We start from the raw sequence: 144,179 nt of genomic DNA, 5'->3' as shown, positions 1-144,179 counted from the left end.
TTTGATTTTCACTGCTTATACAATTTGAAGTATCATCAAAATAGTTGTATGTTTAAGCTATAAGACTTTGCTTGTGGCGTTTCTTGCTACGACTAGGTGCCTCTCTCTTTCTAGCTTTCTCCTTAAAAAATATATAAATTAATTTACTGCACCACATAGTACTTTGATTAAAAATAGTATAAATTTTAAGAGTTAATACAATAATTATATAAATGCCTAATCATCAGCATAAAACTCTTTAATATTTCAACAAAAATTAAAAATGGGTTTTATTGGAAAACCCTGGTTTACAAAACTAAAATGCCTAGATATACTATAAATGCTAAGTTGCAAATTCTGTGGTAAAAAATTTATTTATACACACTACCAGAATTGAGTTTTGATTCTAGTTTAAGAAAAGGACCGAAGAAAAAGAAATAATCAACGTATCAAAAAATTATAAACCAATAAAATTTTTATTTTATATCATCAATTATTATTCATGAATTCAACTTATTTTTTTGTATAATTAGAATAAATGTATCATAAATACATTTCAATTCAGTGCTAAAATCATATAATAAAAAATAAACACATAGAATTGGTGTTATGGATATTATAGTGCTGCAAAATTTTAAAAAAATATTACTGTATGGGATGTTGAAGCAATTTCTTCTTGATTTTGATTGATTTTGGGTAATATAAAAAGCCTCTTTTGGTTTTGCTAAAATCATATGTATATAATTAAATAAAAAGTAAACACATTGAATTGATATTAAAAAATATCAAAGAAAAAGAAATAATCAACGTATCAAAAAATTATAAACCAATAAATTAAATTTTATTTTATATCATCAATATATAATCTTACATTTCAATTCAGTGCTAAAATCATATAATAAAATTAAACACATAGAATTGATATTAAATTGTGGATATTATAGTGCTGCAAAATTTAAAAAAATATATAAGTTAATTTACATAGAATTGATATTAAATTGTGGATATTATAGTGCTGCAAAATTTAAAAAAAAATATAAATTAATTTACTATAGTTGAAGCAATTTGTTCTTGATTTTGATTGATTTTAGGTAATATAAAAAGCATATTTGTGTTTAATTTTTTGTGCTTTTTATAAATTTAAAGTATTGTGTAACATTACTAATATGCTGTGAATCTTTTTTAATATCAATTCGATGTGTTTACTTATTATTAAATTATATACATATGATTTTAGCAAAACCAAAATAAAGCACATTTTTATTAAATTAAATTTACTGATGTTGATGATGGTATCATATCTTTGATGTGCTCTATGTGGTCTTTGTGTAAATTCCCTGATTTAAATGGTGTAAATTGAAAGTATAAAAAATAAAATACTAATGATGATGATCGTACAATGGTAGAGTATCTTTGATGGTTTTGCTTGATTGTGGCCACGGTTTATTTGCTAGTCTACAAATAAATTGTGTAAAGTGTCTATGATGGTTAATCTCGATTTGCTCGTAAAATAAAGCTGTAAAAAAATATATATTAATTTTGTATAATTTTATATAGCTGTTTATAATGTATTTCAATTAAGTTTAATGTTGGTTCAAATTGTTGGTTCAATATTATGAATTATAATGAGGATTCAAATATAATGTTATTTTAGATGGAGCTAATTAATATGTAGATTAAAATTAAAATTTTACATAACTTAGATTCTTCAGAATTTGTTAATATTAGGTAAATCTAATTATGAAACGCTTCCAATTTAAATGGTACAAACCTCCAATAATTAAAGATGAAATAGAGTATTAAATTATATATTAACAAAAATATAATCCACTATGATTAGTAACTAATTTATATGTATTAATTAATTTACTGATGTTGATGATGGTAACATGTGCTTGCTCTATGTGGTGTTTGTGTAAATTCCTCCATAGATTTACCAAATAAATTTTTTTTATTTATATCGAACAATAATTCATTTAATTTCAATTTAAAAACACGGGCTATTAAATCTGGTCTATCTGTAGGACTAGTGTTGTTAAACGGCTAAGCCGAGTCGACTTAACTATGACTCGAGCATAGTTTCTAGTCGATAAAACAGCTCAGGCTCGAGTCGACTAAATGAGCCGCATTAGTCGGCTCATTTAGTCGGCTCATTTAGTCGGCTCACTTAGTCGGCTCGCTTAGTCGGCTCACTTAGTCGGCTCATTTAGTCGGCTCACTTAGTCGGCTCATTTAGTCGGCTCGCTTAGTCGGCTCACTTAGTGGACTCAGAGGTTAGCTTGAGTTTAATTTAAATTTAGAGTCCAAATTTATTTTTATGTTATTGAGATATTTTAAATAATAATGTAGAATTTTATTTATTTATTTTTAGTGAATAATTTATTTTATTTATATTTAATGTTAATATTTTATTATTATCAAACAAAAAATTTTTTTAACTTTTATTTCAAATATGTTTTGATCTTATAATAAAAATGGATTTATTTATTTGATTTTTTTTAAATAAAAAAAAATTCATATTTTCGTCGAGCTAAAAATTTTAAGCAAAAAATAATTTTTGAACAAAAATATTGAAACATATTTTGTTGATTTTTTATTAATTTTTAACTTTTTTAAGAAATACTTTTGTTAATTTTATCATAAATAAATAATCTTTTAGGTCAAATCCTATAGTTTTTTTATATTATTTTCAAGTTTATTATTAGAGGTGGCTTTTTCTAAATATTTTTTTAATAAATATATTTATATTTTAAGAATATTAAAAGAGGTGGTTTTTCTAAATTATTTTTTTATTAATATTTATGTCAAACTTTTTTTTAATGCCGCAATTGTCATATGCGTTATTTTTTAAGATTTTTGGACACAAAAGGGTTATAATATAATTTATATTGTAAAGATATAATATTATAAATTCAATGAAGATGTTCCCTGGAAAAATGATAATTAACATAATAGGTAGGTATATTTTTGAACATATAAGATTTTTTTGTGACGCTAATGGGCAAAAATATGTTTCTTTAACAGGTAAAATTTAATGTAGATGTACCCTAGATAAATGACAATTGTCATAATAGTTATTTTTAAAGTTTTTTAAATTTTTTTGACGTAAATAGGCTAAAATAAGTACTGCTAACATGTCTAAATAAAACTTCAGTGAAGATGTACCCTAGAAAAGTAACAATTGTCATAATCGTTGTTTTTAAAGTTTTTCGAATTTTTTTGACGTAAATGGGCTAAAATAAGCATTGCTAACATTATTAAATAAAATTTTAGTGGAGATGTACCATAGATAAGTGACAATTGTCATAATCGTTGTTTTTCAAGTTTTCGAATTTTTTTGACGTAAATGGGCTAAAATAAGCATTGCTAACATGTTTAATTAAAATTTTAGTGGAGATGTACCATAGATAAGTGACAATTGTCATAATCGTTGTTTTTAAAGGATTTTTTTTGACGTAATTGGGCTAAAATAAGCATTGCTGACAATTGTCGCATTAAAAAAAAGTTTGACATAAATATTAATAAAAAATAGAAATAAATTAAAAAGGAATAACTAAAATAAATAAAAGTTAAAGAAAAATTGACAAAAATTTAAAAAATATTATGATTTTCTTAATACATCTTCACTAAATTTTTATTTAAACATGTTAGCAATGCTTATTTTAGCCCAATTACGTCAAAAAAATTCCTTTAAAAACAACGATTATGACAATTGTCACTTATCTATGGTACATCTCCACTAAAATTTTATTTAATAATGTTAGCAATGCTTATTTTAGCCCAATTACGACAAAAAAATTCGAAAAACTTTAAAAACAACGATTATGACAATTGTCACTTATCTAAGGTACATCTCCACTAAAATTTTATTTAAACATGTTAGCAATGCTTATTTTAGCAAAAATTCGAAAAACTTTAAAGATAAAGATTATGACAATTGTCACTTATCTATGGTACATCTCCACTAAAATTTTATTTAAACATGTTAGCAATGCTTATTTTAGCCCATTTACGTCAAAAAAATTCGAAAAACTTTAAAAACAACGATTATGACAATTGTCACTTATCTATGGTACATCTCCACTAAAAATTTATTTAATAATGTTAGCAATGCTTATTTTAGCCCAATTACGACAAAAAAATTCGAAAAACTTTAAAAACAACGATTATGACAATTGTCACTTATCTATGGTACATCTCCACTAAAATTTTATTTAAACATGTTAGCAATGCTTATTTTAGCAAAAATTCGAAAAACTTTAAAGATAAAGATTATGACAATTGTCACTTATCTATGGTACATCTCCACTAAAATTTTATTTAAACATGTTAGCAATGCTTATTTTAGCCCATTTACGTCAAAAAAATTCGAAAAACTTTAAAAACAACGATTATGACAATTGTCATTTATCTATGGTACATCTCCACTAAAAATTTATTTAATAATGTTAGCAATGCTTATTTTAGCCCAATTACGACAAAAAAATTCGAAAAACTTTAAAAACAACGATTATGACAATTGTCACTTATCTATGGTACATCTCCACTAAAATTTTATTTAAACATGTTAGCAATGCTTATTTTAGCCCAATTACGACAAAAAAATTCGAAAAACTTTAAAAACAGATTATGACAATTGTCACTTATCTATGGTACATCTCCACTAAAATTTTATTTAATAATGTTAGCAATGCTTATTTTAGCCCAATTACGACAAAAAAATTCGAAAAACTTTAAAAACAACGATTATGACAATTGTCACTTATCTATGGTACATCTCCACTAAAATTTTATTTAAACATGTTAGCAATGCTTATTTTAGCAAAAATTCGAAAAACTTTAAAGATAAAGATTATGACAATTGTCACTTATCTATGGTACATCTCCACTAAAATTTTATTTAAACATGTTAGCAATGCTTATTTTAGCCCATTTACGTCAAAAAAATTCGAAAAACTTTAAAAACAACGATTATGACAATTGTCACTTATCTATGGTACATCTCCACTAAAATTTTATTTAATAATGTTAGCAATGCTTATTTTAGCCCAATTACGACAAAAAAATTCGAAAAACTTTAAAAACAACGATTATGACAATTGTCACTTATCTATGGTACATCTCCACTAAAATTTTATTTAAACATGTTAGCAATGCTTATTTTAGCAAAAATTCGAAAAACTTTAAAGATAAAGATTATGACAATTGTCACTTATCTATGGTACATCTCCACTAAAATTTTATTTAATAATGTTAGCAATGCTTATTTTAGCCCATTTACGTCAAAAAAATTCGAAAAACTTTAAAGACAAAGATTATGACAATTGTCACTTATCTATGGTACATCTCCACTAAAATTTTATTTAAACATGTTAGCAATGCTTATTTTAGCCCATTTACGTCAAAAAAATTCGAAAAACTTTAAAGACAAAGATTATGACAATTGTCACTTATCTATGGTACATCTCCACTAAAATTTTATTTAAACATGTTAGCAATGCTTATTTTAGCCCATTTACGTCAAAAAAATTCGAAAAACTTTAAAAACAACGATAATGACAATTGTCACTTATCTAGGGTACATATTCACTAAAATTTTATTTAAACATGTTAGCAATGCTTATTTTAGCCCATTTACGTCAAAAAAATTCGAAAAACTTTAAAGACAAAGATTATGACAATTGTCACTTATCTATGGTACATCTCCACTAAAATTTTATTTAAACATGTTAGCAATGCTGTTTTAGCCCATTTACGTCAAAAAAATTCGAAAAACTTTAAAAACAACGATTATGACAATTGTCACTTATCTAGGGTACATCTTCACTAAAATTTTATTTAAACATGTTAGCAATGCTTATTTTAGCCCATTTACGTCAAAAAAATTCGAAAAACTTTAAAGACAAAGATTATGACAATTGTCACTTATCTATGGTACATCTCCACTAAAATTTTATTTAAACATGTTAGCAATGCTTATTTTAGCCCATTTACGACAAAAAAATTCGAAAAACTTTAAAGACAAAGATTATGACAATTGTTACTTTTCTAGGGTACATCTTCACTAAAATTTTATTTAAACATGTTAGCATTGCTTATTTTAGCCCATTTACGTCAAAAAAATTCGAAAAACTTTAAAAACAACGATTAAGACAATTGTCACTTATCTAGGGTACATCTTCACTAAAATTATATTTAAACATGTTAGCAATGCTTATTTTAGCCCATTTACGTCAAAAAAATTCGAAAAACTTTAAAGACAAAGATTATGACAATTGTCACTTATCTATGGTACATCTCCACTAAAATTTTATTTAAACATGTTAGCAATGCTTATTTTAGCCCATTTACGTCAAAAAAATTCAAAAAACTTTAAAAACAACGATTATGACAATTGTCACTTATCTATCGTACATCTTCACTAAAATTTTATTTAAATATGTTAGCAATGCTTATTTTAGCTCATTTACGTCAAAAAAATTCGAAAAACTTTAAAAACAACGATTATAACAATTGTCACTTATCTAGGGTACATCTTCACTTAAATTTTATTTAAACATGTTAGCAATGCTTATTTTAGCCCATTTACGTCAAAAAAATTCGAAAAACTTTAAAAACAACGATTATGACAATTGTCACTTATCTATGGTACATCTCCACTAAAATTTTATTTAATAATGTTAGCAATGCTTATTTTAGCCCATTTACGTCAAAAAAATTCGAAAAACTTTAAAGACAAAGATTATGACAATTGTCACTTATCTATGGTACATCTCCACTAAAATTTTATTTAAACATGTTAGCAATGCTTATTTTAGCCCATTTACGTCAAAAAAATTCGAAAAACTTTAAAAACAACGATAATGACAATTGTCACTTATCTAGGGTACATATTCACTAAAATTTTATTTAATCATGTTAGCAATGCTTATTTTAGCCCATTTACGTCAAAAAAATTCGAAAAACTTTAAAGACAAAGATTATGACAATTGTCACTTATCTATGGTACATCTCCACTAAAATTTTATTTAAACATGTTAGCAATGCTGTTTTAGCCCATTTACGTCAAAAAAATTCGAAAAACTTTAAAAACAACGATAATGACAATTGTCACTTATCTAGGGTACATATTCACTAAAATTTTATTTAAACATGTTAGCAATGCTTATTTTAGCCCATTTACGTCAAAAAAATTCGAAAAACTTTAAAGACAAAGATTATGACAATTGTCACTTATCTATGGTACATCTCCACTAAAATTTTATTTAAACATGTTAGCAATGCTGTTTTAGCCCATTTACGTCAAAAAAATTCGAAAAACTTTAAAAACAACGATTATGACAATTGTCACTTATCTAGGGTACATCTTCACTAAAATTTTATTTAAACATGTTAGCAATGCTTATTTTAGCCCATTTACGACAAAAAAATTCGAAAAACTTTAAAGACAAAGATTATGACAATTGTTACTTTTCTAGGGTACATCTTCACTAAAATTTTATTTAAACATGTTAGCATTGCTTATTTTAGCCCATTTACGTCAAAAAAATTCGAAAAACTTTAAAAACAACGATTAAGACAATTGTCACTTATCTAGGGTACATCTTCACTAAAATTATATTTAAACATGTTAGCAATGCTTATTTTAGCCCATTTACGTCAAAAAAATTCGAAAAACTTTAAAGACAAAGATTATGACAATTGTCACTTATCTATGGTACATCTCCACTAAAATTTTATTTAAACATGTTAGCAATGCTTATTTTAGCCCATTTACGTCAAAAAAATTCAAAAAACTTTAAAAACAACGATTATGACAATTGTCACTTATCTATCGTACATCTTCACTAAAATTTTATTTAAACATGTTAGCAATGCTTATTTTAGCCCATTTACGTCAAAAAAATTCGAAAAACTTTAAAGACAAAGATTATGACAATTGTCACTTATCTATGGTACATCTCCACTAAAATTTTATTTAAACATGTTAGCAATGCTGTTTTAGCCCATTTACGTCAAAAAAATTCGAAAAACTTTAAAAACAACGATTATGACAATTGTCACTTATCTAGGGTACATCTTCACTAAAATTTTATTTAAACATGTTAGCAATGCTTATTTTAGCCCATTTACGACAAAAAAATTCGAAAAACTTTAAAGACAAAGATTATGACAATTGTTACTTTTCTAAGGTACATCTTCACTAAAATTTTATTTAAACATGTTAGCATTGCTTATTTTAGCCCATTTACGTCAAAAAAATTCGAAAAACTTTAAAAACAACGATTAAGACAATTGTCACTTATCTAGGGTACATCTTCACTAAAATTATATTTAAACATGTTAGCAATGCTTATTTTAGCCCATTTACGTCAAAAAAATTCGAAAAACTTTAAAAACAACGATTATGACAATTGTCACTTATCTATGATACATCTCCACTAAAATTTTATTTAATAATGTTAGCAATGCTTATTTTAGCCCATTTACGTCAAAAAAATTCGAAAAACTTTAAAGACAAAGATTATGACAATTGTCACTTATCTATGGTACATCTCCACTAAAATTTTATTTAAACATGTTAGCAATGCTTATTTTAGCCCATTTACGTCAAAAAAATTCGAAAAACTTTAAAAACAACGATTATGACAATTGTCACTTATCTAGGGTACATCTTCACTAAAATTTTATTTAAACATGTTAGCAATGCTTTAGCCCATTTACGTCAAAAAAATTCGAAAAACTTTAAAGACAAAGATTATGACAATTGTCACTTATCTATGGTACATCTCCACTAAAATTTTATTTAAACATGTTAGCAATGCTTATTTTAGCCCATTTACGTCAAAAAAATTCGAAAAACTTTAAAAACAACGATTATGACAATTGTCACTTATCTAGGGTACATCTTCACTAAAATTTTATTTAATAATGTTAGCAATGCTTATTTTAGCCCATTTACGACAAAAAAATTCAAAAACTTTAAAGACAAAGATTATGACAATTGTCACTTATCTATGGTACATCTCCACTAAAATTTTATTTAAACATGTTAGCAATGCTTATTTTAGCCCATTTACGTCAAAAAAATTCAAAAAACTTTAAAAACAACGATTATGACAATTGTCACTTATCTATCGTACATCTTCACTAAAATTTTATTTAAATATGTTAGCAATGCTTATTTTAGCTCATTTACGTCAAAAAAATCCGAAAAACTTTAAAAACAACGATTATGACAATTGTCACTTATCTAGGGTACATCTTCACTTAAATTTTATTTAAACATGTTAGCAATGCTTATTTTAGCCCATTTACGTCAAAAAAATTCGAAAAACTTTAAAAACAACGATTATGACAATTGTCACTTATCTATGGTACATCTCCACTAAAATTTTATTTAATAATGTTAGCAATGCTTATTTTAGCCCATTTACGAATTCGAAAAACTTTAAAAACAACGATTATGACAATGGTCACTTATCTAGGGTACATCTTCACTTAAATTTTATTTTAACATGTTAGCAATGCTTATTTTAGCCCATTTACGTCAAAAAAATTGGAAAAACTTTAAAAACAACGATTATGACAATTGTCACTTATCTATCGTACATCTTCACTAAAATTTTATTTAAACATGTTAGCAATGCTTATTTTAGCCCATTTACGTCTAAAAAATTCGAAAAACTTTAAAAACAACGATTATGACAATTGTCACTTATCTAGGGTACATCTTCACTTAAATTTTATTTTAACATGTTAGCAATGCTTATTTTAGCCCATTTAAGTCAAAAAAATTCGAAAAACTTTAAAAATAACTATTATGACAATTGTCATTTATCTAGGGTACATCTAGATTAAATTTTACCTGTTAAAGAAACATATTTTTGCCCATTAGCGTCACAAAAAAATCTTATATGTTCAAAAATATACCTAATTATGATAATTATCATTTTTCCAGGGAACATCTTCATTGAATTTATAATATAATATCTTTACAATATAAATTATATTATAACCCTTTTGTGTCCAAAAATCTTAAAAAATAACGCATATGACAATGCGGCATTAAAAAAAAGTTTGACATAAATATTAATAAAAAAATAATTTAGAAAAACCACCTCTTTTAATATTCTTAAAATATAAATATATTTATTAAAAAAATATTTAGAAAAAGCCACCTCTAATAATAAACTTAAAATATAGATATATTTATAAAAATAATATAAAAAAAACTATAGAAGATTTGACCTAAAAGATTATTTATTTATGATATAATTAAAAAAAGAATAAAATTTTATGATAAAACAAAAGAATAAAATTTCTTCAAAAAATCAGCAAAATATGTTTCAAAAATATTTTTTTCTTAAAATTTTTAGCTCAAAAATATTAATTTTTTTTTATTTAAAAAAAAATCAAATAAATAAATCCATTTTTATTATAATCAAATCAAAACATATTATTTGCATTAAATAAAATATAAATAAAATAAATTATTTTACTAAAAATAAATAAATAAAATTCTACATTATTATTTAAAATTTCTCAATAACTTTAAAATAATTTTTGGCTCTAAATTTAAAATAAACTCAAGCTAACCTCTGAGCCCACTAAGTGAGCCGACTAAGTGAGCCGACTAAGTGAGCCGACTAAGCGAGCCGACTAAGTGGATTTTGTCTAATAAAATTTAAATTATTCGCCTCGACCTGTAAATAGGAATCAACAATATATTGTTGTGATAATTTCCCAGCAAAAAGGATTGGGTTGAATTCATTTTCACGAAATCTAAATATTTTAAACTGTAGTAGTGAGATATTTGCCCTTGTACGCCCTGTATCTTCACCCTTTAAATCTGGTTTCCAACCAGGGTCACCAAAAGGAAATAATAGAGGATATACCATTGGATCAAGATTAGGGTTTAATATATTTATATTTATAAGATCACTACCATTAGACCTTGATATCCCGTTTAAATGGGGGTTCACCATCATCATTTGTAAAAATCATAGCTACTTCATCTTATGAAGTAAATTTATACCCTAATTTTGCGTAACATATTAATTTACTATATATATTTTTTAAATTTATATTATTTTATATAGATAAGCAATATACCTAGGAATCCAATCTTATTTTCTATTTATTTTAGGATAAGTCCATTTCAATTAAATCTAATAGAGACAGAGAAAGGATTAAATTTAAAAATATAATTTACATCTATACAAACAAAATGATTATATTATTCATTTGCCTCCAACTATTCTCATTTCTAAAAAGGTTTTATATTTTTTTTAATTATTATTTATTGCTATTTAAAATATTAATTTTTTTAAATTTAACTTTTTACAAAAGAATAGTTGAAAGCAAATGAGTAATTAAATTATTTTGCTTGAATAGAATAATAGATGTAAATTTTATATTATTGAATTTGATCCTTTCTCTGTTGTGAGATATAATTTAAATTGGCTTATCTTAAAATAAATGTATAAAAAAGAATATCGTATTTATTTGAAAAGATAGGATTTCTAGGTATATGAGAATTTATTGTTATTCTTATCTATATAAAATAATATAGATAACTTAATATATAAATAACATAGTAAATTATTATGTCACAAAAAAATAGGGTATAAATTTACTTATAAAAATCTAAAGTCTGATAAAATGAAAAATATATAACTGAGTCATGAAAATTTTTGTATTGGTTAAGGGTTCAATGATAGGTTTGTTAGTGCTTAATAGAACAAATTATTACATATCCTTTATTGGTTGAATTTAAAAAAAATGAATATTAAATTAAAAAGAATATGGAAAATAAGGTTACCTCTTTTATTGAAAGGATAGGATTATTAGGTGAAAGAGAATTTGTATTTTTTATTGTTATTCATCTATATAGTTAAAATTTACCAATAAAAATTAAAATAGTCATATAAAAGGAAGAATCCATACTTATGTTATGACTCATAGATTCGATGATGGTATCATATCTTTGATGTGCTCTATGTGGTCTTTGTGTAAATTCCCTGATTTAAATGGTGTAAATTGAAAGTATAAAAAATAAAATACTAATGATTATGATCGTACAATGGTACAGTATCTTTGATGGTTTTGTTTGATTGTGGCCACGGTTTATTTGCTAGTCTACAAATAAATTGTGTAAAGTGTCTATGATGGTTAATCTCGATTTGCTCGTAAAATAAAGCTGTAAAAAAAGTATATATATTAATTTTGTATAATTTTATATAGCTGTTTATTTATATAATGTATTTCGATTAAGTTTAATGTTGATTCAAATTGTTGGTTCAATATTATGAATTATAATGGCGATTCAAATATAATGTTATTTTAGATGGAGCTAATTAATATGTAGATTAAAATTAAAATTTTACATAACTTAGATTCTTCAGAATTTGTTAATATTAGGTAAATCTAATTATGAAACACTTCCAATTTTAATGGTACAAACCTCCAATAATTAAAAATGAAATAGAGTATTAAATTATATATTAACAAAAATATAATCCAATATGATCAGTAACTAATTTATATGTTATGATTTTAAATGATTTTTATTGGACGATATTTTTTTAAAAGAATACTATTGGCTAAATTTGCATATTCTTAGCCTTTTATAATATATAATGGTTTATGATTAATTTTTCTAAAAAATAGTATTTATAAAAACCGGAACAAACCGAAAAGAACCGTAATGAATTCTAAACCGAACCGATATAAATTTCCAAAAAACCGAAATAGAACAAGACCTTTTATAAAATTTTAAATCAAAAACTGAGACGAACCGAATAGCTATTTCTAACTGTTCGAAACCCTGGTTTAAATAATATGATTTTTATTTGGATCAACATATCTTATAACACGGTAAATAGGGTCCACCAAAGAAATCTGGGTATAAATATAGGTTTAGTAAATTAATTTTTTTTTTGATTTATTAAATATTTTATTGATATCACGCAATTTGTAAATAAAATTAAAATTTTCTTAAAAAAAACAAAATGAAAAATATCCTATTAGGACGAAACCTCAACATGACTTCTATTTAATGATCCTTTTGTTTTATACTAATAAATTTATAATAAATTACAACTGTTTTAGATAGGCGCCGAATTGACGCCGCGCTAAGTTGATGCCGCGCCGAATTTTAAGCGCTGAATTGTTGTAAGTCAAATTTTGCGTGCCGAATTGACTTGGAACCCCGGGCGGATATTTTATTTTTTTCGGGTCAGGCTTTTCGGGACAAATAAAAAAAACTCGTTCGGGATCGGGCCGGTCCTGACAAATTTTTTTTTAAAATATTTCGACTTGGGCCGGGCTTGGGAAATTAGGCCCGATGCAGTTAAATATTTCATATTATAAAAATCTACAGAAAGCAATAATTATAAGTTAATAATGTATTTCTTTTAACTTGTGTGAGTTAAAATGCTAGTTTTTATAAATCATAGTTTAAAGTAAAATAGGCAAATATTGGAATAACCAGTTCAGTATATCTAACATAATGATGTCTAAAATATCTAGGGAATGGAAACATTACTCCATAAAACCCTTTAGAGAGTTAAAAACTTGATTCTATTCGATTTATAATACTTAAAATTATAAATATTTTGTGTTTAGAACCATGAAGGAAAAGATAGGAGTATTTTTCTTAAATAACTATAATACCATTGTTTGACAATGAGAGAGGTAGAATTAATTAATTAGTAATTAGATGAAATGGAAGTGATAAATTAATTATATAAATCGAAATTTTCCTCATCACAACAAAACAGAGTGTTGAAAAAATTGAGAAATTTTGATTTTAATTATATTTTCAAAATGTTATATACCACTATAGATTTTTCAATAATTAATAAGACTAAAAAGGTTACATAAATAATATCATGAATTATTAATGAGATTCTATTTAAGTCTTCCTTTTCCAACCTATTTTCTGGTATATAAAACAGATAATAATAATTAAAATGGAATATGATTTTTTTTAAAAAAAATATTATGGGCCATACAACAATGGTCCGTAGCACAACAGGTACTTCAGCAGGCTTCACAATAGCCGAAGGAGTTCATCAAGGGTCGGCTCTCAGTCCACTTCTCTTCATTACAGTAATAGATGTATTAGCACAGTCTATACCTCAAACAGTCCCGTGGAATATGATATTTGCAGATGATATTGTGATACTTGCCGAATCTAAGGATGAAATGAAAGAAAGACTAGTGAGTTGGATAAATATCCTAGAAACGCACGGATTAAAAGTAAATAGAGAAAAGACGGAGTATATGGTGATAGGAGGAGATGAAACAGAGAGTATTGATATAAATGAATGGCAGATATCGGCAATTGAAAGCTGCAAATATTTGGGCTCCACTATACAAACAAACGGCACAATAGAAAAAGAGATAAAGAGTAAGATTAATCAAGGGTGGCCAAAGTAAAGATCTTTATCTGGAGTGCTATTTGATAAAAGAATCCCACACAAATTAAAAGGAAAAATTTACAGTTCCATAATACAACCAACTATTCTATATAGTTCGGAAACATGGCCAACCAAAGAATCAGACGAGAGAAGTCTACAAACCATGGAGATGAGAATGCTGAGGATGATTGCTGGGGTAACAAGAAAGGATAAAGTGCGCAGTACAAGAATACTAAGTAGTTTAAAGGTAGTGCCCATTAAGACTAAGTTAATGGTAAACAGACTTAGGTGGTATGGGCACACAATGAGAAGGCCTATGAATTACATAGGAAATAAAGTTAAGAGTTTGGAAGTGATGGGCAAACGTAAAAGAGGAAGGCCAAAACTTCAATGGGGCCATAAAGTTAGAGCCAATATAAAGAAGTATAAATTAGATAAAAGAGATTGTATTAATAACATAAAGTGGAGAGAGATGTTGAAGGAGTTACCACCAGAAAAGATGAAAGCTAAAGAGAAAAAAATAAATAATTTATATTATATGAACTTAAATAAAATAAAATACCCTGATAATTTTTAATGATTTATTATAAAATTTAATTTATTTTAGTAGTGTTTATATGAACATCGAGGCTTGTATCTATTTTAATTATTAAAAAGGATAATAATGGTCAAAAAATTTTATTCCCCTTCAATTTTAAATGACGTACCTAGAGTTGGACAATACCGCGAAAATTTGTATCTAAAATACAAAATCTTTATGTCATTTTTAAATAAAATACGTATATTTGTATTGATGATACTTAATTTTCAAAAGAATTTTAATTCCTTTATAGCAGATAGAGAAACGACTTTTTCATGATAAGTATCTTGTATCTAAGATACTTTACTTAGTGGTATTTGTATCTGAATATAAGATATATATTTTATAAAATATCTAGATCCTTTTTAAAGGAGCATCTCCTACTCTGTATACCTATATAAAGTTACTCGATGAATATCAAAACCATGGTTCATTCTCTTGTTATTATCCTACTAGTTAATAAAGATATAGGTGTAATGTAAATATAATAAATTTGCGTTGAAGTTCATTATGATCTCCTGGGTCTTTTTTTAAAATATTGCTATGATATCTATGCAAAAAATAGGTTTTGTCCGATTGATGAAATTATAAATTCTTTCGCTATCTCTTTCTCCTAATTTGTCTAAATTATTAATTTGAAAATAATATTTTTAAAGTAAATATTTTGTTACATTTTATTTATATTATATATTAAAGATTAATGCAATTATTTTTGAAATTTATGGGTGTTAAAAAATAATTAACCATCTTTTTCGAAGGGGGGGGGGGGGGTACTTTTCAATGGGGTATTCTGCTTCCATCGCTCAGAAAGTGTAGAGACCACTCTCTCGTCATAGATGATCGAAGACAATTCTTCGCACGTTTCATTGTGAAAAAATTTCGTACGAATGTATGAATTTTAATTGGTAGAGATAAAGCAAAAAAGGATTGTTTGATGGATTTCCAAAGGGGTTATATATAACTTGGAATATTTACGATTGTCAAATTTAGATTTATATTTTATGATTAGATGCTTGATACTTATTCTTCACTCTATTTCTTAAATATTGTAAAAATGTTTGCCTTCCAAAAAGTGATGATTTTAAGATATTTCTTTTTCTGGTACGGTATATCATCAAACGTCCATTGTTATCTATTTAGTAATGCTGCAATTTAAATAATAATCCCTACCAATCTGATTTTAACACAATAGTAAATTGAATGGGGGGGGGGGGGAGTGGCATACATAAACTGTGAAATAAATATTGATATCCTAGAATATTCTTTATGTCAAGGAAAGTTAGATGGATTAAGACCGATCTCCTCGGTAAATTGGTTGCTTGCCATAAATGATTAATTAATGGCAATTTCTGTAGACTCACGATCCATTTGTTTTGATCACATTAGGATCCCTCTGCTTCAATTAAGTATACGCCATTTTAATGCCTGGCAACTGGTATACTTATTTATTACAGGAGGCTTTTATATTTAGCACACAAGGCATATAATAAAATCAATAAGCCAGTTTGGGAAAATTTATGATTAAAATTATAGTTATTGGATTATTTCACTATAGGAAACAAAACTAAATTTAAGAGGCCTTGTATCCTTTATAAATTGGATATGTTAATGAGAACAATATAAAAACTTATATAGCTCAAGCAAAAGTATCTATACAATCAGGCTAATCCCCCAATCCTTATTCATGTCTTCTCTAATTGACTTATAAACATAACGGGAATTTCAAAAAAAAAAAAATTTTTTTTAAACGACCATCTACCCTGGCATCTGGTAGACAAAGAAAATTCTTTAACAACCAGGTAAGAAAAAATTCTCTTGCCAAACAAAAATTATTTCTATACAAATATTAGGTCAATCAGGCGAATCCCCAAACCCTTATCCTTTTCTTCTCTAATTTACTCATATACATAATTTTTCTTTTCAAATGACCATATACCCTGGCCTCTGGTTAGACAAAGAAAATTCTTTGACAACCAAAAAGAAAAACTTTTCCAATATCATTAAAATGGTGAAAAACTTTTTAATTAACCTGTCTGAATTGAAACATAAAATTGGACCAAAATTGGACCAAAATTGACCACAAAAACTTGTATAAATTGAAAAACATAAAAAAAATGACCCAATATACTGAACCCTGACACGATATAAACCGTTTAATTAGTACTTTTAAGATTCATTCTAAAAAAAAATCGAGTATATCTTCTCATAATATTTACCCCTTCTTATTTTCTCCTAATTTCATGTGATCGTGATGATGGATCACAGTAACCCTGGTTATTAACAAAATTTCACTTATTTTCGAACCCCAATTTACTACTAGACCCCTTTCCCATTTCTTTCTCCGATTATGAAACAATCTGTCCTAAACCTCCTGGCCCACTAAAAATTTTACCCCTAATTTTACTCCCACCATAATTTTCCCTTTTGGTTTCTATAAATCTAAAGGACCCGTGTTCGCCTACCTAAAAATAACTCTACAGGCGTAACCCCCTCTTTATTGCGAGAATTAAGGTAATATAATTGAGACATGTAAGCCTCATCCTTACGATTACCAGCCTTTCTTATCCAATTTTTAACAATTGCTACCATCCTCTCAGCATGTCCATTCTAGCTGGGATGATACGGCGGCGTAAGAATATGCTGGGTCTGTGACTCAACACAAAAATATTTGAACTCCTAATGACGAAGACGGGACCCCTGTCAGACACTATCGTGTCGGGAAAACCGAATCGGGCATATAATACTGTAATTTTTTATTAACTATTCAAGAGGTATAACCATGCACTTCTGCATATTCTTTCCATTTGGAAAATGAATCAACCACTAAAAAATATGATTTTTTATCAAGGTCGAAGAAATCAATGTGGATACGTTGCCAAGGTTTCTTTGATCTAGGCCAAACTTGCCCTACTTCTTTACGGGGCATAGGGGCACAGGTATTACAAGGAACGCATTTCCTGGTAATCCGTTCAATATAATTGCCCATACCAGGCCACCATACATATTCCCGAGCCCAAGATTTCATCTTGTCTCTACCTTGATGTCCGGCATGCAATATATTCATAATTTTATTCCGTAATTTATATGGAATTACGGCCCTGTTTCCCCTCATAATACAATCATCAACAATAGACAATTCTTTTTGTATTTTTTATATGAATCATGTTTGTTTTTCCAAGGTTTTTCTCCCGTTAAACTCAATTTTATCTGACTTAAATCTTTGTCGTTCACAGTATTTGTTTTCAGACCCTCCCAATTAGTAGGACCTCCTTTTAAAATATATGACAGAGTACGCACTAAGGCCTTTTCTCTATCAACACTTATCCTATCACTTATTTTAGGATCTACACAGCCAGAATCTAACCTAGACAAAATATCAGGCAAATGATTATCTTTGCCTCGACGATATCTAATCTACGTTAAAACTGCTCACTAATATTAACCAACGCTGCGACCGGGGAGATAAAATTAACTCCCTATTATCCTTTCTGAATAAGTGGATTAACGGCTTGTGGTCGGTAATAATTACAAATTTTTTAATCAAATATTCACGACATTTTGTCAAACCGAAAATCACGGCCAAGGCCTCCTGTTCAATCACAGAATATCTCGTTTCTACATCTCGAAAAACTCGCGAGAAAAGCAGGATGGGTCTTTCCACACCATCAATTAAATGTAATAAGGCTACTCCGACACCTTTGTTAGATGCATCACTAGCTAATATGATTTCTAAATCATTGTTGAAATATACTAAAATTGGCTCTTCCCCAATCTTTCCCTTTAAAATCAAACGCCTCTTGTTGTTCAAATTTCCAATCAAATGAACACCTTTTTTTAATAACTCATACAACGGTGCAGCTACCTTCGCAAAATCCTCAATAAAACGATGGTAGTAATTTACCATACCCAAATAGGACTGCACCTCAGCCTTACTATTGGTCAGCTTTAAATTTAATATATTCTTCAAAAATTTTTTTAATGGCTTCACCTCAATCCCATTTATTTGGTGGCCTAAATATTCTACCTCAGTTACGCCCAAAATGCTTTTCTCCTTACTGGCTCTCATGCCTTTATCACGAATTCTCTTAAAAACTTCCTCCAAACGTTGGTTATGCTGTTCAGGCGTCACCCCTAATCAGCACATCATCCATATAATAAAATACCCCCTCTAGTCCTTGGGAAACGGACGCCATGGTACGTTGAAAAGGCGGACACACTCAACCCAAATGGTAATCTACCAAAAGCGAATAATCCCTTAGGAGTCGTTATCGTCAATAATTTACGAATTTCCTCCCTCAGAGGTAATTGTAGGTAGGCTGACGAAATATCAACTTTTGAAAAATATTTCGCCCCCTTTAACTGAGCCAAAATTTCCTCAATTCGAGGCAACGGATATTTAACATCTGCTAACCGATTTAATGTTACTCTGAAATCAGCACATAGCCTCAATTTACCATTTGATTTCTTAACCGGTACCAACGGGGTTGCCCATCCACTATATTCCACCGGAATAATAATACCATCTTTAACCCATTGTTCCAACTCTTCGTCAATTTCCTTTTTCCATTCAAAGGGCTTGTCGACACTCAAGAAAAATAGGCGAGCATCTCTCTTTTAATTTTACCTCCACTTGATAATCATTAAGACAACCTAACTTGTCTTCGAAAATTATTTCATATTTCTTCATTAAAAGTGATATATCATCACGCATTTTATATAATTCATTACTGTCAATAGCAACCATTTGGTTTCCATTAATGCTAATATTGTCCTCAACCATTAATTCCGTGGAATTTACATATCTATCAGAATTAAGGGTTGAATTCTATATATTTACGATTAAATCCGTCCCATTTATTTCATAAAAAATTTTTTCGAGCATTATTAGCAATATTTTTGTTTTAGTCTCATTTAGGGCCGAACCATTATGTATGGCAAAAATATTCCAATAATTATTGAAAGGACCTAACTGAACAATCCAATCCCACCCCATGATAGTCTCCACCTCTTTCTTCACTACCCATAAATCTAGGAAAAATGTGGTATCATGGAGAATTACTCCCAACTTAGTTTTTCCCAAACTACAATTTCCGACCTGTCAAATTGCCTGACGCACATAGATTCTTTTTCAAGTATGCCCCCAGGCCAATACTTATACATAATAAATTTTCCTAGACATTATTGAAATGCTAGCCCCTGTTTGGAACAAAATGTCGATGTTCCTTGAGCCAACTCTTACAGTAACTCTCGGACAAGGACAAGGTTCGACTAATCGCTCAGTCATTAAAATTTCATATATTTTAATTGACTGGTCAATATTTAATTCATTCGAATTCACATTTGAACATAAATTCAACTCGGAATTTAGCAGTTCTTTAATAATATTCATATTTTTTTAACAATATCACTGGAATATCTTTCCCATTCGAAAGTATTAACATCCCTCTTATCTAAATATTTAACAATACCTTTAGGATATTTTCCCCATCTAAAATTATTAGAATCTTCATTATTTTTATTTTTATCATCAGGATAAAAAAAATTTCTGTTAAAACCACGGCTTTTACGAGAATCATATCTTATTTCAACATGGTTATTTACTTTATTACTATTTCTACCTCCCGAACTCCTACTTACTATATGATTACACTTGCAATCTTATAGTCAATTTTCAGTACAATTTATGGCTACATGTCCCGGCATGTTACACATAAAACACCAACGGGATTTACCATAATTCGATTGTGGAACCTCCAATTTATTCGTGTTGGTACCAGAAATTTTTCTAACATTAGAATTTTCTAGTATCAATTTCCTTAACAAAAAACCCTCACGAAAATTTTGTTCTTTGACCACACAGGTCTCTACCTTGTGGCCCTTATACCAACAGCGGGTACATTTCAAATCTTCAAAAAAATTTTTATTCCCGGAGAAAATATTTTTTCCATCTGACCTCGTCGGAACACATATTTGGCCTTTACCCCCATTACTATTCAAATTAATTAATTTATGTATATCTTGATAGATGATCTTAATCACCTCTTTCATTTCTTTCAGTTCCCGGAAGATAACCACAGATCTCTCCACCATTTCAAAAATATCATCGTTATTACATTTCAACATTTCCACCATTTCTGGTCTGCCGTTCTTGATTTCATTTAAATTACTTTCCAAGACCGAAATTTTTTTCCAACAATCAGCCGACCCTGTAGTGTCTCTTTTACAATTACCATATACTTTGGTCGCAACCAAAGTACATTTTCCAAATAAAAATTTCAAAATAATATAAATTAAATATATAATTACTATTAATCCTAATGTAATTAAATGATGGCTTATATTCAATTCATTAATGTTCTGATACAAAATTTTATAACCCATACCCTTAAGGATGGCAACTTTATTAATAAAACTATGCTTATGATACTTATAGAAATATACAACCATCTCATATTTCAAATTTACTTTACTCTAAAATTACGTTATTACAGAAAATTATATTATTTTATAAAGATTAGGTGTTAATCGAACTAATCTAAAAAAAAAAATTTAAACAACAAAAATGTGATTGCAAAATGTAAAATAAAAATATGGTTTTTACCTTATAAACGAATAATTTTGGTATAAAATATTATGGTCACGGCAACAACTAACAAAATAAAGCAGAAAAACTAACCAAGATCAAAAATAAAAAAAATAACTTACAGAAAATCAAAAATCGAAAGAACACGAAAACGTCAAATAATACTAAATCTTACTCAACGCTAAAAAATGTAATAATTTAAAATAATTTCGAACTTTTATATTGTAAACTTTTTATTCAATTTTAAACACACAAAACAAATTATTATGGTTTTGTAAATTTGAGAGCATAAAAAAATTAATAATTTTCAAAATTTAATCACAAAAAAATTAATGAATATAAAAGATCATTTTACAGAAACGATAAAAAAAGGATATTTTTTAAAAAATCAAAGTTATTATTAGAAATGATTGACATTTCTACTAACTAAAGAAAAAAAAATATAACAAACTACAACAATAATTTTTATAAGTTATTCATATAATAAGAAAATGAACTCACTCCAATTAATAGAGAATATGTCAAAAAATTTTACCTAAGCATTTGCAGTTTAACTTAGCATTTGCAGTTTAGTCAAACTCTATAAAATATAATAGTTTTGCAATATCTGTATGATTTTTATGCTATTCATTAAGTAACATATTACAAGTTTGTTTGACTGGCTTGTGCCATATTTTCCTTAATTTGTCTCACTCAGCATTCACAGTTAGCGCGTATAACAAGGTGTATTTTGTATAATTCGTCTATATTTCGTGCTAGCTATTAAAGAGGGATTGTACATACTAAAATCTAAGATTTTACAGATAAAAAAAAATTGATAAATATATCATTACCCGTAAAAAAAAAGTAAAATGAATAAATGTTTTTTTTCTTCTTTCCGAAATATTAATATAAATATGATTCTAATGGATAAATGTATAAAGATAAGGGATCCGAACCGTTATTTATTAAGGTTCAGTTTGGTTATGTATTGGTTGCGTTTTGGTTACGGTTCTTAAGAAAAAATTTACAAAGGTTGGGTTCGGTTCAGCTAATTATAAAGGTTCATAATGGTTTATTATGATTAAAATATTTTATTTTATTGAAGCAACACCGTCGTCTAATTTATTTTTATTATAATAAGCATCTATGAATTATATATAAAAAAATATATATAATATTTGTTGTAGCTGTTGAAAAAAAGAAGAAATAAATTTAATATATATATATCAAATGTCAGTTATTTTCTGACAGGGGAATTAGTGTTTCCTGGTGGATGGGAGAAAAACGAAATGATCACATGGGCTTATTTTGGTAAAGAACAATAAAAAGTTTCTTTGTGTGCGTTTTGGAGTGAAGAAGACATTATATTGGATGAAGACGGGATTGATCGGGGAGATTTAATATTTTTATGAAATATCATGTTATATGTGGATATTTGTTTGAATAAAGTGGACTTGTAAAATTGTCCTAGTTGGTATGTTTATTGTTGATATTTATTTAATTATTAGAAAAGGATTGTTTGGATTATTAAGTTATATTTTTAGAGGGAAGGGTTGAGAGTAAGGGGCATTCTTTTATAATATTCAAAATAACTCCTTTTAAATGTATTATAAGTAATATATTTTCTCTTATAAATGGATTCATATTTGTTTATTGTGATGATAACACTAATTTTAGCCCCGAAAAGGCCCTTTCTACAGAAACTTGTGTCGCGGGAACCATCGGTACTATAAGAGCAAGGTTATATAATTCTGGACCATTTAAATTTTTTTGATTCCCAAAATATAAAAACTGAATCGGTTTGAACCGGTTTAAAATGGTTTAACCTTTTTATAAAGGTTCTTTTACTCCTTCAAAAAATAATTAGATCAGTTCGGTTACGGTTCTGATATTTAACGGTTTATAATGGTTTAACGGTTTGTACGGTTCACTACGGGTCTCTGATAAAGATTTTATTTTAATACCTTTAAATATATCAGGATCAAATAATAATAATTAAAATCGTAATTAAATGTTCACATGGTTATTCAAAATGATAAATGATATTTATAATATATTAATAATTTTGTATTAAATAAAATTAAAAAACAATAAACGCCAACTTGTGGATTGAATATTATAAATCATATATTTTAATATATTTTTTAAATATTTACACATTAAAAGAATTAAACGATACATTAATATATTAAATGAAATATTTTTATATTACACTTGTTTATGCTGGAATCTTAGACATCAGACTGGAATCGAATTTTTTCTTTGGTTAAGATTAATAATTGAATTTTTAAAAATTTTATTAAAATAAATAATTAATATGACACTGAAAGGATCAATAAATAATATTTTTGTATCATAAAGAAAATATCAAAAAGAAATCTTGAAAGTCTTACTGCTTTCTCGCAAATTTTTAATGACTATCATCATCATATTGATGTTAGACATGTTTGACATGTATAACATCAATAATATTGTTATAAGATATCAACGAATCTTAAAAATTACTTGATTAACATTGAATATAAATTTATATATATATAATGTAAAAATACACAATTAAACCATTGCAACAGGCCCACCTTACAGGCCACATGTTACCTTTTCCTACCCCCCCCCCTCAAAAAAATTCCCCGTAGTCCTTTAATATAATGCAAAAAAAGCGTGTAACGGTTCCCCACAATATTAATTTTGTACCATTTTTATTCATTTTGACGAGGGTGGTGGGGACGAGAAAAGTAAATCAGGAGAAATCTTTAGTATATTTTATATCTAATAAGGATTAGTTCTTTCATATTCTTAGCTTTTCTAAAATAATGATATTCTATGAAAAGATATTTTTTTTATCTATTACAGAGATAGATTATGAGTGGCCATAGATGAAGTGAAATGAATGAACCTTTATAATTTTCTGAATCTATCTATATACTAAATAACTGAAAGGAGGATCAAACCCACCACTAAATACACGGATTAGGTCAGGGTATAGGAGGCGGACTGTTAAAAAAAATATACGTAGACGCGGCGAGATTAAAATTTAATTGATATTCCGAAGTAACACATACGAAGTATTTTTATTTCAAAATGGGTTCGGCCTACGGCAATTTAGTTTGAAATAAGAATTACATGTGAATATTAAATTAAAAAGTGTGTTTTTAAATATATATTAAAAAGTATCTTTAAAAAGTCATATGTTTATATCTTAGCCTATTTTTTGAGAATTATCTTAAATTGTGAAAATAAAAATAGTCATAAAAAATTTCGTTTTGATTTTTAATTAATTAAAAATTTAATATTTTTCAAAAAATAAATATTAAAGAAAATATTAAAACAGTTTTTGAAAAAATGATTGGTGATGATTATCAAATAGGGTGAGACTCTGCTTAAGTGATTTACAATCAATATAACTATAACTAAAGAAATACAAGATACATCGAGAAAATTTCACATCATATATTGGTTGTAACAAGAAAGGATAAAGTGCGCAGTACAATAATACTAAGTTGTAGGTAGTGCCCATTAATAAGTTAATGGTAAACAAACTTAGGTGGTATGGGCACACATTGAGAAGGTCTATGAACTACATAGGAAATAAGGTTTAGAGTTTGGAAGTGATGGGCAAACGTAAAAGAGGAAGGCCAAAACTTCAATGGGGCTATAAAGTTAGAGCCAATATAAGGAAGTATAAATTAGATAAAAGAGATTGTATGAATAACATAAAGTGGAGAGAGATGTTGAAGGTGCTTACCACCTGAAAAAGTGAAAGCTAAAAAGAAAAAAAAAATATTTGTTGCCTCATCCTATACCATCCACCAAAATAATTAACTTACATAGTTTACCTAGTAATCCTAATTTGTTTGATGATTTAATTAATAAGATATATTCTATAGTTATAAATATGCTGGAAAATAAAATGTGAATTCTTAATCAGATTTGACCCTTTTACCAATCACCTTTTATTATTTCTGTTATAATATCTAAAAAACAGGTTTTCAATCAAATCTTTCAACATATATTTTTTACATTTTAAATCGTTGCTGAACCAACACATATCACTTTACAAATTAACCAACATAATGGCAATTAATCGTCTAAAAAAATAATCTAATAAAATATCAATAAGGCTGTACATCTTAAATTTTGTTTTATAAGTAAATTGCTACCGTATTTATTATATATATTGAGAAGTATATTATTATTTGAGAATATTTTAATTAATATATGTGATGAAATAAATTTATTATTGACAAGAGAATTATTAGGCAAAATATTAATAGCTAGTAGGCCAGTATTATTAGAAAAATTATTAATCGCAACAGCAAGTAGATCAAAATTATTAAAAAATATCATTTTTCCTAATTTTGTTTAGACCTTTAAGAATTAAATATCTTAAATAATCTGATTTTGTTTGTTATACCTTTAGGTGAAATAATTTTTATTTTATATTAACATTTTTTTTATATCATATTAACATTACATTTTTTTGATATCAATTTGTATTTTTATTTTGCATAATTGGTTATTTTTTGTTAATAAAAGATATATAAGGAAAATTTGGTTAAAAGGAGATAATAAAAATGTAATTTATAATAATAAAAGAAAAGAAAATTATGACTTATATAATATGAATATTCTAATAATACATAATAGAGAATTCTATATAAATACATCAAAATATATATAACCAATAAAACTTAATTATTTGCAATTGAATTTAAAAATCATATTCAAATCTAGCAATTTAAACCCTAATTTGTTTGAGTCAATTTGTTTTATAGATAATAAATGTAAAGATTAATTTTATGTAATAATGTTATTTTTTTTTAAAAAATTATAATACGCTAACTAGCGGATCAAATATTATAGGATTATATTATTTTAATTATAATCAAAATTTTAATTTAAACTGAAATAAAAATAATACATTGTACATGTTAATATATTTAAAATAATATTAAACAAAATTATAATAAAAGCGGGGGAAAACTTAAAAAAAGGTAAACCCTAATCATTAATAAAAATTCCACACTATTAATATCTATCAAATTTAAATTAAATATTCTTACATCAACTTTAAGATTAACAACAAAGCAATAATATAAAAAGAGTGCAAATTCCCATATGGAAGCATTATATAATGTACATTTATATCTTTTAAAATTTTTCGTAGTTTTATGATAATTGTAGGAATATCCATCATGAAAAATTTTAGCATGCTTATTTAACGGATAAAAAATTTATTAAAATTATCAAATATATTTAAAATAGTAAAAGAAAATTTTATAAAAAGTAATAAAAAAAACTAAATGAAAATCGTTTGTTTCAAAATTACAAATAATATATCACCCAAATTTATAAATTTATTTATTTTTGAGCATAAATTTCCTTTCAACGTTATAAATAATAATATAAGAAACTAACTGGGATTATGTAATAACATTTTCGGAGTTGGAAACTTTTAAATAAAAAAGTTTCTATTTTAAGATTATAGTCCCTCATGTGTTTTCTTTAATGAATTAAATATATTAAAAATTATAATATTTATAAAAATAAACAAATATTATTTAGAATAAATAGTATATTTTTTTGTAATGTTCTACTTGAGATAATCTTTGAATTAAATAAGCTTTTGTAATCAGTGATTAATATTAATACTTTTTTTGAAATCAGATACAATTTTTAAAAATTAAACATTAAAATTTCCATTATGTTATTTTTGTCCGGGATTCAAACTGATATTAGCATACGGAACAGAATAGTGTCATAATATTATTTTAATGTTATATATATTTTAACAGTGGCGTGTTAGAAATAACCACCCCCTCTGCATGGTAAATATAATGTGGTTTAATTACCTGTTTAATTTCTATTCAAGTCTAGATGAAAAGTAGATAAAGGAAATAATCTTTCTCTTTCTCAGTAAAAATTTGCTTTCACATTTTTCTTTTCAATTCTAAATTACCTCTTTCATAATTTTCATATATTTCTACGGGAATTTTTTTCCGGGTAATTATTTTCCAAGGATTTTTTTCCGGGGAATTTATTTTTGGTGGTTTTTTTCCGGGGAATTATTTTCCGCTTACCAGTAAATTTGATCAATCGAATATTTAGTGAGAGGTCGGTTTTGAGCTCGGCAATCAGTCAAATCAAATTATTTTCAAAATATTTTTTAGGATAATGCATAGCACGTAAATATACACATATAAAACAAAAATTAAGAGATTTATTTATAACGCCAGCAATTCAGTATTTAGTCATTGGGTGAGCTACGAGTCGGTTATCCGCCAAATCACGATATTTTAAAAATATTTTTTAGGATTATGTTTTATACGTATTTATAGATATATAAAACGAAAATCAACATTTTTCAAATTATATTATTAGTAAATTTGGTCAATCGAATATTTAGTGAGTGGTCGGTTTTGAGCTCGGCAATCGGTCAAATCAAATTATTTTCAAATAATTTTTAGGATAATGCTTAGCACGTAAATATACACGTATAAAACAAAAATGAAGAGATTTTGATAAATAAAGCCAGCAATATTTACATTAGAAAATTACCATTGTTTTACTATTCTAAACCTACTCATAAATTAAACATCAAAGAAACCTAAAAAATTTTTTTAATTTGTAGGTTTTTCATATGTATATATACCCAAATATAAAAAAAGTGCTATCCAATCATCATTCCGGATTCTTAAAATGATACATATTAAAACATATAACGCCCTCTTACGGATATATATTTGTTAATTTTTAAAATTGAATGAAATGTGAATTTTATTCCGGGGATTTTTTTTCCGGGGAATTATTTTCCGCTTACCAATATTCATATAGATTAAATATTCACCAAACCTCCCTAACCTAATTTTTATAAAATATATGCTAGTGCTACCTACCTTTATCATTTTTTCCTTCAATTTCAATTTGTACATTTTTTTCATGCTCAGACCTAAAGGACCCGGGTCCAGGGTTCGGGTCCGGGTTCAGAGGAAACATATAAAAATAATGACTCAAAATAAGACTTTTTTTATTCATTTTTTATTATACTTCAATATATACACATTTATAATTCGAAATGAGATAATTTATATTTTAAATATTTTATTCAATGGCACAATCATGATATCTTCTAAAATATCATCCTTCAGATTTCCACGTAAATTAAGCAAAATATATTTCAACGATGAAAATCCACGTTTTACGCTTACCTAAAATAGATAGTCATTTTTTTAATACATAAATTATTGTACTTGTGTCGCCGGTACAGCCATGACGATTCTAGACAAGGTATATAATTCTGGATATATTGAAGAATTTTCCTCCCAGAATTTTAAAATGTCATAACTTCCGAGAACTTTTCTATTAAAGATATAATAGATATTTTTTGCTCCTTTCTATCAGATGATAATTTAATTTTTTTTTTCTCTATCTAATAGTAAAATTTCCAGATCATCAATATCTTATTATCGCTACAACCAGTAGATATTGTTGTAACCTCCAATATATTGTAAATAATAGAGTTTTGGGTGTGCCATAAATCTTCAAGATGGTCTATAGCCATTTGTTTTTGCTCACTACTTAATAAAACCTGATATTGCGGGTCTAAATAAATCGAAGCATATCACTATTTTGTAAATATTGTTGCTCTCTTATTTTCGTATTTTCTAATACTATTATTTGAAAAAGAACTTGTTAATCTCCCTAACTCTAATCGACATCTTAACCATATGCCATAAAAATCCGATAAACATAATTGTTCTGCTTGCACTCTTAATGTTGTTATTTTTAAAGGAACCAGCACAATAGTAAGCTCTTTTACTTGATTCCAATCATCTTCTGACAAAATGATTTCACATGTTCCTATGATTAAATCATTACAGAAATCTTTCAAACTTAATAATCGCTCTAGCATCATACATATAGAGGAACAACGTGTTGTGCAATCTAAAATTGCCATTTGCCTTTTCATGGATTTTAATATTCTAACAATTGTGGGAGTTCTTAAATATTTTACAACATCCCTTGCTTTATCAATTATAGTTTTAAAGTGACTATTTTTTAGGGAGATTCCACGAAAAAAATTAATAAAATTATAAAAATTTTATATTATTTTTTTAAAATTAATTTAACACCCTGAACCCTTGGACCTTCCACTTTTTAAAAGGGTCCGGGTTCAGCCAAAATACGAGGGTCCAGGAGGGTTCAGGGTCCGGGTTATGGTCCGGGTTCACATCCCTGGTGAAAATAACATACTTTGAGACGTAATCGTAATTGTACAATAAATATAGAGGTTAATTGTCCTTCTTTGATAGAATAATCAGATCCATTAATCCCAATCTAGATTGGTAAACATATCTTTATTATTTTTTTTAAAAAAATTTATATTTGGTTTTGAAAAACAAAAATAAAACAGAGCTAGATAAATAGTATAGGCCAAATTAAAATAGTACGATGTTGCATTAGGCCAACCTCCTTTTGAGTTTTCTGAATTTGACAATGTCACTATCCGGTAAAACATTAAGGGTAAAAAAAAAATCAAAAATTTAAATAACATGGAAAAAAAACTTTTAATTAAACTTGAAAACTTCTATTCCTATATTTCACAGAGATTAAATGAAGTGTAATTTCATCACCCACCAGGAGCTTGTAGCGTGCAACATGTATATTCACAAATATATAGATCCTACACATGATGTATACCCGTTTTATTATAGTGGACGGTACCACTATGTAGTCAGCTAGCATAGTAAAGAAGAGAGGAGTAAGAAAGTGATCTATTAGTTTCGTTATCGGTAGGATAGTGTTAAAAATTGTAAACAATATGTACCCGATGCCTGGTTAGATTATTTATTTTAGAGAAGAAAAATAAGTCTCATGTTCGGTATATCCTTGGAAGATAACGCTATGTCTATACCGTGTCCCATTTCAGAGTCATCTAAGTTCCCTATAATTGAAAAGTCGGTCCCTGAAAACCATTATCCTAAGAAGTTCATGTTAATATGTCTATCTAGCTTATCTCTATTCCTATATTAAGTATTGCCATTATGGAGAGTGGGTGGGTATTTTTTCAGAATGATTAATTCTAAATTACACCTACGTTTTTTTAAAAATATTTTTGATGTTTTATTAATTATTAATTTTTATAGTTATAAATTGGGAAAAAATAATTTTTAGCTTTCAAAAAATTCAAGTTGAAGCTTTCAACTTTCAGTCTCCACTGTCAAATTATTTTAAAAAAATTTTTAATATAAAAAATATCAAAAGTAACCAATCCATTTATATATCAAAACAATATTTATTTTTTTTAGTTTATGTATTTTTTTTTGCCTATTTTTTACTCCTCCTTACTTATCCTCTTCATATATTATTTATTTTATTATATATTATTTTACTTAGTGCCGTCTAGCTGGCAACGATTTATAATTTTTAGATATTTCATGTAGATGTGGGGATTCGGAATCCGTGGGGATCCAGAATCTCTTGATCTTAAATCATTTACCCAGGGCGATTTAAAAAATTTTAAAATCCGATTTAACCGGAAATGTATTCTAGCATGTGTAGAGAATTTACCCTATAAATTTCAGCCAATTTCAGCCATAGACATTTTAGTATTTTTTTATTTATATGAAAAAGAAAAATCCGTGTAAAAATTAATATAAATTAGAAGTAGTTCTAAAGTTCATAGAAAAATTATTTAAAATATACAGTTTGGGTACTCTATACATGCTAAAATACACCAATTTAGTAAATGATTTAAAATTGAGAGATTCCGAATCCCCATACCACATAGACATAGCCGCGAAATCATATATTTATTTCACAAACAAATAAGTAATTTTGAAGGAGAAACTCTACGAGGGACTCTGGCGATATTATTTTTTTTTTAAAAAAAACTAAATTTAACTCGAAAGAAATAAAAATAAAGTACAAAAAATTATTTTCGAAATATTTCATTTAATAGTTTAAGGATCGAAAGAATCAGCTATCCTAGCAATTTACCAAAATTAGGATCCAATCCAGGATGGTCGATACTTTCATCGCGATACTTTAACAACTCGGGATCAGAAAGTTAATATAGTAAATGCTTGAATTAATTCCTTTTTTGCTTCCTAGTCATTCTCATTTATTTTTTATTATTTTCCAACTACCTTTTTTAAAAAATATTGTATTAAAAATTTTTATGAAATTTTAAGTTTTGATTATGATATTTTATTATAGAATTTAGAAGAAGAAAATAAATTATAAAGAGAGGGTATTTTCCTGCCTCGTTTAAGCTCAGGGTGGTGGGAAGTTTCCAGAGATATTTCTTCTTCATTGGCTTAGAAGAGGATGGTGGGTCGAAAATCGGGCATCAGACATTATTCAATTATTGCTTTTTTTTTAAAATAGAATTCTACACGCTTCTTTATTTATAAAAAATAATCTTTATCATTTTGATAACACTGGTGAGATGCCCATTCTAATGAGGAAATACAATAAAATGTCCAAAAATAAATGATTGAAAAAAAATTCTTATTTTTCAGGCTTTTATTTCTTCATTTTTACGGATTTAATACTGTTTAATATTTTTTTAGGTATAAAAATGATTTGTTGATTAACAAAAAATATAATTATAATAATAATCAATAAATATAATAATAATAATAATATAACAGGTGTGCATATAAAAAAAAAATTTTTGAAAAAGAATTATTGATTTTATATTTTATGATGACTATTCATTCACATTTGCTATCGTATTCTGATGTCCCATGCTAGTAAGCATTTATTTATTACAGTTTATTATCCATATTTATCGGATGAAAACCTTACCGACCGATTCGAGCCGAATTATATACGAATAATATCCGGCCGATATGGGGTCAGTCAATCCCGGATTTACAATCTCTCGAACTTGGTAGTGTTTTTCGTTTGTTCTCTCATTGATATATCGTATATACTCTCTTTTAAACAGTTACCATAAAAAAAAAATTGGGATCGAATTTATTACTCGGATTGTATCTGTTCGGACTAAATTTTTTTTTATATCTCGGATCGTGAGGAACGTGAGGGCTCTTGCTATCTATTATATTATTCTTTTCTTTTTTAAAAATTTTTTTTTATTTCTTTTCTTTTTTTTAAAAACGCATTTTTTTTGTTTTATTAATATATATTTATTTTTTTCATAAATTTGTAATTATTTAATTATAGATATTTTTATTTATTTTTATATTTTTAAAAAATAAAAGGGACTTCGATTTCGAAAGATTCCAAGAAAAATTCCATTACTATTATCAAGTTCTTAATCTTTTTTTACTTATTTATATATTTTTTTTAAAAAAATAATCTTTACATCTAATTTTGGGCTTTTAAGATTTTGTTATGTTTAAATTAATTGAAAAATACTAGAGTAATAATGTCTTTTCAAAAAAATTTATTAAGTTGATTTATTACCTTTAATTCATGGTGACGCGATCGCGATTTAACAGCTGACAGTTTTTTTTTAAAAATCTATTTTATGAGATCAATTTTTTTTTTTTAAATCATTATTTCTTAATTTATTTATTATTATGAATTGAAAATTAATATTAATTAATAAAAATTGATCTCACAGACAAATTTTAAAAATCGATCCGCTGTTAAATCGCGACCGCAATCGCGCCACTATCAATTCAAGTTACTCACGCTGGCAAAGTTACCCTGCGTTTCACGGTTAAGGCGGAATCTTGGCCAGGTAAACAAAATATGATATAGGTATAATTGTTTTTGCATTCATTTTTTGTATACTTCGCCGCGAATTCACGCTAACTGTGAATGTAGGGCTAACTCTTCAAATCACACATCTCGTTATTTTCAGTAAAATATTTTTTTTTAGGGGGAGGGGTAACCATTTCTTAATGATTACTACACGTCGAATTTGGATTAAATAAAACCGCGAAAGATTCGAAATATCTTAATTTTTTTTAAATCATTTAACTGTTGACGATTTTTTTTTAAAAATTTTTAAAAAATTCTGACTTGACCGGAAATGTTGAATTTATTTTAATATCTTTTTGGCGTTACAATTTTTTTTTAAATAAAATACAAACGATTTTTAAATTTATTTTTATAAAAACAAAAAAATTTTCCGCTCATTTTTAGAATATAAATCCCTCTCCTAGTGTTGTTAAACGGCTCATTTTGAGCCGATTTTTAAGAACGGCTAACTCGATATTTTAGCCTAAAAAATATAGCCTAGGCCTTGAGATTTCTCTAATAGATGTCCTAACCTTGGTTCCTTCTACAAGCAAAATCCTCAGGCTTAAGTTATATTATTCTGGGTGAAATAGTGAGTTAGCCGTTTCTAAAAATCGGCTCAAAACGAGCCGTTTAACAACACTACTCCCTACCCATCCTTCATCTCTTCTCCCCCGCTCTCAGTAAATAATTATAAATCGAGAAATTATCAATCCTTGTGGATCCCATATCTCAATTATAATCAGAGATGGGCAGAGGTACCATTTGCACGGCCCGGCTTTAAAAATTTTAGGCCCTGCTCGGGTTTAATATTTTAGGTCCGGCCGGGTCCGGCTTAAGAAAAAATTTAGGCCCGGCCCAGATTTTTTTAGAATGTATTCCCGGCCCGGATTTTTTAAAATATATTATATATATTTTTGTTTTTTATAACTAAAATAATGGCTATTTCAAATATTTAGTTTTAAAATATCACTTGGCCCTGACATTTTTTAAAAAAAAAATTTAGGCCCGGCCCATGATTTAAAAAATTTGATACTGCCTGGGCTTAGGGCCGGACCTGCTGGTCTCTTATTATAATACGCTATAATAATATATGCTTCTCATTATATATTTTTCTTCTTGATTTGAATTTAAACAAAAAACATAAAACAAATTTTTATAGTCAATTACGAGACTTGCAAGCTAGAATAAATGCTTTGCTGGAAGAGAGTTACGAAAACAATGCTGACTCTAAATACATATCGGTAAGTTTAAAGAAGAAAAAAAATATCAAATAAATAATATAATAGAAAATAGGGAATTGGTTCCAATTGAATTGAAGTATTGATTTGGAGAATTTTCTTTCTTTCATTTTTCTTTCATTCCTTTCTTTCTTATTTTTTATATGTTTGAAAGAGAAAAAATATGTTTTAGTGTTCGAACTGCTACTTTACTAACTAAGTATAAATATAATTTAGCTTTTATACTGATCCTTTTAATATATTTAAAAAAATAAATAAAATAGGCTTTAGAAAAGGCGATAGAGGCTAAAGAACTCAGTGATTCCCTAGGATCAAAGTTGAAAGATTTTCTTGCCGATGATATGGAAATTTCTACAAAATCCATCCGGCCTCTCATTGAATTGTATTTCAGCGAAACAAGCAGGGAAAATTCTAATTATGCTGTCAGTTTGATATACATATTTAAACAAATATTAAAGCTATCCTTTTGATCCATCTTCATATTTCCAAAATTATGATGCTAAAATATAAAAATTAAAAGTAAGAATCGAGGATAAAATTGGAAAGTGGCTGCAAAAAATAATTGTTTACTAATGGTGTCTTTTTTTGTTCTTCCACTTCTACTTAATAAATGCCGAGATATGTTTTTTAGGGTAATACTATTTACTTCCTTAATGCTTAAGCTGGGCGAATTTTATTTTATTATTTAGCTCTATGCAAATTAAAAATGTGTTTAGTAAAATGAGTTATTAGGAAATTCGTATTGATTTTATTAATTACCATATACTTGCATATATACATATTATCTATTTTTCATTCAAAACTCTTATTAAAAATTTTGAAGGTATCATTTAATTTAGCTTATCAATACGAGTCCAGTGGCAAATACGAAGAAGCCATCAAATTTTATCAACAACTCAATAAATACAAACATAACTGTAAAGAAAAATATATATATATACATATATATGTATATATATGTATATATATGTATATATATGTATATATATACATATATATGTTAAGCGTCAATGCGTTATTTCTTCAACAGAGGGCCTACTTGTCCTCTAAAACCATTCGTCTAGAGATAGAGGTTTTCTGATTTTAGGAAGTTAATAAAATCATTTTTTGAGCGCTTTTTTTTAAATTTCAAAATCTGATTTTACCAGAAAATGTATTCTTATCATGTTCGGAATACCTATCCTATAAATATCAGGCAACATCGCCATTAACCTTTGAACTTAATATAATTTATATTTAGTTTTTCCATTTAAATATAAATTATAACTGACTCAAAGGTTAAAGCAAAATTAACAACTACACTTTATAAGATAGGTATTTTAAACATGCTGTAATACATTTCCGATTAAATCCGATTTTAAAATTTAAAAAAAAAATGCTCTCAAATGATTTAACATTGAAAAAATAACACATTGCCGGATAAAAACCACATTTGACGTTAACATATATATATATATATGTTGTATTCCATATTAAATCAACCAAAAAAAGTCGATTCTCAACCCTTCGATTTTTTTAAAAATTTGTATGTTGGTAGTATATACACTAACTAATAAAAATGTAAAATTTTACTTTTTAAATCGGCTTACTTCATGAGATATGGCCATCTTTAGAAACGCGAAAATTCCAAAATACCTTATATTTAATTTTAAATATCTCAAAAAGTAATTAGGCTGAAGGCATGATTTAAATTTTATTAAATAGCTCTAGAATAGACCTTTAATATGTTATAAAAATTATTTTATTAATAAAAGGTCTATTACCAAAAACCGGAAATAGAAAACCGGAAATAGCTATAAAATATAAATTGCTCTTTTTTTTTCTTTCAAATTTTTTTTACAAATAGACATTATACTTCTTAATATTTGTACAAAATTTCAGATTTGGGACCATTACTGGGCCAATAGTTATTACGCTTTAAATATAAATAGCATGGCTTAAATCCTAAATTATACCAAATATATAGTAATTTACGAAACAAATAAAAAGAAAATTCCTTTATGATCGGGCCGATTATATTTTTTTTATAAATGTTTCGGGCTGTGAGCCCACTAGTAGACATTATGTCATATTTAACATATAAGTTTAGCGATTTTATTTTAGAGAGAAAATAATTGTAAAAATATTTATAACTTTATTTAGCTAATTATTTATATTACATGAATATCAAATGGAAAATTAATATTGTTATAAACATATTAAATTAAATAATATCATACATTAAATTATCTAATGAATTAGAATAACGTTTGACTTTCATTTTTCCTTCCATTGGAATAAATGAATGATATTTTTGTGTCCCGGGAATTAGTTTGGCCGTTAAAAATCTATTTTCGAGATTGGTTTCCATTCTTAAATATTCAACGTTGCTGACAAATGTATAATTAATACCCGGGATATTAATTCTCGCATAATTATATAAATCCATAGGAGTTAATATATGATTTTCATAAGGACGTTGCAGGCTTGCTCTAGCAGCCAACCTCTTTGTAATTCCCCCTAAACTATCGCAAGGAGTTTTGCCATGTGCAGTTGCAAAAAAAATGCCATTTTGCCTTGATCCCAAAATCATTATAATGGTTGTAGAGGTTTACAAAGTTTTTTTTGTTCTTATACTGGGTAACGGCTCCATCAGAAAAATAACAAATTATTGAAATCTTATCAAATCTTTCTTTCAAGAATTGAATTAAATTTATTTGAAATAAATAAAAGGAACAAGTATTGTGTTTTAGACAATCTGATATAACTACGTAACTTATATGTTTGATGGTACCGCATTCGCAGTAATAAATCATAAATGGATGAAGTGTTGCCTGATTATTAATCCAATGGAAGCCTTGAGCGTGATCTTGAACTACAAAAGCGTAGTTCTCTGCAAAATCAGATATTATTCGATATTCCCCATCCTTCAAATTCGATTTTAATGACTTAAAAAATGAAGATTGTTTCGAAGAAATAAATGCATGAGGAATTGAAATATTTAGAGCTACAAATTTTTTGATTAATTGATAAGCTAGATTTCACTTCTATCATCCATTGTAAAACATTTCTAAGATCGTAACGTACTGAATGAGATTTTATTCTAAAGTGATTATAGCACTATACTGGAATAGAAATAACTTTTCTAGACATTTAAATTTTTTTGGTAAGGAATAAAAGATAGCTATTTAATTTTATATAATTTTTTTAAATTAAAAATAAATTGGATAATGAATACCGATAATTTAATTTTCTTAGAAAAATGGCTTTATAAAATTTATCAATAAAAATGACGGCTGTTGCTGTTGGAATTGAATTTGATTTTTATGATAATTATTTTATTTGATAATTAATTATAAGTAGAAAATAATCTTTATAAAAATATATTTCTGACGATCACAAAGATAATCTTTTATCCAGCAAAGAAAATAATCTACATAATTCACTCATAGAATTGCCAGGTCAAAAATCTCGAATTTAAGAAGAAAAAAAATTTTTTTTTTTTGGGGGGGGGGGCGAATATAAATCTTAAGATGGGGTTCGGATTTCAGTTTTAATACTATTATTCACAAATATTATCACTTTTGTTTAAAAAATAATTACTCATTTCGTATAATATAGAATTTAAGCCATACTATTTATATTTAAAGCGTAATAACTATTGGCCCAGTAATGGTCCCAATCTAGGATTTTGTACAAATATTAAGATATATAATGTCTATTTGTTAAAAAATTTTGAAAGAAAAAAAAGGGCAATTTTTATTTTATAACCATTTCCGGTTTTCTATTTCCGGAGTTTTGGTAATAAAATTATTTTTAATATAATAAATTTTATATCATATTAAAGGGCTATTCTAGAGTTATTTAATAAAGTTTAAATTATACCTTTAGCTTAATTACTTTTTGAGATATTTAAAGTTAAATATGGTGTATTTTGAACTTTTCGCGTTTCTAAAGATGACCATATCTCATGAAGTAAGCTGAGTTGAGAATTAAAATTTTATATTATTGCTAGTTAGTGTATATACTACCATCATGCAAATTTTAAAAAAAATCGAAGAGGGTCGGGTTGAATCTTCAGTTGATTTGATATGGAATACAACATATATATTATATACTTATAAAAATAATGGTATATATATAGAACTAAATTATTTTTTCTTCTAATTTTTGACAAGGAAAGGGCCATAATTTTCTTCCCTACTTGTCAAAAATGTTCTAATGACATTTAAAAAAAAATAATTGAATCTTGGGAAATTTGTTAAGGAGACAATAGTTTTGCTCTACATATGGGCATGGGTTTGCTCGTCACGGCAGTGTAGAAATTATATATTTTTTTAAAAAAGTATGCATATAACACAATATAGTATATAGAAGAGAAGTAAAAAAAAATATGCAAAATTATTAATAAGAAATGAGATTGCTAAATTTATTTTTTTTTGAAAATATTTTGTAAAATTTTTAATAATAAGTGGATATTAGAGGTCTGCATTAGGCAGGGTTTTGGCCCGTGAGCCCACACCCACACATCTATAGGCGGGTGGGTGGGCAGGTTAAGAAATTTAAACAATGGGTGGGCGGGTTAAGGAAATTTAAATTTGTTCAAAAACAAACTAAAGAAAATTATGATTAATTATGATCAATAACAATATTTCTTTTTTTTTATTGTACCAATGGTTTTTTTAAGTGAAGAACACTTTATTAGTTTTTCGACATCTTTATTTAATTTTTCACACCATATATAATGTCTCGTAATGGATTTCATTGTTGTAATACCAGGATGTCTCGTGTGCAATATATGCAAAACTATTTTTTGAAGTGAGTACGGAATGATTAATCTGCCATTCCAAAATAAAATACCGTAATCATTTTCTATTTCATTTATTCTTGTTCTAAAAGCTTGTAAATCTGATTTTGTATATTTGTACCATTTCTTTTCATGATAGAGTTAATGTGTCATAAGTAAGATTTCTTATATATTTCAATGTTTTATTTTCACTTGTTATTCTATATCATTTCTCTCTATTGGGTTTCGCGATAAAGCATCTGCAATTATATTATTAGCGCCATTCTTGTACATTATATTATAATCATATGCAGATAATTTATACACCCAACGTAATAATCTTTGGTTTGTTAATGAGCTTAAATCTCTGTTATTACCATATATCTTTATTAAAGGTTTGTGGTCTGTTCAAATTTTAAATTTTCGTCCATACAAATAGTTGTGAGATTTTTCTACGCCGTTTATTATTGCTTTTGCTTCTTTGTCTATTCTAGAATAATTCTTTTCAGTCTTGTAAAGTTCGTGAGGTGTAAGCTATTGGAAATTCGTTACCATTATCATATTTTTGCATGAATACAGCTCCATATCCTTGGTTAGATGCATCTGTTTCTAATATTAACTCGAGGTCTGGTTTATAAAACTGTATAGTATTTTATTCTGTTACTATTCCGAATAGCATGAAACGATTAAGAAAATAGCTCAGTATTTTATTTTGGAATGGCAGATTAATCTTCGTACTCACTTCAAAAAAGAGTTTTGCATATATTGCATACGGGACATCTGGATCTCACTTGAGGAGGAGGATATACTTCAGACGGATATCCTACTTTGGTGGAAACGACAAGAGATTTGCCAAACCTATCAAGATTAGCAAGAAAAATATTGGCAATTCCTGCAACGAGTGATTCTTCTGAACGAAGATTTAGCATTGCTGGAAGGTTTTTAGAACAAAGAAGAACGTGTTTGAATCCAGAAAATGTCGATTCATTATTATTTTTGCATTATAATTATATATAATATCAATTTTATATTTATTTCATAAATATTTTATTTAATCAAATAAATTGTTCACAATTTAAAATTGAATATTTTTTTTTATGCTTAAATTAATTTCCCTAAATTATAACTTTTTGTAGAGGTGTAGTGCTGTATTATTTTTATTTAGATGCTTAAAAAATTGAAAGAATGGCCATTATCAAATTTTATAAGTGGACTTGGGTTAAAAATTCTTATAAATAATGTGCGAGCGGGTAAAAAATTTTAGACTAATGGGCGGGCGGGCGGACGGGTAAGGAATTTAGACAAATGGGCGTGGCGGGCGTTTAAAAACTATGGTTGGGCGGGCGGGTTAAATTTTTTTAAAACATTGGGTGCAAAAGCCCGCCCAATGCAGACCTATAGTGGATATCTCCCCCCCCCTTCCAAATATTCAAATCATCATAAAAATAAAAATTAAAAAATAAAGTTCGTTCCAAAATAAACATAGCCAACGTGTATTGCAAACGGGGTTTACTGGACCAAGGCCTCAAGTATTTCCGAATGGCATTGGATCAAATCCCCGAATCTTTCAAGTTAATCAGGTAAATTATAAAAATGGAATCAATTTAATCCGTTGCCCCTGAAAGAAAGAAATTTGTTCATAATACCTATCCGAAAATGATAAACTACTAAACAATAAAAATGATAGGAAATTGTTTTTAGATTTGCTTAATTCTAAGCTTTCTTTCTTTTCTTTTTTGACTAACTATAAGCCCGACTGAGCCCGTAAAAATATTTTTTATAACTTAACTGGCCCGATCCGAAAATATTTTTGACTGGCGGGCTAGGGGTCGGTACGCCGACCTTTATAAAAGATCATTTTAAAAATTGAAAACGAGAAGCTCAAACGTTCATCAAGGACCGAAGATTCCAGACCGAACGCAAAAATTATCATTTGTTATTCGAATATAAATATAAAAACAAAATATTTACAGGAAAACTATTTAAATACTTTTCCCCAAAATTATTAGAATCAAGACGATGATCAATATAGGGCTGGTTATGCTTAAGAGCGAAAAGTATTCCGACGCTCTTACTTGTTTTCAACACGTCGCATCGGAGGCAGCTAGTAAAAAAAAATATCTATTGAAAATCAAAATAAAGTTATCACTGTCATATAAAAATGACATTTTTAAAATACACTCTCAATAAGTGATTCCAACATCTGTAATGTATATATAAAAGTGTGGTAGTTTTTTTGGGGGGGGAATAAGGACTTATCCGGAAAATACTCACATGAGGATTCGGAATTTTTTAATTTAAATACAGAAAATGTAATTACCTTATATGTAGAATACAGCTTCTTGACGTTGGCGGAACGATTGTAAGCGCTTACGATGAATCTTATGCCATTTTTTTAGGGCTTCGTTAAGCGCTCCAATCCGTATAGTAAGCTAAAGTTAAGAAGGGCTTGAGCAAATAATTTTTATTAGCCAACTTTATGCTTAAAAATTAATTGAAAGTACTAACGATGTTTTTTTAGTGCCTCGTTAGTAGAGGTTAGTGCTTCTAACAGTGTAGTGAGCCGGAATTAATAAAAAGTCATTTACGAAAATTCAAAACAAATATATTTGAATTAGAGGTCTTCATAAATAAGGAGCCAAACCAGCCATTGAAATAATTTTTAGATATTAAGCCGGCCGGCGGGTTAAACAATTTAAAGATAAATGGGTGGGTAAGTTTAAAAAAAAATTATAAATGGGCGAGTAAACCCGGTTCAAAAAATTCAAAAACAACGAGTGAGCGGGCTTTTTAGCTAAAGCCGGCCCATTGCAGACCTCTAATCCGAATATCTCAATTAGTTTAGTTTGAGAAATTAGTTGCAACATTGTCTGATTATAGAGTAGGGTTAGATACTTCACACATGCTAAAAATACATTTTACGGTTAAATCAGATTTTTCATTCACGTAATATACCTCAAAATTATTGATTTTTTTAGACCAAAATTACTTGACAGAAGATAATGATGCTAACGATGCTTCCAAAGAAAACGCGAATTTAGAAAATTTTGGCGGAAGAGAAGATATCTATAAAGAAATTCTGGTAAGAGTCAATACTTACCTCATTTATACTCGGTGTAAAATACTGAAGCAGAAGCCTAACGATACAAATGCTGAAATACACATCGAAGGTGTTATTAAATAATAATATTTTTTTTATAAGTCTTAAAGTTAGGCTAAGGCCCTAATATATAGTAAGCGCGGAATTCCGCCATGTCGCTCAAATGATTACGTAATGTTATAAAATGCATAATGTAAAATTATGTACAACTATGTTATTCCTTTAGCTATGTGTATTTTTTTTTAGTTCTCTTGAAATTAATTGTAAAGAAAAGGGCTTATATATGAAGAATATCTAACTTTTAATGTATAGCCAATGTCTTGATCGCTGGAAGATCTATGCCTATCTTTTTGTTCTGTTTCCATCTACAAAATGTATATCAGAAACCTGTAGATGCAAAAATTTTAGGCCCAGCCCTGCTAAACCCAGCCCTTATTTGAAAAAGAAAACAATTTTCACTCCAGGCCTTGATTTCTAAGGAATTTTTTTTGACGCGGCCCAGAATTTTTTTAAATTTCGTTTTCTTGAAATAATTTGGGCCGTATTTTTGCAAATTAGTTTCAAAAGGAAAATTCAAAATATGAGCAGTAAATGAATTTTGAACACTCTATTTTATGACTTTCTAACATTTTCCAACTGATTATTTGATACTTAGATTACATCCAGCCCGAATTTTATTAATCTTAATTTTAGGCCCATTACAGACCGGTCTCTAGGTCTCTGACTGATATATAAAAATTTATTTCTAATTTTTTGCCTCTCATTGATATTGGTAAATTTTAACCAATAAAAATACCCTCTATATATTCACTCTCCTGCCCCTCACCAATCAAAAATTAAAGAAAATACTTCCTTATCCCCTCCCCCACTCACATAACATCTTCGCTACGCCTATGGGTTTAATGTTTTTTTAGCGGACGGACGTTATAGTAAATTGGAATACGAGAAATTTAACTAAGGGATATAAATTAATTATATTTTTAAAAAAAATTCATTATAATTTTATTAATAACTCGATTCAATGTTGATTTACATCTTATTCTTCTTTTTTTAAGAGAAAAATAGCGAGCTTATATCCTTAATAAAGAAAGACTTTGAAAGACTCCTAACATTTTCCACCAATTCAGAATTAAGGACGCCATTTAAAGTATATTAATTTTTGTCAGTCAAGTAATATACGGTAAACTTTCAATATTGATAGTTTATAAATGATATTTTAAAACTTTTTGCATCTGGTACACGTTGATTAGCTGAGATTTTTACTTTGAAAGAAAATTAAATCTTATATTAATAATGATTACGTTCCAATTCAAGGAAATTGTTCGTTACGACACCTGATTTATTTTAAATTTCTATTCGTCTATTTATAGTCACCTGACTTGTCAGGTAGTGTTGTTAATTTGCTTGGTCGTAAAATTTACGACCCTTTTATGTGCTTAGGCCGACCCGTGGTTCGGACCCGATAGGGGGGGGGGTGTAAAAAATAATTTTTTTTGATATGGGTATCAAATAAAAGATAAATGAAATATTTTTTTATTATAATAATAATAATCACTCATAGAGGGCGGGTATAGGTCTTTGGGGGTCAGGAATATTTTTATCAACACAAAATATCGATATGGGTATCAAATAAAATCTAATTTAAATATCATTAGATTGAAAGTATTCATTTTTTGTCTTGATGGGTATGACTTGGTCTGGGAGGTGGGTGGAGGGGAAGGGGGGTCTAAAAAATAATTTTTTTGATATGGGTATCAAATAAAAAGTAATTATAATATTTTTTTATTGTAATAATATCCCCCCCCCTCTTTTTTTGTTTTTTTTCTCCTTATTACTAGCATATATAATATTGTTAAAATAAATACTTTATAAAATTTCTTTTTTAATAAATAATATTATATTAAGCTATAATTATATATATTATTTATTATAATCATTATTGAAAATATCAGCGTCCATTGTTTTTTTTAATGTATATATTTTTTTTAATATATATTTACATTTTGTAATTTTAAAAAATGGTTATTTATGCCACCTAGCTTATAAAAATATTATACTTAAATTTAATATTTAATTTAAAATATCTTAGACAATAAAAATATTAAAAATATTTTTTAAAAAATTTATATCAAAAATATATTTAAAAAATTTTTATCAAAATGTTTTTACAATAATTGTGGAAAGTTATTTAACTATACTATATAAGAAAAGAAAGTTATTACACATTATGAAAATGTGTTACAACAAATCATATTATTACCGTATAACCATATTAAAACATAATAATAATACTTAATATTATATAATAATCTAGTGAAGTGTTGTAATTATATATACATTCACGCCATTTATTTTTTTAATTCTCAAAGATATTAAATAGAGGAAAATAGAAATGAACAAGTCAAAGTAAAAATTTTTATATTTAATATTTTTTATAAACAAATCCCCCCCCCCCCATCATAATTTACCGTTACATGAAGTAAAACAAAATGCAACAAACGAGTAATAAAAGGGGGTAAACAAAATATTACATATTGAAATTAAATAAATGTATTTGGGGAATGCGGTTTAATCCGGTGGAAAATTTGAAGTGATAGAATTGTATTGTATGGGTTGAATCAGGCAAATTTTTTTTATTTTAATCATATTTATTTACAGATTCTATGAACATTATATCTCAATATTGATAGTAATCATAACTTACACTAAAGAAATTAAACTTAAAATCAGCCATCACCCACCTTTAAAGTAATTATATTATACTGTAGCTCTCGAATATAGGCTCTTTTTTTGCCCCACTCCTTTTTAAGTTTATTGAGGTTTAAGCAATATATTTTTCGGAATGTTGTGCCTACAAGTACGTGCGGCTTGCCCACAAATGTGTAGAGGGCTTTATACCCAAATTAAATTATTCCAATTAGATGGAAATGAAGAAAACCTAGCGTAGCTCTGTTTAACCTTCAACGCTAGAGGGCAAAAGCGCTATATATCACGCATCACGTAAATTAAATTAAATATAGATTCATTTCATGTTTAAATAATAAAAAGAGATTTATGTTGTAAATTTATAATTTGTGATGAAAATATCAAAGTCACATCTCACATGCGTTTTTTTGCATATATTAATATATTTTATAAAAATATTAAAATTTAGCAGAAAATGAGGTACAACTCATAAGATATTCTTAATTTCTGATTCATCTATCAGCATTGCTGAGATCGTCAAAAATGACGGGCAATGAGAATTTTCTCTTTACTTTTATAATAGTTGTTACCGGATATTTGAAAATAATATCCAATTTTTATTCGTTATAAACCCCTCCCCTCTTCAGGGCAGGTTCAATCCATTAAAACTAAGTGTAAATTATGTTTTAGTCAAAATATATTTAAAGCTTATACTGATGATACCTATATCAATATTTTTTGTTAAAATATTACTGATCATCTATGCCTAATATTTAATATTAAAAAAATTCCCAAGCAAAATCCAAGGCCATATTAAGTTTAAAAAAATTTCCCCAAGCCCAACCAAAAATCATAAGAATTTTGATAGTTGAGAACTGGAATAAAATATTTTAAAAAAACATAAAGAATTTAAAAATACGATCAAAATCAGATTTTATGGTCCTTAATTTTTGATAAAGCCAAGCCCAGGCCTGCAAAAAATTTTGTTTTAGGTCAATGTCTGATCCATAGTTAATAATAAAAAATTCTCAAACATTCAAGCTTATAATCATTTTTTCCCAAGCCTAGCCCAATATAATTTATAAAAACCTTTTCCAAGCCCAGTCCGATACATTATAATTTTAAAAATTTTTTCTCAAACCTTCCCTCGACAAATACAGCTGATAGAAATATTGAAATTCCTATTCAAAATCAAAGGATTTTCCACCCTGAGCTGAGCCTTTTATTCTTTTCATCCAATATGATTATTATCACAAATTAAAATTTACTCTAAATATTACAATAGAAAAAAATGGAATATAAAATTAAATTTAAGGCTGTTGTAAAATTACAATAGAAATAAATGGCAAAATTTTATGAAAATTGCATGGGACTTGGTTTTTTGATCAGGCCTGGTTATGTCAGCAAAAAAAAATTTTCAGACAGATACTACTCAACGTATAGGGATTTTCTAAATACCAACCTAATTTGGTAAATAACGACCAAAATTTATTAAAATATAATAAGACTTTTATTTATAAGAATAAATGATTTTAGATATAACTGTTTTTAAAAATTTTTTAACATTATATTTTTGTTAAAGATGCCATTTTATATCGGATCGGCAAATTTTATAATATTGGCCGATAACCGATATTTAAAATAGGTGAAATATCGGCCCGATTCGATCGGATAAAAAATATCGGTACATCCCTAGTTTTAAGTTAAGGATTGATACGGTATTGTCACGTTTTAATCGTGATAAAGAGGAATCTTATTTTAAAAAGCGAAGGTTTTGGCGGGGTACGTATTAGCCATTTTTAAGCAGGTATTATTTTGAATAAAAAAATCCTACTAAATTTATAAAAACAAGAAGTCACTAGTTTATCTTGGACCACTAATGACAATATGAAGATGATTGACTTTTTTTTGTAATTATATGACAGATTTAAGTGACAACAAGTATACTTCCAGTTCCAGGTGATATAGATGAACCCTAATAAATTTAACATATTTGACAATTTATTTTTACTTAGAATCAACACTTTTATATAAAATAATTTTAAAAATCTAAAAATAAAAAAGCGCTATGACACTTAACGTGAAAGGATAATAGGTACCCCGGGTGTTTTTACCTAAATTTTCATTTTTTTAAATTTCGCATTAATTAAAAACTAAATGATTTTTTCATAAATATTAATTTCTACCGTAGAGATATATGTAAAGAATAAAATTTCGTTAAAACATTTTAGAAAAATTGCTTTGTTCATTTTTTATAGCACTTCAATTTTTTATGGACAAACTGTCCCCGGTCTATTATATATTTATAGTTAATGACCAAGAATATTAACATTGGGGTGAAGTACGAGTACAAATATATTTATTTTCAATATTTGATTATAATAAAAATATATACGATAATATATAAAATACAATTTTAAGTAATTATAATATTTTTTCATTTTTCTTGATTGTGGATATAGATTTGAATTGACAGCCTAAAAAAATATCACATCTATATTTTAGATTTTAAAATCATGTACAAATATATAATTTAATTTTTTTATCGCATAAGAAAATAGGGGATTTTATTTAAAAAAATTAGCTACAGATACATAATTTTATTGTTAAAAATACCGAAAATATAAATTATATTTTGTTGCATGTGCGCTTTTGTACGCTATTATTTCTTAATATAATTTCTTAATATATTTAATCGATATTACTTTTTACACGTAATAATATATTATTGTATTTTATATACGAAGCCTTTAGCCACAATTTATTGACTATAAAATTGATTTAAGATAGATATATATATTTCTATTTTTTATGAAAACCATAAAATTGTATCACTTGTTTTTTTTATATATATTCGATGCTATTTTTATATAATAAAGTTATTCTAAATTGAACTGGAATCTAAAATACTTGCACCACCTGTTTATCCCATATTACATTCTTTGCGACCATTCTACTTCAATTATTATTCACAAATTGAACTTTTTTCTTCTTATTGAACATGGTGGAGGATAGGAATGATGTAAAGATCAAGGTATTGTTGAAAACGTTAGATTTGAAATTTCTTGCGGAGAACATTATAGATGAAGCTACAAAAAAATATAAATTATTCGAAACATTGGACAAAGAGATGGCTGTGAGTATCATGGATAACATTGATAATTTATCATATCAGCAAATGAAAGATTTAGTACAAAAGAAAGTCGGAAAGAACAAGATCACACGTATTTTGTTCAATACAAAACCGGACAGACTTGAGTCTTCCAGAGAGTATTTCGATAGACTGAAAGGGTATGGTTCGGGGCTCAATCCTGAATTTTTGTCGGTGCAATTTATGTTGAATTGTCGTAATGAAAAGCTAAAAACAAGGTTGATAGAAGAAAATACTACAGAGATTAATATTATAGAGGACATTGTTGTCAAATTTCAATCGTTGTAAATTAATAATAATAAAACATATGTAGAGAAAGATTCTTGGAGAAGAGAGGATAGAACCGATTGGCAAGGCTATTCATCTTGGAAAGAAAACAAGCAGACTTTCAAGGCCAACAACAACTACAACAATAACAACAACAACTACAATAATAATAACAACAACTACAACAATAACAACAACAACAATTTCAAAAAACAAGAAATTTTACAAACGCCATATAATTTGAGGCCAAGGAATAAGATAAATTTTATTAATGATTTTATGATTAATATGCAACTTAATAATCTTAATTTTTCTTTTTTGATAGATACGGGTTCTCCGGTGACATCCTTGCCCATTAAAGATTTTGAAAAATTGGAGAATTATGAAGAAATTGAGTTGGAAAATTGTTCTATAAAATTATTCTCTTATGAGGGTTCTCCTATCACAGTCGTTGGTCAGGTCTCGAATATTAAGGTTAAATATTTGAATACAATTAAATATTTAAATTTTTATGTATTGGATGAGGAGGGACCACCTCTTTGTGGTCAAGACTGGATTAAAGAATTTGACATAATCAAATTCAACGTTGATGTAAACACTATTATAAATAATGAGATAGGAGATAGAGTGAATTTTTTAACTCATAATAATCCGTTATCGGTTCGATTAGGAATCGGTTGATATAAAAAAAAAAATAAATAAATAAACAATTTTTTTTAAAGACAATGACTGTGATTTGCTACCTAAAATTAAAAGAATAAAATTTAGAGAATTAACAATTAGCAATTCTGTTTTTTTTTCTAAATGGGCTCCAATCAAGAATGGCGTGTGGGGATTGTCATTGGGAGAATTAGTAACGTCATTTGGGAAATTCAGGTAGATGATAAGTTTTTCTTTGTTCATATTGATCACATTAGAAATTATTAATAGGAATACATTGCATTATATTTTTACTTTTATATTGTTGGTTACAAATATATCTTTCCTAGTTGTGATAATTTTGATGAATAAGTTACCTTGTTAATAATGACAATAATTTCCCCTTCCCATTTGTAGTTCCTACTATCCCCATATATATATGATTTGTTATGTAATTCCTTGTTAATCTTAATGTAAGTATTATTTTGATATCATTATTGTAACATTTTGGGTCGTTAATTATAATTGTTTTCTATTATAATACGTTTTTTTTCTTTTTATATTTTCTTTTCATCACCATCTCCAAATTTTTATCATGTATTTTAATTATTGTTTTTTTTTAAAATAATTTTCTTCATTATATTAATTCCAAATATATTTATTGTTTATTGGCCACCTATAGTGTGAATTGTACCTATCGATAGTGTAATTTATACCTTTTGTAAGGGTAATTACATAAAAAACTATCATGTACAACTATGGTGACAATTCACCTTTATACATATATTTTCATTCTTAAAAATAAATTACCTCTCGCATGCTTAACGAGTTCTTTCCTTCCCCATTTTTTTTTTGTACCATGTTGTGTTTTCAAGACTTTAATTTTTTTTTTTGTATTTTTTTTGGAGGGAGTGCATGTTGCATGTGCGCTTTTGTACGCTATTATTTCTTAATATAATTTCTTAATATATTTAATCGATATTACTTTTTAGACGTAATAATATATTATTGTATTTTATATACGAAGCCTTTAGCCACAATTTATTGACTATAAAAATTGATTTAAGATAGATATATATATTTCTATTTTTTATGAAAACCATAAAATTGTATCACTTGTTTTTTTTTATATATATTCGATGCTATTTTTATATAATAAAGTTATTCTAAATTGAACTGGAATCTAAAATACTTGCACCACCTGTTTATCCCATATTACATTCTTTGCGACCATTCTACTTCAATTATTATTCACAAATTGAACTTTTTTCTTCTTATTGTACATATTTTAATTAAGTATATTAATATTCGTCCTCTAGTTGATTAAATTAAACAAATCCGGACAGAAAGTTTATATCTAATTCTGAACTAGGATCAGGATGGTATAGCTAGTAATCTCTCAACTAACCTACATAATAATTCATTTTAATCCTATTTGATATTTCTCAGCCCTAAGTAAGTGGTCCCGATTAAAAATATTTATAAGCTGAGTTGCTTGCATGAACTATTTAAATTTTATTGATAAATATTTTTTATTTAAAATATTTAAAACAACATTATTCATCTGGACCCCGGGTCTGTGCTTTGGGTTCGTGTTAACGCTGGCTTATTTCTTATATAAATATTGCTAATGTAAATTGTCTTGATTGATGGAGTCAATCACGAGGAAGAAGACGAAAGCCAAAAATTAAAAAAAAAATATTTGTTTTCTTGGTTTCGTCGACTCATTATGATTATATTTTTTTTCGTTAATAGTAAAAATGTTATGGCCTTATTTGGCAATGTTTATTTTTTTTTGTTGTAAAAATTGAATCTATTTATAAAAAGTTTTTTTTAGAGCTTCCCTATAAAAGGGAAGCCAAAAATCGGATTGAGATAATTAAATAATTATTTTTTTTTAGTTTATAATTTTCATTTGTAGATTTTAATTTTATAAAATTATTCATTTTTTTTGTGTGGGAAATTCAATAAAATTATTATACTCGGAGTTTTGCTTTCTACCCGGACTTATACGGCACAACGTAATATAAATAAGTAGTGATTTTATTAAACCCAAACCCCGGGTTTGGGTTTTACACAACCAACCAATTAACAACACTACCCATATCGATATTTTGTGTTGATAAAAATATTCCTAGACCCCGCAAGACCTAGACCCGCCCTCTATGAGTGATTATTATTATTACAATATAAAAATATTTTAATGAACCTTTAATTTGATACCCATATCAAAAAAAATTATTTTTTACACCCCCCTCCCCTCATGGGTTTTAACCTCCTACTCCTTGCCTAAAATACTTGTTTAATTTTTTTTTTTTAAATATATTTTTATTCAATTATAAAATTTCTTTCAGTAGAACATTCCTTGAGTTGAGTAATCATCATTAAGAATATACCCTTGTTCTGGGAATATAGATGCCAATGCTAAATAAAATCATGGAGGAGAAGGGGCGGGGTGGAACCAGTAATGGGGTCTTACTCTTATTGCTATCATATATAATATAGTAATAATCTTATATAATTTATTTATTCTATTAAATGAAAGGAACACGATTTGACTAGTAATATAGTAAAACCTTTAACGAATGACAGGTAACATAATTTTTTTTTTGTCCTAAAATATTTATACAATATATATTGTTTTTATTGCCATTTGGGCAAAGGCGTCATTAGCCTTTACAAATCTCATGGGGTACTCAGAAATTATTTTTTCTATAATTATTTTTAAAATGACTTTATTTTTTATCTTAACATTTTTTTAAAATGACCATCTTCGGGGGTCTAAAAAAAGTTTCGAAATTTTCAGTGGGCTCGAGTTCCTAAGATCTCTGTCCTAGTGAAACGAATGCTTTTGGAATGACACCTCGAAATAGTTTTGTTGAACGTTTAGGGTTTTCAAAAATGGCTAACCCAATATTTTATGGCCAAAATATAGAAAAAGCCTCCAGATTTCTTTTAATAGATGCCCAAACCTTTCTAGTAAAAATCCGCAGGCTTGCTTGCTAATATTATTTTTTTTAGCTATATTGGGTTTGGCCGTTAAACTGAACTACCTCGAAAAAAGTATGATCCTGAAAGTCAGAATTTAGATCCAAGAATTACGAATAACGCCTGGCCTAATTTTTTTTTTAGAAAATATAAAATCTTATTTCATTAAAATTAATATAATTTTGAAAAGAAATGATAAAACACTTAAATATTAAAACAACAATATATGTTTAACCTTATTAAATATTCTTTTTTTTTAATATAAGACAATATAATTAATATTTGTATATATATTTATATACATATAAAAAAAACATTTTAAAAAAATAAATAAATATAGTATTGGAGATATGTTTGTGACGGTGTTAAAAAAAAAATAAAAAAAAATATATTGAGATTAGGAAGGATAATCTTGTGGGGAGAGACTGCTTATGAAGCTAATATAATTAGCCTTGTGTATTGCGATGGAGAGCCTTTGCCTTAAGAAGAAGCCCTCGCGGGGTTCACCGGTTAGTTGACGAATGTGGGAGCCGAGTTCCTTGAAAAAGGATAAGGCATATTTCCCAAAAGTAGTAAGGGTAGTGGAAATAATGGGGATGAAAATATATTCTTGAGAGATTTCGGAATATTTCGTTATTTTGAGTGTCTCCTTTTTCTCGAGTATATTGACTGTTTGATTTGATGGAGCGAGTGGATCAATACAAGAGTAGTCCCAGACCAGGAATTGACCGCGCTTCCAAGGAATTTGCGAAATATCGTCAGGCCGTTTCCCATCAGATCTGAAAAGACTGGATGGTTCAAGAGTGGAGGGGATTTGAGCAGATCTAAGAGCTCTAAGAATGATCGAATTGCATAGATTATGTCTTACAATTCGCCCTTTACATGAGCGACAATGAAGACTATGTCTTCCATTGCCCAAAACTGCGGAGCCGCAACCTGAACATATATGGGGTTGGGTAATAAGGCAATTTAAACGGATACCGATTGCATGTGTGAGCTCGTTTTTATTTAGTTGTAATTGCAGATCTTATTAGTTTAATAAATAATTGAATCATTAAAACATTAATTTTGCTTTTATATATTTCGATTTTTCGCATTGAAACAAAAAATATATCATTTATAAAGTACAGCCAAAACTATTTCGAGTAAACCAGATTTTTTTCAAAAAAAATTATGCATGCCTTCACTAGATAGAAAAGTAATTGAATTTTATATGGGCCCGAAAATTGGCATAGCTCTGTACATTCCTTGAAACGTATTAAGCTTATGAAAGAAATAATTTACCAAATGTAGATTAATATTGTATCGTAGGTTCATTGTATCGATCTTAGGAATAAGACTTCCGCAGTGCAGGCCACACATGATATATCTTCCCTGCAATTTAAGCATAATCTTTAATAACACGTTGGTCATAGACCTGCCCAAATGTGAGCGTACTTGAATTATATGAAGGCCCATCTTCCATATAATTATGCTGATTTTTTTACTCAAGGATACCAACAAACCTTGTAAGTTGTAACCCAGAATTAAAGTAAAAAAGGGTGGGACTATATTCCAGCTATTTGTATATTTTAGTAATGAGTATAGCAAAGGAAAGGACAGAATAAAAGAATAGAAAAAAGTTCCTTCTTCCAAAAAAATTATTAATATTATTATTTTTTATTTGAGAATATTAAATATAAATTATTTAAAAATGATAAAAAATACTTAAAGATTTCCAAGTTATAGGTTTAAATCAATAGGTACTAGACGATAAATTTTAAAATAAAATAAATTTATTTATTTACGATATAAAAAGTGATTATTATATTAATATAAAAAATGGTTAATGAATTTGTAAATAAAATTTTAATAATAAAATTAATTATATAAATTAGTAATATTAGGGTAATGAATTAGAAAGTAGTTAAGTAAATAAATAATATTAAAAGAGAATTAAAAAATGGTGGATAATAGAAGATATATAATTTTAGTAGAAAATTAGTAATAAAGCATGATCTAAATATAGTAATAAAAAGAAAAACGTGTTTTGGAAAATGTAGGTTTTTTGTGTAAAAAATAAATAAATAGTATTCTAAATTAGAAAAAAATTCATTTATTTTATTGTTTATTTAAAATTCAAATTTAAGAAATAAAAATTTTTTGGTAAGGTAAAAAAAAAATAAAAAGAAAAGATGGAGGATAAACTCAAAATTTAAAAAAATAAAATAATATATATATTTTTTTTTTCTTATTTGGATCCAATAATGATAATGAATTTTGTAGAATTGGCATCATTAATGTGAGAAATATTTAGTTTCAATTTTCCTAGATTAAATTATAAAATTTATAATATAACTTGAGTCAAAAAATTTCATTGTAACATATTTCCATACATTTGTTTATAATTTTATTAATATCTAATGTATTTGTCATTTCTGTCCATATGATCTCCAAATCTCAAATAAGCTTTTAAAGTCTGATTGTTCATTGCAAATTTAACCCAATTCTCAATAATCTGAACCCGAATAATCATCATTTTCAGAATCATAATCTATATCAAATTTATTAAATATTAAAGTCACAATTTTTTCATAACATATCTTCCATATCCAATATCTTATAATCTTGCTCACATTTCATCTGTTATTGTATTGTAATCGCCTGTGTAACAAATTTAAGAATTTATTTAGCATCCAAAGTAAATATTTTCAATTTCAACCAGATGATTTGTCCATGTATCAAATTTATTAAATATTAAAGTCACAATTTTTTCATAACATATCTTCCATATCCAATATCTTATAATCTTGCTCACATTTCATCTGTTATTGTATTGTAATCGCCTGTGTAACAAATTTAAGAATTTATTTAGCATCCAAAGTAAATATTTTCAATTTCAACCAGATGATTTGTCCATGTATCAAATTTATTAAATATTAAAGTCACAATTTTTTCAAACCAGAATAACAGCTTGTTCTATTTACGTGATACGTGATATATAGCGCTTCTGCCCTCTAGCGTTGAAGGTTCAACAGAGCTACGCTAGGTTTTCCTCATTTCCATCTAATTGGAAAAATTTAATTTGGGTATAAAAATAAAAGTATGAGGAGCCCTCTACACGTTTGTGGGCAAGCCGCACGTACTTGTAGGCACAAAACCTCTATAGTCTTATTAGGAGTGGGGCAAAAAAAGAACCTATACCCGAGAACTACAGTATAATTTAATTACTTTAAAGGTGGATGATGGCTGATTTTAAGCTTAATTTCTTTAGTGTAAGTTATAATTACTATCAATATTGAGATATAATGTTCATAGAATCTGTAAATAAATATGATTAAAATAAAATATTTACCTTTCCAATTTAATTATAAATGAGAATCCTTGAATGCTATTAAACAATGTTTAGGATAAAATGTGATAGCAGCTGATTTCAAATATATTATTCAAATTTATAAATAAATCTTTTTTTAAAAATAGAATAAACAAATATTGATAACTAACGATAACGAATACTTCATATTCTAATGTGAATGTCATTTAACCATAATCATTAAAGAAAGAAAGAAAGAAAAAGAGAGGGAGAGAGAAAGATTATTGTAATAATTCACATAAATATTATACTACATGAATTAATTCTTTCCTTTTAAGGCAAACTGACTTGAAATCTACAATTTTGAATCTGATATACATAATATCTCCACTCATCGACAGATCTTTCCAAAGAGGATTTCAATGGTAAATTTTAAACATATATATTTAGGATATTTAAAAGTCGTTGTTCACTTTTGCGAAATAATGATTATTTAAATTGGTGACATTATTTGCATATTTTTTTAAAGTGAATTTTGATATTCCCAATCTTTAATTTAATCAATTTAAAAAAAAAAAAATTACAAAATTACTTCAAAAACCTCCCTTGGTAAAAAAGATCTGGAGAGGGCATAGCATAACCGAACATGGGGCTCAGAGGCATTTATAAAATAGCGGTTAGAAAGGTGAGATTCAAAGTGCATTAAAGATTAACGACATGAGATATTAGACAAAAATCTTATATCTCTTATATCTAAATCTTATGATTTTATTTGAGAAAATGTAGACTTTTTTGATTAGATTTCTTCAGGGTTAAACTGAATTTAAGATATATTTTAGAATAAATGAAAGCCTTCTCTAGCCACATTGGCTTATATTTTGATATAATGATAATATAACACGCTAATATTATTGTTATTAGCTTGGCTTGGAAAGGAATGCTTTTTATAGATAATTTGTTATCAATCCATCTTTATTATAATTTATTTTTTTAAGTTAAATCATTAATCTGAAGCATTTTTCGATATCTCAGCTTCTGTTTCAACGTGCCCCTGGAGGGTTATTTTGTGCCCCATATTTTTTTTACAGTCCTAAAAGATTATAATAATTTAGAAAACCTTAAAAATATTTTGTAGGTAAGAAGAGTTTAACGCAATTACTTTTTTAAAATTTTGGTCGATTATTTTGGTTAATTATAAAAAATCCTTTGAATGAATAAATGAATGTGAATATCTTTTATATCCATTTTATACTTTTTAAAGGTGTATGAAAAAGTTGATAGAATCACCCAATTTTAATATATCGGGCATAGAAATGTTTAAAGCCTGGTGGTACATCAAAAATTACAATTTCGTCAAGGTAATATTTGTGGGTGTTTATAATAATATATATGCCATATTTACGATTTACACACTAGTTTTATTTTTTTTTAACCATTATTATTATTAACAAGTCATGGCAGTAACTCATTTTCAATCTTTTTAAATTCCGATTATTATAAAAATTACAAACAAATATTTGTAAGGGTGAAATGATTACATATAAATTAAATACCTTATCACGACTCTTCATTCATTCATTAAAATCTGTATCTATACATCAGCTGTTGGCGCCTTATTTAAATTTTTTATTTCACACAAATTAATCGTGGGCTATCATCTGAACTAATTAAATGTGAGATTAAATTGTCAACTAACTTAATCCCGCCCGTATAACAAGATAGGAGTAAAATTTTGTTGATAATGAACATATATACAAAAAAATATTTAATGCAATCCAATAATAACATTATCTTACTATGATGATTTACCTGAATACAAAATTACCTTTTATTACATTTGATGTCATATTAATTGCTTCCTTATAACGTTTGTTTAGAGAAAGAATGAAAGAATGAAAGAAAGAAAGAAAGAAAGATATTATGAAAGAAAGAAAGAAAGAAAGAAAGAAAGAAAGAAAGAAAGAAAGAAATCTTGAAAGAAAGAAAGAAAGAAATTTGAAAGTAAAGCCCGAAAGAAAGAATTTATTATAAAAAAAAAATAATCAGTGCAAATATACGATACAATGATATTTTTATTTCATGTAAATATATTCTATTCTCTAGTATTTATTTTTAGTTACATCATAAATAAGTTATAAAGTAACTTATAATGTAACTAGTTACTTTTTAATATATAACTGTAACGGTAATAAGTTATGTTTAAATAAATTATAAGTAGTAACTGTTACTAGTCATGTTCCAAAAGTAACGTTTAGCAGCACTATGAGCGAAAGAACAAAAAAATGTTAGGTATTATTTTTAAAAAAAAGTAATGTACCGCTAATCACAGTTTATGGTATAATACAAGTCTATTAATAGGGTCTAATTTACAGCGTAAGAGCTTTAATGCTAACGTTTGAAATAAACACTGAATCGTCCCTCATACTCGTAAAATGCAATTAGGCCCTGTTAGGAAATAAAAAACTTTTCTTTTTTTTTGTATTTTAAGATAATTTTATTTATTACTTAATTTTACTCTTAAAATTTTTATGGAAAATTATTTATTTTGATCAAGGCTGCAGAAATTTACAAAAATATACTTGACGAAATTTTGAAGGATAATGATTGTAAGAAAGATGAAAGTACATGGAACACTCTAAAAATAGCTGGATTAAATCTATCATTTTTATATATCATTGTAAGTTTTTTTTTCCTTATTATCTCCCATATATATATATGTTTTTTTTCACTTCTAATTTACTTTATTTTTCGTTTCTATTTTTAAAAATATATTGGCGTTCATGTTCATCTTGTTTTTCCTATTCCTCCTTTCATTCGATCTTCCCCCATCCCCAATTACATCAACTTTTAATTTAATTTATTTAGCGTCAAGATTATAAGAAGGCTGAAGAATGTTTGGAAAATATATTAAGAACACACGGAGATTTCCCACAAGGTTTGTTAGAATTTAAAAAAATAAAATAAACACATTAAGAGTGCGTCTAAACTAAAGTCAAAAAAAAATTCATTTTTTTTTTAAAAATAAATGATTCTCGCATTTATAAAATATCAATTTATTGTGGAAGTAGAATAGGAAATAAAAGAAAGAAAGAAAGAAAGAAAGAAAGAAAGAAAGAAAGAAAGAAAGAAAGAAAGAAAGAAAGAAAGAAAGAAAGAAAGAAAGAAAGAAAGAAAGAAAGAAAGAAAGAAAAGAAAAAAAGAAAGGAAGGAATAAAATGGTGAACAGGCTGTTTTTCTGAAGAGAATAAGAATTAAGAACAAAAATTAAGTAGAGCTAGGACAAGGTCTCATCTTCTTTTGAACCATAAATGATTAAAATATTTTATTAAAGTTTGTTCGTCTACATTGTAAATTATTTTAAAAAAAATATTTTTTTTGTTCTCTTAAGCGCTGATAAACAGAGGTAACGTCCACCTCTATAGTAACCAAACTGAGAAAGCGATTGAATGCTACGAAAAAACTCTTAAAGTAATAATAAAAACATCTAATCCAAACACCAATAATACTGATAGATTGAGTCAAAAACTCCCTGAAACTGACCGACAGGTATGGCTCAGAGCTAAATTTAATTTAGGGTTAGCGTATAGGAAACTAGAAAATTTTGAGAAATCCGTCAAAAATTGGGTTGAATTGGAAAAGGAGGAGGCAATTAATTCTATCCAAGAAAACGATGATGATTACAATTATGATTCCAACGATGAAAATGAGTACAATGTTAATACTTTGACCGAACCCAAAAACGTGGATAAAATAGTCAAACAATCTATTGGAATTCTAGAGGTCAATGATCAAATGGGACTGACGTATATGAATATGCAAAGCCAGGGATTCGAAGATATGTCCCAACAGGCACTTAATTGGTTTTATTTTTGTTTTTTTTTATCATTATAAATTTTGAAGAAATATTGTAAAACAGATGAGTTGGTGTCACTCTCTTTCTATTAAGGCGTGATAAACAAAGGTGTTGCACCCTTATGCTTATTCTAGTGACACCTTTGATACTTGTTTTAATATTCGTGTTGATAATTGTTGACATTAAAGATAGACTATATTCCTTAAATGTAAGTATGACCCAGGTCAGAATTTCTAATGTCTCATAAGATACGGATTTTAATGTAAAAATTAAAGAATACTTCAAATATCTCTATAACATACAAATCATAACTATATGACGATGTAGCTATCTAAAGAATTTAAGTATATACCCTTCAAATCCCGATACGTTAACCAAACTAGCTCAAATATATGATTATGAAGGGCTGAATCCCGCTCACGCTAAATCACGGGCCTTCGATTTCTACAGCGAGGCTCATAAATTCGCTCCGGCGGATTTGACAGTCATCGAATGGCTAGCGGGATATTATCTAACTGAAGATGGCCACCACGCTACAACCGTTGCTACGCCTTTGATCGAAAATGCTATGACTTATTTGACCTTGGCTAGCAAATTAGAGTTTATTTAAATTTTGAATTGTTTAAGCGATTTAGAATTTAAGCGATCAGTTTGAGTCTGAAGCACCTGTCCAATTTGATGTGCTCGCCTTAGAAAAATTCTAGTTAATATTAATCAGTCAATCGAATAAATCGTATAATGAGAACATCTTTTTAATATTAACTTCTTTTTATTTTGATTAATCTACTTTATATGCTCAAGGAAAATAATCTAATCTTTTCTTCTAGTTGGAAGACATATACCTATTATGCAGTGATTAAAAATTTCTACAAATTCTTTTTTTCATTGTTTTTTTTGTTTGATTTATTTATATTGATAATACAAGCATATAACTATGAATTATTTTTGAAAGGCCTGACGAAATAAAGTGGGATTTGGCATTGGCTAGTTGTCATAAAAAATTAGGCGAGATGAAAGAATGCTACGAAATTTACAGGAACGCTCACAGAAAATATCCCAGAAACGTCGAATGTAAAAAAAAAATGATAAAAACATCGATTTGATCTTTGTTATAATAACTTTAATAATCCTTTTCTCTCTTTTTTTTGTAAGAAAAGATTTTAAAAAAAATTATTAGAAATTAATAAGAAATTTGTATAGATTTTTAGGAACCTGTCGGGATCAAAGTTTCCAGGAATGGGACGTTCCACTCCATGTTCCTTGCAATAAATATTTGGTGTTAAGCTCATGATTATTAGTATCTATAAATAATTTATTTAAAGATTGTTGAAAGTTTTTCTTTCGTTAAAAATTACCGAATGTTTTTTGAGGGTATACTCGATATTTATATAAATAAAAAAATTTTGAAAAAGCCCCAAAAAATTTCTTCTATATTTTTTGTTTTTGTTTTAAGGTTTGACATTATTGACCCGTTTGAGCAAAGAATGGAATCCGGAGGAATATTACGTCTACGAAACCGAGTTGAAAGCTCTAGAAAATTCTTCGAATTTAAAAGTTATTCTTATATTTTAATAAAAATTTACATATCTTTCTTCGTGGATTATTACAGCATTTTCTCTCCAAATTTGGTTTTATTTTTTTTAGTACAATATAGTTAAACCCAAGCCTTTAATTAAAATGCTAAAAATTTTAGGTGTTTATATATATATCAGAGTAGAGGTACCATTTGCACGGCCCGGCCCGCGTTTATATTATCGACCCGGCCTGACCCCGTTTTAAAAATAATATATTATATAATATTTTTAATTTCTTATAGCTAATAATGGTGATTTAAAATATTTAGTTTGGCTGGCCCGGCCCGATTTGAAATTTATATTATCAGACCCGGCCTGGCCCCGTTTTAAAAAATAATATATTATATAATATTTTTAATTTCTTATAGCTAATAATGGTGATTTAAAATATTTAGTTTGAAAATATATGGCTGGCCCGGCACAGGTATTTTTTTTTTAAATATTTTTTTGCCCGGTCTGCCTATATTTATACTTTAAGACCGGGCCGGACCTGCAGGTTTTTGACATAAACATGTCTAATTTTGGCTCTTGATTCAGGTAACTAACTCCCCAATTTGGCTAAATTTTTTTAGTCCCGATCAAATTCCTATTAATTATTATGTATTAGAAAATGTTTTGATAAATTTGGCACCTGTCTAATTTCCAAATTAGACAAGTTTTATATTATAACTCAAACATTTAGAAAACTATGCCTGGAGAAGAAGAACTCGAAGTAACACAGGACTTTTTGTTTTAGTTATTTTTTAAAAATTTCTTGTAGGGAAGCAATAATGTTATAAGAAATAATAGCGTAACAAAAAAACGGGATAGTTTTATCTAATCACATACACTACCTTAGACTGACGATTTATTCATTTAAATGCCCATCAATACAAATCAGCTGATAACACGCCATTTTGGTTTCCCAAATTAAATAATTTACATTGACATTTTATGACTTAAATGGCGTCACAAGCTGATTTGTATTTAAGCGATGCTTCAAAATCTATTGTGGTCTGGTCAACTTCTTTAACGCTGCGTTTAAAACGTTTTTAATGTTAAAAAGATAGAAGATAAAATTTTAACTTTTTACATTACAAGCGTTTTAAAAGCAGCGTTAAAAAGGTGAACTAAGGCCAAACCTTATTTGGATATTATTCTCATCCTTTCTACTTCCATCTACAATGTAATAAGTTTCTATTTAAGCATTATCATTTAATTCGGATTTTTTTTAGATTCAGAGAAGTGCGTCACTGAAAGATGCTAAATTAGATTCAATGAACCAAGCTTACACTGGTCCAGAGATTGAAGAATCTTCTACTCTACCTCAAATCAAAAATAATATGAGTTACAACGCGGAAAAGAATGAATCCAACAGAGATGGAGGAAAGATCAGTGAAAAGAGTTCGAAGGAAAGCGGAGATGATGATAGCATATTAGAATTGTTACCCTAAAAAAAAATACAATATATAATTTTGTATATTATTTATATTTTTCTTTTCAAAAAATTTATAGTGCTTATCCCCATTCAAATGAATTTAGATTGTAAATTTGTCTATAAGTGTTAAATTTTACGATTATATTATGGTCCATTCCTTAGTCAGATGGTGTCCCTTTTAAAGACACGTGACTTTAAAAAAAACTTGGCGTTATTAATTTTTAAAAAGTCAACTCTGTATGTGAAAAAGAATAAGTCATTATTAATCATACATTCATTTTATCATTTCTTTCATACACATGACAGACTAAAACTCCATTTTTTTTTGCCCATTCTTTTTCTTTATATCAATTTCCCTATAATTCCTAATAGATTAATAAATTCTTTATGAGCACATTTCGTCGAATCAAGCAAATTTGGGCCGAAAATTTATTACCTTTATTTAAAAATTAAAACTATGACAAATTTAAATAGATTTTATAAAATTTAAATATAACATCGTAGGAAAGAGTATAATAATTTTGGCTATATATTAAAGATATATCACATAATCGCAATGGCAAAAATGTCAACGGATTTTCACGACTTGATCTTTTATCGATTGGCACATGCTTTCAGTGTCAGGAAACTAAATGGGGATTCATATATTTTAGATATTTATTTTAAAAAATTTATTCAAGCTCGATATATTAAAATTTTTAATTCATAAAAATGAAAAAAAAGGGAAAGAAATAGTTTTAAAAAAAAATAATATGGTGGATAAATAAAATTTTAAAAAAATTCAAAGAAATGTTATTATTTTTCCTTCCTTCCACCTTTCTACCCTACATTCATCCATCCATTATTTCCTGTTTAAGAAATGTTAAAATCAGGTTAAAAATAAAAATTTAAGAAAGAAAAATAGGAGATGATCATAAATAACCATATGAAAGGGTTTTAAGGCCGATATGCCAAGAATTTGTTCCAATTCATGTTTGGGATAGATGGAGTTAAACGCGCGAATCACGTGAGGCACGAGGTATTCTACAAAGGCCTCCCGCATTTGGCTCAGTGTGACCAAGTCGTCCGAAGTTGTACGGCCACTATAACTTGTTTTTGTATTCTCTCTTTAAGACGAATATATTATTTTAAAAATAAATAAATATGGATGATTTTCATATGTAGAATTATTTTCAAGTTCACTCTAATTAACGTTTCATTTGCGCATTCGAATTAGACAATAACCTTCAAGCATTCAATCAATTTTATTTTTCAGTAGGGAAATATTTTCGAATTTCCGATTATTATTTTTGCCTAGTTTGAAATAATCACCTTTTATTAAAAAACATCCTTTAAAATTTTATATATGTCAAATGGATATCATCGCAATCATTAGCTACGATCGTGAACACAACAATGTCAAAAAAGAAGAAATGGAAACATATTTTTTCAGAGGATTTTTATCTTTCAACCACTCAAAATTTACTCAGCCGATTTATGATAAAAGAAATGCAGTTATGACCATCACCAACCTAAAAAAAAAGCGTCTTCTATATTTGACTCGAAAATCGATATAAAAAAACCCCCCTAATATAAAGACAGTGTGAAACCTATAAAATTGATCAATTTGTTCCCAACATTTAACCATTGTCTCTAATAACTTGTCCTTGCAGAGGGGATAGGTGAAGGCAAAGGACGTATTAGAATCCGAGCGCAGCAAAGATGATGATTCGAGCACTCTACCCAATTCTTTACTCAAATTGTTCAAGAGAGGTATGGAATTCATCATATCGACATTGGAGCTAACACTATAAGCGCCGCTTTTCTCGTGATTGTCGGTTACCGAGGGTTTAGCGGTTGGCAAGACATCCGCGGACGCGGTTTCTTCTAATTTTTCGGGAATCGATTCGTTATTATCCTCAAACGTGTTTCCATTTCGAGATGTACCCTCGGAAATCTCCTCAAAATCGCCATTCGAAATATTTTGGTTGCTGAAATCGGAAACTATTTGATCAGTTACGATGGGTTCGGCGATATTTGAATCATGCAACTTCGGTGATGTACTAAGTTTTGACCTGACTTCTCGAGTACGGGCATCAGGGTAGTCTTTCTGGCGGAGATTTCTTTTGGCACTAACTTGCAAAAGTAATGGGATTTTTGTTGCAAATTTGAAACGAATCTATTGAAATTTTACGATTTTTATTTTGAATAAAATAAATTAGAGTTGTCTAATTTTTTCTTTTCTTTCTTCAACTGCAAGACGTTATTATTTTACTATTCCAGAAGTGTTGTTTATTTTTAGTATTTTTTAAAAAAAGTTATATTTAAATATATATGGCATTTTATGTTGTAAAATATCATTCCAAACTTAAAGTGTAAGATGATACTTTTTACAAGATACAATGTTATATATATATATACTGCTATAACTAACTTTCTTAAAACATCGTCAAACATACGAGAAACGTATGACGTAGCGTATTCACACAATTTCTGCATGAGTAAATGTCCACAATCCGCGTTTAACTTAGACATGGTCATAGAAAAGTAATCAAATTGATCCGCCAGACTTCTAAAAGCTAATCCGAGTTCGGATTCGGATATCAAATTGCGGTTTTTATCGAATAGTAACCCGGTTTGGTAGTCGATTAATGTTAATGCGTTTTGGAGCTTTTTTTTGTTTTATTTTAAGGTTGATAGCACTTATAATAAATATGAATAAATATACTTTTCTAATATTCTTGTAACTTATATCATTTTCATTTTCGAACCCAAAAAACTGGCTCAGATATTTTTCCTTTCTTTCTTTCTTTAGAAATTCGTTTTTCGAATATGTTAAGCAAAAATTACCTAAACCTAATTTCGGGTTCGTAGCCATGGGCTTCTTTCTTTCCTTGTGTAGAGATATTTCATCAATTTTTTTTTGTTTACCAACCAATACCTGATTTAAAAATAAATAAATTTATCAAAATAACTTCGAATGCTAGCCATGAATTGGAGATGCGATTGTAAGTTTCTTTTCTGGACATCGCCTATTTCAAAATATAAGCATTTGAAAAACAAATTAATTTTTTTGAAAACAATTTCGAGGTTAGAGTCCGCTCAAGATCCAAGTTCGAAATCTGACCGAGTGGAACCGAACCGCGTTCGGCCTGACCGTGCCAAGATCGAAACGGACGTCCTTTCGGATCCGGTCTGAGACATACAATACTAACTAGATCGATGATTTATTAATATAAATGTGTTTATCAGAATAAATCAGCTGGTATCACGCCATTTTGGTTTCCGGTGCCTAAATAATTTATAAATTTTATAGGTGTTGTAGTTTAAGCTAGAAATTAGCTCAGTACAATTACAATGCTTGATACAAGAATTAAACGTGAACAAAGATTTATTTAGTAAAACAAATAATCAAAATTAAATTATATAAAAGAAGTCGTGATAATTCAAAAGGAGGTTTTTTCGTGTAGTATTTTTGATATATATATTCAATCAATTTAGAAATATATTATTATCTAACAAAAAGAAAGTTAATATATAATTTTTACCATTATGTTAACTAATAGTCGCAAATATATAATATTACTACAATAGGAAACCAAAATGGCGTATTGTCAGCTGATTCTTATTCAATAACGCTTATGAATGAATCGTCAATCTAGATAAATATTATATGCGGGACCTAGGTTATTTTAAAAAAATATTTTTCGGGCCATAGACAAAATTCTTAAATAATTTTTGTTTTCCTAGTGATGTTTAATTTTTTATTCTTCGGTTAAATTTTTAAAATAACAAGTCGGAATGTCTTCGAAAATAGTCTGATTGACCGGAAATAATTTTATTTTATTTCAGGATCGGGCCAAATCTTGTAAAAAATGAGGTGCGATTAGAGGCCAGGACTCTAGTATAAAAATCATATATCTAAATTATACCCTAGTATCATCGCTTTGAGAAAAGGAAGTAGGAGTGAACGAACGACTATTCGAATCCTCTTCGAGAGAAAACAGGGCCGAATATTGAGTTATCGTTTCGAACAAGTGAATCCTCAAGGTTTCGCATACCCGATTAGCGAAAAGGTAATTAAGGGGTTCCGAATGACTTTTTATAACGTGCGGACATTGATTATATAATATATTATCGACTTCTTCCTAACTCTTATTACTACATTTGTTTTACCCTAACCCCCCCCCCCATACTTCCGTTCTCTGCTTAAAATATATTGCGTTATTTTATATATACTCTCTGGTTAATTTTTTCAAATCGTTCCGCAGTGCCCGGCTAGCTCGGCTCAAAAATAATAACCTAATCGCCTTCTCACTGAACACTCCCGCAGCTCGTAAAAGACCCACGCGCTCGATCGCTTGAGCCAAGGTAGGCGAATCACTAGTTAGATTCGCGGAGAGGCCGCGTATAAGTGACTGGTAAGTGCATAGGGAGTCATTGTACACGAGCTATAAAAAAAACAATTTTGTTTAATTATTCTAAAACGTGCATTTGATTTATAGTTTTTAAATGAGTCAAAATCAGAAGACGTTTTTTATATTATGCTACCTGATGCCAAAAATATGGGCCGATTCTAGGGCTGTGCCGATATTTAAGATCGGATCGACACCGATATTTAGCGTTCCCAAAAAAATATCAGATCGAGCTGATATTTAATAAAAAACTAGATCCGATCTGAGCTTTTAGTGTTTTTGGTAATTTTAATATTTATTTTTATAAATAATTTCTTAATAATATCAATTGAAAAGGAACTAAAATACAATTTATAAAAAAAAGAGTTAAAAATTTTTTGCTACATTATCTGCAACAAGAATGGGATTTTAAAATATCTTACGTGAGCCACATTCAGCTAACGGTTCGATTTTAGATAATTTTTAAAAAAGGTTTAATTCAAGATTTTGGCAAAAAGTAAATTACTCGAATTTTTTTATTTTGTCCACAGATGACCGAAAGATTTTTAGCTTATAAAAATTAACTAATAGAGCTGTTCAACAACACTACATTCACCCATAAATATCGCAAATATTATAGATGAGATTATTAACTTTTGGGGAATAAAAAAAACGAGATGCAAATCTCACGTGAAAGTTAATTGGTTTTTTTAAAAAAAAATATTGATATTTTTAAAATTACATATAATAATACCTATACTGATGATGCATTGATTAAAAGTATACATCAATGAAAAACAGTTGGGGACGCCATTTTGGTTACCCATATCATTATTAAAAACTTTAAACGAGAGGCCAATTTATTCCTATGTCTGACGGAAACTTTATTAAAGAATTGCCTGATCATCGAAATAATATGGACGCATGTTATCAATTTAATTTAATAGTAGTTTTTAACATGAGTATAATTACTATATGGGTTAATAAAATGGCGGGTCAAGCTGATTGGCATTAAACGACGCTTTCTATTATTATGAATGCATAGCCAATAGGTATTATTATATATCATTGTTTCAAAGATAGATGGTAAATTAAAATCAATACAAATATAGGAATTGGATTTGTTTTATTAATAATAATGGGAAATATTGAAGCGACAAAAAATTTGTAAATCAGCTCAGTCTATTCCTTCCTACCCTAGTAGATAAATCGATAGAAACCACATATTTACAAACCTTACCGTTATTTAGGAGCAATTATAACCAGTGAAAAGACACAAAGACTAGTTAGGACTACTCTAATAATCCGAAAATAATTTATAAAAAAGTGGTTTGTTGCATTCAAATCATGTTCAGAAAATTAAACATAAGGTAGGCATTTGAGATGGAGGGTGGGGGGTCTACCCAAACTTTTTAGGGGCCTTGACCTATCTTAAAAGTTAGATGGTGGCCTTATATTTTTGAAATGGATTATTTTTTTTGAATAGTCAGGCCTCTTTTATAGTAACTTGTAGCTTAGAAAATATATAATGTTATACAGCTATGCTACCATTTAAAGATGAATTACATATCACTTGAGTGAGATAGTGCTTATTATATAGGAGACCTTACAAGTAAAATGATTTCAATATGTTGATTTATATTGGAAATTTGATGGTAAATTTATAAGATAAAAAATTTTTTTGCATAAATAATATATTCAAAATTATTTTTGATACATTTAATATTTGAATATGAGGAAGGTTTTGCATCATTTTCTTGACAAATTCATGCAAATGAAGAGTTTCTTCATATAAGCCATTTTTAAAACATGTGTCCATCAATTGCGGTATTTCTAAAAAGTCTATAAGCTTTGGATATTTTATCAAAGCTAATTTAGCCTTTTTATGTCTAGGAAAAATAGTATTTTAAATTGTAAAAAAATAAAATCACAATACCTTGTGTTAATTTCTTTAGCTACATTTATAAATTGATTACATATTTCTTTGTAATTAGGCAGTGATACCGATAAATTATGTGACAATTCTTTAATTATTACAAACTAAACTTTAAATATAATTTAGAATCATAAAATTTGGATACTTCTTCGTTAATATCTTTAGAACTTTGGGAACTGGTCAAAAATACTTTATAGTTTGTGTATATTAAATTGTGTAATTTTTCTTCAACTGTATGTTTATCTTCTTCGACTTTAATAAATGCATCATCTTTTCAAAATATTAAGGGAATATAATTATTGTATTATACAAAAAACTTAAGGTTAATCCCGATTTATCGTTTAAAATAGAAGATAAAGTTAAGTTAACATTATCCATTTTTTTATTAACGTATGTGAATGTATGTAAGATATACAGCTGATAATCATATGTTTAAGGATTAAAGTATTTGAGTAATGATGCATAACTTTTAATTCAAAAGTTAGAATTGTAATATAGTTGATTGAAATAAAATTATTTAGAAATAAACTTAGTATAGTTTGCACTTCAGTAAAATGAAGAATAATTACGTTAACATAACAGAAAAAAATTATTTGAACAGCCACTTTTTAAGGTATTTAATTATAAGCATATATATTTGTAAACAACATTTTAGATTAGTCAATATTTAAGATATTTATATAATAAGAAAATCACGCTCATAAAATAAGTGGATATGATGAGATAAAAAATAATAATTTATATCGTTCATTAGTAAACTGAATACTCTATACCAGGCTAAAATTCGACAAATAGAAGCTATGACATGTTGGAAGCTTCTAAATAAACTCAGCAATAAAATGCAGAGAACACTTTAATTAATAAGTAACATATTTTCCTCTACGCTCATTTTAACATCATATGATAATTCCAAAAAAAATATATTTTGTAAAATGAAATTTAAGCATAAGTTAATAAGAACTTATTAATGATGTTTGAATCGTGTATTTATGAATCTAGTTATTTAGATTACCCTGAAATATTAAACTCTGACGAAGCCATTTGGATATTAGGGAAATGTTATCAACCTAATTTAGGTAAACAAAGATATTATTTACACTGCATTTTATAATATTAATTAATAGATCGTGAAGCATTAAAAAATGAACTTATATCAAAATTTTGGTTCACATATAGAAAAAATTTTGTTCCTATAAGTTAATTTTATGTTCTTTTTGAAAGGGTAAAATATTATTTAATATAGATCAGAATACTTATTTAACGACTGATGCAGGATGGGGATGTATGATAAGAAGTGGCCAAATGATGTTGGCTGAAGCTTTAACAAGATATTATGATTTACCTTGTAAGATATGCTTTTAAATTATTATTAAATTTTTTATCATTCTATATATCTCAATAAAAATTTTATTGTAAAATACTGATTAATTATATTTACAGCTAAAATATATATATATATCTTAAATTTTTAAAACTTCCTTAAAAAATAATTTAAAAGAGAAATATTCACATATATCATTTACATTTTTTTTAAGATAACTCAAACCTAAATAAGCAAAATCATGAATATGAAATTAGCGATTCTCCATCCTTAAATTCTGATATAGATACAAAGAAAAATGTTATTAAAGAAATAGACAAAAATGATTTATGCAAAACTTCTAATAATTATAACATATCCCACATGATTAATAATGCAAAAAGATACCTCTATGAAATGTGGTACACAAATAACAACACAAATATTTTATGCTCTCCCTCACAATGTCAATCATGTGAAAGAGGCCACAGTTTTAATTCATTATATTGTGAAAAATCTTCTGCTCATATAATCATCAATAATTACAAATTAAAAACTACAAAATTGCACATTCTTAAACTGTTTTTGGAAGATCCTCAATGTAAATTCTCAATTCACAACATATCAACATCTTCAAAATTTTTGGAAAGTAATACAAAAAATAAAACCCATAAAGGAGATAGAGATAATAGTTTTTCTGTTCCTGGAAAATGGTTTGGACCAAATTCTGTTTCTCAAGCTATAAAGTCAGCAATATTTCTTTATACTTATAAAATAATTTTTTAAATAATATTTAAATTGAAATAATATTTCATTATTGTTTTATCAAATAAAAATAATTCGAGTTCTGTTTAAAAAAAAATAAGATTCAAATTTTGAATTTTATAAAAAAAATTATATTAAAGCCTGATATCTTGTTTTTAAAGTTATTTTTTAATTTATATAATCACCTCTCAAGTTTTAATTTTTAATCAAATCAGCACTCATTCCATTCTCTATACATTTTTTTTGACAGAAATTTGATCAAAAACGATACTAGGCACAATATAATATTCCATGTTGCCATGGATAATGCCATCATTTTATCTGATATAAGTAAATTAGAAATAATATATATTATTATTATATTCATATTGTTGCAAACGATTAAGTGCAATATATCTAATTGAAAATCATACAAACTTTCTTGATGTTAAAATTAAAGGAAGACAAACTATTTCTCATTTATAAATATTGGTCAAGTTACCAAGAACATGATTTTTCCACTTGAAATACACTAAACTTATTGCACTGTATATTTATTTAGTTGTTATTTCCATATTAAATCTACCAAATAATTTTATGATTTTCGACAGATTATGAGATTCGAATCTAGGCTCTTTATTTTTTTTACTGTAATAGTGGTGAATCAATATAACTTATAAATATACAATTTCAAAATAACTTAGAATAGGTTTTAGATACTACTATTATAATGTGCTCAAATCGAACATTTTAAATACTGCATTGCAATTGCAAATAATGCATTTCAAATGTTATCGTGCAATTGGTATTACAATTTGGGCGTTGTTCACCTTTTTCAATACTTTTCTATTCATTCCTTTTGCATGTTGACCCATTTTTAAGAACTCGAGGGAGAGGGTATAAAAATTGTTTAAAATTTAATATAATATGAAATGAAATGAAATGAAATGTAAAAGAAAAAGAAAAAAAAAATAATCTCCATTTAAAATGGAATAATTAATGAAATAAATAGGCAGACCATAATATAATTTACAAATTACGCTGCATTTATAGTAAACACTTTATCTTCAAGCGTTGCTTTATTTAACGCAGTGTTATTACAGCTGAGTTAGTTTTAAAAACTGATTTTAGATAAAGCGAAAATAAAGATAATTATTTTATATAATATTTTTAAAATAATCATATATCTTTTTATCGAATTCGCTATCATTTTTATAATCCTATCTCATATTTTTTTTTTCAACGTATCGCAACATATGTTTATATTTTTATTCATAGCGTTAACATCATAACGCTCCATATTTATAAATTTATACCTATTTATTGACTTTATTTTGAAATAACGCAACGCTTGAACAAAACGCGTTCACTATAAATGCGGCCTAAGTTAAAATTCCCAATTTATGATGCTAATAAAAACATAACCTTCATTTAAAGAAGGGATGCGTAAAACGCAAACGCTCAATTTGAAAGACATAGTTTAACTTTGATTGACTAGATTTCAATATGTCTACCTTATCGTTATAATATTTTATTTTATTTTAATAAGGGAAATATAGGTAAAATTTTCCTTTAAAATATTAATCATTTTATAGAGAACTGTTTCGAAGAAAAAGCTACCCAAAATACGAATAAGGTAAGTGCGCTCGACTCTAAGGTCACCGCGGCAATAGACAAACACGATGCATCTTTGATATTGGTCGTCCCGCTCCGACTCGGTCTGACCCATATTATTCCGTCCTACTTCGAAGCCCTAAAGGTAAAATAGTTTGTTTTTTTTGTATAAGAAGAAAAATAGGGATTTTTTTAGCGGTTTAGTAAAATCGATCAATTTGGCTCATTCTCGAAAGCACGGGCCTTTCTTTCTTTCATTTTATTAATCAGCTGTGCTTCTAGACACCAGCTGGGATTTCTATCTGTTTAATCCCCTCAAGGTTCCACCGATTTTTTTTCTCTAAACCTTGAGACTTGCCGATAGTTTTTGGCTAAATAAACCGCTGGGCTAACTCACTTTAATTTTTGGAAATTGAGTGACGTATCGACACTAGTCTGTGAAAGGATATCTTCTTTAAAACCCTAAAAAAAATTTGGAATTTAAAACAGCATGCCTCTGCGTAATAAAAATTTTTTTCTATTTCTTTGAAAGAAATCAAAGTCTTATTTTCCTTAAAAAATGGTCTTAAGTTAAAATCTCACTGAACCCTTACATAATGCATGCAACTATATTTAAGAAATGCTAAGTGTTGTTAAACGGCTCGATTGGAGTCGATTTTTAAAAAATGGCTAACTCAATATTTTAGCTAGACAAATATCGTCTGCCTTGAGATTTTGTCAATTGATGTCCAAGGTGCTATGAGCAAAATTATCAGGCTCGCGTATAGCCTCAAATCAAGCCATTTAACAACACTAGGGATTGTATTTTAAAAAATATGTTCAAAAAATTCTTAGACATTGTTTTTTAAAATTAAGGGTCAAGAGGACTCCACCATGTGAATTTTTTTTAACCTCACCTCTTCGTAATTTAGAAATTAGAATTATCAATAAATTACCGATTTTTTTTTAAAAAAATGATGCGAAACGGTTCCTATTCCGATTCGAGCAAGTTATCGCGCATCTAGCTACTATTATTAGCTGCCACGTATACAATATCAAAATAATGACAAACTGGCGGGAAAAAAATCACGTGATGTTGGGTGAAAAATAAAATGTTTAAAATGCCAGGATATATATATATATAAATTTCTTCGAAATTTACTTATTCTCATAAATATCATTTTGAGTTAATTAACCCCACCCTCACCCCAACTCCCCCAAAAATATTTATAAATATGAAAAAATAATTAAAAATATAATAATTTTTTTAAAAAAAAAATAATGCCTCAAATTTTTAATTTTTTTGTAAAAATCGGAAATAAATATTTTAAAGTGATTAGACCAGAATTATTTCCATAAAAAAAATTGTGTGTGACATGGCCAAAGACCTCCGCATAAAATTTATTGGAAAAATCCCGCCAAATAGTCCCTCCCCTCCCGTCCTTTTACGAAAATGATAGGTCATTAACCTGGTGGTTGTTAAAATGCCAGATCAGAGTCAATTTTTAGAAACGGATCTGGCAAATAGAGGTCCAAACCTTTCTGCCATCCATGAGCAACATCTTCGGGCTTACGTAATACCATTTTGGCTTAAAATCTTAATCACCCGAATCGGGCTTTTTAACAAACCTACATTAACCCTTCTATTAAGTTGTATATTTATTTTATCAAATAGGCATTTTTCCAACTTCCTCAGTGTATTGGAATATTGGGAGGGAAGCCAAAACACGCCTCCTGGTACATAGGATACACCGGTAAATTGATTATTCAAAATCGATTTTTTACGCAATTTTCTACGAAAATATTGGATTATTATTTTTAAATTATTAAGTATCGTATACGGAATTAACTTTTGAATGAGGAGAAAAATCAATAAAAAATAACAAATTATACATACTTAATTAACGTGGTTAATCCCCCTCCCCAATTTCTCCCACCATTTTTTTAGACCATTTTTGTAAAAAAATAATATTTTGACTTCAGAAGATTGACAGTAAGAAATAATAATAATATATATAAGAAATATAAAAAAAATGAATGGAGAAAAAGAAAGAAAGATACTAATGATATTTATATATTTGTAAAATTGTTTTTTTTTAATAAAAAAAAGGCAATGATTTAATCTACCTAGACCCCCATACGGTTCAAAAATCATTGAATCTGAAAGAGTTCACGGAAAATTATCGATCTTGGTTAGAGTCTAATTCTCAGAGTCCAAATAACCCCTTTTCCGACCCTTTTCCTCAGTTCATCTCGACTTTCCATTGCGGCTTTCCTTCCGCGTCGGAAAATGATGAAGACGATGAAAATAGGGACATATTAGATGGTAGCATTGGTGACGGAAACAAAGGTTAAATTCCAGATTAATATTTCCGCGTTGCTATTCATTGGATTTGTGGACTTTATTGCCATTCAATATTTATTTATTTATTTTTACTGCGTTTTATATTTACCAATTACTAACCATGGTTTTACAATGTATAATTGAAAAGTGCGCCCAAGAAATCTCACGTTTTTATAAAACATCTAGGTTTTTATATCTGGATAATTAATAAGTCTTCTCCCTAGACAAATACAGCAGATAGAAATCCTGAAATCCATATTTCCCAACCTGATAGGATTTTCCATCCTATCCTTATCATTCTTTTCTCCGATTCAGATGAATTTAGCTATACTCAAACCAATTTTATCCTTTTAATATATCAAACCAAATAACATAATTGCGTGTTCTATATTGTTATTATTATCGATTTTTTTAGATCGCTTATATAAGGTTTTGGCATTTTTTTGGTTGTGTTTTGAATCTTTTATTTTTAAAGTTCTAAGAGAATTTTTGAATATCGAATTTAGAAATTCATTTGTAATAAATGCAAATGTCGTCTGTCAAGTTTCGGTTTCAGATAATTTTACCACCATATTTATTTTAACATTGGGCACAACATTTATTTATATTCGCAGCCGACGACTCCATTAAACAAATCATTGGTTGAAAAATATGATAGGTACTAAGGAGTCTTTTTGAAAAAATTTCCCCACTTATCTAATTTTAATATTAATACCATAAGAGGTATCTGATTATAGGCATTTTTATGTAATTTACACTAGGCTTATCCTAATATAAATTAATTTTGTGACAATTTTCTTGATAATTTTTTTAAACTCAGACATGATTGAGTCCGCTATATCACGTAGAAGTTTATTAGAATATTTTTTTAAAAAAAATTATATGATCTTCCAGCCCTACCATAAAGATTAAAAGAACTAAAATAATAAAAGGAAGAAAAGAAATAAATAAATAAATGAATGCCATAATGATATTTTTCATCCTTATTTTTATTTTGTAATAATAACGATAGATTTTTAAATTATATTTTAAAAAAATGGTCGGGGAAAAGTTGACAACTCAATTTGTAATCACGTGTCATTCACAAATGGACCCCCGAGTAAAATGGCTTTCGATTGCTTGGATCCATCCTTAAGCCTAGCCTTTTTTTGCGCAAATCAACTCGATTTCGAAAAACTTTGTTCCGATATTAAAAAGGTTTTTTTTAAAAAAAAATATTAGATTGTTAAAGATGGCTGAGTTCATACCGGAAATGCTATCTATATAAGGAAACAATTACTTTAGACCTACTTCACTTATTTAACGCCGTGTTTAAAGTGTTTTTAATGTTTGAAAGATAATAAACTTAGTTTTAAAACAAAAGGTATTCTTAACGCAGCGGTAAAGAAGCGATCCAGGACGGGCTGTTAATCGTTCAGAATAATTCTAACCCATTAGCATCGTTTCCCCAGTTCATTTTTTTTTTACTACTGGTATGAACTCGGCTTAAATTATATTTTGTGTGTGTAATATATCCCTTAATGATTATCATTTTACGGTTTACCGTTTAATTGAAAAGGAAAACCAAAATATTTTTGAAAATATTGAAATGTCACATGTTCTATGAATGTCCACCTAAACAATGTGTAATATTAGTGCTGTAAACGTTAAATCAAAAAGGATTGTTACATCAAAAAAAGAAACACATACCGTTACTTGTTAAATTAAATTCTATATACAAAAATTTACCGTATATAATATACAAAAATAATATAATTATAAAATGAGATGAGATATTTTTTAATAATTTTTTGTATATTTTTAAACAATAATTGATTTTCAAAATTTTGATTATTGTAGACTTTGTACCCTTAATTTTATTTACTGGTGTAAAATAAGATAAACAATTTTGACTGAAAATTTAACAACGAAAATTTAAAATAAAAATGTAGAAACATGAATAGAACTTACCACACTTCCATGGAATCTTGGATGAACCATCATGACTGTTGATCTGACTTGAAAATTCCGCTTAAATTATTTATAAAATTTGAAAAATAAATATAAATAATTTTTTAATACAATAAAATATGTTTTTTCCGTAATTAAAGTAACGTTTTGCGTTACCGTTGCTCAAAAAAAATAAACGCATTAACTCGGTACCTCTAAAAGAAAGTAGTGAATGGCGTTCCTAAAAGGATAACGACGTTACTTTACAGCACTATATTATACTACTTTATATTAAAAAAAAACACATTGACTATATCTTGTCTACCATTCGTTCTTCTTAGACATTATGGTATTGCTTAACCCGAAAATTCTATAGTATAAACGAAAGTAATGTGATAATTTTCAAAGAAATCTTCGATCTAATTGATAGAAAACTGCATTTGTTTTATCACTTTGATTTTTTTTAAAAATTTTCTACTTCTTTACACAAATTACACATTTATATTGAATAATATGATTAGCATTTAATCCAACCCTTCCCTTGCCCCATGTTCGAAATATTGGAACAACCTTTACCACTTTGGACTAATGGGAGCGAAAAATTTCGGAGCGACAACATCATCGATGATAATTTATTTAGAACTCCGTTCGAATTGGATTCCGATCCTTCAACATCTTCTCGCGGGTTCAACCTGAGTTCGGGGGGTATGATGATTATTTTTTTTAACCATTATTTGAATTCCGATATCGATACGGACTGATTGAGTAACGGCTAGATACCGAATAATCGGTGCGACCACTGTCGATGAATTATTTTATGCTTATATCGAATTAAATGTAATTAATTAGAAAGAAAGAAAGATCTCAAGCAATTCCTGAATTTATGCCACTAAAATTAATTTTATCTTAACACAAAAGGACTCTTCTTAATGATAAATTTAAGATAGTAGGCCAATATACAATAGTCAATGGGGACCAATAGAAAGTATGATCTTTTCGCCGTCTGGTTAGCAACATGGGGGGAAGAAATAATAATGGGAAACATATTTTTTTATGTATATTATTATGAATATAGGGAAGTATGAAAAATTTAAAAAAACTAAATACATAGAAAGTAATTGGGTGTAAGTAATATAAACTCCAATATTTTAAAAACCTTACTTAAAGAAAGTTAGAAATTGTGAAATCTTTTAAAACGATAGAAATGGTTTATATGAATAGAATAAACTCGATATTTGAATTGTTTTTTTTGTTATATAATTATTTACAGATAATAAGGCGGATCTGGAAGATTTTGAAGTCATTTAATTAACACGAGCGAGATCGGCATAACATACACAAAATTATTAATATATAACGCTTCCCGCTTATGAAAAAAATATTCCAATTTATATATATATTTTATGAATACGTTATTTATTATCAGTGCCGAAAAAAAAAATTGGTGATGTATATAGTAAAACTTTAAAATTAACATGGTTATAATGATTCATGCCTATTTAAACAATTCCGGTTTTAGCCCATTGAAATTCCATTTTTTTATCGCATTAAAAAAAAGAGAAAAGGTATTTTGAATTATATCAAAGCATTTATCTTATTGATTTGAGATTTCTTATTTTTTTTTAGTCATGACATCATTTCATATATTTTGGACATAAACTATCTAAGAATGATGATTTAATACCCATCCTAACATCCCTAAATTTCGAATTTATCGTATCATCATTAAAATATTGGGCATTTACTGAAATCTTCTTGCCGTATCTATTTTCAACGAAATACGTTAATTTTTTTTACTTTTTCTGCTACAACGTATTTTTATTTTATCAATTACGATGTTTTGGTTATTGTCATATTTAGCGATTGGACTATTGGATCTAATAATATACGAAATAGTTCATATGTTACTAAATTGATTGACAAGTTGTTAATGGCATTTAATCCCAGAACAGATATGTTAAATTTAAAAATAATTTTTTAGAAAATAATTAGATTTTTTAATTGAACGTTGCAACATAGCGTTTCAAAACGCATATAAAAAACGTAAACGCAATCATGTTTTAATTGATGCGTTAAGTTTTTTTTCAATATGAAGCATTTAAAACAAAAAATCACTACAAGACCTTTCTTACCTGTAGGGAAAATAATTCTACTTCAATGTAATCAAAAATTCTTAGACATTTAAAAATTTTATAAATTATTATATATTTATATTGTATTAAATTTATTTATGATATTTAATTTTTTAGACATTTATGTTATTAAATGATATAAATAAATTGAATATTAAGATAAATTTAAAATATATATCCATTAAATTCTATTGCATGTTAATTTGGACACTATTCTAGATGTAGCCCATTGAGCTATTTTAAAGCTTGGGGAATGAACTCAAACTTAAAATAATATTAATTCTATTTTCTTGCAACATGATACAATTAAGATTTTCTGAAATTTAAGACATATATTTAATTATTTTAGTGTAAAAACTATACTTAAATGAGATTTATCGTTGCTTCTATAAATAGATTTTCAATATCAACCATAGTAATTAAATGTTATAACTAAATTAATTGAATAGTAATAAAAATTTAATTTGATATTATTTTCTATTGCCTTTTAATTTGGACACTATTCTTATGTAGCCCATGGAGTTATAATTAAACTTTTTTATGGTCGTCCAGCATTTCTGCAAACCCTTTGGTTATTTTATCGTTCCATGTCCTAAAATTATTATTATATTATTTAATGATTATTATTCTTACAATTTAGAAGAATTTTATCACTTCGAAATTTAAAATGTTTTGAAAAACTCAAGCAAGTTTGTCTTTTAAAAATAAATAAAAATGGAAATATACTCAATTTGAACGAATGTATTTAAAATGCATTGTTTGCGTTTTGAAAAGCTGCGTTGCACTTTCAATTTATGCGCAAAGTTTTCAAAAGTATGATATCTGTTACCTAGAGCATTTATGTAACCTCGACCTTGATACAAAATTATTTTAATTTAAAAAAAAAAATTATTCTGTGAACTATATTTTATGAAGAATTATTTCAAAGAAATTCGTCTAAAGAAATTAGGGATCGGTGCATAACGAAGTCGCTAGTTAGAATTTTCATTTTCACAGTTAGAAATATTTTAAACATTTTTTAAAGACCTGTCCAGGTCTGAAATAGTTTGAAGTTGACAATTAAACAAATATATGTATATTTTATAAAAAATTATAATGAATTGAGCCAGATAATCAATACCAAGCTTGATTTTGTGCTGTTAAAAAACCCGATTTGGGTTGATTTTTAAAAACGGCCTGAATAAGATTTTTGCCAAAATATGACCCCAATTTGGGTTTTTTATCTACACTAGCATGACTTATTGTTTAATGTAATAAAAAATACTTTCGATTTGCTCATAACAATTTTAAGATTTGGGGAATGACTTTAAAATTGGGAAAATATAAGTCATTTTGTAGTTGTCCTTTAATTATAATTCATAAGATTTTAATTAGAGGTTGGTTCAAACACGTGCTGGGAAAATATATTGCTTGATAAGATATTTTTCTAAGGGTATGGCTTGAAATTTACAATATTTATATAATAAAAGGCCTAAGTCCACCTATGCAGGAGGAGGGCTAAAATACTTTTAAATGATTTCCTTAAAAAATATATATATAACAACCAAATTGTCAAAAAAAACATTTAATTACGAAATTATGTAAATTTGGGTTATAACTATAAAAACCAAAAATAAAATATAAAGTATTTTACATGAAATTTATTTGAGTTTTATATACATGAGCTGTATGTAGCGTATTTTCTTCATCAAATAAAAAATTACCTATAATTTTATTACTCTTCATGATTATTAATTTTTAAATTTCGTTTATTAAAGATAAAAGGGAAATACTAAATATATTTGAAAGAAATTAAATTATGAATATAATAAATTTGGTATCTATTAATTTTTATTAAGCTGTATCTTAAATATTAAAAAATTAAATTCACAACGTAACTATAATAATATAAAATATTATTTGAAACATTTTAAATTTTTTAAAAAAGATTTTGGAAGTAACCACCGTAACCTTAAGAAAAAAGGATTAAAAAAAATTTAAAAAAGCGAAGAATGGATGTATTTTTATATCTAATTTTATACATATGTTTATTTATTGAAAAACCTTTCTGGTTTGACATATTTTATAAAAGAATCGTTTATAAAAATCATGCTATAGTTTATTTATGGCTCATAATTTCAAAATCTACATACATGTTCCTTAAAGTCATAGCTATAAAATTAAGTGCAATGGAAGTTTAAATCTAAATTAGAATCCAGGCAATAATGATTTTTATAATATATATCACCATGGACTAAAGTAAAATGGTTAAAATGTATCGTCTGATTAAATATTAACATCTGAACCATATAAAAATATATTTTTGAGTATAAGTAAACATTAAAAAATGGTTTGTGTATTATTGGAATAAAATTTTTAAAATAGTAGTAAAGGGGAATAAAAATGGTCACATTCAAATAGAGATTTGCTCATTAAATATTGTAGCCTCGACACAACTGGGTGTTATATCAATCAGTTTGCAAATTTTCTATCTTTTGTTAGTATATCATTCATTAAACAAAATTTTCCGCAAATCTATGCCATGCTTATAAAAATTAAATTTTAAATTTCTTTGTTTTATGCTGAAATGAGTGAATAACCTGATTCGATAAAATTATTGAAGAAATCTTAGAAATAATCTAATTTTTGTCCTCCTTTATGCAATGCGCGAAGTAAAATTTCCAGATCTTTAATAAATATTCAATTCTATGTGAAGTCGAAACTGTTAAGGATCCACTTATATTTGACAGGTTTAGACAGCTTACGATAGTGTTATCTTTTTTTCTGTCAGCCAGCCATCATAAATACTTTTGAAAATTTTTTTTTTATTTTGATGGCCCTTTTTATCTACTAAAATACCTATTTTACAAAATATAATATGAATACATTGTTTTTATTTCTAAAACATCCGACATTTTTAAATATAAACAATTCGAATATTATGGCATCCAAATACTTGTATTCAACCCTACTAACCTGTAATAATAATCAAAATTCAAATTATAATTCTTTAATTCCTAACAAAAATGTAAACCTGCTTACTCAACAAAATATTAACCCATTTTTAATTACGATCAGAACTCTAAAATATAAGCTGAGACTCCATAAAAGATGTAGATCATGTTATTTATACTTTAACAAAGATGATGGACACTACTATATTGGGTGTCACAAACACCCTAGGCATAAGCAAATTGGAATTAAGCGTCACACATTGGATTGGAAGAATTATTTGTCATATCCACCATCTGGTTATATTTCTCCTTACAAAACTGGTGTATATCAAAGTTATAAATTTATGGCTCCATCTTTAATTGAACGTTACTATGATAAAAATATGGAAATTAACAAATGGCAAGAGCAATTTGGAGATGTCCCAGTCAAACATTGATGCATAAAATAATTTTTTTTATTTATTTATAAAGTTTTATGACAATAAAATAAGTGACCTTCTGTTAAATATTTTAATTATAATTAGTAGTTCATGGAGAAGCATAATTATTTTACAAATGAGAATATATCACAAACAAATAAAATTCAATTTATTTATTTTCAAATTAAAATAAATAACTAAACATAATAAACACATATTAACCTAATTTTAATTAGGTTTATTTAGTTAGTTTTTGATATTATTTTAGTTATTATATTTTGTCAAAATACTTAATATCAGGAAACCAAACCTGGTGAAGAAAACCTGGGTTTTTGAAAAAAAAAATTCCGAACCTGAACCCTGTTTATAAAATTTCCAAAGCCCTGAACTGAAATTAGGAATTTTTTTGAGCCCATGTTCAACAGGGTACAGTGGATATTGTTTAATCATATATTAAGATATTTATTAAATTTTAAATACATATATTAATAATTTAATGAGTTATTTTAATATTTTTAATTTATTTAAATGGTATAATATAAATCCTTAAATATTGATATTCCCTAATTATGATGAATAGATTTGCTTGAAAAGGCATTTTAATAATTTATAGAAAGATTAAGCCCATATCCATACCCATTTTTTCTGATGATAATAGTTTGGATGAAGTTATTTAACAGGATAATTTAGAGAAGATGATATAACTTAAAGAAAGACAGGAGAAAATACTTAAAAGAGGACCAACAATTGTAGAGAAAAGTATTGAAATGATAATTATTAAATTTGACTATTTTAAAAGATTGATAAGAAGGAAAATATTTTGTATTTTTTGTGCTAAGCTGCAGCACACTGTTTGATATATTGTAACCAAAATCTTATTTGCTATTCCTTTAATCCACATTAATTTATCATATTTTCATATAAATATATTTAGTAGTGCTGAAAGATCTTTTTGACATTTGAAATTTTTTCACTAAATAGATCAGAGCAAATATCTCTTTAAGATATTATGCTAATTCATCAAATAAAATTGATACATGACCATGCTTTGTATTTTTAAATATATTTTGTCTATAAATATAATAAAATTTTATTTTTTACTAAATTTATGTTCAGTTTTTTAATTATGTTTTAAATATAGATTTTTTTTTATAAATTAAAAAATTCCTAAATCCATAACCAAATCTGGGTTCAAAAATTTTCCCCTCTCAACCCACATAATTCTATTTTACCTTCAGAACCCAGCTAAAATTTTTGCCAGGTTTACAGTATAGGTCTGCATTGGGCAGGTTTTTAAACTAAGCCCCCCACCCAATGTTTTAAAAAAATTTTAACCCACCTGCACATCTCACCCATAGTTTTCAAAAAAAATATACCCACCTGCTCATTAGTCTAAAATTCCTTACCCGCCTTTCCGACCACCCATAGGTCTAAAAATTTTTACCCCGCCCATTATTTATTAAAAAAATTTAACTTAAGCCTGCTATAAATAAAATTTAATTATGGTCATTCAATTTTTTAAGCATCTAATAAGGATAAAAAATCTATATTACACCTCTACTATAATTTAGGAAATTACTATAGCATATATTCAATATAAATTATGGATGATTTATTTGATCAAATAAAATATCTATGTAAAAAAAATATATATATATTATTGATATTATATGTAATTATAATGCAAAAATAATAATGAATAAGAATTTTCTGGATTCAAATACGTTCCAGCAATGCTAAATCCTCGTTCAGAAGAAGCACAAGTTGCAGGAAATGCTAATATTTTTCCTGCTAATCTTGATAGCTTTGGCATATCTCTTGTCGCTTCCGCCAAAGTAGTTTTAATATACAAAAAAGTTTATTTTAAGAAAAAACTTTTTATGATACCAAAAAAGGACATTTTAAGAACCATTTTTTATTAATGTTTAATGAAATGATTTTAAATTAATTTTAACCCGCCCACCCATCTGCCATATTCCAAAATTTATATTTTTTAATCAAAGATACTTAAATTTAAACGTTTTTATTTTCATTATATCAATTTTAACAATGTATAAAATTAATCATAATATAAATGCAGTGAGAAATCATTGAATATTATTAACTTAAAATATGAAACCAAAACTATATATTTATTTTTAATTTTTTATTATAATACTAGTTAATACCCCCTCAAGAATGACGGGGTTGAGAGGTAATTATAGATTGTGTAAATGGTACTAAATGTACTTTATTAATATTATGTTATAAAAATATTAAAATTTAGGAGAAAAAAAGATAAATTTGTGAATCACACCTCATAAGATATTCTTAATTTTTGATTCATCTATCATCGAATAAAGAAGAAAAGTATGATAACCAGTCTTTCTTGATGGGCATTTATAACTAAGAGTACCAGATATCCCGTTAGTCAGCATTGCTGAGCCTGGAAAATTGATGAGAATGAGAATTTTTTTTCTCCTTACTTTTATGATAGTTGTTATCTGTTATTTGAAAAAATATCCAATTTATATCTTTATAACCCCCTCCTCCCTTCAGGCCAGGTCCAATTCATTAAAACTTAGTTTAAATGCTATGTTTTGAGTCAAAATATAATTTTAGTTTTTACTTGACACCCATATCAATAATAGTTAAAATACTACTGATAACCTATGCCTAATATTTTATATTGAAGAAATTCCAAGGTCCTAGGCCATAATAATTTTGATAAAATTTCCCCAACCTCAACCAAAGATCATAATATTTTGGTAGTTGAGAACTGAATAAAATATTTAAAAAATCATAATGAATTTAAAAATACAATTAAAATCAGATTTTACGGGCATAGATCAATGTGAGATCCATACTTAATAATAAAAAAATCCCAAACTTCCAAGCTGATAATAATTTAAAAAATTTTTCCCAATCCCAGCCCAATATAATTTATAAAAATATTTTCCAAGCCCAGCCTGACCCATTATAATTTTAAAAATTTTTTCTCAAACCTGGCCAACCGATAATAATTTTAAAATTTTTTTCCCAAGCCTGGAGCTTCCAATAAAAAAAATAAATATTGATATAATTAAATTTCATTATCAAAATATAGTCTCATATATAAGAAGAATTGATTTACAAAAAATAATATCGAAGGAGACTGAGTTAGAAAGATTGCCTATCGAACGTTAAGTTTGTGATTCGAATCTCGTTGATGTATAATAAAAAGTTTCCCTTTTTTTTAAAAATAATAATTTAACATTAGAAAATTATAGTCTCCTTCGATTTATTAAAGTTAACATGATAGTAAAGTTGATAGAAAAAATATAATTAACATTAAGATGAATGGAATTGATAGAAAAAAATAACATTAGGATTATACGAAAACGTTCATTTTGATTACGGCGATTATATATATTAGATTAATCTAGCTAATGCTAATGGTAGTCTTTATAATGATTTTTAAAAAATCAATCTGTAAATTTAGAAATAACATTCCATAATAATTTAATCTATGTCCTTGACATTAATATATAGGGATATGCCAATATTTTTAATCGGATTGTGTTGATTATTTGTCTTTCTAAAATATAGGTTATCGTCCAGTATAAAATTTTCCAATCCAATAAAATGTCTTAATTTTACAAAATTTTCAATTATATAACTTGAAATTAAATTAATAAATATTATAACATTAAAAATAATTATAAAACAAAAAATAGATAAATAATATAATAAAAGAAGCCCAATTAGTTCTTTATAATAATAATGAATTAATAAACATTCTCCCATATTGTAATATGCAAAAAAATATACAATCAGATGTGATATTAGATTTTTTATAAGGCATAGTGGATTGGCTTCCAAAAAGTGTTATCACCCCTAGTATTTGAATATAATTGTTTAAAAGACCTGTTTTCTTAAACAATTCATAATTTTTTTGAATCTCCAAATGAGAAGTGGAGGAAATAATTGTCTTACCATTTTATTCTGAATTAAAATGTTAAATTATTTACTTTTATTTTATTTGAAAAAAATGCTTTTATTAATTGGGTCAGATCTAGTTTGAAATTATATTGAGATGAATAAGAAGAGATTGGTTAGATATTAAATTAGCGAAATTCCATTACCACTTTGGATGGACTAGTTGTTAAATTCGGAATATATTTTGAGATTAGAACATAGCAAAAGAAATATACAATATTATATAAGTCTACCTTTTTATATTTTATTTGTATAATAAATATGTTTGCTCAAAAATGAAATTTATACATTTTATTGTTTATAGAATATATATAGAGACCTGCAGGCTCGACCCAGGTATATGAGCCTTATTATTTTTTAAATATACTCGTGTGGGGCTAGAAAAATTCCGGGCCGTAATTTTATAACCAAATGTTTTATATAAAAATTAAAAATAAAGATAATATATTTCGAAAACATACCTGCCAGGCTTACAAATTTTTTATTTAAAGAAAATACAGGTCAGGTCGAAAAAATATTTTTAAAGAATCCAAGTCATAAAAATGGTATCTTTGCAGGTCTCTTTTTCTTTAAATAAAAAATTTGTAAGCCTTGCCGGGATGTTTTTATCTGGTTCGAGCCTGCAGGTCTCTTATATTTATCATAAAATAATTGAGCTGTATTGGTTCGCAAAAATTGATCCTATATATTTGCATTGTTTCTACTTAATCTTTTCAATATTGATTAGATATTTGATTGACTTTTATATGCTATCTATATTCGAAACAATCAGTCATGTTAAAACCTCAATTTTTAGTGGATATTTAAAAAAGACTCGATTAAGATTTTAGTGAAAATAATATTATATAATCCTCTGGAGTTGGCAAATATAGTTCCAAACCTTTCTGACATCTATGAGCAAGATCTATATACTTACACAATATTATTTTGTGAAAAATCTAAACAAGACCATTTTAAAATATCGACCCAAATCGGAATTTTTTAACAACCCTAAACACAAAAATATTTGAAAAAAACAACGAAAATGATTAGGTGTATTTTGTGTTTTTTTTAATTTTTCCAAAAGTTCGCATATTAATTATGGATTTTGAAGTTATGAATATCTTATACAATAAAAAATGTAAATGTATAGCCGCTTGTGGCGATACGCTTAATTAACATATAATTTATATGTCACCTTTTATTTCAATGATATAAGAAAATTGTCGATATAAAATAAAGGGAGGTGTCGGAATCTTCAAAGACATAAAAAATATCTTATAAAATAAAAAATTCTCATGTTTTAAGCATAGAGACTACAGGCTTGAGTTTTAATCCCTAAAATTAAAAAAATACATGGTATTACAAGAAAATAATTCCAAAGTTTATTATATTTTTTTTCATTTCACTCTAATTCAAAATTTTTAGAATTTTATGAAAAAAAATTGAAACGCAATTGTTATTTTTATAAAAATATAGTACAGCAAAATGCCTACAATATGTAGTCCTAAAGACCTCCAATATAATTTGGCGGAAAACTTCACTTAATAGTGACACCCCCCTCCTGGCATCCTGGTGAATCATAAATACATAATGAGTCCGATTTTCCTAATAATATAAACCTCGAATCAGGATTTTTTCGAAACCTAATGCTATTCTAGAATAATTACCTAGATGAAATTGATATATTCCATTTAATATCTTTGATAATGCAGTGGTAAGGTAATTGAATTATCAATCGGAAAATATCCAAATATTGCATGATGGTAATAATTTAATAAATGTATTTTAAAAATATTGTAGAACATATATAGTTAAAATATTGTAGAACATATATAGTTAGTCTTGTTAAACGGCAAGATTCTAGTTGATTTTTAAAAACGGCCTGATTAAGATTTTTGCCTAAATATTTTATGCTGTAAAACATTTTTACAAATTTTTAACAACTTTATTAAAAAATTGTTAAAATACCTTATTATTGCAAAAATATGTTGATAAATTTTAAAAAATAATCAGTATTATTAAATAGTTATTAAAAGAATTTTTTTTAAAAATATGAATTCTTTTACAATAAATGGTAAATACCAGATGATTAATTTTTTGATATCTAATTTCAAAAAAAATAATGCTGACTAATATAAAACATGAAATAAAACTATAATGACCATGGAGAAAAGTTTAATAGGATTTAATAAGTAAAAATATGAGGAAAAAAACAATAGTCACACAAAAAATTTGTTCATTAAAAAAACAAGTTATTTTGTTATACGTTAAATATAAAGAGACAACGTGTTCGCATATATATAAGCATGTTTAAAAAATCAAAAATGGACAAAATATAAACTGTTCGGTTCGAAGATTTCATTTTCAATTTTCAACATGTTTTTCTTTCAACGTAGCTAAATAACATCAATCCTTTTATTCCCATATGATACGACCGCACCGCAATAAAAATAATTGCATTTAAAAATTTAACAAGTATTCAATATTTAAACAATTATAAGCCATTATTAAACTTATCTATATAAAACGTGTATTTAAATGCAAAATATTAATAAAAACTAATACTTTTTTTTCATAAAGTTAATTATGATTCAAATACATTTACTTAGGCACCCAAAAGGGGGTGTGGTTCTTCCTAGCCTCAAGTTTAAAAATTTATGGTTTTTAAATATTATACATATATGCTATTATACTAAATCACAACTTGCACCCTTTTCCAAAAAATAGGTAATTATGAACATTAATTTTTATCAAAATATATAAATTTTTAAAATTCAACTATAATTCATAAGAAATGTCTAAAATCAAAATTATTTTTTTTAAAATGAAACACCCAAAGGCTTGCAATTGCAATAAGTGTTACTAACAGTGTCTATTAATTTAGAGCTTGGTATTCAGAAGAATTATATGCAACGTTTTTTAATTTGAGCTATATTGAAAAGTTAAAATAATAATCACAAACTAGTTTGCATGTCAAATCATTTCAAATTAATTATTTGTGATTCATTTTAAGTAAATATACCATAACCCTCCAATAAAATTTATAGGAGAGGGGGGGGGGGTTAATCACATCTTAGGAACTTTCCATATCCTCTCCATACACATTTTATTCATAATCCTTAGTATTCATTCTGCACATCTAAATAAATGACTCCTCTCTCAATTATATAATCAGATATGTTATAATTATGCATCTTAGTGTATTAATTCTCTAACCTGATCATGAATTAATATTTGAATGACATATTTATTCTAAATAAATAAAATATATATTATGATAAGATTTTGTATAAAATATTTATAATTTGATCTATGATTATTTATAGTGACAATTGACATCTCTTTATTCTTTTTTTGATAATTTGCTATTGATATTGAATAGCATCTATACTATACTTAAAATAAAATAAATATTAAAAATGCACTTATATTTTTTTATCAGATCAGATTGGGCCAATTATTCCTCTTTTTTTAAATATCAGTTATTGGCCAATATTATTGAATTATCCAAATTAATTTAAAAAATTTTTACCATTGATATTTAATTTTTTAATATTTAAGAAAAAAATATTTATTAAGTTATAAACATACATAGTGATAAATTAAAAAATAAACTAAATATTTTAAAAAATGCCAAAATAATAATAAAATACATTATTTATTTTTATAAGGATGTTTGTGACCTTAAAAATAAATGATTTTAAAAATAATTGTGACAATTTACTTTGATCATGAATAGACTAGATAAGATACTACTTTCTACAAAAAGAATTTCATAACAAAAATGACAACAATTTTACTAAAAAATAAATGATTTATGAATTGATAAATGTAACTAAATAAATGAGCCTAAACTTATAGATTAATTATTTGATATTTGTATATTTTCAAATGATTTATGTTATGGTAAAGTCATTAATTGTGTTATATTTTGTTAAAAAATTCAAATATATTAAATATGTATAATGAACAAAATCAGTTTAGTGATATTAGTTTGGTAATTGGCCAATATCAATACAATATAATATAATATTAACAATATCAGATTAAATTAGCCTCCTAAATGTGGTATCTGTATTAGAGATCTGCAAAGCATAGCCCACTTTAGCATAGTTAAGAATTTTTGGCAAAAGTTGTTTAGCCTGGCCCAAATCTTTTTTTGCCAGGCCCAACCTGTTAAAATTTTTTAAAAAATTTTCCTACCCTGGCCCAATTCATAATAATTTTTTAATTTGCCTAACCCAGTTCATAAAAATTTTATTAATAGTCAGGTTCGGTCTCCTGTTCTATAAAGTTTTCCAAAAGTCTATCCCAGCTGTTATATTTTTTTGTACAAATTTTCTGGTCATCACACTTTTAATTTAATATCTATAATTTTTTTTCCGATGCAAATTGCTCTTATGTCTATTCTCTAAGACTATCTATTTCTACAAGAACTTTTTTATTAAATCTATTAGATTTGTCTCTATAGTTTGCATTTGTAATTGTATCATATATCATATAAATTGTTTAATTTATGACTTTACTATAATATTTTTAGTTAGAAAGCTCTTAAAAGACAAAGAAATGAGCCCATTTGGATAGTATTAAATCAAAATATTAGTTTGAAATTCAAAAAAATATACCAAAATTTTAATGCCCAGGCTGGTCTATTAAAATTTTACAAAAAATCCTTCATTATTTTATGGTTAAATTTTTTGTCAGCTAAACCCCGCACAGTAAAATTTATTTCCGGCCTGGCTTTAAATCTGCAATTGATATATATGTTAGCGTCAATGTGTTATTTTTTTCAACTCTAGACCCCTTTTTTGAGCGCGTTTTTAAAATCTTAAAATCTGATTTTACCGGAAATATATTCTATCTATATCAAACAATTTCTCCTTAAACTTTTGAACTTAATATGATTTACATTAGTTTTTCCATAGATTTTTTATATAAATTATAAATGACATCTACAATTATTTTTAATAAAAAAAAAAGGCCCTCAAAAAATGAAATTAAAATTGGAAAAAAAATAAGACATTCCCCGAAAAAACACATTGACCCAAACATATATTCCAATAAAAATATTTCTATCTAATGTGTTTTGGCTCAGGTTATTAAATTTGACTCAGTTCCAGAGGATCTAGATCCAGTTTCTCTAATAGTGAATTTTTTTAAAAAAAAAGTTTAAACTATAAATGAATCCTCTAAAACTGATCAAACCATGTTCCTGTAAATTTTAAAAATGGTCAATTTCTATAAATTTCGAAAAGAAGGGTTCAAGTTCTGCTTCTTATTCCAAATTCTGTTAAGCCGGATTCGGGACATATCGTTCGTTGACTGAGTATTATAATGTTCTATATCCATTTTTATAAAAAAAGGAGTGCATTTATGATTTCTTGAATTTTCTATAGAAGCTCACAGCTTAGATAATACAAATAATGAATTGTATCTTAAATTATTTTTTAAACATATGTATTGCTAAATATTTATTGATTTATCGAAAGAAAAAAAAGATACATTTGTATACATAGAACATTATAAGACTCGGAAACCAAACCCCCTTTTAAAATTTCCAAGAAGCAGTTCTAGGACAATTGCAAAAAAAATGTCTAAGAAATTTTTCTCGACTCATTTTCAGAGAATATTGTTTTTTTTGATTACCTTAGCAGAGTTCGTTAAGAAACTGAAACCCCGAGAACCGCACCTTAGAAATTTTAAGAACCCAGAAAATTTTTTTTACGCATAATGGAAATCCAGAATTTAAGTTCTAAAGTCTGGTTATATATATTGTCGGCCTAGAATTGGAGTGCTCCACTTGCGCAAAATGAGAAAATTAACATTAAATTAAAATCAAATAATAGGACAAAGCTTATTGATCAATTTTGACAGAGCTATAACTTTGGCAAAAAAATTAATAATTTTTTTTAATCTAGTTTTTATTTATATATATATAATATATATTGGGGAATAAATAAGTTATTACCCACTTCTAAACTCAAAAATTTTGAAAATGTCGAGTGGAAGCACTCCAATTCTTGAACTGACTAAATATGCCGTAAACTTGTTATATTTAAAAAGGTGTGATTTAATTCTATCTTTTTTATATTAGGATTTATTTTGACAAATACCCTCAGGACAAATATAATATGTTGAAGCCTTTAAATTTATACTAAATGTTTAATTAAAAATGATATTTACCTCCAAGTCTTTTATATATATTATTTTTTTTTAAACTTCTTTAATATATGATTATTTTTTTTTTATGTATAAATTATAATGTTTTTTAAAAAAAATATATATTTTAATTTATTTTATTATTTTACCATATTTAGCAAAACCTACTTAATTCGATGCCAACTTCTTTTGACAAATGTCACTAAATAAGGAAGAACACAATTCCCGGAACTTAAAAATGGGTGATAAATCGATTTTGACAAAAGGCCAGGAACTCAGCGTTACTGATCAGCTGATATCTGAATTATTATTGAGTCCAAACAGCCCAGGTTCTATATATTTTTTATCAAATATAAAATCAATTGGCGATATTTTAATCTCAATTCATTACATTTATATATACTTTGTATTATTATTCTTTGATATATATATATCAAAGATGCAGCTGATCGATGCACATCCTAAGCATTGGTATGGTATCAGCTATTTCAAATTTTAACCTATACCAGTGGCTATAATTAAATTTATTCTTCATCAATTAAAAAAAAAATAACGAAAATATCTTGCAAATTTTCTAAACCGCCACTTATATAGTAAGCGCGTTTCTCTCTGTATTTTCATGAGCAAGTAAATAAGGGGTAAAATTTAGGATGACCGCGCGACGCGACTATATGAACTACATCACTATAGATTATAAATTCCACATATTATTTGCTTGCTCCTGAAAATACCCAGCGATGTATCCCGCAATCGCTTTGAGCGATGAACGCCTACTAACAAGGCTTAAATGGAAGAAAGAGGGACAATTTACTTTAGGGTGGCCGCCGAGAAAATTATTTACTCTATTTCTATGACTATCGTAAATGCGAAATTTAATTGAATTTATAAAGGCATATCAAACTACAATATTATGATAATAATTTTTTACATAAGCCATTTACGGATATGGCTTAACTGATATAGTTGTGTATTTACTATATTATTAGCCGCTTAAGCCAATTTTTAGCAGGCGGCTAAAAATATCTAAACCAAGTTTTTAGCCTAAAAGTATCACTATAATCTTGGGGTTTTTCTTATAAGATAGCAGTTCAAATTTTGAAGAAACTAATATAAATTAAAAACGCCTTAATGTTAACGATTTTTTTTTCAATGCCAAAATTTTTTGAAGGGGTTTTCCCCCACTCACTTACGCCTCCCGTGGCTAAGTGCCTGATAATGGGTAATATTTTTGAGGCATCTTATATGCCACATGTTACAGATAAATTGAGGGACAGAAAATTATTAATTTTAGCTTTCCTTAAAAAAATTTTAAATATGGAGGAAAAACAGAATTTTATGGATTTTTATAATTTTTAAAAAATGGGAAAGAAAAATATCGGGAAAATAAATGCCTTGAAAATCATTTTAAAAGAAAATTTTTCAAACACTTCAAAAATTAATCATTTATATCATATATAATATATTATATTATTTTTAATAAACCCATATTTTTAGTGTTGTTAAAAACCACTCGTTTTGAACCGATTTTTAAAAACGGCTAACTCAATATTTTAGCCAGATTGTCTAAACATCGAGATTTCGATAATATATGTCTAGATCTTAGTTCCTTCTATGAGCAAAATTTTCAGGCTTGAGTAATATTTTTCTGGATGAAATATTGAGTTAGCCGTTTTTAAAAATCGATTCAAAACGAGCCATTAACAACACTACATATTTTCCGCCAGGATTGTAGTAGTTATTTTTTTTAAAAAAAAACGATTTTTTTCACCCCCTATAATTAACCGAAGATAAAATTTATCTTCGGTTAAATAATTAATTGAGAGATTTTACTCCTCATGGACACCATGTCCCATTACGACCTATACATATATATATGTATATATATATTTATAAGTGCCCTTTTTTCTAAAAAAAAAATAAACACCAGCTAAATCTTGCCAATCACCGTCAGGCACCGAACCTCAAAGGGATTATTTTTTTTCCAGATTACCTTGGAGAAAAAAAGTTGGCAACAGTAAATCCAAAAATACAGTTCAAATTGAGAGGGGTAGCGATGAAAATGGCTCCAACGAAAACAACGCGGGAAGGATGGGATTGGATTCTAATGCGATTGCGGAGTCTCCTCCTCCCATGATTTCCAAAGATTTTGGAAGGGTAGTGGACTTTGACACTGTGGAAGGTAATATATATAAAAAAAATTATATTTCAAATTTAGAATTTATTTTTTGAAATCTATTTTGTTCCAAAGAAATGTGATGTCATAGAAAGATTTTTTTTTCAAACCTTTGACAATAAAATTATTAAAAATATTGAATATTTAAAATATTAAACTTAAAAAATTCAATTATTTTAAAAAAATTGAATTATAATATTTAAATATTAGTATAAATTTGTATTTTTAAATATCGATTGTTTTTTTTATAAAAATATATATTGATTGACAAATTGGAAAAATATCTGAGGTATTGCTATATACACTACTCAAGGGTTAAAAATAAAAGGTTGAAATAATTTCGCACTAGGAAAATCAATAATTGATAATCGTTAATTTCGGAAAATGATCAATATTCCACAAGGCACACGGTTTATTAATTATTTGGAAGCGATGGAAGAAAATGACTCCTTAATTTATTTACATTTAATTTCTTTTACATATATCTTCTTCTCCGTTTAATGACGATTTCCAGGTTTACCCGGGTAGGCCAGTTTCCCATCTGATTTTTCTTTTCCATTTTTGATGGTCTCAAATACATTGCATGTTCCAAGAGTTTAATAGCTCTGTAAGAATCGCAATCTAACGGATCACCTTTTCCATTATATTCAAATAATTATACTTCTTCGCCAATCCTCGGGAATAGTTCCTTCTATGACAATTAGATTGGCTAAATTCATTTTTAATCCCTAAGTCATCAGAACCTTTAAACATTTCTGATACCACTCAAACCCGATGCCTTCTATTTTTCCATCTTTTTTAATGCTCTCTTAATTTCGTCCTTGCCAAATTTACACCCTGGACCTTCTACCTCTGCACAACTAACATCATTATCCCATTCATTCTCTTCGTTCAAAAGTCCTTCCATGTAGATCTTCCAGGTGTTCTTAATATGACCACTATCAATTACCATTTTTCCTTTTATATTCACATTCTGCCTTTTTTTAGCAGACTCCTGCCGTTGTTTTTCTCACGCTTTCGCTATTAATTTCTTGACATTTTTTTTCGCCACCTTGTAAATATGTTAGCTCTATTTTATTTGCTATTATACCATTCTTTAAAACACCTCCGTTTCTCGTCCACAGCTTTCGCTACCTCCGGATTTAACCACCATGTTTCCATATGTCTAGACTGCCCCTTTGTCCATCCACATACCTCCCCAGTTGTCCTCACCCAGGCTTTCTTTATGGCTTCTTACCTATTATTTATCCCAGATGCTTGTGCCACCTCCGCCTCTCTTATCGCCAAAGGTATATTGACGTCTAACACTCTCATCCTTCAATTTCCAAACCTTCAACCTTGGCACAAACTTTCTTTTAGAGATCCTATCACCTATAAAAGTGAGATCTCCTATAACAAATCTGTGCTGATCAATACATTCCTCCCCCAGTCTCATTTTCACATTTTTTGCTATGCTCCTATCACATCTCTTTACTAACAAATAATCTACCGTACTTATCACTACCCGACTTGTAAGTCATCAGCTTCTCTGATTCTTTCTTAAACATTGTATTACAAACAATCATATTCATAATAACATTACCAAAAACCAAAATTCTCTCCCCTTTTGAATTTCTCATGTCGTAACTAAATCCTCCATGTACTCCCTCATAGTTCTCACTACTCACTCCCACATGTCCGTTAGATCACCACCTAGGATAATCCCCTCTTCATTTGCTAGTCTCGATGTCACCTCCACTAGACTGTCCCAAAATATATCTTTCTCTTCACTTATTCAAATGGGTGGACAACGTAATCGAAGTAAGAAGACTAGCTAATCAGACAATAATTATCAAGATGATTTTTGGTAGAAAACTATGCAATATTATTTCGGCATATGTTCATCGGGAAATACACCAACGCCAGCCTTACCATCATTGCTTTCTTGCCAGAAAAATTTAAACTTTTCACTTGTCCTGCCAATCATTCTTTGCTATTACCTTTCCATCTCGTCTCTAATATGCAACACACATATATATGCCTTCTATGCAGTACATCTACCAATTCTTCGGCTCTTCCCGTCATACTCCCAACACTCCATGTCGCGACCCTTACTCTATCCCCCATAAACTGATTTCTCCACTTATTATCAGGTCGTTTATAGCCGTCATATGTTTTTCACTAATCATGGTTCCACCAGGTTTCCCATCCTTCTATTTACTGTAGGCAGATGAGCAGGCCAATGGGGTAATTTGGGCTGTACCCCATTAATGCCTTGTTGTGATAATTAGGAATTTTAAAGCAAGGTTTTTACAATCGGATACCCTTCCTAACATCAACCCCTTTAGGTTGTTTTTACACCCCGTCGAGGAGTCGGTGATCCTATTCTAGATCCAGACCATAGGGAACCATTTAAACCTCCATTAGCCCCCAAAAGACATTGCCACTCCTACGCCAGGATGAGGCCGAAATTTTTTACTTATATTATTTAATTTATTTATTTTTTTTGTTAATTTTTCATGAATTCCTATAAAAAAAGAATTTTCTTGAAAGTTATCTAAACTTATTCCATTCGATTACTAAAATGATTCCCGATTCCTATAGTGTGTTATATATATATATATATAAAAAAACGTTTAATATAGAAAGACATTCCGATTAGAGGTCTTCAATGAGCGGATTTTTAATCGAAAGGTCCGCCCACTCGTTGTTTTGAAATTTATTTGACCCACCCAGCCGCTCACTTATAATTTTTTTTAAAATAATTTACCCGTCCGCCCATTTATCTATAAAATTTTTTTAACCCTCCCGCCCTCCTAATGTTTAAAAATTGTTTTAATGCCTAGTTTGGCTCTTTTAAATGTATTTTAAATTGAAGTCTGTTCTGCAAAAATTTACCCGCCCACGCTTGCCCATTACTTTAAAAGTTTATTCAACCCTCCCGCCACCCGCCCAATGTTGAAAATATTTTTAAAAAAAACCGGCCATGCCCATTCAAAGTTTTGGCGGGCATAGTCCGGAAGGAGAAAAACCCGTCCAATCCAGACCTCTAATTCCTATATCATTCGAAAAGTAGCGAATTTTTTTTTATCAAACATAATGCTCAATCACTATATATATACAAAACTTATAAGTTCATCCATCCATTTTGGTTCGTTTTGCCATATGTAGATTCATTTCGTCATTTCATTTGACCTTATATCAAATGGGATTTTATTTTTCATAATTTATTGATTTTAATTTCAGTTTTCTTTAAAAAAATGTAAATTCAAAAAAATTTTATGATTATCATTTTTTTTTTCAATCGATATCAATATAGTTGTGCTAATTACAATATATATAAATATATGAATAAGATAAATTGTCGTGCTAGTATTATACTGGTATATGTGGTCTATGTCAAAATTAATTTTTTTTGATAAATCAGTTCTTCAGAACAATCTCATATGAAAAAAATCATATAAAATTAATTTTTATTCACAATTTATCTTGTTCCATGCCATAATAATTTGCATAAAAATTTAGTATTATAATGTTTCATATTCTTTAAACCAATAAGAAATTAAAATTAGTCATGTGATTTAATAAAGCGCCCATTTTATGGCTAATATAAATTAAGTGGAGACCAGAGGGTAATAAAATAAATTGTTTGTATAATTCTAATGAATGATATTTTAAAATTAAAATCCTATATTAATAAATAATGAATTAGTCTATAATCTAGTGTGTTGTTAAACGGCTCGTTTTGGGCCGATTTTTAAAAACGGCTAACTCAATATTTCACTCAGTATAATATTACGCAAACCTGAAGATTTTGCTTGCAGAAGGAACAAAGGTTTGGACATCTATTGGCGAAATCTCATGGTTTAGGCAATATCTTTCTGGCTAAAATATTGGAGTAAGCCGTTTTTTTAAATCACTTAAAACTAGTCGTTTAAAAACACTAGTATTATGACTCTAGTTAAATGATTATTTGATTACTACAACTTTAAATAATGAATTTTAGAAAATATTTTAATAAGTAATTAATAATCAATTATTCATATTTTTGAATTAACTCCTCTTTGTTTTTTTTGTTTTTTATTTGTTTTTTATATAGTTTTTTAAAAAATAAATAATGTATAGTTTTTTTATAAATAAATAGATTAATAATAATAAAAAAACATATTTAAAAACAAATTTATTTATTGTTTTTAGAGGAAGAAAAAATAACAAAGTTTGTTTTATTTTTTTATAATGACTGTTAATACTAATTTGCATCTTTTTATGTCAGCCATATCCATCCATATGACAAGACCCAAATTAATAATTGACATTTATTTTTGATTATCTTTATGACATGTGCCAAAAACAACTAAAACATATAAGCGTTATCTTGCTATTTCCTCGTTCAAATAACTTAATTAATATTATTGTTTTTAACAAATTTTTTTGGTCGTAAAATAAAAAAGGTAGAGCATAATATATTATATATTATTTATTTTTTTAAACAATAAAAAATATTGATAGCATAAATCATAGTAACAAAATTTAAAATTTTTAAATAGATTAAATAAAAAAAATTTTTTTTTTGTTGTTTGTTTTATATTTCGATTTTTCTAACTATTTAGATCCGGCATTGGGCACTGTTTCTACCAAATCATTTCAAGATAATTATGAAGCAGCTATCCAATCATTCGATTCTTCTACCCCGCATTCCTTAAAGTAATATAAAAATAAGATGAAAATAAATTAGAGAAAAGAAAGAAGGTAAGAAAGAAAGAAAGAAAGAAAGAAAGAAAAAAGCTTCAAATAAAAATGAAAGAAGGTCCGAACTTTTTAATTTGTAAATCATTAGCTCTTCTATTCTTATTTTCTTCTCTTTTTTTTTATCTGAAAGTTATTTATAAACTATTCCTCTTGACCGCATTTTAAAGGAAAATGATCTGCCAACTCTTTCGTTCATAAAATAATATGTATATATAAGAAAAATATAGGGTTCAATAAAAATCATGATTTTTTTGAAATAGTATCGCGATTTTTTTAAAAATAGTATCCGTAATCAATTAGTAACGGCTCGATTTTATATTTTTTGAAAAATGACTAAATCCAAATATTTTTTCCTCGAAATTTCGCCAATAAGGCTCTCCAAACCTTTCTGCCATCTCAAAAAGGAAAAAAAAATCTCAAAGGTTGAGCCATTTATTCTTAGCTAAAATCTTGAGTTAGCCGACGAGATCTAGTCGTTTAAGTAGCAATGTTGACTCGCCCATTTATAACAATAAATCTTGGTAACATAAATTCTTGAATATATAAATTTTAAATGTTGATGACTGCTTGTAACGTTGTTATGGCTCAATTTGAAGCCGATTAACTCACTATTTTAGCCAGAGAAACCTTATTGCCTATGCTTCGAGATTTCATCTTCAGGCATGCTTAATATTTTTATGGATAAAATAATGTGTTAGCCGTTTTAAAAATAGACTCGATTAGTGTATATCGAAATATTTGAAATAAACAGACTTAGAGATTCTTTTTTTTTATAAAAATCGTAATTTTTTAAACAATTATTATTTTTTATGTTCATTTTTTTTTTCATCTACATATTCTTTTTTGCAATTTGTTAATCAATTTTTTTTATCGCGAGTTTGATTATTATCCAGCTCCAGGCGCGCACGCAGGAATTTGGTCTGGGGGGGGGGGGGGGGGGTAATAAATTTTTTTGAGAAATATTATTGTTTTTTAAAAATATCAAGCATAAATTTATTAGGACTAATAACTATTCCTAATACACAATTTTAAATTAATGTGAATTATAAAAAAATTATATGTAAAGAATCACTTAAATGACCCAAAATAGAAATTTGAATTTTTTGAGCCTTTACACAAAAAGTTTCTTAGGAATAATTGTATTTTGTATGTTATATATTTACAATGTAAAATCCAATCTTCGTTGGAATTGAGCTAATTTTTCAATTATCTCATCCTTGCTTGTCGTCAAATGCCTATGAATATTCAAAAAATCCAAACCTTTCAATCTACTTTTACATGTTGTACTTCTTGGTATGTTTTTCAGAGACCTGCAGGCCCGGCTCCTGGGCCGGACAATATTTTAATTTTTTTAATTATACCAAGGCTGGGCCCAAAATTTTTTTTAAAAAACACCAGGGCCGGACCTAAATTTTTTTAAAAAAACACCCAAGCCGGGCTGTATTTTTTAAAACAGCCTATATTTGAAATCGTTATTATTAGCTATAAAAATCAAAAATAAATATAATTTATTTTTTAAAAAATCCAGGCCGGGCTTGAAAATTTTATTTTAAAAAAAGCCGGGCCGAGCCTGTAAATTTTAAAAAAAAGCCGAGCGGCCTAAAAAATTTTTTAAAAATAGCGTAAAAAATCTTTAAAAAAAATCCGGGTCGTGCCCTGCAAATGGTACTTCTGCAGGCCTCTGTTATTCTTCTTAAAAAAGAGAGTGTTCTCTCATTAGTTTACTAATGGGAAGAGTTTATAAACCCTTTTAATACATTGGGAATTTAATCTAAAATGTGTTTGAAATAATGCAGAGCATCCATAGAATTTTTTGGGACTATATCAACTATAGTTAATCTTATAAACAAAGTTATTCAGCTAGTAAGGCATCATAAGATACTTTAACATCTTCATAATAAAAATCTAACAAATATTTTTTTTTCTATCACCATCTGAAAAAGGTTGGGAAGGCTTTTGTGGAAGTAATATTTGCAGATGTAAGTGCTGCATGATATATTAAAAATTCATTTATTTGGGTTATAAATGTATCTGCATCTAAGATAAACTCTTCTACTGATCTTATATTAATGTTTTAACGATGAGCTTGCCTTGCTGTCGAGGGAGACAAATATTAAACACGTATAGCTCTGCTTTTGACTCAACAATAAAATATAAAATATGAAATTCTTCATCAACATTAGCCCTAATTTCCTTGAGTTCTGATAAAATGCTCTCCGCTATTCTCATCTTCTTAATCAAATCATTGTCATGTTTTTGAAAAGTAATACTTAAAATAGTTGTATAATTAAATAATACATTCTAATGAGAAATAAAATTTGGAATAAGCATTGAATCCAATAATTTTCTTGCTTCTGAAGAAATATTTCTTTCAGGCCATTGTAATATTTCAGTAATAGCAAATAATTGGCTCTTCTAACTCCTTAATAGCTGTTAGTGCTTGATGGAAGAGGCTCTATCTCGTTGGACAAGGTTGCAATTTCTTTTTCCCTGTTGGACCAGAAGTTTCAGAAATAATTATTATTTGACTAGAAATTTGAAAATGGTAGATAAATATTACGCCACTAAAAATTTGAAAATAATAACTAAATATTACACCGGAAAACTTGAAATCGAAATTAATTGATAAAATAACTTATGAATGTGATAATAAATGTAATATAATATATATTTAATATGAGATACGAATAAATATTAACAAATATAAATTAATATAAACAATAATATTTTTGAAAAATATATCCGGCATCTGCATTTTTTGGCTTTGTGGGGGGGGATTTGTCCCCCTGTCCCCCCCCCGCTGCGTACGCCAATGTCCAGCTCATAAGGAATCGCCGTTAAAACAGCTGATTTTATTTAACATTTCTATTTCGTATATTTACCAATTCACACATGGCCCTTCACATTAATTTGTATTAAAAAACGAATATATATTAATCGTAACCCTAGCCCATATCTCTCAAGTCTTTTTACAACCCCAAATCTCTCTTACCCGCTAACCTAACCTCGCTTAATTGTTTGATTTTTAGATAATATCTCATCCAATTAAAATTTCCTTTAGCTGAGCATTCCTTTAGTTGAGCTATTATCTTCTTCCTTTTTTTGATTAAATATTAAAATTTTTATTTTCTACTTTTAATTATCTCTGTATTTAGCGCTACCGAAATCACAGCTGATTCTTCAAGGCGATAATGATTTTTGAAATATACGTCGTGAACATATGTTTTTCAAATTTTATCTTAGCGTTGAAACGTTTCGCTCCATATTTATTAATTAGTACCTATTCTGTAAATAACGCAGCGTTGAATGTCCCACCGCTATAGCAAAACGCTTTTACTATAAATGAGGCCTTAAATTATTATATTTGCGTTTATTTTTGAATACTTCACGTTTTTTGCTAAAAAAATAACATAATATAAACATTATATTAAAATTTAAAAAGCGATAAAATATAATGAAATATCATACCTGCCAAAATTAAAATAAGGCTAAAGCTATAAGGCAGTATTTATAGTAAACGCGTTGTGTTCAAGCGTTATCGTTATTTAACGCAGATTTGAAAAACATATGTTGCAACGTATTTTAACATTATTAACGGTTGAAACCAGCTGTGATTTTGATAGCCTTAAATAACGCAACTCATGAACATAACGGTTTTATTATAAATGAGGCATAACAGAGCTTTCGAGCGCATAATATTTGAAAGATATTAAGTCAAAAAATCGAGCATCGTGAAATATCATTTTCCAAAAATTTGGATATTTTTGAGTGTTTGTAAGCATTGAACATTTATCGTCTGCTTAGTAGTTGTATTTAGTTTTTGAAGAATCCCCATATTTAACTAGTAATAAGTAATATATATTTAATACTCTTTATAATTTATAGCTCTTTTGTTATTATGACTACTTAACGCTCAATTTATTAAACGCGGAAACGTTCAGATATGGCCTTAGCCTATCCTAACTCTCTCTTTTACTTAACATCCTAAAAGTTGATTCCAGAAGAAATAATTGGGTCCCATCGGGGATCGAATTTAGGTCGAAATAGCTTTCTGAAGTTCAGGGCCACTCTGAGCCACAGCTGATTAAGAATAATTTATGATGTTATAGAATATTTTATTAAAATACATTTAAAAAAACTATGCATCGTCATTCATTTTGTTCTGCGGTGCCTCTCAGAGTCCTTAATAGGGGGATTGGTCGAAAACTATATGGTAATTTTTCTCTCTGAATATACATTTTTTTTCATTCTATCCCCAATACCAATAGTAATGACGAATATATGACAACCGAACAACCCAACATGCTTCGCGACTCTGGACAAATTCGAAAAAGAAAATATCACGTGACAAAAGGGCTAAAAAAATCCAAAACTACCGATTTGACCAATCAGGAGTCATTACATTTTCCGATGTCACGTTTGGGGACTTTAGATCAAGTAGACGATATTTCGCCTCCCGTGACGCTTTTGAGTCATAATCGCAAGGAGTCGTCCGATCGTTTTAAAAGTGCACATAATATTAATCTTAAGGAACCAAGATTTAAAAGAATTTAAGTGAGAGAAGTTAGGAGAAAGAGAAGGAAACACTTCGGAATAATGGGGGAAAAATTTAGAATAATATATAGTAACCGCGAAGATGGTTAAGCGATGTGACGATAAAACGCGATTCAATTTTACGCCAATTTTGCGGTTACATCAATCGGAAACCCTGTCAGGAAAGGGGAAAGGGCGAGAATAATGGAGTCAAAAATAGCCGTTATTTTTTTTGTGGAGATCAAATCGTTTTCCGGTTTAATTTCCCCTTTTTTTTCCTCCCCAAAAAAATTTATATGCCTTTTTCTCTTTTTATTTTTTGTAATTAAGAATCTGGTGGTGCTCATAGCGTAAATATGCCCGCCGTAAGTAGGAGGCGTATCAGTAGCCAGCAATATTCCTTGACCAACCCTTTGAATCTTTCCCTCGTGAATCCTTCGAATGCTCCTCATCCCGGGCAATATGATATGACGCCTAGTGCTGGACCTCGCAAGGTTAGGTTTTTTTTTAGACTTTTATTTTCTAACAAATCCGACAATTCGCTTAAAACATAATTATATGGTTTTTATTTTGAAGCTTTTCGTCCAACTCGATGAGTATTGCGCGGACGAGTACGGGCTGACGGGTCGCCATTATTGGAAAGAGATCGCCCGATGGATCAAATACGAGGAGGACCTGGAGGAAAGTTCTAGTCGGTGGGGGAGGCCTCACGTGCCGATACTTTCGTTCCACGGGCTTGCTGAGCTCAGGAAGAGGCTCGAAATCGGTTTTTCTATATAATAATTTAATAATATGGTTTCCTTAAAAACGGAATTTGAAACATGGATTAAAAAAAAAACTGATTCTAGTTCTGGTCCAGAATATTTATTTTTTTTAAAAAAAAGTGTTTAAATTTATGGTTCCGCGAGGATTTCTAATTCCCGCTCCTTCCAAATTATTTAAATGAATCGCTCATAAAATGGGTGCGGTTTCTGTTATACGGATTCGAATCCTGAATTTTAGATTTGTACCCCATCCAGTTTTTAAAAATGTCACTAATAATTACTAGACAATAATCATAGAGGGCAAAAAACGTATAAAGTAAAGAATCTTCTTAAGAAAAATCGACCCCCTTCACCAAAATGGTTCCCATTTTTAAATTTTTTTTTTAGATTTCTCTTCATTCAGAGATGTATCGATACTCGCGATATTCTTCAGGATCGGTATCGGCCGATATTTTTAATTTTTAACAGATACAAATGTTCGATATTCCTTTGTAATTAACATTCATAAATTTAAATATTTTTTTTAGCCTTAAAAAAAATCTAATTCATTTAAGACAAGGCACCGTTAATTTTAATTTAATGTAATTTCTGCGTTACCTACCAACTATTTATTCATACCAATCATAGCTACAGCTCTGACTTCTTTTGAAACTCTGCCCTAGCCTTCTTCAAAGTATTCAGGACATGGCATTACATCCGATAATCTAAAACGAACGTTTTTTTGTTAAGAACTTTGGTAAAGAATCGATCAATATTTCATAAGTATCCAACAATACTTTAATTTCTTATCAATATCGAAATCCCAATAATAATGTCACATAATTCAATTTTTTTTAAAACAAAGATAGTTAATAGTAATATATTATCTTTTCGAAAATATATTGAAAAACGTCCATATCTGTCAATTACAAATCAACATATACAAATGACTTATACCACCTCTTAATATTTTATAAAAATTATTTCGGAATATTTCGTAATAAAATTCATGATTAAAATTTCGAAAATGTATTTTAAATCATACTTTATTAATTAAACAATTATCATTTACACCATATAAGTTTCACCAATTGATTATAAATGTATTTTAAAAGGAAGAATATTGATGAATCTTATACTTGCTTTTATTATTTTTTTTAAATATTCTATATTATTTATTGTATCGTCGATACCGTGTTAGTATCTGCTTTAAAAGGTACCTCAGAAATACTCCCCCTAAGTATGTAGGTTTAGCTTTGGTATATAAAACCTCAAGCAATTTTATATAGTGTTGTTAAACGCCTCGTTTTGAGCCTATTCCTACACATTTCGCTAACAGATGTTCAAACCTTTGTTCCTTCTACAAACAAAATCTTTAGGCTACGTAATAATATTCTAGATGAAATATTGAGTTAGCCGTTTTTTAAAAATCGGCTCAAAACAAGCCGTTTAACAACACTAATTTTCAGAGTTGTTAAAGGATCTAGATATAAAAATGTGGTATCTGCATCTGTATCTAGATAGATTTTTGATTAAATAATCTGTATCTAGATATTATTTTAGACGTTGTATCTGTATCTAGATCCATTTAAAAAGTATCCGTTAACAACTCTGCTAATTTTATAGGCCTAGTTCTTTTAAACCTGATCATAGAAAAGGGTGAATTACTAACTAGCGTTGTTAAGCTGCCCCCCCCCCAATTTAGGTCGATTTTTAAAAACAGCCCAATTAGGGTTTTAGCCTAAATAATACTATGTAACCCTGGAGATTTTGCTTAGAGTCGGGATAAATGGACTTTCTACAGTATAATGAATGAGGGAAACTACTATTAAATCTAAAGAAAAAAAAATGTATTTCTAATAAAAGGGAGCATAATGCTGGACCTGGAAGAAACGGATTTTATGGATATCATGCGACGGATTTGCCGCGAATTAAGGGACGATGGTCACATACGAACCGAGGAAATGGAGCCTTTGCTCAATTGTTTGACCAAACCTCACAAGTTTTTTTTTTCATGCTATATTTATATTTTTATTATATATATATATATTTTGACATATATATAACATATCTCTCTCTTTAAATTATTCTCCCTATAGAGTTGTCATTGCTTGTTGTCACTGTTTGTTTCATGTCACTACTTATAAAAAAAAAATACGAAATTCATACAATGGTAAGAAATAATCTTTAAAAATGAATCGGTAACCCTTTTTCTCTTGTTGGTCTTGATTAATCTTTACTTCTCTTCCCTCTTTGAAAAAAAAATTCTTTTGTAGTATAATTTCCTATCTCGCACGTTCTTTTCCTTATCTGATCAATATGTCTTCTTATTGTTTTATATCCCGTGTTGATTCTGTATAATAATTCACTTTCTTTTTTTATAACAATACCTTCATTGTGGTATCTTTTACCGGAGACTGGTTTTAGTAAAATATTCATAATGAGTATGATAGGAAATATGGAGAGATGGAATACAGATTTAGACACAGCACTTGAAAGATTTTTTATTTATTTATCGTAATACTCTAAACAGCGCAACAGACGTGGATAGTATCAAGTAAACTATTATTTTCACATGACACGAGAATAAAATGGGACTTACTGAAACCAGTGATCGACAATACAATAATGATAAAAAAACGGCTAATAGGGTAATTAACAAAGGAGATGAAACCATTTTTTGAAAATAAATGGGATAAAGGGTATTGTTGTGGAAAAAGAAAGTGAATCCATTATATAGAATCAACAGATCATATAAGAACAAGAACGTGCTAGATAGGATATAATACTACAAACAACGAACATCTAAGGATTCTGATCTAGAGAATGAGATCTGTCGTGAATATTTGAGTGATCTATGTGCACGCTTAAAAAATCCAAAATACTTTTGTTATAACCGTGTGGATTATTTTTAGAATAATAAATTGTAAACTCAAAAATACAAAAAAAAATTTTAAAAAAATTCCACTTTAAATAATGATTCAGACCAACGAAATGCATAACGAATCAATATTTTATGTCGCAGAAACTGTACAGAGGTCGAAAATTTACTCCCAAAAAACTTTTCCTACTTTCAAGCCGGATCTTAATTGTTTTTTTTTGACAATTTATACCAGGATTTAATTTTTCATTTCGTTACCCACAGGTTTTAGCCCTGAATCGAAATTAAAATTTATAAAATATATTTATCCCTTGCACCATGTTCCCGGTTACTAGATAATTTTCGATACTTATTTGCTTTTTTAGTTACAGGGGTTAAAAAATTTTTTTTTTTGGAACTAGGACAGCCCTATTTAGATTTTAAGTAAGTGGGTGGTAGTCTTGTCAAAAAACTGAGCCTAAAGATTTTGCTCATATCTGTCAGGAATGCTTGGCCACCTATTTCCCAAATAGCGATGCTTACGTTAATACCCAAATCGGGCTTTTTAACAACATTTACTGGGTGGTTGGTTAATCATCATATTTCGTAGAATTTTATTATACGTTTTTTTTTGCGGATATTTAATCGTTATTACTAAAATGTCTATTTAGTAATTATACGTTCGACCTAAACTGGCCTAAATCCTTTTTCCTTTCTTTAAAAATTAGTGATGTTAAATCACCTAACTTTGACTAACTCCAATATGGCGTGGTCAAGGTTTGACTTAAACGTCCTAAGTTTAGCCTCAACTTAATGATAGAGACTATTTTTTTAGCTGGCCAAAGTTAGATGGTTTAAGAACACTACTAAAAAAAAATAAAAGATAAATCCTTAGATATTTAATATTTGATATTTACAAAATAACTCCATCTTTTTTCAAATATATTTATGTCGCAGACACTACAATAAGAAGAAATCGATTCTGCCGGACCCTAAGAGATCTTTGCAATACATTTCCTCCAAAATATCGATGTCAAAGTTTGTCACCCCTTTTTTTTTTTAAAATAATTTTAAAAATTTATATCTTCTTTTACAAGGTACTCGAAACGAGAGAATTTTTTCTACTTCTTCTTCGTTCCTCTTTCTCTTAGTCGAGTGGCAGTGTTTACTTAAACGAGAGAGGGAGTAGAGCCGGCTTGCCTCCTAATTGAGGTGCGGGTGGGGGGGGGAGGGGGTTGGTAAATATCTCACGTAAACACTGCCCAAATGGTTACCCATACCTTTCTTATTTGTTATGCTTAAAAGTATTTAGTTCCCTATACTTTCATATTCAAGACGTCCCTTAAAAGCTAGAAAGTTTTATGAATAACCTTTAAAATCCCATGACCACGATGACTCCATATTTTTTTTTTGATTAATTAATAATATCCTAAGCTATAATTAGATGAATGAATGAAATACAAATTCCAAAACTATTTTTATATTTTTTAAACCATAAAGTTTTATTATACTTAATTAATTTAAAAAAAAACCGGTTTAAACAATGATTTTCATTTTTTCCTGGAATAAAAAATAAACAATCTTTTACTATCAATTAATAAACATTATTTCCACGAGTATAAAAATGTGGAAAGACAACTAATGCCCCTAAGCGCATTATTTCACCCCCTTTCCCCATTCCTTAATGATTAAATCTGGAATTTTCCCAATTTGTCTTGAGGTTCTAGTTCTCCTTCTTTCCTTGGGAGGGGGGGGGATTAAGTGTTTCTAAGACAATTCCTTCGAATTCATAATTGTAAAGAGACAACGCAATCAAATTCCTTTTAATAATTTTAAAATAAAGGGCTTACAACACTAAAAATAAAATATCTAATAGAATTACTACGCGAAACGAAACTAAGGAAAGGGAATATTTAGGGCGCGAAAACGCATCCTTCATAGGTCCGAACACTGATCGCGATCATAATCCAGATGTGAATCACCCCGAGACATCCGTCAATAATTTGACCCGTCAACCCGTTTCTATCAAATTTTCGAGTAAAAAAAAATTCTTTTTTTTTTGTGCAAGAAAATATAATTTTATAATTTTGAAAATCAAGTTTAAAGATATTATTACAGAATCACCACTCTACCAAGAATATTTATTTAAAATCAAATCTTGTTTTTAACTCATAGACTAAAAACTATATAAAAGAATTGTTCTAATATAAATGCGAAATTGTGCACATTTTTTAAAGTAATATTCGATTTTTGGTTTGCTATCTTTTGGCATTATGCCTCGACCTCTGGAATGTTCCAGTATGGCTTCATTCAACCTAAAAAAAAATGTATTGATATATATATATATATATATATAAAATGTTGCAATTGAAAGTTTATATATTTTGATTTAGGAACTTTATTATCTATTACATATCTGATTTTACCTGAAATATATTCCGACATGTTTGGAATATCTACCTTATGAATTTCAGACAATTTTTGCCGTTAACTTTTGAGTCATTTATAATTTATGGAAAAACTAATATAAATTATGTTGAATTCAAAAGTTCTTGACAGAAATTATCTGAAATTCTTAAGGTGGGTATTCCGAACATAATGAAATGTTCTTCCGGTAAAATCAAAATTTTTAAATTTAAAAAAAAAACGCGCTCAAAAAATGATTTAAAGTTGTAAAAATAACACATTGACCCTAACATATACACGGTTTCGCAGTTGATATATATTTTTTTAAAAATATATGCGTCTCATAGAACCTTCCTTTCCCCGAAAAAATTATATAAACTTTGATGTATGGCAAGAGGTCTTATCCCTTTTTTTTATAAAATACAAAATTATTAGATAGAAAAAAGTTCTTCTTCGAAAAAATTCATAAGCGCCAGATAAAGTATTTTAATAAATCAGCTGATTATTGATTATGTCGTTTCTAAGTTCCTTACGAATTTCGATGATCACTTAATTATGCCACTTGAATAATATAATTTTATGCTCCGTCTCCCATTTTTTAAAAAAAAATCTTCTGCCTAGAACCGTTATCGTCATCAATCCCTCCTGGTTCGTCTCAACCCACTTCTTCCTCACTCATTTCCCGGCTTCTTAATTCCTTTCAAGATCGCCACCCTAGATGGTTTTCCTCCGATGCGCAGAGCAAGCAAAGCTCGCGCGATAATGTTCCTTATCCCGATTATCCCCGTGAATCCGCCATAGTCATGATCGGATTGGCGCGCTTTCTGGCCTCCACCAATAACAACCAAATTACGGCTTTCGTTAGACTCAAAAATCCCGTGCTTTTCCCGACAGGAATTTTGGAAAACTCGCAAATTCCCGTCCGATTTCTTTTTGTCATTTTAGGTTCCTTTATTTATTCACAATGATATAACGCCAAAATGACGTAATGGTGATAATATAATAGAAACGTAAAAAACGCGCAAGAGAAGAGAATCTTTCTTTCTTTCTTTCTTTCTTTCTTTTTTTCTTTCCCAATATTTTGGCCAAAAAATATTACGCTAACTTCGAGATTTCGTTGATAGATGTCCAAACCTTTCTGCTAATTTATGAGCAAAATCACCATCCAGACTTGCGTAATATTTTTTGGGATAAAATATCGGGTTATCCGTTTTTAAAAACCGAAATCGAACCGTTTGACAACACTAATTTGGGATACTATCTAATTCCAAATCGCCTAAAAAAATGAGCGAAACGGGAACTATTTTTTATATTTTATGCCGCAAATTGGCCTCTTTTTTTAAAACGAATGGCTAGCATTTCTGTTTTCTTCAAATATTACAAAGGGGGGATGGAAGAGATCTTTAAAAAAAATTTTTGTAAATAAAATTAATTTTTCAATTATGTTTTTCGATTGATTTTGCTTTCTTGTGATTGGTGTTCGTAGGTAACCCCATTTTGTATATTCTCTTTTGATTGGCTTCTAGTGAGAGGAAGTAATCGAAGGAGAGGATATCGTTAAGTTGAAATATCAAAAATAAATTGAGATGATTGACATTTAACATGATTTTTCTTTGTGTTTATCGTTTAAAATTAAAATATGGATATTTCCATTGTTTAAATATAAGTTTTAAAAAAAAACATAAATAAAAATATCAAAGTCACTTCTGCTAAAATATTCGCACTATTTTTATTATTATTTTAAACAAGGTGGGGGACCTGTCAAGGTTTTCGGTGATCCCTCCAAAATAAAGAATGACCCGGAAGTAGCTATAACCGCCAATCCAGATGCCCAGCTCACGAAAGATGACGATGCCTTATATTATAGAGAGCTCGGAAGGGCTTTTGCTACGCTGTTGTCGAACGAGGTTTAAATAACGAACCAAAATTATTGGGGATTCTCTGTAGTTAGAACTCATCCAGAGATGCCCGCAGAAATTTTATTAAAAAAAAACAGAAGGATGGGAGAGAGGTGGGGGGAAGGCAGTCAAGAATAATGATTAGAAAGTTAAAAGTAAATTGACTCAGTTTGAACAAAAAAACACATTTTGGAGCTGTTCTAATAATTGAGCGAAAATTACTTTCCCCAAGAAAAAAAGGAAGAAAATATGGCTATAATCTACTTTTGTTTTAACTTCTTAAAGTGGATAATTCGTAAAAAGTAAGCAAATATTAAAATTAGTCTATTTTAAGAATTAATATAAACAAAAACAAACGTAAAGGTATTTAACGAGATAGCTTACCGGGCGCGGTCTTGCAAGGATTTAACCTCTGGCTTCAATAGCTTCCTCAAGAATTCTATAGTACTTCCGCCCGGCGAATTCGGCCGTTCAACTCTCATGCCCATAACCCACCTTTATAAAGAACAACTTAACCGTAAAAGGGTTCACAAGGATCAAATGGAATGGGCCAAAAATAAAGGATTGAGTAATGTGCCCCTCTCTTTTTTTTGATATGTGGACTATCTTACCCTCCGCGAATTCGCGCTAAATATGAATGAGGGGTTAGATATGTCCCAAATATATAACTATGTTAATTACGTATAATATACTTAACCTAGAAGACGATTCGTTTATTAAAATGCTAATTTATTTTTTCACGGGACACCAAAAATGGCTCGTCACCATCTGATTCGTATAGTATAATAAATGTCATTCTTGACTACTTTTTCTTTGATTGGATTCCCGTAAGCTAAATGATAAAAAAATAATATTTTTAAACCTGTCCTAAACCGATTTACATGGGAAAAAATGTTTTTTTATCTGGTATTGCCAATGTGCTTCTTTCCGCTTCTCAAGAATAATTAGAATTCCAAACTTTACCAAATAAGAATAATATTTTATTCAAGAAAGAAAAATTAAATACTGAAAATTATCAAATTCGTCCCTTTCTATAGACAATTCTTCATAAATAATATTGATAAAATAATTTCAGATACAAATAATTCATAATAAATGGAAATAATATTATATAACTACAAACAAAATAGAAAAATGTCTTTAAACAAAGATGGATTACTCACGTGATTACAATAACTTTAACCAATCATAAACAATAACGGTATAAATGGCGCTATTTAATGGATAATTTATTAATATTAAAAAGGATCAACAAGCGTTTAGATAGAATTAATATTTGATAATTGTAATAATAAATGTAAAATACCCGAAATTTAATACTGCGTATAAAAATATCACTGTAATATGCGCGCCAAATAAAACCTATGAAAAATAATCCCAATTTCTCAACTCGTGGGTCAGCGGGTTGGGATTGGCGAACTACCGACTATCTTATTCTAACGAATATAAGAATAATATTTAAAGTTTAATGAGAAGAAAGAGGATCTGTTTAGGCTATTTTCTCTGAATATTTATGCGTCGGAACTGAGGCGGAAAAAGGCACCTCAAGAGTGAGTTACCTAAGCAGCCTAGTTGGTTTATATTGCGGATGGATTTATTTTAACTAGTGCTGTAAACATTTCTAAAAAAATCGAACGCGTTCAACGTTCATTGACAAAACGCGTTCAAGTTCAAGTTCATGTTCAAAAAAAAGGAACGCGTTCACGTTCATAAAATCGTTCAAAATATTATGATAAATTTTTTTAAATTTAATTTAATATAAATAAACTTATATTTTTTAATACAATATATTTTAGCCATGTTAAAAATAATATAGTTTTATTTTGAGAGTATAATTATAAATAAAATATAATATAATATAGCGAATAAAAAGATATTTTTATTTATAAAAAAATTTTCTTATTAAATTTTAATAACAATTGTATTCAAAATATTTATCTGATAGACAGGAACACTTGGCAGTTAATACGGCATTAGCTATATTAAAAACGCGCTCTACAGGGGCAGATGAGGGGATTGTGGTATTATGCTTAATAAACAGCTCTTTTAACATGGAGAATTAATTAAAAACATATTGTTTTGTTATTTGCAAAAAATTGAGATAAGTTATCCTCCTCCAATCCATTCTCTACTCTCGTCAAAAAAAGGGTATCTCGAAATTTATAGTTCTCTAGGGTTTTCAAAGCATTTTTTTCAATAATGCTATAACTATAAGTTTATTTTTAATAGGTTCTTTCTGTGGAAGTTTTATCCATGGCCATTGAAGTTTGAATGCTGGATGTATAATTGCAGAAAGAACATATTGATCCTTATATATATGTTTAAATCTTTAAAATAATAAAATATATGTAATTAATTGAGAGTGATAGGTTTAATACCTTTTATTAATCCCATTTAATACGGCGTCTATCAATGGTTGACCATATTTGAGGCCACTAATTTTTTTAATTTTAAAATAACTATCGTTATTGTTGGGGTCAAATATCCCAAATGCATTATTTCTTCAAATTTAATGATTTAACTTAGTTATATCATATAAAATCAAATAATTAATATTAAAATCAAATGTCGTTTTAAATTGGAACCTAAAGATTTTGACCATGGTCACATTTTACACTTGGTAAGCATTGGATTAGTTCCTTCAATATAGTATGTTAATGTAAAACATTTATCATATTTGGCCATAGTAATGATAATTCATCTGATTTTAGATTTTCAGAATCAGATGATGAAGACTAAATAATTATATCCATGCTTATGCTAATCTATTAAATTAAAATATAAACAATAATATTCAAATTAATAAACACTATGTGTTAAAAAAATTGAAATGTGAAAAGGAAATACACAGCAGGTTAAAAAATATAAATAATACTTTTTTTAAAAAAATTCGGAAATATTAAATTTTTCAAATAAATAAAAATATCTTTAAAATTGAACGAACGTTAAATTCGAACGCGTTCGTCATAAAAAAGGAACGCGTTCAAGTTCAAAGTTCGTCAAAAATAAAAGGAACGCCGTTCATCATTTTTTTCAAAAACTAACTCGTTCACGAACGCCTTCATTTTGAACGCGTTCGTTTACAACACTGATTTTAACTCTTTCATACCAAAAAATAAATAAAATAAATATGAGAGACAAATAAAATTTTACATATAAATAATTAAATCATTACGTCATTATTCTATTTTATGGTAATTAGGCAAAAAGATGGAGGGTAAAATGCCTTCTAAGGACGACGATTCCCTGCCTTCATGCCGAGGCCTTTGTTCTCCGCCTTTCGCCGGGTTGATCGCCGATTATAAACGCAAGTTGCCCTTTTATGCCAGCGATTTCACCAGCGCTTTCAAGCTTCAATGCGTCTCGACCTTCCTATTCATTTACTTTGCGTGCCTGTCCCCGTGTATCACATTCGGTGGCATATTAAGTAAACCCCATTTCTTATTAAAAATCCTTATCAGTTTGACGTATAATTTACGATTTTATTTTCTCTCCTTCCTGTCATTTTCTTCCATTTTTTTTCCCCGTCGCAAACATAAATCGGCCTTTTCAATAATCTTTTTTATTTCGTAACTTATTTTTGTGTCTAATGATTGACGTTCGTAGATACAGGCTAACCTAAGCATTTTATTTTTTTTTTATATTTGTAAACCTTCCTTATCTTGGCTTTGGTTGAAAATATATTATTTATTTTCTTCTTTTTATAGGATTTAAAAAACTTAATACAAAATGTCTTCGATTCTTTTGTGGCCCGATTAAGATTTTAGTCCAAATGAATAATATAATGTAAGCCCTCGAAGATGCCCAAACCTTTCCGCTTCGGGCATGATACCCAGGTTTTACGAAATATTATTTTGGCTAAAATCTTAAAATGGGCCGTTAAAGCTGCGCTAAATTTGATATACCGCCACACCCCACTCAACATCTAATTTTTTATTATCTTTCGCTAGTTTAATATTAAAAAATAATAATTTTTTTTTATATAAAATGATTGTTCTGCTCTTACATTTACATTTATATCAACCGGAACTAAATTAAATTAAAAAAAATAGAAAGTAAACTTAGAATAAAAAAGAAACTAGAAGAGAAGAGAAGAGAAGAGAAGAGAAGAGAAGAGAAGAGAAGAGAAGAGAAGAGAAGAGAAGAGAAGAGAAGAGAAGAAAGAAAGAAAAAATAAAGAAAGAAAGAAAGAAAGTAAATATTTGATATAATTTTAATATAAAATCAATTTACATATATATATATATATGTGAATTAGTGTCAATGTGTTTCTTCCGGCAATGTGTTATTTTTACAACTTTAAATCATTTTTTTAAGCGTGTTTTTTTTAAAAAAAATTCAAAAATCGGATTATACCGGAATTATATTCTATCATGTTTGGAATACCTATCTTATGAATTGTAAACAATTTTGCTGTAAACCTTTGAGTCATTCATAATTTAATATAAATTATATTGAGTCTAAAGGTTCGTGGGAAAATTGTCTGCATAGGGCAGGTATTCCAAACATGACGGCACACATTTCCGGTAAAATCATTTAAATTTTTAAAAACGCGCTCAAAAAATGATTTAGAAAATGAGTTGTTAAAATTGTGGTAAGCCAGTTAACCAGGTCATATGCTTTGATTGTGGAAAGTTCAGACATATAGCCCCTTATTGTCCAGGTAAGCAAGAGAGATTAAGATGTACGGGTTGGTCGGTTTGGGCATAATAAGGAGGGGTGTAATACGAGCAATTATAACAACAAAAGCGGTTTTCCGCAGAGAGAGGTGGGTCCGAATGCTTCAAATGTGAGTGCCATTGAGCGGGAGAAAATGGAAGGGTTCGTGCAGTTAATGTCAAAGAAACGGGAGAGAAAAAATGGAATGTTTTCGATGCCGAAAAAAACACATTGATGCTAGCATATATATAAATTATCTCACTCAGTTTTTTGGTTTCCATTTCATTGGCTTATTTTTCCGCCTTTAAAGATTCATATACAATTTCGATCTTTTTTTAGTCAGATGGGCTTTGCTCTGCCCTGTCTTGTTTTATTTCTTATTTTAGATTCTAAACAACTGTTCTGAATACTGAATTTTAGATTTTAAATAAATAAAGAATGGGAATTTAAAAATACCATTTTTACCTTATGTCAAAATCTATGTTTTTTTATAAAGGAAAGCTCTATATTAAATTAAATTAAAGTATTTCGCTGGAAAATTATTCTATCTCACATGACTTTACTTTTTAAAAATTTATATTTTAAATTTACCAAAAAAATCAAATATATTTATAATTAATGAATTAGGTGGTTAGAGAGCATCGTAATAAAATCCAACAAATAAATACAAGAGTTTTGTCGGTAAATTATTTTCCTCGAAGATCTGAAAATACTACCAAGAATTATTTTGAGAATATATTTACCCGAGTTATTAAATCGAGTAAAGTTTAAAAAAACGATAATGAATTTTATTTGTAAATCTTTTGGTATAATATATACATATATATAATTATCCAATTTAACATCTAATAATATGCAATTTGATTAACCTCGATAATATAATATTACATGTCGGAAAGTTATATTATAATATAATATACAAATAAGGTCCTTTTAAAATATGTAACGTGACCTTTTAAAATATATCTTATACAATAATAAATATTCAAATGTAACACGAGTTAAAATTCATTTAAGAAAAAAAGGGTTGGTGGTTATTTAGCCGAATTAGGGTATCATATTCTTCATTTTATTTTTATTTGTTGCGATGAATCGCAAAAAAAATGAAGGTACCAATACCGAAAATTGGATGGGCGTGTCCGAGATGATGATGGCCACGGCTCTGGGAGGCTGCATTTTTGCCCTATTCAGCGGACAGCCGCTGACCATTATCGGTGCCACCGGGCCTATATTAATCTTCGAAAACAGTTTATACAAGGTTATTTATAATTTCTCGATTTGTTATTTTTTTGTTAATGAATGAGAGGAGGGGGGGGGGAGTATAAGATGAATGATTTTACTGGGATCTGATAAGTTTGGTTAACGGCTAAATGTCTGCTATATCGGCTCAATCTTAAGGTGCCTCCAGAGAAAATCCGTTAAAAATTTGGGCTGCTATCTTTTTTTAAGAAAAAAAAACCTCGAGGCCCTAGTGATCAACTATATTTTTATACATTTAATATTTTTTTAAGGTAATTTAAAAATAAATAAGTAAGTTATAATAAAATTTATATGAAAGCAATGACATATAATGATACCTAGACTGACGATGGATTCGTAATAATGCATTTGTAAGCGTCGTTGAATGCAAATCAGCTGGACCCGCCATTTTGGTAACCGATATAGTAAATATTCTCATGTTAAAAACTATAAATCGATAACTTGCTTCCTTATTATCTCGATGATGCAGGCAATTCTTTGATAAAAGTTGAGATAGGAATAAATTGGCCTCTCGTTTATGATTTTTAATAATGATATGGGTAATCAAAATGGCGTCCCCAGCTGTTTTCATTGATGCACATTTTTAATGAACGTATCGTCAGTCTAGGTATTATTATATGTCATTGTATGTAAAATAATAATTATTTTTAACCTTATATTTACAATACCATAATTCCGATTTAGTTTAGCATTCAAAATCGCCTGAACTACTTATCTTTTCGCGTATGGGTGGCGATGTGGGTTTTCATTATAACTCTCATTTTTTTGGCGGTCCAAGGCGGCTACTTGATCAAATACCTCACCCGATTTATACAGGAAATATTTTCGATCATCATCTCATTCATTTACATCTACGAAACTTTCACCAATTTGATCATGGTAATATATATTTTTTTTGTACAAACATTCCTCGTGAACATCTCCCCTACCCCTTTCCCTCACCCCTTCAGTTAATTTACATTTATTTAAATAATATACATATAATTAAATCCTTTTACCATTTTTCTAAGAACCATCATCTCATAAATGATCTCTAGTTTACACAATGTTATTATTGAGTGAAAATAATAGATTATATGAAAATAAACTAAGGCCGTATCCTGGCTGTGTCTTATTTTTAAAAAGAAATCTGTTTACCCGTCTACATAGTTTCCTCTAAACAGAGTAAAAGGGAAGAGGCTATGAAATAAGGACATAATTGAAACATAATAGAATGTCCTATATCTAAATCGGGATGGACTGGGACGAGCCAGACCACGGTTTAAGCGTCTACTTTAAATTAGGGAAATCAGACGTAATAGTGCCAGCTGTTTTTTAAAATCCTTTAAGCTACGTTTTTTTTAGGAAAAACCTCGGAAATTAATTTTTCTCCCAAGCCCGCACCGCATGTTAATTGAGATATAGTCCGGACCTATTTTTATTGAGGATCGTGCTGGGTTGACGGGCCGGCCTTGCAATACTATAAATGGAATGCTATTATTCATGATATTAAAGTCCCTTCTACCATCTTTCTTTTATTACCAGATGTTCCGACAACATCCTCTTCTTCCTGATTATTGTCACCTCAACATAACCATAGACCCCTCTTTGGACGGAGGCAAATCGACCCTAGATTTTTTCTCCTTTTTCTTTCCCAGAATTCCACCCTCTGCCCTGACCTCTCACACTACGGCGATCAACGAGAATTTCGAAAGGTTTAGGTATCCAGTTGACACGGGGAGTGTTGGTAATGTGTCGCGCGCTAACGGTTACGTGTACAAGATCCCTTACTACGAGCTACGCTTCCCATCCGATTACAGCTTGGTAGAGTTGGGTGCTGGCAAGCATCTGCAATTTGAATCGTAAATATTTAATTACAGTGTTATCCGCCTAATCCCTTTGACGGCAATAATTTTATTATTAGTTGATAAGAATCTTTCTTTCTTTTATTCCTTCCTTCCTCCCTTCCTTCCTTCCTTCCTTCCTTCCTTCCTTCCTTCCTTCCTTCCTTCCTTCCTTCCTTCCTTCCTTCCTTCCTTCCTTCCTTCCTTCCTTCCTTCCTTCCTTCCTTCCTTCCTTCCTTCCTTCCTTCCTTCCTTCCTTCCTTCCTTCCTTCCTTCCTTCCTTCCTTCCTTCCTTCCTTCCTTCCTTCCTTCCTTCCTTCCTTCCTTCCTTCCTTCCTTCCTTCCTTCCTTCCTTCCTTCCTTCCTTCCTTCCTTCCTTCCTTCCTTCCTTCCTTCCTTCCTTCCTTCCTTCCTTCCTCCCTCCCTTCCTTCCTTCCTTCCTTCCTTCCTTCCTTCCTTCCTTCCTTCCTTCCTTCCTTCCTTCCTTCCTTCCTTCCTTCCTTCCTTCCTTCCTTCCTTCCTTCCCTTCCCTTCCCTTCCCTTCCCTTCCCTTTCTTTCTTTCTTTCTTTCTTTCTTTCTTTCTTTCTTTCTTTCTTTCTTTCTTTCTTCTTTTCTTTCTTTCTTTTTTAATAATCCTATTAATTGTATGAAGGATATTCCAAAATTCATTTTTTTAACAAAAAACATATTCCGCTATTTTAGCATTTTGTTAACTGGGCTCGATTTTTATATATAAAATTCTTTAAAACGATAAAAGGATTTTTTTTATTAGCTTTATAATTTTGTCCAAAAACATTAATTCTTGCAAAATTTGGTATGTTTTGATAATTATACTTTTTTTTAAATATATCACTGATTATTGATAATTTGGTTAAACCAGAATATTTTTTATAATGCTTTAATTTGGATATGAATCAATATTTTGAATAATTTAATATTTTATTTATCAAAAGAATAAATTTTATATTTTTTTTTAATTTAGAAGATAAAAATCAGATTAAAGATGTTAATATTTTTTTATTGACACTTGTATTATATAACTATTATGTTTGTATTATTATTGGATAATATTGTAAGATATTAATCGTGTTAAATAAGATGAAATTTTATTTAATATGATAATATATAAAATAAATATAATATTTTCACTGGTAGCTGGCTCTTTTCCAGTTTATAAAATAATATAACCCTTTTATTTAAAAACAGATATGTGTCACGGTTCTCCGTTACTCGGCCTAACACGGCCCTCTTCTGCACTCTCCTCATCTTCGGCACATTTTTTATCGCCTACTTCCTCAAGGTTTTCCGGAACAGCAAATTTTTTGGCCGGAATGCCAGGCGTGCCTTAGCCGATTTCGGGGTCCCCATCGCGATCTTTACGATGCTGGGTGTCGCTCACCTGGTGGGGCGGAACGTATACACGCCTAAATTGAACGTACCTAACTCCCTCACTCCCACGGCTCCTCATAAAAGGGGTTGGATCATTAGACCCCTTCATGGTGGGGCTACACCACAATGTTTGTCATTATTTCAATTTCGATTTAGAATTTTATAGAAAAGAAAGTTAAAATACGTAAACAAGTTATGGAGATGGTAAAGAGTTAACGTTTTATGTATTTATAATTTATTAATGGGAAAAAGAAGAAATAAATATAACGAATAGAGAATGGAAGTAGTGGCTTTAAAACAAAAATTAGGATCTAATGGTTTGCCTAGAGAAGTAAATTTATCGGTATTTAAGCAAAACAGAGAGTGAAGAAGTTATTTATTATTTTTTTAAAAGAAGGAGAAAGAAATGATGAAATTTTTTTAAAATTGATAGCATCCCTTTATTTCGAACGCGTTTAAGCATTTTTATTACACTCCTACGAATGAATAATTATCCAGAATTTTCTTTGGGAACGATGAAATATACACTCCCAATAAGTACCCTTCGATTTGGGTAGAATTTATCGTGGTTTTGTTTATAAGATATGGAAAATTGATACCCGCCATATACAAAAGCAAACTAATCATCGCGAGACAGATTACAAGGCGTAATTTAAGACTTGATTAATGATGGATGTAATGATCCCCAACTTTTTATTGACAGAGATTAAATGAGAGGATATCATTTTATGAAACGATTTTGTAATGGCAGATATTTAAAAGACCGAATTATAATGGTCCATTTATTCTGGGGGGGGGAGGTCGTGACATTAATCACCTTTGAAAATTTTACTGCTTAGACTTCATAATTACATAAAATTTTTACGAGTATTCAAATATTTCTCTATTAGTGCCCTCGGTGGGAGGTATTAATGCGCCAACGTTTTATAACTTCACGGCCCCCAAAGTGGATCCGTATGCCGTCCCCGCCTATTTATACTCCAACGTTTCCGTACGGTACATTTTTGTAGCCATCTTTCCTGCCCTCATGATTTTCACGCTACTTTTCCTGGAGGGCATGATAACTAGCCATATCGTTAACCGCAAAGACAGAAAGTTCATCAAAGGTGCTGGATACAACATGGATTTGCTCATACTAGGCAACATTATATTTATAATCTTGGATAATGAGAGATTAGTATTGGGGAATGTTCAAATCCACTAGAGTTACTAAGAATTATGATTTTTAAAATAAAGTATGGAATAACCAAAATCTGATAAGGTATGCATATTAAAACTTCAAAAAAATTTAAAAATCTTTAAAGTTTTCTCATACCAAAAATTTTGAGCATAAAATAAATGAAGATCACAGGAAATGATAATTAATTTGTGATTTAAATCATTAAATAAATTTTATACATAAAAATCACAAATGATTTTATTTATAAAAGTTTTTTTTAATAATAAATATTTGAATTTTAGTATTAAAAAAAATTAAATTGTCATTTAAGAAATATTCATAATCTGGGATATTGAGAGATCACTGTAGGGGAATGTTGACTTGACAGCCACTAGAGGTAACTTGGTTTAGTGACTATAAATAATTATGAGTTTTAAAATAAGATATGGAATATCTAAATTATGTATATTAAACCTTCAAATTAAAATTTTGAGAATAAAATATATGAAGATCACCAGAATTGATGATTTTTTTTAAGTATCAAAACAAAAATTTGTGATTTAAATTTTTAAAAAAAATTCTCTAGTATTGATATTAAATCGTTTAAGGGAATATGAAACTCCGCTATCTCTCACCATATCTTAATATATATTAGGAGACCTGCTATGCTCATTTTTTAAGCCCTGTTTCTGAATCTTAAAAAATTTACTCTTTTTTAGCCGAGGCCGGACTTTGATACCCACCCGCAGAAATATACTATTTTACTAAATGTTTAATTAATTTATTTGTTGAATTTCATGTATTTTTTTAAAGGAAGCCTTCCTTTATTGCATTCCTTCCTAGGACTTCCGTTTATAAGCGGGGCGACCGTTAGATCTTTAGCCCACGTATCTAGTCTGACAGTTTATAGTAGAAATCACACCCCAGGGGAGTCTCCCGCGATCATAGGTATATAAGACTTTTTTTCAATTTTAAAACCAAAATTTTGGAAAAGAAAGATTTAAAACCAAATTTTTTCAATCCCCCCAATTTTATGTAAATCAAGAATTTGGAACAATTTTTAATTTATTTAAAACCAAAAAAAATTTATGATTCAAAAAAGTGAGAGTAAATAAATAAAGCCCAGTTCGGTCCATTCTCTTTCTTTCTTTCTTTCTTTCTTTCTTTCTAAAACTTTTAAAATATCATTTCAAAAGCTTATTTATTTAAAATAATAAACCATTTTCATAATTTTTAAATTTTATTTTTTCGAAGGCGTATTGGAGCAAAGAGTAACCGCGTTCTCGGTGGCTCTGTGCATTGGAGTCTCCATATTTTTTAGCACCTTTTTACAGAAAATTCCGATTGCTATACTGTTTGGTATATTTCTTTATTTGGGAATATCGTCCTTAAAGGGTAATTTTATTTTATAGTCATGAGTGCTATTGTCACTATATTAGGGTTATATACATTATAGCTCAACTCAAGGAAATCTCCATTACAACAGCTGATTTATTTAAATTTCTAATTCGTCTTATTTATAATCGTATGACCTGTCAGGTTTTGACAGGTTATTAATCCTAACCCATACCTCTCTAACCTTTTGCTACTCCTAATTTCGGGTACTTGTTTAATTTTAAATATATTTCATCCAAAAAAATTTTCTATCAGTTGAACATTCCTTGGGTTGAGCCATTATCGGGAATATTATACATACAAAATAATGAATATTGCTAAATGCTTATAAATGATCTGCTCTATACTGTCGCGGAGTTTAAGCGTTTCTTTTAATTTTAGCGCTTATTGGGAGATTCACACTTCTCACTCACGAGTAATTTTGATAGGAAATTATGGTTAATTTTTAAGGATAAACTTCGCAGTATAAGTGGGACTTAATTATGTCATAATTTCTGTTTTTATACCCTTTGCAAGATCAATTTTTATATACATTATTTTTTATAGTTGTTGATTTTGAGGTCAAATACAATTTTAAAATGTAGATAATTTAGAATTAGTTCGGAGATTCATAACGAAAACCGCTATTCAGAACCGGTTTCAGAGGGCCTTTTTTACGAGCACGATAAACCGAACCCTTTTTGGGGATTTTGAGTTCCGTTCGGGTCTATGCTAATTTATTTATTTATTTTTAATAAAAAAAACCTAAATTCCTTTTTTAAATTTTAAATTTATTCAAGTATCATATTTATTACTACAAAAAATAGTATTTAAATTTATAATGAATTTTTTTATTATTATTATTATTTAACATAATCATGTCACATAATTGCTATCAGTGGCGCCAACTAGACTTTTAATATTGCCGGGCCTCAATAAAGTCAAAAATTTTTTAAAAATGTATGAATATTTTTGAGAGGAAAAAATTTCTCGGATTCGAAGCCCTGGGTAGCCAGGATTGTGAAACCAAATTCGGGTCAGGAATTTTAAACTTTATTTAGCAGAAATTTTGATGACGGGAAATTTAGTCGAAACAGATTTTCTAAAAGAGGTCCTAATCTACCCCTAGTTTATATTACCCCGGGATTGATTGGTTTGCCCATAAATCGGTCTCTGTTTGAGATCTATGGCCTAAAATGCTCAACCAAACAACATTATCTATCCTTAATTGGTTAAAATTGCATATATTACATACAAAGGTCATGATAACGTATATACTCATTTAAATGTTCCTTTTTAAAAATATTTCCATTTGTAATTAATAATCAATTCCTTGCTATAAAAACTTCTGTTAAAAAAAACCACTTTTCCTTCATTTAGAGAATTTTGGTTTACAAAAGTGTTTTTACAAATTCTAATTATATTAATTGACACTTAAAGATTCGTAGTTTTAAATAATAGCAGGGTGCGTATAGTTACTTTTAAGGGGTTATTCTTATTGGTTCAATTTCGTGTAATCAGCTGATTTTTTAAAATTCCTATTGGCCCCAGACGATAAAATATGAATTTTTTTAAATTTTTTGTTTTATCACAAAGGTGTCCAATTCTTCGACCGTATTCTCATAATATTGATGCCCCTTAAACATTACCCGACTCTAAGTTACGTCCAAAAAACTGGGCTATTCAAACTTCACTTTTACACCCTCATCCAAATCTCGTGCCTGATCGCGCTCTGGGCGGTTAAATCCTCGGTGGCCGCCCAGGCATTTCCTTTTGTCCTCATAATTTACATCCTGATTCGCTTTCAACTCAAGTGGATATACACCCCCGCCGAGTTGTACGAGGTTTATTCGTTTATTAAAATTATGCCTTTTACTTATATTATGTAGTATCTAAAAAAAATATTCTTATTAAGCTAAATGGAGGACTTATAATTTCAATTAGTGATCTACATCGGACCTAATTTTTCAAGCCCGGCCCGAACTCGAAATTTTTTTTAAAAAAGTTTTGCCGGTCCGGCCCGAACCCGAAATATTTTTTAAAAATATTTACCGGCCCGAATTTATTTAAATATAGAAATTAATTTTTATAATTACTAAAAATAAACGACACATGTTATATGTCGTTTAGTTTCAATAAATAAAATCAAATATTTTTATTTTACATAAAAAAATTAATATAAAATTGATAAATTTAGATATATTTTAAAAAAAAATCCAAAGTCTGACCCGACCAGGCCCGAATTTTTTTTAAAAATATTTACGGGCCGGGCCTAACTTTGCAGATCTCTAATTTCAATGTCAAATTTAAAAATTGATTTCTTCAAAAATAGAAATAACGATATATTAAGGGTTGATGGGGTTTAAGATATTAAAGCTTAGATATATATATAATAAACAAACAGGCATAAGTATCTGAACAATGGACCTATTAGAAGCCATTCTAAATTTTGGTTAAAGTTCTAATTAATGTTGAAAAATTATTTTCATATTTTGAAAATGAGATAAAATTGGCAGTATTCTTTTTTAAAAAACATGAAAATTATCACTCTACATTTTCGGTTATTGGAGCCAATAGCAGGATAGATTTGCATAATTAGGATATATTCTTTAAAAAAAAATATTAATTGACATATCGTCGATTGAGTATTATATTGTTCTAAATCTATTTTTTTTTAGATAAATTAATACTTCAGTAGTGTATCCTTTCAAAATAAAAATATATATAATTATTTTTTATCCGCATTGTTATATGTAGTGTTGTTGGCTAGATTTGTGCCGATTTTTAAAAACGACCTAACTCAATATTCTTAGCAAGTAAATTATCTAAGCTTAGAGATCTCGCTAATAGATGTATAAACCTTTGTGCCATATATTCTCAAAATCTTTAGGCTTGCGTAATCACCACTTGAGGCATAAAAAAAACATTTTTTAACTTATGGAAAAATTTTGATGTCCTAAATCAGGTAGAAAACGAAGATTCATTTAATTAATTATATTGTACATTATTTTAAAATATCCAAAAAAAATTCCTAAAAACGTTTCAAAACATAATCAAGTATATTCGCCACGTATTTTCAATACCTAAATCCTCCACTCATAATGATTATTGAAGAGAGGGTATTGGATTTTATAACGAAATATTGAAAACCTTGAATGCTAATTTTAATAACAAAAATATCTTTATAAAATTTAGGAAATGTCTGTTATTATGTCACATCATACCAATGGTTCAGATACACATGTCACAGTTATTTGTCACTTATTTAAACCTACACATCAAATTTAATTAAAAATAATAGGGGAGGGGGGGGGGAGGGCAAGACTTAGTTGATCAAGTTAAACAGCTGCATGGAGGAAGCAACTGTAAAATTTATTTTAATTAAAATTATAATATTCGTTTAACTTATTTCCCTTTATTAAAATACATTCAACAATCAGTTGGATAAGGATGATATGGACGATAATTCTGACGACGAAATTGACGTGAATGAAGAAGTCCACATGCCCATCTAATAAAATAACTTCTTCCGCTCAACATAATTTATTCCTTCCATTATTTTTTTTTACAAATTATTGGACAAAATTTAAAGCTCAAATTATCTACATTGTATTTTTTACCTTACTTTATGCAGATTTATTAAATTGATTTTGAACGGGTTTAATATTATATTAAAATGCAATTATTATGCCATTTATATATATATATTTTTTTAAAAACATATTTTTATAAACGTATTTATCGTTAATCATTGATTTATTTATATCAGATTTGTTAAAAATACATCCCTCTATAAATATTAATTTTTTTTTAAAAATAAAATCAGAATTCATAAATTTCAAGAATGTCAAAATCGTTACTTATGTATTTGGAAATAAATTATAATAGTAGTATAAATATATATATATCAAAGAATAATAATCCAAATATCAACCATATGTTATTGCTTGTTGGGATTTGTTCTTAATGGCATGAAGTTCTGAGAATCGTCTTGTGGTGTATACGAAGTTGCACGTAAATTATATCTAGCATATGTAAGTTTTAAAATAACTTGGAAGCCCTATTAAAATTAGGAGTATTCGGCTTTAGGATTTATTATTTTATTTTCCAGCCCCTCTTGGATTTTTCCATTTTAAGTACCGGATACTGCTATTTGCAGTTCTCCTTTTTAGCAACAAATATTACGAAATCTTTTAATTCATTTTTCTTTATATTTTATTGCTCAGCAATGGCTAATGCATTTTATTATTATTTTTTATACAAAAAATATTTTTATTTAAATAATGCAATACATAAATATATCTGGATACAAAAATGCGATATCTGTATCTAAACACCCTTTTATAGAAGGTAACTATTTATGGGTACTATTTTCGAGGTTAATTACATTTTGATATAATTTTATTTACTCTTTTTGATATCCAAAAATAATAATATTTGAATGATATCAAAAAATAATAATATTTGAATTACTTGATAAAGCTCTTTCGCCTGCTAAACGTTATAAGTACAACAAAGTTTCCGCTAGGTATTTCTCATTTCCATCGGGAAGAAATATGAGAAACCCTTTACATGTTTGTGGGTAAGCCGCACGTACTTGTACGAATAATAGTAAAAGGACTATTATTTAAACGACTGTGGGCTGGTTGAGATTCATTAAATATTATTTCCCGAGTTTATTTCATTATTAAAACAAACCAGACAAATTTTATTTTACGCAATGGGTGACGGCAAAATTTTGAAAATGTTTGATATTTTAAAATCTAACAATTATAAAAATAATTTTTTTTGTATATCTTATTATTAAAATTTAACAATTATTATTAATCATTTAATTAATAAATTATGATAAAATAATACTATACCAATAATTGCCTAAATTCTCATAAATATAACGAGATATTTACAAATGACCAATCCATTTCTTGCCTAATATTTAGAGGATATGTTGGAACGCTTAAATAAATTTACATGAATATTTTTATCCCAATTATTAACAACATGCAACTTCTGTTTGAAGCTGTCACCTTTTTAATAAAATTTTTTCGAGAAAAAGTCTGTACTCCAAACATGACATTTGCACCAATCCTTCCAAATTAATTATGCCAACTATTTAGATTCTCTTAAATTTTTTTTTAATAATTAAACTCAATCTCTTGCTGCATCCTTTGTTTCATCAGCCTTAACCTTAAAACAAAATAGCATCTCGCTTTTGTTATATCTTGTTGAGATTGAGTCAAAAACCATTTCCGTCAAAAATAGATATGACTTCATATCGAATTTTTGGTTTAAGTTGGGATATTTTTTGGAGTGTATGAAAAACATGGCGATTTATTGTAATGGAACTTAACACACACAAAGTAAGCTAGAGGAATAATATAAAAAAAAATACGGATATCGTTTGTTATTTCATTTAATTGAACGAATGAAAATTTCATAACTAATATCTATTTTTTTATATAAGAATTGGATAAGGAAGGGAGGGGCGGGTCGAAAATAATTTAGGACACCATTTTTAGCGGCCATAACAAACTTGGAAACCAAGCTTAGGGACACTAAAATAGAATATTATGGTGGCTTCCCCCCTCCCCCTAACTCCTTTAAGGTAATGTTTATTATTAAAAAAAAATATTTTGATTCCAAAAAATTAAAACATTTATATTAATAATGGTTACATAAATTAAATATTAATGTATTTTATACATATTAATATATATCATAAATATTAATGTATTTTTTACATAATAAAGTATTTTATAACTATGATAGAATCGCGAAATATAATTTCCTTATCTCGTTCCGCTACCTATATTATAAAAAATTGGCTGTAGCGAGGCATATGAAACTAAACAAAACGATTAATTCATGATCAAAGAATCTCGTCGGCGTCCAGGTCTAAGGATAAATGAAATATTTATACTATACAATAATTAATTCTTGACAATATTTATTATTACAATAATTAGAATTTTTTAAAAGTTTAATTTTTTCTCGAATAAATTAAAACACAAAATTGTTTTAAAAATAAATGATATGTATTAAATGTATTATGATTAGTGTTGCAATGTCTATCTCTGCATTTTCTGACAATGGGACACCTTTTTTTTCTTTATCATATATGGTAGCTTATTTTATTTTAAATAAAAACCTATTTATTCTAATAACTAGTGTCTTAAAAATTAATCGAAAGTATATAATAATAACTAGTTAAGATTAATAAATTACTTTGTCCAAAACTTAAGTAGTTATAGTATAACTCACATGATTTGAAATGTAACTGGTAGAAGATACTCAAATATTTTGCAAAATATACTCTTTTATTATATGACTTTGCAAGTAGTGTAAGTTTGCTAAAAACTACAACTTAGTCGATTTTCGAAAAAAAAAACGATGGATAAATCTAGGTTTTGGCCAAACAAATATTATCTGAGTCTCGATATTTTGCCAAATGATGAGAAAGAGGTTTGGTTTTATTTTCCTATTGGCTACTCACCAATGAGACAGTTATAATTCGATAAATATTTCAAGGAGGTAAGCTTAAAATCAAATATGTTATATATAGAATCGTATTGATTTCCAATTTATAATATTAATAGCCTTTTTTTTTTAATTTTAGGAAAAATATAAATTTATTTAAATCTTTTATACCTCGTGTATTATTATTTTATCTTAAGAAAATTTAAAGTATATTTCTCTTACATTCTTTCTTAAAACCTTAAAGACTGATAGATATAAGAAGATTTTATCAAGCAAAAATAATTCAGGCAAAATTAATAGTGTATAAAAATGCTCAGTTATTCATAAAGACAGAATTTTCCGAATAGAACTATTTCTAAGACTTCTTGTGTTACAAGAAAAAATAAAACTGTAAGAAGCATACCCGACAAGATAGTGCTTTAGATATCAAGCTGTTAATTTTTTTATCTAAAGGTTAAGTGTTCCTATCAAAATATCGGAATAGCCTGAACCTAGATATTTTACCTGAAGAGGATACATTTTATGATTCAATATGGCTGCTGATTTTTGCATTGTTATTTAAATATAAGAATTTTATGCAATTATTACAGAGATTAATGTAGACCATGAATTTCACAAGATTTATGTGATTAATGAGACAAGTTAAATTTTACCTCAACTTGCACCTAGACAAACATCATTCCAATAATAAGGTGGACTTAATTTAGGATTTACTATAAAATGACGGTTTTTATTTCATTTTTGGATACATTTATTACTCAGACCAATGAACGATTTGCAATTTTGTCAATTGGCTCAAACCAAATTAACAAATACTTTTACCTATTCTATTGAGTATATTAAATCTTGAAATTGGGAAAAATAAATATAGTAAAAATTTTTTTCAGAGGCTATAAATGTCTCTAAAGGTGAATTAATTCCAGCATTTAAATCTTAATTTTGGTAGATAATCCTCCAAGATATGCCATGAAAGCATGCGTACTTTAAAATATGAATTTTTTTTCCAAATATATTTAAAATTACTTTATATTTTGGCAAAAATTCTAATTAGTATATACAAGCACGAATGGGAGGACCTTTTCTTCATTATGGAGAATAAAAACTTATGTCAGAAGTTGCGACATCAGAAAATTGATTTGAATGGAATAGATTTATTTAACATACATCGAGATTCAAATCCCCAGTGCTGAACATTGAAGTATTGGCACAATCTCAAAGAAGATTAAATTTCAATTTATGAACGATTATAACTTTTTAAATAATCATAATAAAGTTTAATTCTATAATTATATCGTTATATACACTCCGGTTCATGTGGCTATAATGTTTATTTTTTTAAAGATTATTTTTGCCCTAGAATATTTTTCCGATTATTTTATTATTTGTTTTCGAAATTGTCATTTTTTAAAAAAATATGTATGGTATGATTATAGTAAGTAAATTTTATATAAATGATTAAGTTCTAAATAATATAATTTTGATAATTTTAAAACTTAAAATATCCGTTAATAAAAAAAATTAGGAAATAAAATTTATTTATATTTTTTTTTAAAAATTATAAATTTTCCATTATATTCATGGCCTACTGATCCCATGATCGCGGGTTCGAATCCCGCGAATGGTCATGTTTTTTTTCTTAATCTAACTTGGTGGTTCCATCCTTGGGGGGATGATATATAGAAGGCCGGACTCGACCACGTGATTCCGTTATAATATATTAAATAATAGGGGTCTTATTACATTTTAATAAATTTTGGTCGGTATTTAGCAAATTAGGTTGGTATTTAGAATATTTCCATTCATTCACTTGGTAGTAAGCATCATTCATTAACCTAAAACATAACAAATATAAGAAGAAGAAGAAAAAAAACTATATAAAGAGTGTAGTGTTGTTAAACGGCTTATTTTGAGCCGATTTTTAAAAATGGCTAACTCGATATTTTATATTGGTAAAAATATTACGCGAACCTTAAGATTTTGCTGATAAGTGGCATAACGGTTTCAACATCTATTAGGCCGCATTCATAGTGGATCCGATCCGACACGATTTAACAGCTGATCGATTTTTAAAATATGTTTATGAGATCAATTTTTTTTTTTTAAATAACATTAATTTTATCTTTAATTCTATACATGGATAATAACCTAAGAAATATTGGTTTTAATAAAGAAAATTTGATTCTCGTAAACCGATTTTAAAAATCGACCAGCTGTTAAATCGTGTCGGGAGTTAGCCGCTTTTAAAAATCGGCTCAAATCGAACCGCTTAACATAAAAAAATATATTTAAAATTTTTTAATGTAGGTATAGGGTTCAAATTTATAGGTTATTATCCCAAAAAACATATCATACACCTTCGCCTTTTCTAAATTATTACCCATTAAAAAACCCAGTGAGTAGTTGTAACTTCTTTTTATATATTATAATATATATTTTTTTTTATAATCCACTTTAACATTTTCTTTTAGAATTTGTTTTAATCGTCATTATAATAATTAATATATATTAATATCAACGATAATATCATTTATTTTCACTTTTCTATTAAATAAATTGCAAAGATCTGAAAGAAATAACGTAGTAGTTACTTATGAATAATTGATGATAAAAGAAAAACCTCAACACAATAATTAATTTGTTTCATTTGTCCTATTCATTTATATCGAACTCGAAGTTGTTTACGATTTCAACCTTAATAAATTGTTTGAAGAAAAACATTTTATAAGACGCCCACGCTTCGATTTACCATTCACCTAAATTCGTCTTCATTGGCTCCCCAAAGAAATAACGCAAAATGACCATTCCTAAACACTAATCTTAAAAATTTGTACATAAAAGTAATTTTTTAGAATATAGAGACTAAGGTTTAAAAAAAATTTGAGATCAATCTATTCCAATCATTTTTCTTCATAAATATCCGATCTCCAAAATAAAAGTAATTTATTATACGTTAATACCAATCTGATTTTCCTTAAAATGTATTCCAGTATGTCTAGAATTATCTAGCCCTCTAAAATCATTTTTTTAAATAAAAAAATTTACTTTGGGAGTCATTTTTTTAATTTATATTTTGAAAAAATATTTTGTAGAAAAATCTCATAAATTAGTTTTTCCACGTGGAAATATTAAGGCAAATATTTCTGACTACGTTCATGCAGACAGTGTCCCCAGTAAGGAATAAGGTATGGTAATCCTGTGCAATGCTCACACTGTAGAAATGAAAGCAATTCTACCAGAAAGTTTACACAAGGATCATTGGATGAATTTCAACTGTTTCGGGTTGAGGATGATACATATGATGATGAAAGTTTTCTTTATATTTGAAATAAATATGTGGGTAAAATATTTTATAATATTATTATATATAGGAATTTTATCTCGGAAATTTAGAATTACCTATCTGATAAATTGAAACCGTTAACCATTTAAGTCATTTATAATTTATATTTAAAAAAAAATCTATGGTAAAAAATTAATATAAATTATATTTGGTTTTCAAAGGTTTATGGCTAAATTTTCTGAAGATCATAGGGTAGGTATTGCTAACATGGTGGTATTAATTTTCGGTAAAATCAGATTTTTAAATTTATTTTTAAAAAAAACGCGCTCAAAAAATGACAAAGTTGAAAAAATAACACGTTACCGGTATAAAAAAAGACTTGACTATAACATATATAATTAATAAGTTAAGATTGTTTAGTACTACTTATTATTTGGAAATGTTCTTGGGAAAGCAGTGTTATTCGAATTCTTTTCAATAATTTTGACTGAAGTTTCCTTCCTAAAACGTTCCCTTTTCCAGTTATCGACTATAAGTGCAATTGTAAAAGCTTTTCTTTTTCAAAGTGGATATAATTTTTTCAAAGTATAAATCAAATTTATCCTCCACCTATATTTTCAACGATTTGAACATTGTTTCATAGGAAAAATTTTGTTTGTACCTACTCTATTTTTGAAATGTTTAACAGATTTTCTTAAAAGCGATACAACTTCCTCTCTGTAACCAGGATTAAAGAGGAGATTGAGATAGAACGTAAGTATAACGTACATATATTCCATTAAGGTGCAAATACTGAAAGCCAATTCTTCATGGTCAGATATAATATGAGGTTTCATTAAGTCAATGAATATTAAGTATAGAGGCTCCGGAAATAGGAAGATAAAATATTCCAACATATTTATGAGCACCATTCTTTTATTTATATTGTATTCTGTCCATTTGGATTTGATTTTTAGTCCTTGAGGATCGATCAAATCTGGGGGACTTGTAGTCCTACTATCGTATTTGCGGGTCTTTATGGAATCGTTCACTCTTACTTTTACACTGAAAACGGTGGATTGGGAACTGTTAAGGTGGAATTCATCTCAACTCTGTCTCGTTTTTGATTTGACAATTTTAGATTGGATTTATATTTCAGCAATTTCTTCCTATGTTTCAAGGACCAGATGTTAAAAATAAAGATTATACTTACAGGCAAGAATTTTGTCAAAAATTCTCTCAAGAGTCCATAAGTTATCCAACCGTTTTTCTGCCACGATATTTTGTAAGGGAAAAAATTTGGTGGGTACAACATGAAGGTGGCGAAATTCATGTCGCAAATATTAATCTTGACCACTTGAAACCACCAAGCAGTGGGTAAAAAGAATATTAGTAAGTAAACGAAGCATCCTAAAATCATAAATTTGATCCTACGCTTGGTGAAATGTTTCCTGTAATAGAGGGGATATAATATGGCTACTATTTGGGCAAAGGCGAACAGGACATATATATTGAAGGAGAGGTTCAAAAAGATCCTGGAAAGTGGGAACACTATATTAGCTAGGTAATGTCTCAAAGCTTTACGGTACCAAAATTTCCACTGCCAATATTTTGCAAAGCTAGCTAGCAAAGGATACCATAACATAAAATTCAATGTAACCAGATTTATAGAATAAAAGGCCTTCAATAAAATTACTCTTACATATTTAGACTCATCTTTCCAGGCTGCATAGAGTCCGATTGCATTACCTAATACGCCCATTATCCATACAAACAAATTAAAAATCCTCATGTAGAATCCAAGCTTCTCGAAGGTCTTCAAAGGCTTGCAATGTATACCGGTGTTATTATAATATTTGTCCAAGAATGTGGGTTGATTTAATGATAAAAAAGGGTAGACGTATGATACGTTTTCTGTAGAGTTTAAAATCATTATTTAAATTAATCGGAAAATATGATTTCTAAAGAATTTGAAGATGAATTTTTTTTCAAAAAAATCCAAAGAATTAAAAAATAATAAAAATAAAATTATTTGTTATTTGTTATTTTTTTTTCTTCTTAAAATATATTAAAAAATCGAAAAAATTTTATATTTTTATTTTTTTCTTCCTTTCCAAAAAAAAAAATTTTTTTTAAATTTATTTTTTTGGATATTTTTATATTTAATTATGAGCTGGTTTAATCATCATAGGAGCTGACTCTCGCCCCACTGACCAATTGTTATTGGGACTGTGCTCGTATGAATAAATCAAGGATATATTACTAATAGACATCAAAAAATCTAGAAGTCAATGTTATGATGGAGCTGTGGAAAGTCTAGTCAAATGCTTCTAGAAAAACTTGTAAGCCATTAAGATAAGATATTTTTTGTGGCTCGTCACGTGTTTTTCGATAAAGTTTCTAAAAAAGGTTTTCGACTTAGAATTTTTTGATATTTTAGACCAAGGGTGAATAAAACAGGTTTATATAGGAGTAGAGCTCGTTTAACAATATTTCGCAATGGACCTACTTAGACTAATTGGACCGGGGCTGGTATGGGTTTGAAAATATATAAAGATTCCAGAGTTTGAAATAAAAAAATTTTAGACTTTTTTTAAAAGAAAGACTTTTGACCAAATTTTAATTTAAAAATGTCAGATATTTTTTTGCACGTAAAAAAAAATCTTTTCTGAGTGTAATATTTTCTGATTTTCATGCATTAAAAAAAATCTTTCCAAAATGGAGCATCTTCATGACAAGATTTATACTGGATGCAAGCCCCCTCAAAAACCTATATTTACTCACCTAATTTTCGCCGCCTCCGCCTACGGCAGCGATATTCCCACATTATTAATTACATCCTTTTAATTATAATAGGTATACTCTCTTCATAAATTTTTTTAAAGAATAACTTATAACATTAATGCTCTATTATCAACTATTCATATATTGCGAATCTAAGAGAGTCTCTTTAGAACTTGGATTAATAACACCCTCAGAGTATATTGTTTGACATTAATATGAGTTTATTACTTATAGAATACCCCCCCCCCCTTTAAATTACATTTATATGGATAGCATTAAATTATCCAGAAATGTCTATGATGATTATGTGTGATATATAGATTTGGCCGATTTTTAACAAATATCATTGTATTAAAATACGTCTTATAATATAAAAGTATTAATTTATACAACAATACATTTCCCTTATTTTATATCTTAAAATTTAATAGATATCCCCCACCTAAATTATGCTCCTAACCTAACCCACTTTAAATAACTACCTCTTCCTCAAAAAAATTGGATGCTAAGTATTCCTCTCCCCCCATTTCCGTTCATGTAGACGCTGCCAAAATGAAATCACAATATTATTTATTTATTTTTTCAAACTTCTGAAAAATTCTTAAAGAAAGATAAAAAATGAGTTTGTTTGTGTGAAGCGGTATTTTTAAAACTATTATTTTTAAAACGGTTATAAACAATTTAAATTTGTATATGTTTAGCGGCAAATGTGTTTTCCGGTATAAATAAATCTATTGAAAAACTAATATAAATTATATTTGGTTCAAAGATTTATGGTAAAAATTGTCTGAAAGTCATAGGGTAGGTAGTGCAAACATGGTGGAATACATTCCCGATAAAATCAGATTTTTAAATTTTTTTAAATAAAAACGCTCAAAAAATATGATTTAAAGTTTAAAAAATAGCACATTTACCGGAAAAAAACACATTGATGCTTATATATATATATTTAATAAATTATTGTTTAGTATTTATTATTTGGAAATGTTCCAGCGAATAATTTTGACTAAAGCCCCTTTTCCAAAACGTTCTCTTTTCCAGTTATCGTCTATAAGTGTAATTTTAAATGTCTTTTTCAAAGTGGATATAATTTTTTCAAAGTATAAATCAAATTTATCCTCCACCTATATTTTCAACGATTTGAACATTGTTTCATAGCAAAAATTTTGTTTGTCTCTACTCTATTTTTGAAATGTTTAACAGATTTTTTTAAAAGCGATACAACTTCCTCTCTGTAACCAGGATTAAAGAGGAGATTGAGATAGAACGTAAGTATAACGTACATATATTCCATTAAGGTGCAAATACTGAAAGCCAATTCTTCATGGTCAGATATAATATGAGGTTTCATTAAGTCAATGAATATTAAGTATAGAGGCTCCGGAAATAGTAAAATAAAATATTCCAACATATTTATAAGCACCATTCTTTTATTTATATTGTATTCTGTCCATTTGAGTTTTATTTTGAGTTCTTGAGCATCAATCAAATCTGTAAGACTTGTAGTCCTACTATCGTATGTGAGAGTCTTTATAGTATGGTTCACTCTTACTTGTACATTGATAACGGTGGGTTGAACTGTTAAGGTGGAATTCATCTCAACTCTTTCTCGTTTTTGATTTGACAATTTAAGGTTAGATTTATATTTCAGCAATTTCTTCCTATACTTCAAGGACCAGATGTTAAAAATCAAGATTATGCAAACCGGTAAGAATTTTGTCAAAAATTCTCTCAAGAGTCCGTACGTTATCCAAGCATTTTTCTGCCACGATATTTCGTGAGGTAAAAAATTTGGTGGGTACAACATGAAAGTTGGGAAATCCATGTCACAAATATCAATCTTGACCACTTGGAACCACCAAGCAGTAGGTAAAAATAATATTAATAAGTAAACGAAGCATCCCAAGATCATAAATTTGATCCCATGGGTGGTGAAATGTTGCCTGTAATAGAGGGGATATAATATGGCTACTATTTGGGCAAAGGCGAATAGGACGTATATATTGAAGGAGAGGTTCAAAAAGATTCTGGATAGTGGGAACAATATATTAGCTAGGTAATGTTTCAAAGCTTTGCCATACCAAAATTTCCACTGCCGATATTTTGCGAAGAACCCTAGCAAAGGATACCATAACATAAAATTTAAGGTGACCAGATTTATAGCGTGAAAGGCTTTCATCAAAATTACTCTCACATATTTCGACTCATCCTTCCAGGCTGCATAAAGTCCGATTGCATTACCTATTACGCCCATTATCCATACAAACAAATTAAACAACCTCATGTAAAATCCAAGCTTCTCGAAGGTCTTCAAAGGCTTGCAATGTATACTGGCGTTATTATGATATTTGTCCAAGAATGTGTGTTGATTTAATGATAAAATATGGTAGACATATGATACATTTTCTGTATAGTTTAGAATCATATTTGACCAATCAAAATTCAAAAGAGTGAAGATGAATTTTTTTTAAAAAATATCCAAAATAAGAATTAAATAAAAATAAAATTATGTGTTATTTTATTTTATAAAATTTACATTATTTTTTTTTCTTAAGATTTATTAAAAATCGAAAAAATTTATAATTTTAGTTTTTTTTCCCTTTCCAAAATAAAAATTATTACAAATTTATTTTTAGAATTTTTTATATTTATTTTTGAACTTGTTTATCATCATAGGCGCTAGATCTCCCCCCATTGGCCAATTGTTATTGCGACTGTGTCCCCTTAAATATGAATTATCAAAGATATATATGGAGCCTCTGAGATTAGTGGGAAAATATATGGTCAAATGCGTCTTCGTATTGAAGAACGTCTTACAGGTCATACATTAAATCTTGTGGTATAAGATTCAGTTAATACTTTTTATAATATTGATGTAAGTTTTATTGCCTTCTTTTATGAGATTCTCTCAAACGTACGGATATATTTCATTCTAATCATAATGAAATCGGTAGTTAAACTTCTTTATAGCTCTCCAGGCTGTGGTGTATGCGAATGGTATCACTAAAGTCAGTTAACAGGAATTGTGAAATAATCATAAAGCTTTTATTAGAAATTATAAATATATCTTCGCAGTGAGGTTGCAACAAGAATCAAAAAAATTTATTACGCCAAATAAGCTTTTCGTAAAAATTTTATTTCCTAAAATGTTGATAACAATATTTGAGAGAGAAGAAGTTTTCAATTAAAATAGAAACCCTGATCCACATTTTTTTGGTGCAACAGGAAAAGATGATAATTTAGATAAGTTTTTCTAGAGAAGTCAATGGCAAGTAAATTATATTTAGAAGAACAAAGCGAGAGAAAATCGAACGCCTTTAAGATTCGAATTGTAATTTATCATAACAATAATTTCGGGTCAGTTAATAAATGAATTCTATGGACAAATATATTATGAAGTTTTAGATCATACAATTACAAGTATATAAAATATTGCTTAAACAAACCAGGAATGGATCGTTAAAATTATTTGTAAAGTTTATAAGAATAGGATTCTCATTTTAAATCAAAGCCCTTAGCATGAAGTTTGCAGAAGTACTAGCTTAGACCAATATATAATGATTGACTTATATATTTTAGCTTAATACTTCTAACTGTCGGTAAACATTATCAAAGCTTTTTTTAAAAAATAAGACTATGGGAAAACTTGAAGTCTTTATTTAAATGGAAAATATAGAATTATCAATATAGATATAAATATAATTAACTGAATATATGTATTCTTGTGATCTTAAAGGCGGCAGCTTAGTCACTGATTGGCATACACTTACCACATATATCTGGGTTTGAATGCAGCAAGGATCAATTATTTTTTCTCTAAAGCTAACTAGTTGGTATGTGTTTTCTAATCAATATTCTAAGCTCTTTCTTCAAGAATCTCATCTAAAATATACCGAATCTAGTTCGTTATTTTATGATTTTGTTTAAAGCCTAGGTTAATAGGGGAGTTTATTATTTAAAATGGCTACTAATAATTCATTTTTGCCCCATCACCACCAAAACGTCTTAACACGTAACATATCTGTCTATATAATTGTTGTGTACATGTCGAGAGAAGCGAATACTTAGGAAATTGGGCCAAGGTAGAATTCTTTGTTTAGATCGCCTGTAATCTGTCTTCTCTTTTTACCTATGATTTTTAAAAAATTAAGGACTTCATTTTGAACATGCCTAAGGTGTTGGTAATTGATATGAAGACTGTGTTTGTGAGGTCAGCCCTTTTTTAAGGATTTTACCTTTTCGATGACAGAGGTTTAATCTACATAAATGCAGTTGCAGGTCAGTGGAAGACAGTTCGTAGATTGGATAAAGGATATACAATCTGGGGTAGGACATTTTCATTTGAAAGGCCACCTGGTTCAAGAGTGGATAAAATATTAACTTTTTGAAAGCAGCTAGGAGAAGTTAATAGTTTTATAGCTGGGTTGACATCAGCTGGAGAACTTGCAGTGCAATGAATGACAGACATTCGATAAGATGGACTGACCATAGTCAACACAAATGGAGGTTACAAGTGAGTTACGGCCAAGGCAAAGAGCTATGGGTATGCGTAGTGTTCACCAGTCATGAGGCGACCGAGATTGGAACAGGGAATGGCTTCCAGCTATTTATAGCCAGATACTATAAAAAAACTTGATGATTAATTTTTATAAATATTTTTTTCAAATTAGTCATACGCAAAGATAAATTCAATTTATCACCTAAAAGTATCAAGTGAAATTCTACCTCGAATTTAATTTTAAAACGTATAATACTCATATTTAACCTCTATTAATAGGTTTCAACGTAGGTGTATATATTTTATATTAATTATAAAATATTAAATTTGGCATTTACATTGGGAACTCGAATTTTTATGAAATAATATAATATAATATTTTAAAATATATAAATTTACTAACATAACGGAAATAATTATTTTTTTATTTCCTATATAATAAATATGATTTATCTTTGAGAACTTCATTATCAAATATAATAATAAGCTAGGCTTTGGTAAAAATATGATTTTAAAAATGTATTTTTCCGAAAATTTTGATTGCACTAATCAAATAAGATAATGACCTGTCATATTTAAATTAGTGAATAGAATCTGAAGGTAAAGGATTAGATCGGGACAGATATGCGAATCGGTCTTTTTATGAATATTTTATTAAATGTCTATATATCCCAATATCGTTTCTTTTAAATTATTCAAAATTTCTAATTTATTTTGTTATTTCTTTTCTAGTGGAGTTATAGACATATCAATGAGGAAGGTTAGAAAGCCAACCCATCCCCCACCCTCCAATGGCATTTTTTTAAATCTGTTTTTTTATTTACTAAGCAAATTTTAGTTTATCATCGTTCTTTCCTATCAAATTTAAAATATCAAAAACTCCTATTTGTAAGATCTGAAAAAATTTTTTAAAAAAAATGTAAATATAGAACTCTCTCGGCAGACGAAATATATATTTTGATAGCTTTGAGTTGTTTGTTAAGTTATAAAAATAATGCTTATACGTTTTAGTATGTTGCATTATAAATAATTCATGTATAACGTCAACGGATCTAAAATATATCTTATATGTATTTTTATTTTCTTAATTCTATTCCCCCATTTATATTTTATGCCTAACCCTCCCCCTCGCATGACATCATTTAGCGCGATCGCTAAGACAATTTATCACGATAACAATTATGATTGACATTTTGCAAGACACTTTATCACCCGACATTCGGACACATTTTCAAAGAGCTTTTTCCTCTATAGATTTTAAAAACACTATGTTGCATCATAAATAATTCATGTATAACGTCAACATGATCTAAAATATTTCTTATTTATTTTTATTTTCTTAATTCTATTGCCCCATTTATTTTTTATCTCCTCCCCTCACATGACATTATTTAGCGCCATACTTTATCATGCTGACGCTTCATTGAGATGATGTTTTATTACGATGACATTTTGCAAGTCACTTAATCATGCGACATTCGTAACACATTTTCAAAGAGCTATTTTTTCCCTATAGATTTTTAAAAGATCATTCTTAATCGTTATATTGATCAAATTTCTAATATCTCTTTAAATTAGTTTAGATATAATGGAGACAAACTTAATTTAAAAATAATGAAATTTCTAAAAGATTCAAACCAGCTCACAAAATGAATGGCCCGAAATTTATTTTTGTCACGTGACATGTTTTAAAAAGTCTAATATTATCTAAATATATATTTGTTTCCTCAAATTTGTTTATTTTAAGAAAGGTGAAAATTTTGAGAGTTAGGCAAATATTCACAAAAATTGGGTCTAAATACAAGCCTTGTATACCGTCGGACCTAAAAAATATTTTTCTTTTTACAAATCCCTAGCTATTCTAATTAACTAAAAATGTTAAAAAGTAGAAATAAAATTAATTTATATATATTTTATAGTAATAAATAGGTCATGGCACACCAAGGCCATGCTAAAATTTTGGGCGACTTTAGGCGAAAATGTATTCCGAAGGTTAGAAACAATTTTTTTGCAGCTCATGAAATGGTTTAATTGCAGTGTTCTCAGGGACCGCTCCACTCCCGACCCCATTGGCGCGAGCCTGCTATACAAATAAATCGCATTACAATAAATCAATATTATATCATTTAATTGCTTGAAATACAATGGCGCTCGCTTTTGAATAGTAAACCTGAAATTTCATAGTTTAAAATACTAATATGGGCTCTAATTTTTTTATAGAGATTCGGTGCTGTTCCTGGAACTTTAAGATATAGCACCTTTTACATAAACATGACTCATTTTATTTTGTAATAATCTATATACACCACTGCTATTTACTCCATGTGCGATTTGAAGATGGATGACGCAAGTTAAAGATAAACTTCTTTTTTTTTATAAACCCACCAATCACAGGTTTTGTATATAAAAAAAATTTCGCAAGCAATTACCTTAACTCACAAAATTTTTGCCCGCTTTTCTAAGATTATAAAATTTGAGGGAATGAATATTATTTTCAATAAAAAATAAACAAATTTGAAAATCTGATTAAATGTCAACGCGATAAATTTTCGAGATAAAATGTCGTCGTGATAAAGCTTCGCGCTACAAAGTGGCATTGAATCTTTCCTCATTAGTTTTGTAAACGGAATAAATAATGTAAACAATTTAAATATTTTTATAACTGCCTCCACGACGCTTTTATCACGAAGATACTTCTCTAAGACGCCATTTTGTAACGCGACACTTTATCATAAGATATTTAGGCACATTTTCAATGCCGATTATTTTTATTTAAAATAATATTTGCTTCCTCAAATTTGCTTATCTGAGAAAGGGTAAAATTTTTATGAGTTTTGGTCAAAAAATTATACTTAACCTGGGATTACAGATTTTTTCAAAGATTTCTCAAATTATATTAATTAACTAAACCTTAAAAACTAAGATTAGTAATTAATCTAGTAAGAGGGCCATAAAATTTCAAAATTAACACTTTATTACGTGACATAAAATGACCAGGGGACTCGGAGTTTGATTCGGAAATGTGAGCTTCGATTCTTTGATATTCAATTGAAACGAATTTTGAATTAAATAAGGTACCGATAAGTTAAGACTACGCCTTAACAATCAACTAACAAATTATTCACACCGAATTTGTTAGAGCAGAAGAGGAGCAAATGTAGCAGTCTTATATGAATAAGCAAAATAAACCTTTAGTTTCTTCCCGCAATTTAAAATATTTTGACCCACATCGATCATGACCCATATCTCTAACCTTTTATGGACCTCTCCTAGGCTAATATATTGTCCGTGGTGTAAGATATAACCTGCTGCTCATTAGTTCAGTTCTAAGCCACAGCTGCTATAAATAAAATAGCGATTTTTTGGGTTATGACGTTCAATAAGCGTCCGTCCTAGTCGTAATTATTATAAATTTTTGGGAAAAACTGGCCTATCCTTCTATTTTGCGCAGCATTTTTGGAAAAAAATATTTTAAAAAAATAATATTCGCAGGAGCTCCCCCCCCCCCATCTCAAACCATATCTTAGGGCGTTAAAAGATTTATGAAATAATATTTTTATTATTTAAAAAAAAATATATACAGACTCATTAAAATATTCTTTATAATCTAAATATATATATATATCTATACTACTTATACATGGTGTCTCTAATTAAATAGTAAAATTGTATAAAAATCAATGAATAGAAAGTGATATGAATTTTATTATTTTTTTCAACATGATCTCATTAAGGCTTGAAAACATTTTTTATTTTCCCCGTGGAAAGTACAAAGTCTACTATAAATCTTTATCCGAAGGTACGACCATCAAAATTTTTTGTAAGAACATCTCCACTTTCCCTGATGGTTTTTAATAATATGATAACTAAAAATTGTTTAATAAAAAAAATATATAAACTTCCGATGGATACGCATTTGTTATTTTTTATCTTCGTTCGAAACGCGACATAAAATACCGGTATACCTAGAGGAATAAAATTATTTAATTTATTAAAACTCTTTACTGTGTTAAAAATAAAACTGGAAAGCCTGATATTTAAAAGAATATATATTTAATTGTGTTCACCCCCCCCCCCCCAAAGGAACTATAAAAAAAATTTGAATGTAGTCTTGTTA

At 28.0% G+C, this 144,179-nt stretch overlaps 6 protein-coding genes across 7 annotated transcripts in view; 3 read left to right on the top strand and 3 right to left on the bottom strand.

The window, feature by feature from the left end:
• The first annotated feature begins 32,230 nt into the window (after positions 1 to 32,230).
• LOC135926155 (intraflagellar transport protein 88 homolog) lies at positions 32,231 to 62,390 on the top strand. The gene is made up of 19 exons (XM_065461886.1): positions 32,231 to 32,307; positions 32,779 to 32,827; positions 34,428 to 34,509; positions 34,770 to 34,928; positions 35,330 to 35,423; positions 40,737 to 40,851; positions 41,281 to 41,378; positions 42,250 to 42,441; positions 43,427 to 43,518; positions 51,659 to 51,705; positions 55,732 to 55,818; positions 56,655 to 56,751; positions 57,948 to 58,070; positions 58,259 to 58,328; positions 58,782 to 59,253; positions 59,574 to 59,846; positions 60,199 to 60,317; positions 60,700 to 60,800; positions 62,035 to 62,390. The coding sequence occupies exons 1-19, from the start codon at positions 32,295 to 32,297 to the stop codon at positions 62,251 to 62,253; spliced, it is 2,502 nt and encodes an 833-aa protein (XP_065317958.1). The 5' UTR covers positions 32,231 to 32,294; the 3' UTR covers positions 62,254 to 62,390.
• Positions 62,391 to 62,665: 275 nt separating this feature from the next.
• Positions 62,666 to 64,236, bottom strand: LOC135926273 (uncharacterized). The gene is made up of 3 exons (XM_065462079.1): positions 63,827 to 64,236; positions 63,160 to 63,343; positions 62,666 to 62,865 (listed from the first exon to the last, which is right to left on the bottom strand). Exons 1-3 carry the CDS (start codon positions 64,003 to 64,005, stop codon positions 62,806 to 62,808), a joined length of 423 nt encoding a protein of 140 aa, XP_065318151.1. The 5' UTR covers positions 64,006 to 64,236; the 3' UTR covers positions 62,666 to 62,805.
• LOC135926272 (conserved oligomeric Golgi complex subunit 8-like) lies at positions 64,233 to 68,949 on the bottom strand. Its single transcript, XM_065462077.1, has 9 exons — positions 68,864 to 68,949; positions 68,692 to 68,816; positions 68,547 to 68,650; positions 68,328 to 68,499; positions 66,456 to 66,667; positions 66,149 to 66,314; positions 65,192 to 65,248; positions 64,651 to 64,886; positions 64,233 to 64,395 (listed from the first exon to the last, which is right to left on the bottom strand). Exons 1-9 carry the CDS (start codon positions 68,922 to 68,924, stop codon positions 64,233 to 64,235), a joined length of 1,296 nt encoding a protein of 431 aa, XP_065318149.1. The 5' UTR covers positions 68,925 to 68,949.
• A 518-nt stretch (positions 68,950 to 69,467) lies between these two features.
• Positions 69,468 to 77,924, top strand: LOC135926058 (cysteine protease ATG4B-like). The gene is made up of 11 exons (XM_065461722.1): positions 69,468 to 69,622; positions 69,671 to 69,742; positions 69,790 to 69,891; positions 70,082 to 70,592; positions 70,862 to 70,941; positions 72,186 to 72,349; positions 73,859 to 73,937; positions 74,294 to 74,533; positions 75,579 to 75,724; positions 76,978 to 77,161; positions 77,727 to 77,924. Exons 1-11 carry the CDS (start codon positions 69,514 to 69,516, stop codon positions 77,762 to 77,764), a joined length of 1,725 nt encoding a protein of 574 aa, XP_065317794.1. The 5' UTR covers positions 69,468 to 69,513; the 3' UTR covers positions 77,765 to 77,924.
• Positions 77,925 to 88,258: 10,334 nt separating this feature from the next.
• LOC135926596 (anion exchange protein 3-like) lies at positions 88,259 to 126,982 on the top strand. 2 transcript variants are annotated; one of them, XM_065462521.1, is made up of 23 exons: positions 88,259 to 88,354; positions 92,197 to 92,367; positions 93,966 to 94,217; positions 98,801 to 98,894; positions 103,208 to 103,446; positions 103,803 to 103,966; positions 104,049 to 104,238; positions 106,082 to 106,217; positions 108,033 to 108,113; positions 108,952 to 109,112; positions 110,103 to 110,426; positions 111,231 to 111,388; positions 111,743 to 111,947; positions 114,582 to 114,806; positions 117,148 to 117,296; positions 117,983 to 118,177; positions 118,823 to 119,139; positions 120,329 to 120,639; positions 121,402 to 121,650; positions 122,484 to 122,618; positions 122,925 to 123,065; positions 124,641 to 124,888; positions 126,485 to 126,982. In XM_065462521.1, exons 2-23 carry the CDS (start codon positions 92,235 to 92,237, stop codon positions 126,557 to 126,559), a joined length of 4,182 nt encoding a protein of 1,393 aa, XP_065318593.1. In that variant the 5' UTR covers positions 88,259 to 88,354; positions 92,197 to 92,234; the 3' UTR covers positions 126,560 to 126,982. The 2 variants fall into 2 exon arrangements, with proteins under 2 accessions (XP_065318593.1, XP_065318594.1); XM_065462522.1 differs by lacking the exon at positions 88,259 to 88,354 and adding an exon at positions 88,494 to 88,524.
• A 16,859-nt stretch (positions 126,983 to 143,841) lies between these two features.
• LOC135927066 (large neutral amino acids transporter small subunit 1-like) overlaps positions 143,842 to 144,179 on the bottom strand; it is a 12,782-nt gene continuing 12,444 nt past the window's right edge. Inside the window, exons 10-11 of the mRNA XM_065463003.1 lie at positions 143,962 to 144,027; positions 143,842 to 143,903 (exon numbers count right to left, since the gene is read on the bottom strand). Of these exons, the coding sequence (XP_065319075.1) occupies positions 143,842 to 143,903; positions 143,962 to 144,027 (128 nt within the window). The remainder of the gene's footprint in view (positions 143,904 to 143,961; positions 144,028 to 144,179) is intronic.

This window comes from Gordionus sp. m RMFG-2023, chromosome 3 (genome assembly GCF_954871325.1).
Source record: "Gordionus sp. m RMFG-2023 chromosome 3, tfGorSpeb1-WG-v2, whole genome shotgun sequence".
In the NCBI taxonomy this organism is placed as follows: Eukaryota; Metazoa; Nematomorpha; class Gordioida; order Chordodea; family Parachordodidae; genus Gordionus; species Gordionus sp. m RMFG-2023.
This window is presented reverse-complemented; position numbering and strand designations above follow the sequence as displayed.

Excerpts from the sequence above, each read along its gene's own strand:
- LOC135926272 (XM_065462077.1), bottom strand. The coding sequence starts at position 68,924 with ATGGATAATGTTAACTTAACTTTATCTTCTATTTTAAACGATAAATCG. Across the intron at positions 68,651-68,691 it reads CTAAAGATATTAACGAAGAA|TTTGTAATAATTAAAGAATT; the intron begins GTATCCAAATTT and ends TTTAAAGTTTAG. Across the intron at positions 66,668-68,327 it reads CTCATATTCAAATATTAAAT|CTCGTGTACAATGACTCCCT; the intron begins GTATCAAAAATA and ends TTTTTTTTATAG.
- LOC135926058 (XM_065461722.1), top strand. The coding sequence starts at position 69,514 with ATGATGTTTGAATCGTGTATTTATGAATCTAGTTATTTAGATTACCCT. Across the intron at positions 69,892-70,081 it reads AAGATATTATGATTTACCTT|ATAACTCAAACCTAAATAAG; the intron begins GTAAGATATGCT and ends ATTTTTTTTAAG. Across the intron at positions 73,938-74,293 it reads CTGGTACATAGGATACACCG|GCAATGATTTAATCTACCTA; the intron begins GTAAATTGATTA and ends AATAAAAAAAAG.
- LOC135926273 (XM_065462079.1), bottom strand. The coding sequence starts at position 64,005 with ATGATGAATTCCATACCTCTCTTGAACAATTTGAGTAAAGAATTGGGT. Across the intron at positions 63,344-63,826 it reads CAAATTGATCAATTTTATAG|AGAGAATACAAAAACAAGTT; the intron begins GTTTCACACTGT and ends TTCGTCTTAAAG. Across the intron at positions 62,866-63,159 it reads CCTTAAAACCCTTTCATATG|TTTCCTGACACTGAAAGCAT; the intron begins GTTATTTATGAT and ends ATCCCCATTTAG.
- LOC135926596 (XM_065462521.1), top strand. The coding sequence starts at position 92,235 with ATGTCACTAAATAAGGAAGAACACAATTCCCGGAACTTAAAAATGGGT. Across the intron at positions 103,447-103,802 it reads GTCGTCCGATCGTTTTAAAA|AATCTGGTGGTGCTCATAGC; the intron begins GTGCACATAATA and ends TTTGTAATTAAG. Across the intron at positions 117,297-117,982 it reads TCGAAAACAGTTTATACAAG|TTTAGCATTCAAAATCGCCT; the intron begins GTTATTTATAAT and ends ATTCCGATTTAG.
- LOC135926155 (XM_065461886.1), top strand. Across the intron at positions 58,071-58,258 it reads TATCATTTTTATATATCATT|CGTCAAGATTATAAGAAGGC; the intron begins GTAAGTTTTTTT and ends TAATTTATTTAG. Across the intron at positions 59,254-59,573 it reads TCCCAACAGGCACTTAATTG|CTATCTAAAGAATTTAAGTA; the intron begins GTTTTATTTTTG and ends ATGACGATGTAG.